This window comes from Azolla caroliniana, unplaced genomic scaffold (genome assembly GCF_043228905.1).
Source record: "Azolla caroliniana isolate FFs.n. ecotype wild unplaced genomic scaffold, voAzoCaro1.0.p SCAF_2, whole genome shotgun sequence".
NCBI classification, from domain to species: domain Eukaryota; kingdom Viridiplantae; phylum Streptophyta; class Polypodiopsida; order Salviniales; family Salviniaceae; genus Azolla; species Azolla caroliniana.
The window spans coordinates 3,423,607-3,567,785 of record NW_028230437.1 but is presented as its reverse complement, the minus strand read 5'-3'; the positions used below and the strand labels follow the sequence as shown (position 1 = coordinate 3,567,785).

General features: G+C 40.4%; 5 protein-coding genes across 9 annotated transcripts; 2 read left to right on the top strand and 3 right to left on the bottom strand.

Annotated features, from left to right (window-relative positions):
- Nucleotides 1-62,919: 62,919 nt before the first annotated feature.
- Nucleotides 62,920-140,519, top strand: LOC147867110 (uncharacterized). The gene is made up of 11 exons (XM_087339663.1): nucleotides 62,920-64,363; nucleotides 64,822-64,894; nucleotides 64,988-65,150; nucleotides 134,679-135,565; nucleotides 135,866-135,973; nucleotides 136,879-136,949; nucleotides 137,006-137,050; nucleotides 137,207-137,309; nucleotides 137,466-137,513; nucleotides 137,654-137,824; nucleotides 139,883-140,519. Exons 1-11 carry the CDS (start codon nucleotides 63,066-63,068, stop codon nucleotides 139,931-139,933), a joined length of 3,018 nt encoding a protein of 1,005 aa, XP_087195789.1. The 5' UTR covers nucleotides 62,920-63,065; the 3' UTR covers nucleotides 139,934-140,519.
- On the bottom strand, nucleotides 72,471-82,446 carry LOC147867114 (FAD synthetase 2, chloroplastic-like). Of its 4 annotated transcripts, none has more exons than XM_087314873.1 (5): nucleotides 82,185-82,446; nucleotides 81,903-82,108; nucleotides 77,949-78,084; nucleotides 73,615-73,790; nucleotides 72,471-73,104 (listed from the first exon to the last, which is right to left on the bottom strand). In XM_087314873.1, exons 1-5 carry the CDS (start codon nucleotides 82,295-82,297, stop codon nucleotides 72,548-72,550), a joined length of 1,188 nt encoding a protein of 395 aa, XP_087170999.1. In that variant the 5' UTR covers nucleotides 82,298-82,446; the 3' UTR covers nucleotides 72,471-72,547. The 4 variants fall into 4 exon arrangements, with proteins under 4 accessions (XP_087170999.1, XP_087171000.1, XP_087171002.1 ...); XM_087314874.1 differs by having other exon boundaries at nucleotides 81,903-82,075; XM_087314876.1 differs by having other exon boundaries at nucleotides 81,899-82,075; nucleotides 82,185-82,305.
- LOC147867113 (histidine kinase CRE1-like) lies at nucleotides 93,909-99,279 on the bottom strand. 2 transcript variants are annotated; one of them, XM_087314872.1, is made up of 12 exons: nucleotides 98,749-99,279; nucleotides 97,925-98,161; nucleotides 97,554-97,723; nucleotides 97,233-97,448; nucleotides 96,878-97,064; nucleotides 96,733-96,784; nucleotides 96,500-96,631; nucleotides 96,402-96,427; nucleotides 96,169-96,267; nucleotides 95,405-96,087; nucleotides 94,738-95,268; nucleotides 93,909-94,505 (listed from the first exon to the last, which is right to left on the bottom strand). In XM_087314872.1, exons 1-12 carry the CDS (start codon nucleotides 99,223-99,225, stop codon nucleotides 94,232-94,234), a joined length of 3,084 nt encoding a protein of 1,027 aa, XP_087170998.1. In that variant the 5' UTR covers nucleotides 99,226-99,279; the 3' UTR covers nucleotides 93,909-94,231. The 2 variants fall into 2 exon arrangements, with proteins under 2 accessions (XP_087170998.1, XP_087170997.1); XM_087314871.1 differs by having other exon boundaries at nucleotides 96,402-96,631.
- On the top strand, nucleotides 119,423-122,660 carry LOC147867112 (RING-H2 finger protein ATL38-like). The gene is made up of 3 exons (XM_087314870.1): nucleotides 119,423-120,633; nucleotides 120,753-120,853; nucleotides 121,360-122,660. The coding sequence occupies exons 1-3, from the start codon at nucleotides 120,322-120,324 to the stop codon at nucleotides 121,727-121,729; spliced, it is 783 nt and encodes a 260-aa protein (XP_087170996.1). The 5' UTR covers nucleotides 119,423-120,321; the 3' UTR covers nucleotides 121,730-122,660.
- LOC147867111 (glycerophosphocholine acyltransferase 1-like) lies at nucleotides 125,637-129,777 on the bottom strand. Its single transcript, XM_087314869.1, has 8 exons — nucleotides 129,620-129,777; nucleotides 129,169-129,255; nucleotides 128,283-128,340; nucleotides 128,087-128,187; nucleotides 127,662-127,757; nucleotides 127,475-127,568; nucleotides 126,693-126,930; nucleotides 125,637-126,099 (listed from the first exon to the last, which is right to left on the bottom strand). The coding sequence occupies exons 1-8, from the start codon at nucleotides 129,710-129,712 to the stop codon at nucleotides 125,691-125,693; spliced, it is 1,176 nt and encodes a 391-aa protein (XP_087170995.1). The 5' UTR covers nucleotides 129,713-129,777; the 3' UTR covers nucleotides 125,637-125,690.
- Nucleotides 140,520-144,179: the final 3,660 nt, after the last annotated feature.

Below are 144,179 nucleotides of genomic sequence, written 5' to 3'. Positions count from 1 at the left end.
CCGCACTAGGCCGAGAGGAGTCTGCATTGTCGTAATGTCTCTACTCTCCATGGCTAGTTGGAATTGTTCATACCCCGAGTACAGATCACCGACCGAATAGATCGACCTTCCGGCGAAGGCTTCCGCGAACTCTTCGATGGTTGGTCCGATACCTGCGTTCCGAATGGTCACCCTGTTGACCGGCTGCAAGTCCTGAATGAAGCGCAGCGTGCCGTTCTTCTTCGGCACGGTAAACCACCGACCCAAATATGGGGCATTCGACGGCTCAAGGATGCCCATCTCCACCTTTTGCTCTAGTAGCTCCATCAACTTCGAGATGTGAGCTCTGGGTACCGAAATCAGTTTGAGATTCCACGACACATGCAGTACCATGAAGATAACCATACGTTCTCCAATCGTCGGGTCCACGCACCTAATCTCCTCTGGTGAGAATGCAAAGGCCTTCTCGTGCCTCCCAAGCATCCTCCGAAACCGATCCTCCTCCGCCGGCAGTAGAAAACCACCCCCACCAACCTTGAGCTCCCGTAGCGTTTTGTCGGTGAACCGGTGCCCTATACCGGCCGGATTTCGTAAGCTTGGGTCCGACACGACCCCTTTCATCCGTACTTCACTACCCTCCGGTAACGGTGCCAAGACTGGCCTCACCTTCCAGTCCACAGTCTTGTACTTCATACCCACGCAGGCCGTCTGATCCAACTCGACCTCTTTCCCGAAGTCGGTAATGACTTCGTACATTCCTACTGAGCTATCTAGAATCACCCAGTCTTCACGGAGGCCTTCTTCTACCACCTTCCCTATCTCTCTCAGGGTGTCGTCGTCAGGTTTTGGGGATCCGGAACTAGATGGACAGCGACGGACCCGGAACCGAACCGGCAGACGACGACAGAATTGACACCGGCACCTGCACCTAAACCGGACTAGATCGGATCACCATACCGGATAGACCGTATCACCAGGTTGGATGCAGACCGGATAGATGGATCGATCGGATAAGTTGATCGCGACGATTTCGGTGTGAAATGAATAAACATGTAGACTAAAAAACCTAGTAAAAATTTGTATACAAAGGGATGCAAGCAAGGCTTGAACCTTGCACCTCCAAGATAGGAGGCAGTAAACCTCCTACTAAGAGCAAAGTCATTTCTCTAGAAATGTTTTTTCTATCATTGTACTTATACATGTAAATTCTCATATTAGAGCTTGATTGAGTGACATGGTTATCATGCATCACATGCATTCCATGCATTGTATGCATTGTATGCATGTCTTGTACCTTCACATGCATCATAAGAAGATCAAAAGGGAGTTATGTATTAATCAAGAATTTAATAAGAAGAAAAATCGTTATCAAATTGATGATATATCTTGTTCCTCAAATCTAAAATCAAGGGTTCAATCGTAATCTCTCTCTCCGCCTTTGACACGGTCCCTAGAGAGCGGTTGTTTGATAGGCTTAAGAGCTTGAGGATACCAGATGACATGGTTTGGGCCATCTACGCACTATATGAACAAGTGTCCGGGTATGTTCGATGCCCAGGTGGCATATCCGATAGTTTCACTAGCACTATTGGTGTAAAACAAGGTTGCCCCTTATCTCCGACTCTTTTTGGGAACTACATTGATAAGTTCACAGATTTTATTGCTCGTAAGGGAGGCAATGGAGTAGTCCTTGGGGATACGCAGGTGCGTATCTTGCTCTATGTAGATGACATAGTTTTGCTCTCTGAATCCGAACACAACCTACAAAGGCACCTTAATGCCTTAGATGACTTTTGCACACAACGAGGAAAACTAAAGTCCTTATCTTCCACACGTCAGCCCAAGTTAGAGCTAAGTGTCACCTAACTATCTCCCATAGCCCAGTTGAGGTGGTTGGATCATATGTCTATCTCGGAGTCACTTTCAGTGCCCGCTCAGGTAAATTTTCGATGACACAAGAAGCAAAGGATAGACTTACAAGAGGACATGCATCCCTCTCACTCCTTGAGAGACAATGCCACCAAGCATACTTCCAAGAGCCACGAACTAAAGGGTGGCTCTTTGACTCATTAGTGACTCCCTCTCTCATGTATGCATCAGCGGTTTGGGCTCCAGGACTACCATCTTTCATGTGGACGCAACTAGAGAGACCATTGGTGATGATGTTATCACACCAACTCCGAAGCAAATCGTCGGTCCCACATGACATTATTAGGGCTGAGTTCACTCTACCCCCTATGTTAGTAGAAGCACTTTTTCAACTTGTAGTCTTTATCCACAGGATACATAACCAACCACTTGATAGAATATCCCATCAAGCCTTTAAGGCTTCTCGAGCACTATATGAGTCCAGCTATACTAGCTCATGGTATGGCATGATGGTGAGTTGGCTTCTTGCCAATGGTCTAGACATTACTAACCTCCCCCCCCTTAAGTACGACCACACGACTTATAACACTTTAATCTCTCATGAGGATCGTAATAAAGTAATACGCCAAGAAATATGGCAAATTTATACTCGGTATAAATGGATCACCCCACTAGAGCCACTCCCATCTAAAATGTTGTACTATAAGGAACACTTTATGCACTTCTCTAAGTTCGGTTTTATCACGCGACCAAGATATATAGATGTATTCTTACCACATGCACTAAGGGTTGCCATTGGTCAACTTAGAATATCATCTCACCAACTTGAGATTGAGAATGGACGTACTAATGGAGTCCCTAGGGAGGAAAGGATATGTAGGTTATGCCACATAGAGATAGAGGATGAGTACCATTTTACATGCAAATGCCCCACCTATGCCGAGATAAGGGCAAAATACCAAGACATACTTGGTTCCTCTCCCACCCTCCCTAAACTATTAGATACACTAGATATAAAGAAATTAGGTAGATACATCTTAGAATTGAAACAACACAGAGAGAATAAGTTACAAAACGTTGATAATAATGTTGCTAATGTTTACCAACATGTAACAAATGAAGTTTTTCAGGAACAGGGGGAGACAATGAATGTCGACACACCTGCACCACTCAGGCTTTTCCTTGATGAAGCAGAAAATCAAAGAAGAACCAAACGCCCTTGGATGTCGGGTTTCAAAGCAACTCGATGAGATGTAGAAGCAATAAAGAAAATAAGGGAACGTGAACTACACCGCCTAGAAGCCATGGCTAGGGCACTCTATGCATTGGGACCATGGGTCACACCCATACCAAAAACTTTTGACCTCCCACTTCTTTTTGAGAGACTTGGGTTGAAATGAGATTAGGCTTAGTGCAAAGTTTTGTACACTACTAGAACTTTCTTAGCTTAAGCTATTTTCTTTTATTTTAGTTTTGATGATTGGATAAACACTCATTTTTGTTGTAACCCAATTGTCTCATGGGCCAAATTTGGCCTTAGAAGACGTTAATATATCTTTCTTTCTTTCTCTCTCAATTTAAAGTCAATTGTTCTATCTTATCTGAATCTCTCTCTCTTTCAATCTATCTTAAATACTTTCTCGCTAAAACTAGTGCAAACTTCGAATCCTTCCAATCCAGGACCCCGACTGTTCCGTCTCACGATCCGCACGTAGTGACAGATCTTCAGGACTATGTTCCAGTGCTCTCTTCCAGGATTGCTCATGAACCGTCTCACCACTCCGACTGCATATCCGATATCCAACCGGGTACATACCATTGCGTACATCAAGCTCCCGACGGCAAAGGCATATGGTATCTTCATCATATCCGTCTTCTCCTCCTTTCTCCTCGAGCTTTGTTTTTCGAATAGCTTGTAGTTTTCCGGAAGTGTCGATCTGACCGGTTTTGCCTCTGACATATTGAACCATTGGAGCACCTTTGTCACGTACTTCTCCTATGATAACCACAACAGCTTCTTCGACCAGTCCCGGATGATGTGCATTCCCAATATCTATCTTGCCGAACCCAAGTCTTTCATTGACAAGGTCCAGTTCAGAGCCTTCTTCAGCATCCGACGATCAGCATATCATCCACATATAGGAGGAGTATCAGGAAATCACCTACATCAAATTACTTCACAAACATGCAATGATCGGCATGCGTCTTGTGGTACCCTTGGTCGGTCATGAAGGAGTCGAACTTCCGGTACCATTGTCGGGGAGCTTGCTTCAATCCATATAAGCTCTTCTTCAGTCGGCACACCAGGTGCTCCTTCCCTTTCTTCTCAAATCCTTCCGATTGATGCATGTAGATCTCTTCTTCGAGGTCGCCATGTAGGAATTCCGTCTTGACGTTTAGTTGCTCTACCTCAAGGTCCATGCTTGCTGCTATCCCCAATACTGTCCGGATGGATGTCATCTTTACTATTAGGGCAAAGATCTCATCGAAATCCACTCCTTTCTTCTGCTGGAACCACCCCTTCACCATGATCCAGGCTTTGTATCTCGGTGGGTTTCCGGCATCTCCTGGTTTTAGCTTGTACACCCACTTATTCCGGAGTGCCCTCTTTCCTTTCGGCAAATCCGTCAGTTCATACATGTGGTTCTCATGCAGGGAATCCATCTCATCTTGCATGGCACTCAACCCCTTGTGGATGTGGGTGTCTCTCTTTGCTTCTTCGAAGCTTTCCAGGTCCCCCTCATTGGTTAGCAACACATGCTCTGCATCCGAAAATCTCCGGGGGGCTTTTCTCTCTCGGAGAGGATATCTCCGTCCTTGGTTTCTGACTACCGGTTCCTTCGTTTGTTCTTGTTCGTATCCGGCCGGTTCGTCGAGTGTCATCCGGTTTTCAACCGAGTAAGTCCTTGTGTCCTCAAGCCAGTTTTCATTGGATGATCTGGAGTTCATCACCTTCTTCTCCGACTCCCAATCGGCTATGGTCCTGTCTTCCATGAAGACTATGTCCCGATTCCGGAACACCTTCTTGTCGACCAGATCCCACACCCGGTAACCGAACTCATCATCGTTGTATCCAAGGAATATGCATGGTCGGGACTTCGGATCCAGTTTTTCTCTCTTGTCCATTGCAACATGCACATATGCGAGACACCCGAACACCTTCAGATGCCGGTAAGATACATCTTTACCAGTCCATATTTTCTGAGGTGAGTCTCCTTCAAAGGGTGCTGAGGGTGATTTGTTTATCACATAGGTCACCGTCGTCAGCGCCTCATCCCAAAACGTCTTGGGTAACCTAGCATGTGCAAGCATGCTTCGGACTCTCTCCATTATGGTCTGGTTCATCCGTTCAGCTAGCATGTTCAATTCCAGCGTCTTCAGCATAGTGAATTCGAGCCGAATTCCCTTCGACCAACAGTACTCCTCAAACTGCCCCCGGTATTCTCCTCCGTTGTCTGCTCGAACCTCCTTTAGCTTCCGGCCGGTTTCTCTTTTCACTCTCACGTGGAGCTCCTTGAAGACGGATAGCACCAGATCCTTCGTCTGCAACGGTGAGACCCACAGCTTCCGGATGTGTCGTCTATGAACGTCATGAACTACTGCAAACTGACATGTGACTTCATGTCCACTTGACACACATCCGTATGCACCAGCTCTAGTGGTGTATTCTGTCTCATCAGTGGTCTTGACCAGAAGGAGGTTCGGTTTTGCTTGCCGACCAAGCAATCGGTGCAATTCTCAAGTTGCACGTCCTTCACTGGAATGAGGTTGTCTTCGGCAAGTCTTCTCATCCCCTTCTCACACATGTGATACAATCTTTTGTGGCACAGCTCATCGACAGTGTTGGATGCTACGTTCACTTCTTCCCGGCATATCCGGGCATTCACCAAGTACAATGTGTTCACCTTCTAGGCTTGAGCCACTATTAGGCTCCCTTTGCTGAACTTCATAACTCCGTTCCGGATGCTACCTGTGTAGCCTTCATCATCTAGCCGACCGGCTGATATCAAGTTCAGTCGAACCTCCGAAACGTGTGGGACATCCTTCAACAGCAACTTGTATCTGGTTGATGTCGTCAACAAGACATCTCCTATACTGACAATTCGGCACGTACCTTCATTCCCCATCCGGACACAACCAGTATCTCCGGTTGTGTAGGATGAGAAGCATCTCCGGTCCGGTGTCAGGTGGAACGACGCTCCGAAATCAACAACTCACGTTGTGTCGTCGCTGACAAGGTTTAACTCATTCTCCTGGGTAATGAGCATCAATTCTCTTCACTTGTCACGATCGTCGACGTTCCTTTCCGATCTGGGCCTATCTAGTCCGAACCATTTCGGTCCGAACTCTTCTTCGAATCGGTAGTGTCGGTTTCTTTCTCTTTCCGAAAATGCTGATAGTTCTTCTGGAAGTGCCCCGGCTTCCCACAATAGAAGCAAATAGGCCTCCCCATTGACTTCGACCTTGTCCCTGATTTGTCCCGGTTTTGGGGACTCCGATACCGGCCTCTTCCGTGACTAAGGCCTTCGGATCAGTTCCGGATTCCCAGTCCTTCCGGCGAGCTTCTTCCTCTAGCAGGCTTGACTTGACTCTTGCTAGGGACAACTATTTTCCTTCTGGCTTGTCATTGCCCAACGTGACAACTAGCGTCTCCCAACTATCCGGGAGAGAACTGAGCAAGAGTAATGTGAGTACCTCATCGGCGAGAGGTACTTCAAATGAGTTTGCTTGATGTATTAGCCCCTGGAAGGCATTCATGTGCTCCGAGAGGTACTGGAGTCGTCCTGGTACCGGAGCCTCACTAGCTTCCGGAATACCGAAACCTGATTAACAACATTCTTGTTCTGGAACATGATGCCAATCTTCTCCTAGAGTTCATGAGCCTTGCTCTCTTCATTGACGTTGTTGTATAGGCTCATGTCGATGAAGCACCGGATGTGTGCCGTCGTCTTCATGTGCATCATCTCCCACATTGCGGCGTCAATCTTATCTGGTCTCTTGTCCCCGAACTGAACCGGCAACCAAAGATCTCTAACCACCAACATATCCCTCATCTTCGACTTCCACACTAAGTAGTTGGAGCCGGTGAGCTTGAACATGCCGCCGAACGATTCTTCCATTTCCTGTGTTGTTCGCTCTGATACTAGATTGAAGAGAATAGCGCGGAATATAGCTCGACCACGACCGAGTAATGAATCAATGAGAATGAAACACAGAAATGGGAAATAGAGAGTGAACGCACGTACACACACACATAATAGAGAGTACTCAGGATGTTTACATGGAAAACCCTAAAGGGAAAAAACCACAAGAGCCCATAGACCCCAAGCTATCACTATATATAGGAAAGATACAATCAAAGACTCAGAGGCAACAACCTCGAGCTCTATATCCTCACCAACCGGCGGTTACAACAGAGTATGACTCTATATCTCCTCTCTCTCTATACAACAGTTATGTCAACAACAATATGACAGGCACACTCTAAGTGATTGCCCTAAGTCATATTTATACTTATATGACCTTAGTATTATTTACAAATATAGCCACAATAGGCTTACTCAAAAAACATATTTACAAATATGTCTTCTTCTGGTTCTCACTAGGTCCATCCGATCCGGTTTCCGAATCTCTTCCGGTTCTCACCGGGTCCACTTCATTCATAACCGGATCCCATTCGGAGGGACCGATTTCCCAATAGCAAGTTGTAAGGCGTCTGAAGGAATGCAGAGCCTTGGACTCTGACAATTAGGTTAGTGACATCGTGGAGGTGGTATCATTTGACGACACCCTCGGGGAGATCGAGAAGATAGTCAAAGAGGATCTTAACGAAGACCGGGTCGTTCCGGTAAATTCTGTCGAGATGTACGAAGTCATCGCAGACTTCGGGAAGATGATCGGGTCAGATCGGACCGCCCGAGTAGACACCAAGTACAAGGTTGTGGACCGGAAGGTGAGGCCATACACAACTCCCTTGACGGAGGACAGCTGGGAACGGATGAGAGGGGTCGCGACAAACTAGAGTTTAGCAAATCTGGCCGGCATAGGACACTTATTCACCGACGAGATGTTGTCACGGTATTCCATGGGGATGCGTCGAAACGGGGCAGGACCACAGGGGTCTCGCACCAAGGAGCCGGAGTGAGAAAGGAAGGTTTCCCAGATATTTTGTTGGATCGGTTACCGGTCAAGTACTCGGTCCAGATCAGTCCCCGAACAACGGACGACGAGTGCGCAGGATCATAGATGAGTCTGCCCCTCAGACCGGTCGCTGGATAACGAGCAAGAAGCACGTGGCTCGGGACTCGGGTAAACACTAGTAACAAACGGAGACAGAATGGGGACATTCACACACAACACGGAGAGCTCAACCGGATACAACAAAACGAATTAGATTAAAACCAGGGAAGATTACAACCAAACTCGGTCACTATCAGAGATGGGCGCTCTCCAAAACACGCACACACACACAGAAAAATGGAATGATGAACCTCTCGTCGGGAGCTCACGGGCCTCCTACGCAAGCAGAGGCTTCACCTTCTTCTTCAGATCGGTATAGGGCACAAGACCAAAACAGAGAGAGAGAGAGAGAGAGAGAGAGAGAGAGAGAAGGGGAGCTCGGCACACAAACTGACAGCACTTCGTCCTCCCAAAACATGGATCCCAAAAGCAGGCTCAAGCCTCCCCTTTTATAGCACAAGGGGAGACCCTTACACATCGCAATCAGCGACAGAGATTCTCCCCGATTTCCTCACATCAAATCCCCTTTTCCCCTCTATTTGTGTGGGACTTAAAGTACCCATCGATTCCCTCTTACCTAGTATTCCTCAACACTTAACTAATACTAACTTATTTACACATGATTGTACAAAAGACACATTTTGGGTACATCAATGCACCTCCTCGTTCATGCGCTGGTCAAGCAGAAAGTGGAGATGGGCATCCTCGAGCCATCGAGTGCTTCTTATTCAAACCGGTGGTTTACGGTGCCGAAGAAGAACGGCACATTGCACTTTATTCAGGACCTAGAGCCGGTCAACAAGGTGACCATTCAAAATGTTGGAGTCGGTTCAACAATCGATGAGTTCATGGAGGCCTTCGCCAGAAGGTCTATCTACACGGTCGGCGACTTATACTCTGGGTACGACCAGTTCCAGCTAGCCATGGAGAGTAGGGATGTCACAACGATGAGAATCCCTCTCGGCCTAGTTCAGATGTGTACCCTACCGCAAGGACTGACCAATTCGGTGGCGCACATGGTGAACGCAATGAAGAAAGTGTTGAGGGATTGCATCACGGACATCACCATGCCGCTTTTCGATGACATCCTGATCAAGGGATGTCCGGAGGATGCTAAGAACTAATCGATTAGAGCGGACGGGTGTTGGAAGTTCGTCGCGGACCACATCTCCAACTGCGAGAAGATACTGCAGAGGCTTGAGGGCGCTCAGCTTACCTTTTCCGGGGAGAAGTTAGCTTTCATTCAATTGGAGATCTTGGTGGTCGGACACCTATGCGGACCATACGGCCAGAAACTGTCTCCAACAAAGGTAGAGGCCATCTCGGCAATGAAGGAAGAGTGGAGGCCGGTCACGAAAGTTCGATAATTCTTGGGAGCATGCACCTTCTACCACATTTGGATCCCACACTACGCACACTAAGCTGAGCCGCTCTACGGGTTGCTAAAGAAGGGTCAGAAATTTGAATGGAACAACAAGCACACGGAGGCGGTCCAGAGACTAAAGGAAAAGCTAATAGCGGCACCGGCTCTCCTGAAAGCAGTGTACAAGAAGGACACTCCGGTGTCATGAAAATCTGTCACTATGTGCAGATCGTGAGGTGGAACCGTCAGGGTTATGGACGGGAAGGAAATAGGGCTCACATGCACAACTCAAGGAAGGCGAATGAACCCCTAGTCACAAGGCGGGCCAAAGACTAAAGGAAAATCTAATAGCGGCACCGGCTCTCCGAAAAGCGATGTACAAGAAGGACACTCTGGTGTCGTCAAAATCCGTCACTATGTGTGGATCGTGAGGCAGAACCGTCGTGGTTATGGACAGGAATGAAATAGGGCTCACACGCACAACACAAGGAAGGCTTACACAAACAAGGCACGAGTATTCGAACGTGTTTGTGAAAAGGAGAGGTGCATGGGCAAGCCCGAATCAACCCATAGTCACAAGGCAAACGAATGCACACGAGGAAGGCTTACACACACAAGGCACGAGTATTTGAATGTGTTTGTGAAAAGGAGAGGTGCATGGGCAAGTCCGAACCAACCCCTAGTCACAAGGCGAATGAATGCACATGAGGAAGTCTTACACACGAACACACAAGGAAAAGGCTTACTTACACACACGAGAGACAAAGTTTCGAATGCCTTTGTGAAAAGAGAGGTGAATGGGCAAGCCTGAACGCTCCCTTGTTACAAGACACGCGAACACACAAGCAAGGTTTACACATGGGAGATACAATTTCGAATGCCTTTATGAAAGGAGAGGTGCATGGGCAAGCCCGAATGTTCCCTTGCCACAAGTCACACGAACACACGAGCAAGATTTACACTAACACGCAAGACACGAAAGTTTGAATGCCTTTGTGAAAGGAGAGGTGCATGGGCAAGCCCGAAACACTCCATTGTCACAAGACACAAACATATAAGCACAAATGACAATAACATATAAGACACGTAAGTTTGAATGCCTTTGTGAAAGGAGATGTGCATGGGCAAGCCCGAAACGCTCCCTTGTCATAAGGCACACAAACAAATAAGCACAAATGACAATAACATATAAGATACGTAAGTTTGAATGCCTTTGTGAAAGGAGAGGTGCATGAGCAAGCCCGAAACGCTCCCTTGTCACAAGACACACAAACAAATAAGCACAAATGACAATAACATATAAGATACGTAAGTTTGAATGCCTTTGTGAAAGGAGAGGTGCATGAGCAAGCCCGAAACGCTCCCTTGTCACAAGACACACAAACAAATAAGCAAATATGACGATAACATATAAGATACGTAGGTGAAACCAGACATTATTTCATTGCAATATAATAGATTCTTTTATAAAATAAGAATCAATTTTACAACGGGTTTGATATGAATATGAGAGATAATTTATAAAGGAAGGGGGAAGAGAGGCGGAGGAAAGAAGAGAGTGAAATATAAAAGAAGGTGATTCTTTGTTGATGATGCCTCTCGATGTTGTTGATCCTTCTTCTTTTTCCTTCCAATTGAGTAGAGCTTCCACATTCCGTCTCCCTTTCCCCCATTCTTCACTAGAATAGGGTCTTATTTATAGGTTTAGGATTGCTTGCCTTTTTCCCCTAAAAAAAAACTTGTCTATATAGTCTACTTTTCATTTCCTCACTATTTTTGTTTTCTGGCCCCAAATTTCACATGCAAGATATTCATGGAAAGCTCTTTGGGTTAGCTTTCTTATGAATATTTTCTTTTCTAATTTGGACATCTGGCGAGGAAATTATGAGGTTTTTTCTCTATTGTGCTCCTCATATCCACGCGTGCTTTTTTTTTCTCCCCATCTTTTTCTCTACTTTTGAAAACCGCCTCTAACTTAATATTCATCATTATTTATAATAAGGTTCAATCCTTTGACCGTTTATTTATAAGGAATTATCTTTGGCAAATGAAAAAGTATTTTTGCTACCAATAAAGTTGACTTCACAATACTAATTTATTTGAACTATATTTTACTTCTTTTCGAGGGTGGTTTCACATTATGTATTAGAAACATCACGACATCCACCCCCACCAAACCTGCACATCCTCCGGTATGTGCCAATGATTGTTAGCTATTATGCTTATTCATTTTAAACCTCCAAGTCTAGAGGTTCGATTTCAGGATTTTTGGTCTCTCTTCTCTTAAAGATCTTTATTCTCTTCCCTACAATCGGCAAAGCAAGTCGAGTTCCATCTAACTTGTTTTCAATTTCCTTAACCACGTATGGGCCAAACCATCGTTTCACGAACTTTTGAGTAGTGCCATGCTGATTATCAAGGTTGCTATCATAGACAAGTACCCAACCTCCTCCTTCAATTTTTCTTAAATGAAGACGATGCTTTTTATCAAAATTATCCTTACTCCTCAATCGAGCCTCACATAACCATTCTATTATTAACTCGACATCTTTGGGTCTCCGTTCTAATTGTTGGATCCTTGTAGCTAGCAAGTCTTCTCGACTCATCTCCTCTTGCCATGGCAAAGCCGTCCATGAGGTAACACTTTGCTCGATAGGCATTATTGGTTTTTGCCCTAATATGAGCTCGACCAGCATATATCCTGTAGTCGTGCTATGTGTAGTTCTATCATCCCACAATGCATATGGTAATAATTGTGGCCAGTCCCCCATCTTCCCATCGCAAGCCTTTGCTAGAGCTTTTACAATCGGGCTATATCCCCGCTAGAGCTTTCCAAAAGTTGCCCATATACCTCGATGACCTTCCCACACACTATCATGAAATTCAACGATTAGTGTTTGTTGATCTTGTTTCTTGCACACCACTCAAAGTGGAGTTCCATTCTTCCTCTTTGGAAACTTCCATAGATGTCCTTCTTTGAGGAAGAACTTGTAGGCCTTCTTCCTAATTCGTAGAAGTCTTCCTTTGACCATGATTCATCCTTTGTAAGAGAGCTTAATTACTTGCCAATTTTGATGAACTCACCCTCATAATCTTCTACTTTAAACACCATCGGCTCTATCATCTTCGAGTCGGCACATCCGATTTCTTGTGGAGAGAAGGCGAAGGCTTTCCCATGTCTCTCAAGCATCAGCCGAAACCTTTCTTCTTCTTCGGGGAGAAGGAAGTCATCCTTCCCGACTTGGAGTTTCCCTCTTGATACGTCGGTGAAGGTATGGTCTATCCCTTTTGGGTCTCTGAGACTTGGATCCTTGGGAACTTTCTTCATTCTTTGCCAACTATCCTCCAGTAAAGGAATAACTATCGGCTTGACCTTCTTATCTACTGTTTTATATTTTGTATTTACTTTTACCAACTCCTCCATAACCCCTCGTCTGCATTCGTCGATGGCGGTATACATGTTGATGGAGTTTATATGAATAGTATGTTGCTCATGAGGGCTCAAGTCCACGATACTCTCTATTTCACCGATTGTATTGTTAAATGAGGCTCCCTCCATGACCCATGATATGTTGTCTTCTTCTTCTAATATTCCTTGTTCTTCTAACCAATGTTCAAAGCTTTGAACTTGTCGCTTCTCTCTCTCATTGAGTGTACTCATCCCACACACACCATTAGGTGCTAAATATAGTTTTCCTTCTTGCTTCTTTCTTCTTTTCAGGGACTTACTTTTTCTCAGACTATCTTTGCCCCATTCTTCAATAGTCTGTGTTAAAAATCCAAGGTCTCATCTCCAAAGCCATCTCGGTTCCTCTCACGATTAGCTCACACTGTCAAGAATTGAACCGACTTTTGACCATCAAGACTCTTCACCCAAGCGAATGTTGTTCCACTATCGAACACCTTAGTCTCCATCCGTGATGATGTTATGTAGGGTTGCCCAAGAATCACCGAATGGGAAGCCGAATCTTGCACAAAAAAGTGTTGGTCGATCTCTACATCCTCGATTGTGACTTGAATGTTGGGACATGCTCCATAAAGATCTTCCATTGCCTTCGTCGCCGCATGAATCTTCCATCGATAGTTCATGTTGATAGGTGGTCATCTTCCCTTCTTGTAGAAATCCGTCGACATGAGGTTAATCTCCGATCCGTGGTCTATAAGAGCCACAACCGTCTCTTTCTTCTCTCCAATCTTTACCGGAGTTTCCGTTGTCGCTCTCACCCAATGGGGTCATGTATAATGATTGTCCACTAGATCTTCTTCTTTCTCTTCCGTTCTTGCCATAGTTATGGCATTGGTTGTCACCTTTGTCGAAATTCCCTCTTCCTCATCTATTTGTTGTCTTTTACGTTTGATAAGATCAACGATGGTCTCATGGAGCTCCTTCTTTGCAATTCCAAGTAGTTCTCTCAATGTAAGGTCAATACGGCTATCGAGCACTCTTTCTTCAAGAACCTTTCTTAAGTTAGTTGTTTGTTCAATATCCGACCGTAATTTGTATGTTGGCGTCGATCTATCCTTCCCCTTCTTGGCATTCTCTTCAATGGGTTCAGTCGGTTCCTCGGCTCTCTTGTTTGAGCTACCATCTTCTTGACATGTGGTCTTGATCATCTGTTCCTTCTTCTTAAAGCTTCTTGTGTCATGTTTCTTAGAAGGGCCTTCGTCTAGATTCGTCCTCTTCCGCTTCTCATTCACAAACACTTCTTGGGTTTTGCATATGACCTCTGTGGATATCGTGTTGTTATCAACCGGATCCGCCCACCCGGTAAGGTCTCGTACATGAAGGTTGGCTAGCTTTGCATCATCTGAAATAATCTTCCCTTTTTGTTCGTATTCGAGGATGGTCAGCCAAAACCCCGTTCCCGGTTTAATCATTCCAAGCTTCTCCTTCCCGATTCTTATACCGGCCGATGCGGCATACTGTATAGCTTCAACGTGGCTCACATCGGCCTCATCCATGATTTTCTTTAGACCCCCCTACCAAAATTCACTTGCAAGGGCTTTCGAGTCTCACTTGAGTGTATAATGTTGCCTTCCATGTAGACGAGGTTTTGTCGAATTGCCTCTTGAAGGCTAGCACAATCTTTCCTTGCATGATCAACACTATCACACCATACACATCTATATGGGTCTTTCCCCTTCGGCCCTCTACAACTCATATTAGCTAACGAAACCTCTTGGAATTTTCATGCCAACTCTTCAATGACTGAGTTCTCCATCGCTCTTTTGGTTAGCTCGTTTTGCTTTGTCATCTCAGTTGCTATTGGAGCCTTCCTTCTTTGGACTATCGGGCCCGCCATGTCGGAATCATCTAACCATCGATAACGTTTGTCAAATTGATCACATTCTCTTCTTACCACAACCCAATACGTTATGAGACCATTGGGTTGTGCTCCGTCCTCTAATAGACTACCTAGTTCTCGTCTATCTTTTGCATCCACCGCCTTTAAGAAGTACAAAACTTTATCTCCTTCAAGAAGTGTTTGGTCAATTCTTGGGAGACGGTTGTACATTTGGTCAAATTCGGTGTACACTCCCAATGTGTTCATGTTCTTCCCCTTCTTCTCAATCCACTTCATCAACGTCTGACGAGTCATCCTCGATGCATCTTCAAGCATATATTCAGCCAAAACGCCCTTTCAAATCCCACCCATGTTGTTTGGGCAGCTTGAATCTCCCTTATACGTCCTTGTAACCCAATTGCTACAACACACTTGAAGCTTGATATTTGCTTCTCTTCGATGACATCACGTTGTTGCATCTCCATATTGTATGTAGCAAGAAAATCCGTAATGTTTCTTCCACCAAATTGGCCCGCTATCTCAACGGTTCGGTCAATGGCCTTGTCTAAGCTTGCATCATTATCTCGAGGTCTCATCATATGCTCAACAATAGCCACCAACTTTGCCACTTCGTAAGCTTGGGTGTTTGTCGAAGAAGCCATCTTCTAACCTTCCATTTCAAGCACTTGATCCTTCCTACCACCTCTTCACGTCGGGTTCACCACTTTATTATGTTGTGAAAATGCGTCACTATGTGCGGAGCGAACGAATGCACGTGAGGAAGGCTTACACACGAACATACAAGGAAAAGGCTTACTTACACACACGAGAGACAATGTTTCGAATGCCTTTGTAAAAAGAGAGGTGCATGGGCAAAGCCCGAACGCTCCCTTGCCACAAGTCACACGAACACACAAGCAAGATTTACACTAACACGCAAGACACGAAAGTTTGAATGCCTTTGTGAAAGGAGAGGTGCATGGGCAAGCCCGAAATGCTCCCTTGTCACAAGACACACAAACAAATAAGCAAAAATGACGATAACATATAAGATACGTAGGTGAAACCAAACATTATTTTATTGCAATATAATATATTCTTTTATAAAATAAGAATCAATTTTACAACGGATTTGATATGAATATGAGAGATAATTTATAAAGGAAGGGAGAAGAGAGGCGGAGGAAAGAAGAGAGTGGAATATAAAAGAAGGTGATTCTTTGTTGATGATGCCTCTCGATGTTGTTGATCCTTCTTCTTTTTCCTTCCAATTGAGTAGAGCTTCCGCATTCTGTCTCCCTCCCCCCCCCCTTCTTCACTAGAATAGGGTCTTATTTATAGGTTTAGGATTGCTTGCCTTTTTCCCCTAAAAAAAAGCTTGTCTATATAGTCTACTTTTCATTTCCTCACTATTTCTGTTTTCTAGGCCTAAATTTCAGATGGAAGATATTCTTGGAAAGCTCTTTGGGTTAGCTGTCTCATGCATATTTTCATTTCTAATTTGGAAATCTAAAAAGGAAATTATGAGCTTCTTTCTCTACTATGCTCCTCATATCCATGCGTGCTCTTTTTTTTCTCCCCATCTTTTTCTCTACTTTTGAAAACCGCCTCTAACTTAATATTCATCATTATTTATAATAAGGTTCAATCCTTTGACCTTTTATTTATAAGGAATTATCTTTGGCAAATGAAAAAGTATTTTTGCTACCAATAAAGTTGACTTCACAATACTAATTTATTTGAACTACTATTTTACTTCTTTTCTAGGGTGGTTTCACATTATGTGTTAGAAACATCACAACACTGGTTTACATGACGGTGGATAAGAGTCCAATCGAAATTGGATGGTTGGTTAATCAGGAAGACGAGGACTACATACAGTTCCCCATTTGGTTCGGTGCGAAGGTACTGAACGAGCGGCGGCGAGGATATGCCCAAGTTAAAAGCAAACTATGGGGTATCGTTTCGGCGGTTAAGGCCGATAAGGAGTACTTGATCGGGGCGGAAGTAATCATTGACACAGACTGCTTGTTGATTCTCGGCATGGTTTCCGGATGCGCAACTTCGGACCTGGCGATGCTCAAGTGGATCGTGTACGTAAAGTCCCTCAATCCGGAGATACACACATCTCCGGAAAGGAAAACGCCATGGCCGATATGCTTTCGAAAGCGTGGTTCGACAATGAGGACGGCATGATGTCTGAAGATGAAGAAGTCGGCAAGGACTTCTTCGAGTCGACCCGACTAAGGGTGAATAGATTGGGCACTCCGGTCTTGGCGAAACCGACTACGATGGGGAGTGGCTTCCAATCGGGTGGTTCCTAAGAACGTTGACGCAAGACGCAACAAGGACGAAGGAAGAAACGAGCTAGATCTGGAGGAAGGCTTACTGGTTCTTCCTACATAACGGTAAGATATGGAAGCAACTGAAGAGACCGACCGGCACACCGCTCCAGGTGGTGGCAAAGAAGGAAGAACAACCGGTGCTCGTGTCGGATTTCCACGAGAGCCCCTGGTCCGGACACCGGGGCACATGGGCCACATTCAAGAAATTAAAGGAGAAGTATTGGTGATCAGGGATGTATCACGACGTCCACGATTTTGTAACGACATGCGAGAGTTGCCAAGTGCATTCCGGAGTCCGGCACCGAGACAAGTTACACGACTTACCCGACGGCCATTCATTTCAAGTGGATGGTCGACATGTTGACGATGCCGATAGGGGTGGGGTAGATGAGGTACCTGGTCCTCACTAGAGAAAACTTGACAAACCAGGTGGAAGGCCGAGCATTGACGAACAAGATGACCGCAGTTGTATGTTGGTTCCTGATCGAGGATGTGATTTTCCGGTACGGGTGTGTGGGTAAGATCATGGCCAATCGAGGAGAGCTGGACTCGCAAGAAGCTGAGGAGATGTTTGATCGGCTAGGGATAAAGCTCTCTCTCACTACAGCTTACAATCCGGAAGCCAATGGGAAAATCGAGCGCGGGCATGAGCCGATCGTGAAAGCATTGGTGCAAGCATGCGACGGACAGGTCTAGAACTAGCCGAGACTACTTCCTTATGCGTTATGGGCACACCGAACTACGCACAATTCAGTAACCGGGTACATGTTGTTGGCCGGTTAGGCCAAAGTATTAAAGGGGAGCCAGTTTTAGGATAAAGGGAGTTGTAATAAGAATTAATTATTATAATTATAAGATCGAACGGACGGACCCGAAATCGGTGTGCCGATCCAGATCCGGACCAGTTCGTAGCCGGTTGTCGGTTGGCACCGGTTTGTAACATAGGTGGATACCTATAAAAGGATCCGGATATGATGTAACCGGGGATGAATAATTAATAGAGAAGTGCTACTATTTTCATATCATGTCTATCCTATTATTTCCATTCTGTGCTTAATGATGTTGATTCTACGCGTGTAACTAATCAATCGGATAACAATCGGAGAGGGACGGTTTTGTGTCACGGTCTTCCCATTCCTTACCATACCACCCCTTTGGGGAAGTGTTCCGAAAGGACACCCTGTGTTAGTGGCTTGTCCAGCCCAGGATTAACGCAGTTTTGGCGACCACGATTCCTGTAGAAAGCAGTGAACAACGGGGGAATGGATGACTAGGCCAACGAACGACCCAGTCGCCGAACGAGCAAAAAGACTAGCCGAGAGACTACGGAAGCGAGAGGCTTACTAGCAAGTGGCGGAGGAGATCTAGTCGGATCGATCTTTTTCCAGAGTGATTCGGCAGGTCCCGGAGGAGTCACTCCGATTGCAACAAAACAAAGGCACTCCGGTACAATACCACGGCATCAACAACCAAGTTCCTATATGAGTACATCTGGTGCCGGTACGGATGTCCGATCGAACTAATCAGTGATCAAGGCGGACACTTCCTCGGACAAGTAGTGGAGAGTTTAACGTCATTTTATGCGGTGGTGCACAAGCAAAGCACACCATATTATCCGTAGACCAACAGATTGGTCGAATCCACCAACAAGACCTTGCAGAACATCCTTCGGAAAATAGTCAATGAAAACCGGACTGACTGGGACACGAAGCTGTAGAGTGCACTATGGGCTTACCAGACTGCTTACAAGACGAGTATCCGGACAACACCGTTCTGGTTAGCTTTCGGATTGGAAGCAGTAATGCCGATGGAGTTTCAAATTCCAAGTTTGTGGATTCAAGTTTGGGAAAGGTTAAGTGAGAAGAAATCGGAAAAAATCCAGCTAGCAACATTGTGCGAACTAGAAGAGCACCGGATAGCTAGCATTCTGCAGTTAGAGCTCCAGCAACGACGACAGAAAGCGTTCGTCGACCAGCACCGGAAGGGAAATGAGAAAATGTTTGGAATCGACAAGCCGGTTCTGGTATTTCAGACCCGGATGGGCAAGATGCCGGGAAAGTTACGGTTCCGGTGGACCAAACCCTACTGGATAACGCGTGAGTTCAAAGGGTTGTATCAGCTAGGAACGTTGGCCGGCGAAATCTTGGAGAAGTGGGTAAATGGTTTCTGACTAAAACTGTATTACGGACCAATGTCGCGGAACCTGTTCAAACAACCAGAGGACGGAGCAGGAACCAGAAGCGGTATTCGGATAGCCGACAACCAAGAGGAACCTACCACGGATCCGGTGTTGCCAGATACGATGGAAAAGGAATAACATGTGTCCTAAGAGAGAGAGAGAGAGAGAGAGAGAGTAGTAGTAAATGAACGGACACCAGGAAAAAGCGTGACGTCAGGCATTTAAAGGGCACCACACGGCGTACAACTTCTATAATAGTACACGACGTGCATTCGGGGGAATCGAGAAAAGACGGCAAAGATGGAACACAAAACATCCGCATTACAGAGTCTCTCTCATTTCGCGAACACAGAGCACTTAGCACACAAAATTGGATACAGGTGATCAGGCAAACGCAAGAAGCTACGCAGGCACCCCAAAAGTTACCACCACCACCGAAGCAGACGCCACACTAGAGCCCATGGCACTCTCCGAGACTACCAAGAAATGGTTTACACAAAATGGATTGGAGGGTTTTCTCTGGATAGCAGAAGCATATCCCCACGACGAACCGGAAAAGGGTGCAAAGAAGATCAACCTGGAGGAAATAACAGAGGGGGCTATCCATGCCTTAATCGGATTACCGGAGGGAGGGATCTACCCTATTGAGAATCCTTCCCCAGAGACACTGACGAAGTTCTTCGGCAAGTATTCCCTCGCCAGCCAAATGTCCCGGACACAGGGCGGTGACGACGCCTTGTTCCAAGAAGTGGCTCATGTGCTCCATGAGTATGGGTTCGTGCATCCCCGACCCCCGACAATGCCTAAGAAAAAAGCTGGGTTCATCATCACAATTGTTGAGAGACAAGCTCAACATCGGCCGGATCGGCTGAAGAAGCCGAGGACCGGATCGGTTGGGACCGATCGGTTGGGACCGATCGGTTAGGCCGAGTGTGTAAACCGGGAGGTCGTTAGGAAAGATATTTCGTGAGGAATATATTTGGGAGTTAGTGTAGGAGCTCTTAAAGAGCATTGAAGTACGGTCAATACTTCGGTCAGTCCTTCGAGGACTTGTATAAAAGTGTTCATGGAACACACATATGTATAGAGTGAGGTGAATAGAGATTGTGTACTTCTGTTATATATTTTTGTGACTTCTCTCTCACTCCCTCTGTCTCTCCCGCGTATATTGCGTAAGCTCAAGCTCTCCATTAAACCTGAGTTTCCTTCCTTTTGTTCTGACTTCATACTTGCTTCCGCACGCTACTTTTTACATGGTATCAGAGCGCGAGGGTTGAGAACCTCTTTGCAGCCGACACAGCTTGACGAAGAAGAACGATGGATAGAGGCATGGCGAGCTCGCTTCCAACAGAGAAGCGAGACAGAACCAACTATGCGTCTTGGTCCTACAAGATGCACCAGTACCTGCTCGGGCACGGCTACTGGAGTTATGTCGAAGGAGCTAATGACGCGGCACCCGAATCGACACACACAGACTTCCCGTCGTGGGAGCAATCGGCGAGCAGGGTATTATACTGCTTCACGTCGTGTGTGGGCGAACAGCTATTGAGCTATGTCAGGGATGCAAAGACATCGAAGGGTGTGTGGGAAAATCTGAAGAAGATTTTCGCCGCGAGCACCACAGCCAGGAAGCTTCAGCTCCGATAGGAGTTGAGCAACCTACGACAACGCGACTTGTCGGTGGCGGACTATACCTCGAAGATCAAGGATATCTACGACTCCCTCGCTCCATAGAGGTAAACATCGAGGAGAGCGAGATGGTCCAGATCTGTCTCGGAGGTTTGGCGTCGAAGTTCGGAGCGTTCCGAACGGCTGTGTGTACCCGGGAGAATACGTCGTCCTTTTTCGACTTACAGTCAATGCTCCTGGTAGAGGAGAACCACGCCGGTGCGTCTACAAGCACGCACATCGACAGCAGAATGTTGTACACGGAGGGAGAAAGGCCTCGTGGACATGGAGGACGAGGCGAGTCGGCGCGCAATGGAGGCGGCCGACGAGATCAAGGAAGAAGGCACCGAAGTGATGCCGACAGCAACTCCGGACCCTCCGGAAACAGGGGGAGTCGAAGCGATGAGAACCGGCAAGGGAAGGCCATCGCGGAGTGCTGGTACTATGGCAAGAAAGGCCACAGGGAAAGCGAGTGTTGGAAGAAGCGCGCCGATTTGGAGAGAACCGGTTCCGGAAACGGCTCTGGACATACCGACAAGGGAAATCGGCAACGATCGCACTACGCCAAAGACTCCGGGAGAGTCGGAGAAGGGTCTGTCTTCGTGACGAGACACGAAGCAAACTCAATGAAACAGAGCACCCCGAGATCGGACGAGGTGTGGTACGTAGACTCCGGCGCATCAAACCACATGACGAGCCATAAGGAGTGGTTCTCGTACCTTGAAAAACCGATACAACCTGGAGTAGTCGCAACTGGAGACGACACTCTGCATCCGATCGCGAATGTCGGAGAAGTTCCCCTTAGCCATGTCGGGCAGAAAGGGAAACTCATGAACGTGTTGCACGTTCCGACAATCACGAAGAACTTGGTCTCGGTCGGACAGATCGTCGACCAAGGGATGGAGGTTCGGTTTACACACCTCGGGTGCTTCATTGAGGAAGAAGGTTGTGTGATTGCGCAAGGGCGCAAAGACGGGAGGATGTTCATACTCGACTCCACTGACGGCGGCACCACAATGTTCGCGAAGGGACAAAAAACCGAGTCAGACATCGACTTGTGGCACAAGCGGATAGGCCACGTCAACCACCAACAGCTTCAAGATCTGCAATCGAAACAGGTAGTGTTCGGATTGCCCAAATTTAGTGGCTGAAAGGCATAAATTTGTGAAGCCTGCCAGCTCGGGAAGCAACACCGACTTCCCTTCCCCAACGAGCGAAACCGGAGCCGGAACAAGCTCGACCTTATACACTCTGATGTATGGGGGCCGGCACAAAACGTTAGTCTTGGCGGGAGCCGATATTTCGTCTCCTTCATCGACAACCACACGCGGCACACATGGATCTACCTCATTGAGAGGAAGAGCGAAGTCTTCGACTGCTTTCGGGACCTCAAAGGGTTCGTGGAAACGGAGACGGGACGAAAGATCAAGTGTCTGCGGTCGGATGGCGGGAAAGAGTACTTCTCCAGTCAATTCAACGGTTATCTACAACAAATGGGAATTCGGCGCGAATTCAGTTGCAGATACACGCCGGAGTAGAACGGCGTGGCCGAGAGGAAGAATCGGTCAGTTGTGGAAGCGGCACGGGCAATGCTGGAGGAGAAGAGCTTGCCCAAGTTCTATTGGGTTGAGGCGGTAAGGACCACGGTATACATCTAGAACCGGATCGGAGAAAAAATGTCGGCGCACGAGCTATATTTCGGAACGAAGCCGAACTTACGACACTTGAGGGTGTTCGATAGCATTGCGTATGTGCATATACCAAAGGAGAAAAGGAGGAAGTTGGACGCAAAGGCCGAGAAATGCATCTTGGTCGGTTACTCGGACGAGCAGAAGGGTTATAAGTGTTATAACCCTCGCACCAAACAAGCGCGTGTCAGCCGCGACGTTGTGTTTGACGAGTCCGCGTCTTGGTACCTGCCCCCGACTACGAACCTCGACTCCAATCCGAGTTCTGACGATGAGGTCAGCGAGGCCGAGATGCCTCCGGATGAGCCCGAAATCGAGACCCGCGAAGAGAGTCCGATTTCACTCCGGTTAAGTGGACCGATTGGACGACTGAGTCGGTATGACCAGTCCGATGAAGAGCCGGCGAGTAGTGGAGACTCGGTCGTGCATTCCCCGCGCAGGAAGCCAAGGAGACGGCTTACGCGCAAAGAGAAAGGGAAGAAGAAGGTGTCGGATTCCGGCACGGAAAGGAACGAGTCAGATCGACGCGAGTCCGACTCCGAGGGAACCGGTGACGGGTCTTTAAAGATGAAGACCGCGTCGACCGAGAAGGCCTCGACATCGGCTAATACGAGATTACGCCGATCTACCCGCCAGAAGAATCCTGTTTTGCGGTTTGGATACAACGAGTACATGGCACATCATTATGCGTACATGACCCGTGTAGCGGAAGTGCGTGAGCCGGAGAGCTACGCAGAAGCGGCTAAAGATGTGAATTGGCGTGCCGCGATGGAGGAAGAGATGCACGCATTGGCGGAGAACGAGACCTGGGACCTAGTTGACGCACCAAGAGGGGTAAAACCGATCAGGTGTAGGTGGGTGTACAAGGTCAAGTACAACACCGATGGCTCGATCAACCGGTACAAGGCTCGGTTAGTGGCAAAGGGCTACGCGCAGAAACACAGCATCGACTACGATGAGACATTTGCGCCAGTCGCGAAAATGACGACCGTCCGTGTTTTGCTCGCAGTAGCCGCGGCCAAGGGGTGGCAGCTACATCAAATGGATGTAAAGAATGCGTTCCTGCAAGGTGACCTTGAGGAACAAGTGTACATGGTACAGCCCCCCGGATTTCACTCCGGAACGAACTCCTCGGCAGTATGCCGACTGAAGAAGTCCCTTTACGGACTGACGCAAGCCCCGCGTGCGTGGAACGCGAAGATCACGCAACAACTGCGTCGGATGGGCTTCGTCACGTCAAAATCAGACTTCTCCCTGTTCATCCGGAAAGGTCGACTCGGACTGGTTAGTATTCTACTATATATCGATGACTTGGTCATCACCGGCGCCGACCTAGGCGAAATCGACCGCGTGAAGCTCCAGCTTGCGGCATCGTTCGACATGAAGGATCTGGGGGACCTTCATTACTTCCTCGGGATCGAAGTGATCCATACCCCCAAAGGCATATTGATCAGCCAACGTCATTACGTGTTGAGTATGCTCTTCAAACTCGGGATGGCAGACTGTAAGCCCGTCTCGACTCCTCTGGACAGAACCATCAAGCTTCGTCCCGATACGGGAAAGGTATGCGACCCGAAGTGGTTCCGACAAATTGTCGGAAGCCTCATATACTTGACCATCACCCGACCCGACCTCAGTTATCCGGTAGGGGTGATCAGTCAGTTCATGGCGCAACCTACCGAGGAGCACCTTCAGTGTGCGCAACGCATACTGCGGTACGTAAGTGGCACTAAGGACCGAGGACTGCTATATCGGACCGGTGCAGCCGCGCAATTAGTCGGCTACACCGATGCTGATTGGGTTGGCCACGCCGCCGATCGCCGATCGCCGATCCACGTCCGGATACACGTTCTCCCTCGGGAGTGCCGCGATCGCATGGAGCAGTAAGAAGCAGCCGACAGTTGCACTGTCGAGCACCGAAGCTGAGTACCGAGGAGCGGTTGTCGCGACATGCGAAGCCATATGGCTGAAGCGGCTACTTAAGGACCTGCAAGAGGAGGTGTCAGATCGGACGACGATCTACTGCGACAACCTCAGCAGCATCTAGTTCGTGAAGAACCCCGTTTTCCACGCACAGACCAAGCACATTGAGGTGCACTACCATTTCGTCTGTGAGCGTGTCCTTTCTGGTGAAGTCGAACTTCAGTACGTTCTGACGGATCGGCAGACTGCCGACATCTTCACCAAGCCTCTTGGTCTGGACAAGTTGCGGCAATTCTCAGGTGCGCTCGGGTTGCGCCACCTCGACGTACCGAACTTGAGGGGGAGAACAGTCCCGAACGACCAAGCAAGGCAGCAGGAAAGGAGCGGACACCACGACATCGAGTCCGAGTCGGTTGACTCAGTTGTCGAGTTCGACTTCGGATCGGCTGAAGAAGTCGAGGGCGGACCCACGGAAAAGTCCGAAAGCAGACAGAAGGGGAGCAGCCGAAGGAGAGAGCCGAAGCCAACCACGCATGGGGGAGATGACACAATCAAGGGCGAGAAGACTGAAGACGAGTTGGAGACAGCCAACTCGGACGAGAGCGAAAACTGATCGGAAGTAGCCGAGTCGGTTCGGATGTTTGATTCAGACACGTTGAATCTGTCGGGAACTCAACGCTCCTTATACCCAACACTCGGCCACAACCGAGCCTCTTTAATACACAGGAAACAGGAAAACAAAAAAAACGCGACACAAAGGAGAGAAAAAGGGTACACAGAATGTTTACGTGGAAAAAACCCAAAGAGGGAAAAAACCACGGCAGCCCACAGACTGCAAACTATCACTAAGTTGAAATGTACAAAACAATGAGTTCACAAAGGCAACGACCTCGTGCTCACGATCTTCGCCACAGGCGGTGGTTACAACAGAGGCAACGACCTCTTTCTCTCTCTCTCTCACTCTGTACACTATTACGTGCTCTCACTTCTTCTTGCACCAACAAGAAAAGTAACAACCACACAATTAGTTTTGCCCTAAGTCATATTTATACTAATATGACTTTTCGGCTATTTACAAATATAGCCACAATGGGCTCTCAGAAACATATTTACGAATATGTCTCTTCATCCGGTTCATACCGGGCCTGTATCATCCGGCTCTCCGTAGCCAAGTACTCCTCATCCGGCATCCGGCTCTCCGTAGCCGGGTACTCCTCATCCGGTTCATACCGGGCATGTATCATCTGGCTCTCCGTAGCCGGGTACTCCTCATCCGGTTCATACCGGGCCTGTATCATCCGGCTCTCCGTAGCCGGGTACTCCTCATCCGGTTCATACCGGGCCTGTATCATCCGGCTCTCCGTAATCGGGTGCTCCTCATCCGGTTCATACCGGGCCTGTATCATCCGGCTCTCCGTAGCCGGGTGCTCCTCGTACCGTTTCGGCCTCGGCCAAGTTTGTTCGTCGGCACTGTTCTTCTCCCTTCCCATCCGGAGGGACCTGTCTCCCAACAGAATCAACCGAGGCCCAAGCGGAAGAAAAGGCAGCAGGGTCGAAGCATGCTACGGTGTACCAACTTTTGGCCAAAAATTTAGTACTAAATCGAAGAAGAAAATAAACATTAAAAATTGTAAATAAGTTTCAAAAAACAAAAAACAAATTCATTACGTCACACTCGAATGCACAAAGATATTGTACGTCACACTCGAAATGTCCCTAGGCCATATTTAATACATTAATTGTTGCCCCAGTCTCCTAGGTAGAGTTGTACGAAAGCACACCTGGAGAAGGTATCCATTGTGACAGTTGGTCAGTCTCAGTATCTCTCTCTCTCTCTCTCTCTCTCTCTGGTATGGGTAGTCGAACGTGTCAATTGGTATGTCTCTCTCTCTCACTCACTCTCTCTCTCTCTCTCTCTCTCTCTCTCTCTCTCTCTCTCTCCTGTCTCGAAGTTGTCAGACAGACAGTGGCAGAAAGTTAAAAAAGACGACATATCTATTACAGGTCTATCTCTCTGTTTCTTTCTTTCACTCCACCTTCGATTCTTTCTGTTTTTTTCTTTCAAAGCTCTGTTTCTTTCTTTCTTTCTGTTTCTCTCTCTCACTCCACCTACGATGCTCTGTTTCCCCGCGTAGCTGTTCTTGTGTTCCCCTCTGTGCCAAGTTCGATCTCTGAACGCAGAGATTTTTGTTTCCCCTGCTCGTTGTATGTGTTGTTGATTTTCCTTCCTTGTGTATGCTCGTTTGTTTCCTCTGTCTATGCTCGTTTGTCTCCTCTGCAGCAGCCTCGTTTGTCGAAATCAACACGGTCTGGTACCTCTGCAAGTTGTACAACCTCCAGGTATTCTCTATGTTGCATGCCCAACTGGTATGTTTTCTTTTTCTGAATGTTTCCTGTCTGTCTGTATGCTCGTTTGTTTCCTCTGTCTATGCTCGTTTGTCTCCTCTGCAGCAGCCTCGTTTGTCGAAATCAACACGGTCTGGTACCTCTGCAAGTTGTACAACCTCCAGGTATTCTCTGTGTTTTTGTTTTCTCTGTGTTTCTTTTAAAAATGTATGAAAATATTTTGATCGAGGTGGTTGTGTGTTAGACATGTTTGTACATGCAACGTAAATGGAGTTGGCTATGATGAGTTGCTATGTTTTCGTTTTGTTCTTGTTTCTTGTCCATCTGTTTTATTTTGTGTGAGTTTGACATGGATGAGTGTTTTTCCGACTATTTTGGGTTTTTGTGTGTTTGACATGGCTTGTACATGCGATGTGATGGAGTTGGCTATGATGATTTACAATGTTTTCGTTTTCTTTGACTTTCCTATCCGTCTGTTTTTATTGTCTGTGTGTTTGACATGGATGAGTTTTTTTCCGACTATTTAGGGTTATTGTGTGTTTGACATGGTTTGTACATGCAATGAGATGATTTGCTATGTGTTGATGGTAATTGCTTGAGTTTTCTTCTAGTACATGCATATTCATTCCCTGAGAATTGTGTTGACTAGGACAATGACGAGAAGGACACCCATAAAGAAGACATTGATGAAAGAGAAAGTGAAGACACCAGTGAAGGAAGGAAGAAGGACACCCATGAAAGAAAGCAAGAAGACACCCACAAGAGAAAGGGTGATGAATTCATCAACATAGAGAAAGAAGATGTACCACTCCATCAGTCGAGACACACCTCTTGGATGGAATTATTTCCTTCGAGCACGACCTGACGTGTATCCAGAGCTGAGAGAGTGGTTGTTAAAAACCTAGGGGTCAGCACATCCCGACACAAGGCGAGGATTCCACATAAGTGGTTTGAAGAGGGAATACATGAATTTATTGAAGACGAGATACGAACATGTTTATGATACAAATCAAATCACTAACAATGAGGTGGGTACTGTTTTTGCACGTGCTTTTGCATGTGAAGTTCAAGGTGGCATTGACGTAAATTGGGAAGATTTTAATCGGCACCGGTCAGAACATTACAAAGGGTCCTCCAGTACCAACACTGGCTTGAAGTCATCTGGAACCTCTCGTGTGGATATTCTAGCTATAACACCTATCCACCAAGTTCTAGAGGCAAAGGTACGGGCCACAATGACTGAAAAGCATGAACAGATGATGGCCGGTTGCATAGCTTCTATGAGCTCAAGAATACAAACACTACTTGCTAATTTGGAAGCAGTTAAATCAGCTGAGATACAGGCAGAAAAGAAATTTTCTTCAATAAAAACTACATATGAATGGATTGCATCGACAATCCAAAATTCAGAAAGTGAGGTGTTGAAAGAGGAGTTGAAGAAAGAGCTAAACAATATGGGCACTCAATTAGGTTCACAGATGAGAGACCTTGATACCTGCAGGAATGCACATGAAGAAATAGATAATAAGTTGTCAGCCTTAAAGTTGCATTCTGAGAACCTTGCATGCTTGATGCGGGATTTAAAACAAAATGGTTTTGATACTTTGTGTCCATCTGTAATTGAGCACCCAAGTGGTATAGAAAGTACCATTATTAGTATAGCTATATCACGGTATTGGCTTTAAAAGTTATTTATTTCTACTTCTTTGGTATAAATAAGTGAGCAACTAATATATTATAACTTGTGTTTGCAATCTTCCAGGTGTATATTTTGTGGCCTCGGATTCAAGCTGGAGGCTATGGATGTTGTGATTACACCATGCTTGCACACATATCATGTGCTATGTGCTAAGTATCATTTTGAGAAAGAGAATACATGTATGGACTGTAAAACTACAATTGCGGCTGAGTGGTACTATGCTTGGGGTTTAAAAGTACACCCGTACGGTATGTGGCTCTACTATTCTATTGTTTGTATTATATGATGTCAATTAACATTTGGACTAGAACTAGTGTATGCCACAATTCATACTTCAAATTTAGTGTAATCTCTAACAACTATTATGTGGAACCCTAATTATGTGGGTTAGTATTGGCAGTACTCTTAATATATAATTGGTATGTGTAGTTGAAGGGATATTTTCCACAATTAGTAGTACTAAAAGGGAACCAGGTACAACATCGTCCAATCTATATTGCAACTTGCCTAGTATTAGTTTAGTAAACACTATACTTATAGTACACTGTTGACTGTTAAGATTGTTTGTGTAACTTGGGAATTAGTACTAGTAATGTAATTTGGGAACAAGGTGTATAGTAAATTGTTGAATAATAGTACAATTATTGTAATTTGGAAATGAGGTGTGTCAAACACATATCACGTTTAGTACTAATACTGTTCAAGATTAATACTGTTGGTGTAATTAGTACAAGTTATGTAACTAGGTGTGTAGAAGACATATCATGTTTAGTATTACTTGTGTGCAAAATACCAATCTACATTTGTTGGATTAGTACTTAGTAAGTACTACATGGTTCATGATTAGTACTAGTTCTGTACTTTGTGAACTAAGTTACTAGTACATTGCTCATGATTAATACTAGTTTTGTAATTTGGGAACTGAGTAGTACTTTGTTCCTTATTAGTACTAGTTTTGTACCTTATTAGTACTAGATCAGTAATCTAGAAAATAAGTGAGTAGTACATTTTGTAGGATTGGTACTAATTGTGTAATTTGACTAAGTCAGTGGTACATTGTTGAGTAGTACATTGTTCAGGATTAGTACTAATTGTGTAATTTGACTAAGTCAGTGGTACATTGTTCGGGATTAGTACTCCTTGTGTAATTTGCTAACTAAGTGAGTAGTATATTGTGCATGATTAGTACTACTTGTGTAAATTGGGAACTAAGTGAGCAGTACATTGTTCGGGATTAGTACTCCTTGTGTAATTTGGTAACTAAGTGAGTAGTATATTGTGCATGATTAGTATTACTTGTGTAAATTGGGAACTAAGTGAGCAGTACATTGTTCGGGATTAGTACTCCTTGTGTAATTTGCTAACTAAGTGAGTAGTATATTGTGCATGATTAGTACTACTTGTGTAAATTGGGAACTAAGTGAGCAGTACATTGTTCGGGATTAGTACTCCTTGTGTAATTTGCTAACTAAGTGAGTAGTATATTGTGCATGATTAGTACTACTTGTGTAAATTGGGAACTAAGTGAGCATTACGTTGTTCGGGATTAGTACTCCTTGTGTAATTTGCTAACTAAGTGAGTAGTATATTGTGCATGATTAGTACTACTTGTGTAAATTGGGAACTAAGTGAGCATTACGTTGTTCGGGATTAGTACTCCTTGTGTAATTTGGTAACTAAGTGAGTAGTATATTGTGCATGATTAGTACTACTTGTGTAAATTGGGAACTAAGTGAGCTACTACATTGTTCGGGATTAGTACTAGTTCAGTGATTTAGGAAATAAGTGAGTAGTACATTGTTCAAGATTAGTACTACTTATTAATTTGACTTAGTCAGTGGTACATTTTTCGGGATTAGTACTTGTGTAATTTGGTAACTAAGTGAGTAGTATATTGTGCATGATTAGTACTACTTGTGTATATTGTGCATGATTAGTACTAATCGTGTAAATTGGGAACTAAGTGAGCAGTACAGTGTTCCTTATTAGTACTAGTTCAATAATTTAGGAACTATGTGAGTAGTACATTGTTCATGACTGGTACATTGTGTAAAATGGGAAGCAGCTCTTGTGACCTACATTATATATTTTAGATGATGGTACTAACATTCAAGGTTTTTTTGTTTCTTGCAATGAATGTTGTAGTGTCAAGCAACTCCACGCCAGGGAAGGTAATGGAACAACCAGCCCCTGTGCCTAAACCCTCAATATCTGCTGCACATTCCAAGGTTCAGGGACCATCATTACCAATAACCTATGATTTGTATGATGAGGATGAATGTATGAGAAGGGCCATTGGAGCAGTGGAACATATGCTTCTACAAACAAATTCCCCAAGCTCCGGTCAACATCAAGAAATAGAGCCCACTAAGAAGAGAAATGCAGTTTCTTTACAAATAGAGCCCAGTAAGAAGAGAAATGTTGCAAGAATGTTGTATGGAAACGGCAAGAAAGGCAAAGTTGAATGCAATGGTGAGTCATATAAGTTCTCACCTGTCTGGAGCATTGTCAACCTAATCCATTGTCTAATACCATGTACTTGTGTTACTAGCTGATGATGAAATGATATTTGGTGACGGAGATACGAGTCCAAAACCTAATCATGAAGACGAATTTATCACACTCCCAGGTACACGTCAAAAGCCAGACTTTGAAAACAATGATTTAGCTCATAACAACCCTATTCTTGTTGTTATTATAGATCATAACAACACTGTTGAGCACCTAGATGTTGTGGAGAAGATGACCGAGCCCACCACTTGCAATGGGGTATCTACGGCTGTACAGTATGACGATGTAACATTAGGTAAAAATGTGGCCCTAAACCCTATGTTCATTGTTTGCAAACTTTTGAGTATGTGAGTTCATACCAATATTCTTTGGAATCCCATTAATTAGGTTTACAAGAGCAGTCTGATTCCCAACTGCAATCAAATGAATCGGGAACTTCATGGAGCACAAGTGCAGAATCAGATTCCCATCAGAGTCAGAATCAAATTAACCTTTGCAAGGAGGCGGACTCTAGAAGCACATCTTCCACACATGAGGATTGTGAGAAAAACGAAGCATTCATATGTGAAGAGCAGCTGGCATGTACAAACAACACTATGTCTAAAGAAGCCTATGAGTGTGGAAAGAATATGGCAAGTACTGAAGAGAAGATTGAAGCCCATGAAGAATGTGGAAAGAATATGGCAAGTACTGAAGAGAAGACTGATTGTACTGATAATGTGGCAAGTGCTGAAGAGAAGACTGATTGTACTGATAATGTGCTAGTACTATCTAAAGATTCCCATGAGGATCATGGAAAGAACATTGCTAGTAATGAAGAGGAGCTTGATTGTACTGAGAATGTGCTAGTAGTGTCTTGTGAAGCCCATGAGGATCGTGGAAAGAACATCGCTTTCCCTGAAGATAAGCCTGATTGTACAGAATCCCATGAGGAGTGTAGAGTGAACAACGTTACTAATGAAGGTGGGCCTGATTGTACTCAGAGCGAACAACGTTGTCTTAAGAATGAGGTGACATCCATCGTACAAGAGGAGTTGACCATGACTACTGCCACGGTCCACATACAGGAGTCTAATAAGAACGGGTGTATAGGCATCGGTGATGATGATAGGGCAATAAAGATCGCTAGGAGTACAAGCATTCAGGAGATGAGTGATAATTTGTCTATCGATAGCACCTTTGTGGATTTGTGTACAAGCATTGCAGTTGCAGAAAACATAGTTGCTCTCTCAAGCTTGCCACCAGTACAAGGTGCCCGCGCATCCACGCCTGTCTCTGATGCCTCTGATGATGAAGTGCCACTTAGTCAGCTCATACCTAAAGGCTTTAAGATAAAGAAGAATGTAAAATCAGAAAAATCTGGCACCAACAACAAGCGCATTACAAGATCGGCCAAGTTACCCTCTAGTGCCTGATTGTCTTTCGATTGTACTTGAACTTTAGTTGTTAGTGATGTCTGAAATTGAACTATTTGGATACCAAAATACTGTTTCAATTGCCAATGTAAAAAATCCAGTTCATGAATCTGAAATAGTTATACCAGTGTGAAATCAAGTTCATGTTTAAGGATTGCTTCTATATTTTGCTCATCAACATATATCAAAAACAATGGGAATATACTTTTTGATCTAAGTATTCTTATTTTACAACGTTTTGTTTCTTTTTTGAGATCATCTCCTAATCCTCGCAAAAGTCTTTCAGTCTATTGTAGATAAAATGCTTGAAAGTCTTCTTAGCTTGCTAGGAAAATTTAGGTTTTTAGGTGTTGATGATGAGAAACAGAAAATATCGGGTATCGGGTGTTATTGAAGATATCCTGAAGTATAGACTGTTTCATCAATCCCATTTGGACGGTAACCAGAATGTGTGCAAATTGTTGAAGCAATGTGGGCCATATTTTGATGATATCATCCCAAAGGATGAATCATCCACTAATAGTAGTAAGGAAACACTTACCTTTTTGAGCTATCACAAATTATTGTTTCAGAAGTTGGATTATTTTGTTAAGGAAAGGAAGGTTTGTACTTTAAAATCCATAGCCTGGATATTCAGGACTTATATACAAGAAGTAAAAACTCAGATGGCTTCACAGGACATATCATGAAACAAAAAAGGATTCTGAGAGAATAATTTTCATTGTTGTCTTCACAGAATTCATCGCCCCCTTTGAAAAATGAACTTACAGTAGAAAATCTTACAATATTAAAGTCTTTAATGAATTCAACTAACAATCTTCTCTTGGTAGCAAAAGAAGAGCAGATTTATGTGCCAACAGAGGACACACCAACTCTGCAAAACTCCTATGCTCAAATAACATCAGGAAACATGAGCAATATCGGCAATGAAGAAATCCAAGTCCTGTTGATAACAACTAATATATTATGAAAGATAAGTACAAGTGGTTGAGAGGCATAAACCCTTTGGAAGAAAGACGAAATATATCAATTCATTTGTCAATCATCAAAATTAATAGTGAACTCCAAGTGGATGTTTTTCAGTTTTCTAGTACAATGTATTGATAGGGTGACTTTCAAGCATTAAATAGAGAGACCTCCCCTAATATGTGCTCATGAACCTCTTGGGGGACCTTGTAGACAGTGTTGTATCCCTTAACCTTGTGCTTTGCTTGAGTCATATTGAATTTGATCGCAAGAATGGCATCAGCGTAGATTATTGCGATGGGTGCTTCTTTTAGTAATGCATATGTGTTCTTGCACTGCGGCAACTTTGCATAATAGTTTCCATACACGACAGACTCACCAACGTTGAAATTGTTGCCCCAACCATCCCTCACCACTTCTTTCAATAATGTCTTTCCTTGCTTGCACACCACAATGTAGTAGTCTTCTAAATCTTCATTCTGAGAATATTTGAGCACTGCAAAATGATCTCCAACTTCCAATAAAACTGCCAAGTCTTGATTTTGGTTGTAGTATACAATATCGTTTGAATGCACATCCTCTTCAATATCATCTTGTAGTTCAGGCTCAAGCTTCTGCAGCTTCCAGGGCTCCACGATTGATAGGTTGATGCATTTATCCCAAGCTTCATCTAGACACATGGAACAAAAGCATGATAAACTACGGAGTAACAATTGGGTTGTGTCCTTGCGGCTAAACCCTAACACACAATGGGTGCTGCGTGTGCCTTTCACGGTTTTACAACCATATGATTTAGTTCTATCGACCTCATCAGCGCGAACTTCAACAAACAATCTGTTCTTACCATCATTTGATATCTTCCATGTTAGCCACTGCACAACATCATGTGCATTTTGTAACTTAGCGCCATTATTATCCAACTGCTCACTTGTAAGGGCACGTTTGATCACAGCCCCCGCGCCATCATGCTCTCCTTTTCCATGTCCAGACCCGAAGTAATTCCATTGCATACGAATATTGAATAAGGAGAAATACCTACTTTGGTGAGTACAAGATGAGTACAATACTATGAGTACAACATGAGTAAATACTGATTTAGTACAATTCTCTTAAGGACGGACAATACTATGAGTACAAGATGAGTACTTTATATCCTCCTGTAAACACAACATAGTACAGATAGGACACACAACATAGTACAATGTGTCTATGGAGAACCCTTCACATGGATTAAAACATAATTAGTACAATTCTCTTAAGGACGGACAATACTATAAGTACAAGATGAGTACTTTACATCCTTTTGTAAACACAACATAGTACAAAACCAACACACAACATAGTACAATGTGTCTATGGAGAACCCTTCACATGGATTAATCGATACTTAGTACAATTCTCTTAAGGACGGACAATACTATGAGTACAAGATGAGTACTTTACATCCTTTTGTAAACACAACATAGTACAGAACCAACACACAACATAGTACAATGTGTCTATGGAGAACACTTCACATGGATTAAAAGTTACTTAGTACAACATAATACAAACAAAATTAGTATGCATGCATCCATTCACAAGTGCAAGATTCGAATAGTTAGAAACATAATTAGTATGCATCGATGTGACTAGTACTGTTTGTTAATAGTTACAAACATAATTAGTATGCATCCACTAACACAAGATTTACTTCCTTACACATTGCATGATAAGTATTAAACATATGGATTAAAAATTACCTGGCGATAAAGTAGAACGATCGTGCCGCCTTAAACTGCGAGGCAGCACCATCAGACCAAACCCAATGACGGTTAAAGGTTAACCCTAGAGAAAATAAATCTGCATGGTGAAGCTTAAAACAATGTTGAACAAATAGTGTATCATGCTTTTTATCATCTGAAATGTAAAATATTGATTTCTTATGTAACTCACCGTCTTGCCTCCAATAGCAAATATGTACAAGTATTGTACATTGATCATTGTACCAATGCATTGATTGAACCTCATTTTGAACTTTAAATGTATAGTTTTCTGCAAAATCAATAACGGATACAATGACACCCGTTGGTAAGTTATTAATACATTCCTTGAACTGTGAATTTTGCCAATAACTCCGAAAGTTATGTGGAATAAACTCCCCAAGTTGTTTCTTAAATTCTGAGACAAGGGTAGCAGCACATGTCTCCTTATATACTTCCTTGATACGCTTAGTTACAACTCCCTTGCCAATATTTTCAGTCACATACTCCAAATATTTCCATTTCACGATATGACTATTTCCCATATCAAGCTCCTGCCTACAAAATAATGGTAGCGGACAAACCTTACATGTTCTTAATAGACATGTACGACGATGTCACTCACATGATGGTTCTTTTTCACAAACACAAAACCTCCATAGCTCAGAAACGGATGCATAAGTCATGTTTCGTGCATTACACCTATTATCCTCCCCATTTGGTCTACAAATCTCACAAGTGCAGACACATAATTCCCCATGTATACCCTTAGAATCAGTACGCATTGCATTCACAGAAACCCTTAACATGTCCATCTTCACATGGTACACACAACAACATGTATTCCTCTCATTTAATTTTCTAACATAAAATGGTTTCAAACCTTTGAACTTGCGGAATCCGACAGTCAAGCTTGGATGTTGGTCTTTAAAGTTCATGTACAATTCAGCCTACATCAACCAATATATATAGCAAACATTAATATACACTTGGTCAAAACACAAAGTTATGGAATGCGAATTGATATAAAAAAATGGAATACCTCTGTCATCTCCAAGAAGTGTCTAGGGTGAATCTGGTACTTACCCTGACTTATTCATTGTCTACACACGTCCTTCTTATTTGGTGAGACACGCGTATTTTTGGCCCAAAATGAATCCACTTTCTCAATAATCTCTTGAGATAAGGCATCACATCGTCGTCTACGTCCCGACCCCAGCCACTTGAATTTGCTTGAGTGTATATTTCGGCGATGTTTCCTCAAGTTCCTTCTTTGAATACCCAGGGCTAAGGCAACTTTAGTATCACTATATTTTTTTTCTCTCGCACCATTCACAACCATGTGTAGGGCTGCCCTCTTTGCAGCAAGTTTGTCTAAGCTCTCTACACCTTTCACTAAGTCTAGGGATGACTTCATAGACTCCACAATCTCTTCTGAAACACATTGGTCCCTAAATTTTATTCTCTCCATGTCTTCATTCAAACTTTGATGGTGTAACACTCTACAAATAATATCCCTACGATCCTCTTCACTAAATCTCTTCGTTATTTCTACCAAATAACGAACAATGTGAAGAACCACTCGTCTCTTAGTCCTTTCAGATATGCATGAGTTACTTGACAACTCACTCTCGTTAGGAACCCCCATTCGGTCACTAGATTTATCCACAAAAATTAAGTGTCTTGCGAAAGTAGTTAATGTTATATAGACTCAACCAAGAAAACACAATCAAATGTTTTTAAATGTGGCCTGCAAAGTGAGAAATATTTTGTTTCAAACATTAGAATTACATATCAAATATGGCAAATGTCAATTCTAAAAATTTAGTACTGAAATATGAAGAAATGAAACATTTTAGTACTGAAAATGAAAAAAATGGATGGAAGGAACCTCCAATGGTGGAGGGAGCGTGGATATATAGACTCAACCAAGAAAACACAATCAAATGTTTTTAAATGTGGCCTGCAAAGTGAGAAATATTTTGTTTCAAACATTAGAATTACATATCAAATATGGCAAATGTCAATTCTAAAAATTTAGTACTGAAATATGAAGAAATGAAACATTTTAGTACTGAAAATAAAAAAATGGATGGAAGGAACCTCCAATGGTGGAGGGAGCGTTGGATATGCCGCCTCGATTTGGTGGAAGGAACCTCCAATGGTGGAGGGAGCGTGGATATGCAGCCTCGATTTGGTGGAAGGAACCTCCAATGGTTGAGGGAGCGTTGGATATGCCGCCTCGATTTGGTGGAAGGAACCTCCAATGCCGCCTCGATTTGGTGGAAAAAGCCCCAAATCACCACGACATCAACTGCAATCGGTGGAAGTACGAAAGTCGTTGTCAAAGAAGTGACTATTGGCTGCTACCTAAACCCTCAGAACAGTCTCTGTACCTCAACCGAAACCTAACAAAAACAGAAACCCTAAAAAAATCAGAAATCCTCAACTCAAACTCTCCAACCAGACATGGATGTCTGAGATTTAGATTGAAGGAAAATTAGAAACGTGACATGGATGTCTGTGATGAAAAGCTCATAGAGATAGAGGAAGAACAGTATGAGGGGAATCGCCAAAACGACGTGAGGGGAAGCGCCAAAATCGACGTGAGGGGAAAATAGCCCCCAAAATGGAAGAACATCTCCTCACGTGTTCCCCCCACTCCTTCTACAGTAAATGACACTTGTACTACAGTCACCCCACTCTCCAAAATCGATTTTCTTTTTCTCTAATTTTTTTTCTGAATTATTCAGTACTAACAGTATTGAAAGTACTGACAATTTTTGTGGCCAAAAACAATACTTTTTTGGTACCCCGTAGCGTGCTTCGACCCAGCAGAAGAAGTGTCGACACCGCAACAGCAGAAGAGCTGATAAGGGCCACATGAGCAGACGAGCCGACCGGAAGGGTCGAAGCGCGCAGAGTCGAACAGGTCGAGGAGCGCGAGCGAGGCGTGAAGCCAGGAGGAACCGGTACTGTGAAGATCCCGAAGAGCCTCAAGTTGATCTTGAGGGGGAGTGTTGAGAGACAAGCTCAACATCGGCCGGATCGGCTGAAGAAGCCGAGGACCGGATCGGTTGGGACCGATCGGTTAGGCCGAGTGTGTAAACCGGGAGGCCGTTAGGAAAGATATTTCGTGAGGAATATATTTGGGAGTTAGTGTAGGAGCTCTTAAAGAGCATTGAAGTACGGTCAGTACTTCGGTCAGTCCTTCAAGGACTTGTATAAAAGTGTTCATGGAACACACATATGTATAGAGTGAGGTGAATAGAGATTGTGTACTTCTATTATATATTTTTGTGACTTCTCTCTCACTCCCTCTGTCTCTCCCGCGTATACTGCGTAAGCTCAAGCTCTCCATTAAACCTGAGTTTCCTTCCTTTTGTTCTGTCTTCATACTTGCTTCTGCACGCTACTTTTTACAACAACATACGAAGGGGTGAAAGTGGATCGGTTGGTAATCATCGCCGATTTTGTGCGAGTGGCCATCCAATCCGTAGTGGATGGCAAGAAAGTATGGACAGCGGTGGCCCAATGGCTCACCCTCCTTGCACCACCAGTGCCAGCAATAACGGTGAAGAAGCGGAGCCGAGCAACGGATGCAACACCAAACAAGCCTTCAAAGCGGCAAAAACTCCACACCAAGCACACTCCCGGTTGGACAAAGGGAGGATCTGCACAAAAGGAAAAGGAACAGCCCAGCCGGAAGCGGCAGGCAAAGACCAAGGCCCCGGTAGAACCACCGGTAAAGCCTCTTAAAATTAAACTACGCCAGCAAGAGCAAGAGTCGCCCACCTTGGCTCAAAGAATTAACATCGGAACCCAAGAGGAGGAGACGGAGGAAGAACCCCCCGACAATTTCCTACATCGCCAAAAGAGAAGCGACGCGGAGTAGCAAGGGGACAAATCGGGTCCGGTAGAGGACAACACACTGACTCCCCGCTCCGAGTGACGAGAGCTAAGGCAAGAGACTAGGCATGTTCGGCCAGAAGCGGTGGCACCGATACTACCAAAACCGGTTATAGAACTACCTACCTCACCAGGCCGACAGGCACAGCAAGAAAGGGAGTTATTACTGGAGACAATTGTACAACAAGGGCTTGAGGCGAGACCCGAGCCGACACCACAACAAGGCACCGGCAATCAATGGCTACGTTGGATCGGGGAGCAAGTGGTCGGGGTGGTGCGCCATCTTGAAGCCGAAGAGAGAGCACAAAGGGACCGGTTGTTCGCCACAACCGAAGAACTCGAGAAAGCCCGGTCAAGGCTCCAGAGCATGGAGGAAGAAGTTGAGAAGGCCAAAGCGGACGCGGCCAGACAAGTCAGTTCGGGACAGCCAGGACCAGAACCGGTGGCACCGGTGATTGAACAAATAAATAACACGTCGGTATCTCCTACACTGCCAGACACAAGTAATGTGCACAAATAAGAACTCTCCGACCTAAGGGAGGAGTTAGCAGCTCAGGAGGCCTTGCGGGCCAGAGACATGGAACAGAAGAAGACAGCGGAGGAGGAGAAGCGAAAAATAGAAGAAAACCTCCAAAAGACTCATGAAGCCAACAACCGGTTAAAAGAGGAAAAGGACAAATTGTTACAAGAAAAAGACAAGTTGCACCGGATGGCAGAAGAGAGATTAAACGACTGAAAGAAGAGCTCCGACAATAGAAAGACAGAGAAGACCGAGCAAGAAATCAAATTAACCGAAGGTTAAATCAGAAGACCGAGGACTTTGAAAGACTGCATCGAGATCACAAGCACTTGGAATCAGAGCACAAGAAGTTGATGTCGGAATGTGACCGGCAACATGAGAAGATAAGTGAACTCCAAAATGAAGAAACCAAGAAAACGGAGGCGTTGTCAGAAGAACTAACGAAGGCGGTTGAGTCGACAAAGCAGCTAGAGGAAGCGGCAAGAGAAAGGACAGTGCTCACCGGACAACACTATGACGAGATGGAACGAGCAAAATTGGCTCTAAATAGGGTTCAGATAACGTATCAAACCCAATTGCTAGAATATGGGGTGCAAGCACAGGCAACCGAGGGCCTGATAAAGCAGTTAAAAGAGGAAAAACATGTTGCGGAGGACAAATCCAAGATGGGGCTCAGCCGGATCCGTGCCATTGTGCTAGCATGGAAAGAAAGGACAAAGAGTATGATTGAGGAAAGCTTAGTACAAGGGTGGTCAAAATGGGCACAAGAGGCGGTGGAATTACAGACTCTACGAGCGGATGCTGAGAACCGAAGAAAGGACGATGACAATTTCTACAAGATGGATGCGAAGAGCATTGTAACCATCTAGGAGGAGTTGTCGGACGATTTCTTGTCCCTAGCGGGAGAACATTTGGCGGATGTGAGGCAACTGGTAGAACAGTTGGATGATGACCAACTTGCCACTCAACTCCAATTTGAGCGGTACGAGCGAGAGCGTAGACGGCATGTGGCATCGCAAATGATGGCGACAATCAACATAAGTGACAGAGAGCAATCTCCGAAGCAACCACTGAATGTAGCCGAAACCGGAGGAGGCCAGCCAGACGAAGCCCGAGTGGAGCAGTCAGAAGTAGCCAAACCGAAAGAGCCAGCGGAAGCAGAATGGGAGCCACAAGAGAAGCCAAGGACAGAGAAGCCAAATCCGGAGGTGTTGATACCAATAGAGCCGGGAGCGTATGGAGCCAAGGAGGAGGGTCAGGTCGGAGAGCAACAACAGCAGAAACCACAACAACAACAACAATCGGAGCAGCGGCAGTAGAAGCCGATGGAGCAACTATCTGATGAACCGTTGGAACCCCTGGACCAGAGTATTGTTGAGAATCAACGCTTCGATTCACCTTCTTCAGTCGGCCACAACCGAGTAATTGCGGATCAATGGAGCAGAAAATAGGAACCAAAAGAGAAATACACGAGTACACAGTGATTAACGTGGAAAACCCTAGATGGGAAAAACCACGGGAGTACAAGACTCCAAACAACACTATACAAAGAGAAGTATACAATGACGAGCTCCAAGGCGACAACCTTGAGCTCGCTGTCCTCGCCACAGGCGGCGGAAATACACAGAGGCGTCGTCCTCTTCCTCTCTCGCGCTCTATCTCTCTCACTCTCTCTCTCACGGCTGCTTACTCTTCACTCCTCTTGAGTGGAAAAACAGAAAAATGAGAAGCAACAACAAAACAGTTTGCCCTAAGTCATATTTATACTCATATGACTTTGGGCTATTTACAACTGTAGCCTCAGGGGCCCATAGCGAACATATTCACGGATATGTCCCTGCATCCGGATCGCTCTCCGGGTACATTCGTCATCCGGTACCGAAACTGGGGTCTTCGTCATCCGGATCCGAAACCGACAACCGGATCCGACCATCCCATCCGAAGGGACCGTAATCCCAACAAACTCCCCCTTCACTTCGGCATGGGATGTTTCTCCAATCCGATCCTCTTCCGGCATGCTTCCAGCTTGTCGGGTGTGAGCACCTTGGTCAGCATATCCGACCCGTTCTCGTCCGTGTGGATCTTCGTCAGCACGAACTCCTTGTCTTCTATCCTTTCCCGGATCCAGTGATATCTTCGCTGGATGTGCTTCGTCCGGGAGTGATAGGCCGCGTTCTTTGCAAGGTGGATTGCACTCTGACTGTCGCAGTAGAGTCGGTACTCCTCCTGCCGGATACCGAGCTCTCTAATGAAGTCCTTCATCCATATTATTTCCTTGCCGGCTTCAACAGCCGCCATGTACTCCGCCTCCGTGGTTGACAACGCAACCGTCTTCTGCAGCCTCGACTGCCACGAAACAGCTCCCCCTGCATACGTCATCACATACCCTGATGTGGACCGGCTGGTATCTGCATCAGCCGACATATCAGAATCAGTAAAGCCTTCGAGTTCGGGCTTACCGGAGCCGAATCGGAGGCACACGTTTGCCGTGCCCTTCAGGTATCGGAGTATCCACTTGACCGCGTTCCAGTGCTCTTTGCCGGGATTGCTCATGTACCGGCTCACCACTCCGACTGCATATCCTATGTCCGGTCTCGTACACACCATGGCGTACATCAAGCTCCCGACGGCTGAGGCATACGGCACTTCCATCATATCCTCCTTTTCAGCCTTTGTCTTGGGACTTTGCTTGCTGGTCAGCTTGCAGTTTGTCGGGAGGGTCGATCCGACCGGTCTCGCTTCCGACATGTTGAACCGGTGAAGCACCTTCGTCACGTACTTCTCCTGTGACAGACCCAACTGCTTCTTCTTCCGGTCCCGGATGATGTGCATCCCTAGTATTTGCCTCGCCGGACCCAGGTCCTTCATTGAGAAGGTTCGGTGAAGAGCCTTCTTCAGCATCCGTATCTTGACCTGGTCCCGTCCGACGATCAACATGTCGTCCACGTACAGGAGGAGTATTAGAGAGTCTCCTCCTTCGAACTTCTTCACAAACACGCAGTGGTCGGACTGCGTTTTGAGGTACCCTTCGTCGGTCATGAAGGAATCGAACTTCCGGTACCATTGCCGGGGAGCCTGCTTCAGTCCGTAAAGGCTCTTCTTCAACCGGCATACCAGGTGCTCCTTCCCTTTCTTCTCGAATCCTTCCGGTTGCTGCATGTAGATCTCTTCATCGAGGTCACCGTGAAGGAATGCCGTCTTCACGTCCATCTGTTCTACCTCGAGGTCCATGCTTGCCGCTATGCTCAGCACCGTCCGGATAGAGGTCATCTTCACTACCGGGGCAAATATCTCGTCGAAGTCGACGCCCTTCTTCTGCTGAAACCCCTTCACCACGATCCTGGCTTTGTATCTCGGGGGGTTTCCGGCATCTCCCGGTTTCAGCTTGAACACCCACTTGTTTCGAAGTGCCCGCTTTCCTTTCGGCAACTCCACAAGTTCATATGTGTGGTTCTCATGCAGGGAATCCATCTCGTCCTGCATGGCACTCAACCACTTGCGGCTCTGGGTGTCATGCTTTGCTTCTTCAAAGCTCTCCGGCTCCCCCTCGTCGGTTAGTAGCACGTGCTCTGGTTCCGGAAATCTCCGGGGGGCCCTTCTCTCTCTTAGAGGATATCTCCGTTCCGGAGCTTCGGTAACCGGTTCTCCCGATTCTTCTTCTTCATCCGAATCCATTTCGGGATCGGGAACGGTTCCGGTATCATTTTCATCTTCCTCGGCCGGTTCTCTTTCTTCACCGTCTTCGGCCGGATCCTCGAGTGCTAACCGGTCCCTTGCCGGTCGGGACTGCTCCTCGTAGAGTTTATCCTCACCAGTCGACTTGGAGCTCTTCATCTTCTTCTCCGACTCCCAGTCGGTGAGTGTCTTGTCCTCCATAAAGACGATATCTCGACTCCTGAATATCTTCTTGTCGACCGGGTCCCATACTCGGTAGCCGAACTCGTCGTCGCCGTAACCGAGGAATATGCATGGCCGGGTCTTCGGATCTAGCTTTCCTCTCCGGTCCTTTGCCACATGCACGTATGCGAGACACCCGAACACCTTCAGATGCCGGTAGGATACTTCCCTACCGGTCCACACTCTCTGCGGCGTGTCTCCGTCCAAAGGTACTGAGGGTGATCTGTTTATCACATATGTCGCCGTCGACATTGCCTCAGCCCAAAATCCCTTGGGTAATTTCGCATGTGCCAGCATACTCCGGACCCTCTCCATTATGGTCCGGTTCATCCTCTCGGCCAGCCCGTTCAGTTCCGGCGTCTTCGGCACAGTAAACTCGAGTCGGATTCCCTTCGAGCGACAGTACTCCTGGAACTGCCCCCGGTATTCCCCTCCGTTATCCGCTCGTATTGCTTTCAGCTTCTTGCCGGATTCTCTTTCCACTCTCGCGTGGAGTTCTTTGAAGACGCACAACACTTGGTCCTTTGTCTTCATCGGTGCCGTCCACAGTTTTCGGCTATGATCATCGATGAATGTTACGAAGTACTGGGCTCCGCCATGTGACTTCGTTTCTACTTGACACACGTCCGTGTGCACCAACTCCAATGGTGCACTGCGTCTCGTCGGTGGCCTTGAGTGGAAGGAAGTTCGGTTCTGCTTACCGGCCAGGCAATCGGTGCACTTCTCCAGGTGCACATGCTTCACTGGGATAAGGTTGTCTTCTGCAAGCCTCTTCATCCCCTTCTCACTCATGTGGCACAGTCTTTTGTGCCACAGCTCACCGGCAGTGTCGGCTGCCACGTTCAGCTCTTCCGGACACAACCAGGCATTCATCAGGTACAGTGTGTTGACCTTCCGGGCCCGAGCCACTATCAAGCTCCCCTTGCTGAACTTCATGACACCGTTCCGGATGCTACCCGTGTAGCCTTCATCATCTAGCCTCCCGGCCGAAATCAGGTTCAGTCGGACCTCCGGAACGTGTCGGACATTCTTCAGCAGCATTTTGCATCCGGTCGGGGTTGTCAACCACACGTCTCCTATGCCGGCAATCCGGCACGTACCTTCGTTTCCCATCCGAACGCAGCCATGCTCCCCGGCTGTGTAGGATGAGAAGTATCTTCTCTCCGGGGTCAGGTGGAACGATGCTCCGGAATCGACCACCCAGGTCGTCTCATCGCCGGCAATGTTTAGCTCACCTTCTTCGGTGATGAGCATGATTTCTTCTTCACTTGCCGCGAGTGCCGTCGTTCCTTTCCGGTCCTGCCCTCGCCGATCCGAACCTCTCCGGTCCGTGGCTCCCCGGTATGCACCGTTTCTCTCCGGTGACTTCTTCGAATCGGTGTCGTCGGCTCCGTTGTCTTTTCGGTAATGCCGACAGTTCTTTCGGAAGTGCCCCGGCTTCCCACAGTGGAAGCATGTGGGCCTTCCTCTTGACTGCGACCGGGTCCCCGACTTCTCCCGTCTTTGCGGACTCCGGTTCCATTGTCTTCCCCGATCCGATTCGGTAAATAGCATCTTCGGTTCGGAGGCCGGTTCCTTGTCTCTCCGACGCGCTTCTTCATTCAAGATACTTGTCTTTACCGTTTGCAAGGACAAGTTATCTTCGGTGCAGGAGGTGCTGAGAGTCACCACCAAGTTCTCCCAGCTGTCCGGCAATGTACACATCAAGATGATGGCTTGCATTGCATCCTCCAGCGGGAACTTGATCGCCGCAAGCTGATTCACGAATCCCATGAACGTGCTTACGTGTTCCACCATACTCTCGCCGTCCCGGTACTTGAGATTCACAATCTTCCTCATCAGGGAGGTCCGGTTCAACGCATTCTTCCTCTCGTAGAGGCCCGACAGCTTCTTCCACATTTCATATGCGTTGGTGTCGTTCGCCACATGTTGTAGGACGCTTACATCGACATATTGTCGGATCGTCGCTACGGCTTTCCGGTTCAGGAGCTTCCACTCCGACTCAAGTACCCCCTTCGGTATTTCCGACCTGTCAATCGGTTCGTACAGGTCCCGAACAATCAGAAGATCCTCCATCTTGATCTTCCAGTCGGCGTAATTCTGTGCGTTCAGCACCATCATCCCCGGCTGCCCGCTGCCGCCGCCTTCCATTTTCTGCAACAGTCGCTCTGATACCAGTTTGTTGAGAATCAACGCTTCGATTCACCTTCTTCAGTCGGCCACAACCGAGTAATTGCGGATCAATGGAGCAGAAAATAGGAACCAAAAGAGAAATACACGAGTACACAGTGATTAACGTGGAAAACCCTAGATGGGAAAAACCACGGGAGTACAAGACTCCAAACAACACTATACAAAGAGAAGTATACAATGACGAGCTCCAAGGCGACAACCTTGAGCTCGCTGTCCTCGCCACAGGCGGCGGAAATACACAGAGGCGTCGTCCTCTTCCTCTCTCGCGCTCTATCTCTCTCACTCTCTCTCTCACGGCTGCTTACTCTTCACTCCTCTTGAGTGGAAAAACAGAAAAATGAGAAGCAACAACAAAACAGTTTGCCCTAAGTCATATTTATACTCATATGACTTTGGGCTATTTACAACTGTAGCCTCAGGGGCCCATAGCGAACATATTCACGGATATGTCCCTGCATCCGGATCGCTCTCCGGGTACATTCGTCATCCGGTACCGAAACTGGGGTCTTCGTCATCCGGATCCGAAACCGACAACCGGATCCGACCATCCCATCCGAAGGGACCGTAATCCCAACAAGTATTCTGGATATTCTGATAGATGAGTGAAGGGGCTAACCCGTGGGATCGACATACAAGGTACTGTCCCACGGGCATGCCACGTGTTGGCCGGTTAGGCCAACGTATGAAAGGGGAACTGGTTTTGGGATAAAGGGGGTTGTAATAAGAATTAATTATTATAATTATAAGATCGAACGGACAAACCCGGAATTGGTATGCCGATCCAGATCCGGACCGGTTCATAGCCGGTTGCCGGTTAGCACCGGTTTGTAACAGAGGCAGATACCTATAAAAGGATCCGGATATGATGTAACTAGGGATGGATAATTAATAGAGAAATGTTGCTATTTTCGTATCCTGTCTATCCTGTTATTTCCGTTCTGTGCTTAATGATGTTGATTCTACACGTGTAACTAATCGATCCGGATAACAATCGGAGAGGAACGGTTCTGTGTCACGGTCTTCCCATTCCTTATCATACCACCACTTTGGTGAAGTGTTCCGAAAGGACACCCTATGTTAGTGCCTTGTCCAGCCCAAGATTAACACATGCTGGCAGAACTAATGTTCAGACAAAAGCCAATCATGACGGTGGAAAGAACGATTTTGTCATGACTAGCAGTCAGCTGGTCGTACGAGATGAGTCGGGAACAGTTGTTGGCGGTGCGGATCCGGCAGCTTGAGCGAAGACCAAAGGACATCGAACGAGCGATGGTGAGGATAGACGAAGCGTGGAAGAAGAACAAGGGTTGGTTCGACCGGGCACACCGACTCAGGCCGGAGAAGATCGAAGAGGTTGATTGGGTGTTGGTCTACGACAGCATCCTAGATAACCAGCACTGATCGACCCAGAAGTTTGCGAGGAGGTGGTTCGGGCCGTACGTGATGACAAGTGCCAACGATAATGCGACATACCATCTTGCCGGACTTGACAGGACGAGGATCGCGGAGCCTGTTCTTAGGATTTCGGCCCTCCGGATGGGATGACGAAGGCCTAGTGAGAACCTCTCACCGGATGAAGGGACATATATGGAAATATGTTTCTGAGAGCCCATTGGGGCCATATATGTAAATAGTACTAATGTCATATTAGTATAAATATGACCTAGGGCAAACAAAGTGTGGTGTGTATCATTGTGTTGTCATTTTTCTGTTGTATAGAGTTATTGGTGTAACTGTTGTACACAGCGTAGTAGAGAGAGAGAGAGAGAGAGAGGATACATAGTGATTCTCTGTTGTAACCGCCGTCAGGCAAAGAGTGTGAGCACGAGGTCGTTGCCTCTATGCCCCCTGTTGTATTCTTTGACATAGTAATAGTTTGGAGTCTGTGGGCTCCCGTGGTTTTTCCCATTTAGGGTTTTCCACGTTAACATATTGTGTACACTCTCTTTCAGTGTTTTGTGTATACGTTCATCTATCTCCACATTCTCATTGATGTGTTTGTAATTCGCAACGAAGTGATTGAAGACTCGGTTGTGGCCGAGCATTATTCCGCATATTCTCGTCAATCTGGTATCAAAGCAAAATGACACAGAAAATGGAAGATTTGTTGGGAGGCATGTTCAAGCTCACCGGCTCCAACTACTCAGTGTGGAAGTCGAAGATGAGGGACATGCTCGTGGTTAAAGATCTTTGGTTGCCGGTTTAGTTTGGGGACAAGAGACCGGATAAGATCGACGCCACAGTGTGGGAGGTGATGCACATGAAGACAACGGCATACATCCGATGTTTGATCGACATGAGCCTGTACAACCATTCTAATGAGGAGAGTAAGGCTCATGAGCTCTAGGAGAAGATCGGCATTATGTTTCAGAACAAAAATGTTGTTAATCGGGTTTCGGTATTCCAGAAGCTAGTAAGACTCTAGTACCAAGATGGCTCCAGTATGGCGGAACACATGAAGGCCTTCCAGGGGCTGATTCAACAGGCAACATCGTTGGAAGTACCTCTCGCCGATGAGGTACTAGCATTGGTCCTACTTGGTTCCCTCCCAGATAGTTGGGAGACGTTAATTGTCACTTTGGGCAACGCCAGGCGGGAAGGAAAACAATTATCCCTAGCAAGAGTCAAGTCGAGCTTGCTAGATGAGGAGGCGCGTCGGAAAGACAAGGATACGAGCTCCGACTCCAAAGCACTCCTTACTGAATTAGAACGCGGAAGACAAAGGAACCGGAGTCCCAAGAACCGGGAAAAGTCGGGGACACGGTTAAAGTCAAGGCGGAGGCCCACTTGCTTCTATTGCGGCAAGCCGGGGCACTTCCAGAAGAACTGACAGCATTTCTAGAAAGACAAGGAAACCAACAGTACCGATTCGAAGCGGTCACCGGACCGAAACGGAAAAGACCGGAGAGGACCGGACCGGAAGGGAACGACGGCAAATGCGGCAAGTGAAGACGAGTTGATGCTCATCACCGAGGAGAGTGAGTTGAACCTTGCCGGCGACGAGACAACGTGGGTTGTCGATTCTGGAACGTCATTCCACCTGACCCCAGACCGGAAATGCTTCTCATCCAACACAACCGGTGATCATGGCTGTGTCCGGATGGGGAATGAAGGTACATGCCGAATTGTCGGCGTAGGAGACGTGTGCTTGACAACACCAACCGGATGCAAGTTGTTGCTGAAGGATGTCTGACACGTTCCGGAGGTTCGACTGAACCTGATATCAACCGATCGGCTAGATGATGAAGGCTACTCGGGTAGCATCCGGAACAATGTTATGAAATTCAGCAAAGGGAGCCTAATAGTGGCTCGGGCCCGGAAAGTCAACACATTGTACCTGATGAATGCTCGATTATGCCCGAAAGAAGTGAACGTTGCATCCGACGTTGCCGGTGAGCTATGGCACAAGAGACTGTGTCACATGAGCGAGAAGGCGATGAAGAGGTTTGCCTATGACAACCTCATTCCGGTGAAAGACGTGCATCTTGAGAAGTGCATTGACTGCTTGGCCAATAAGCAAAACCAGACCTCCTTTCGCTCAAGGCCACCGATGAGACGTAATGCACCATTGGAGCTGGTGCATACTAATGTGTATCAAGTGGACACAAAGTCACATGCTAGATCGTAGTACTTCGTGACATTCATAGACGACCACAACCGGAAGCTGTGGACCACACCGTTGAAGACGAAGGATCAGGTGTTATCCGTCTTCAAGGAGCTCCATGCAAGAGTGGAAAGAAAAACCGAACGGAAGCTGAAGGCGGTTCGAGCAGATAACGGAGGTGAATACCGGGGGCAGTTTGAGGAGTATTGCCGCTCGAAGGGAATCCGGCTCGAATTTACGATGCCGAAGACGCCGGAACTCAATGGGCTGGCTGAGAGGATGAACCGGACCATAATGGAGAGGGTCTGGAGTATGCTAGCACATGCCAAGTTACCCAAGACGTTTTGGGTTGAGGCGTTGACGACGGTGCCCTATGTGATAAACGGATCACCCTCAATACCCTTGGATGGAGACACGCCGTAGAGAGTGTGGACCGGTAAGGAGGTGTCTTACCAGCACCTAAAGGTGTTCGGGTGTCTTGCTCACGTTGTCGTGAAGAATTTCGGCCAGAGGTGGAAACCGGGAAACATTGGCTACATCGACGGGGTGCAGCGTGTGTACGCACCCATGTACATTTAGTGTGAATATCGAGGGCGCCTTTATGGCGCCGAAGAGTAGTCAAGTCGGGACAGACGATCCCATGTAAGTCGGGATTTATCCCACATTGTAACGCATCCCTCTCCTTGTTCTATAAAAGGAAGGGAACGCCCTTTGTGAAAGGGTTGCCCATTTTGCATTAGAGGGTATACCGTTAGTCTAGGGTTAGTGTTTCTTCTTCTTCTTCTTCCCCTTCGTGTTTGCTTAGGGTTTGCTTGGGTTCGGCCTCCTGTGCAAGACCCCGCTCGGCGCGACGAGCTGAGAGCTCCCCGACCGGCGGCTTGGCAGCTGACGACCATTGTAACCTACCTTGGTCCGGCTCGGAGCTGGGAATGTATTCCTTTTTTTATATATATACATTTGCGTCTGTCTGTGTATATTCGCGTCTCTGTTGGTGTCGGGTGCTTCCCCTTTTCTGCGTTTCCTGTACATAAGGGAGTGAGTCGGGTCGGCATGTGTGTGTGTGCGTGTGTGTGTGTGAGTCAGTGTTAACCGCGCGCTCCCTCTCTTCCTCTCTCTCCCTTCGGTCGCTTCCGGTGTTCTTCTGGGATTCCCCGGAAACGGTGAAGCACGACTTCTTACGCTCTGTCACTCCCTAGTCCAAGACCCCTGTGGTCCCGCCTTTCTCCACGCACGCGTGTAACAACGCGACAACGTGCATGTGGCAAAGGACCAGAGAGCAAAGTTGGATCCAAAGTCCCGGCCTTGCATATTCCTCGGATACGGCAATGATGAGTTCGGTTACCAAGTGTGGGACCCCATCGACAAGAAGGTGTTCCGGAGTCGAGATATTATCTTCATGGAGGACGAGACCCTTGCCGACTGGGAGTCGGAGAAGAAGATAATGAACTCTGAGTCGACCGGAAAGGATCGGTTCAATGAGATACGGACCTACACGGCTAAGAGTCGGTTGACACTCAAAGAACCGGTTGGTTACGGAGAGGAAACCGAACCGGCAGAAGAAGAAGAGGAAGCAGGAACCGGAACTGGCCAAGATCCCGAATCGGATTCGGATGAAGAACAAACAAAGGAGTCGGGTCCCGGAAACCAAGGACGCAGATATCCTCTCAGAGAGAGAAGGGCCCCCCAGAGATTTTCGGATGCAGAGCGCGTGTTGCTAACCGATGAGGGGAGCCGAAAAGCTTCGAAGAAGTGAAGGATGACACCCATAGCCGCAAGTGGTTGAGTGCCATGCAGGACGAGATGGATTCCCTGCATGAGAACCACATGTATGAATTGGTGGAGTTGCTGAAAGGAAAGAGGGCACTCCGAAACAAGTGGGTGTACAAGCTGAAACCGGGAGATGCCGGCAACCCCCCAAGGTACAAAGCCAGGATCGGGGTGAAGGGGTTCCAGCAAAAGAAGGGTGTGGACTTTGATGAGATATTTGCCTCGGTAGTAAAGATGACTTCCATCCGGACGGTGCTGAGCATAACGGCAAGCATGGACCTCAAGGTAGAGCAGCTAGATGTGAAGACAGCATTCCTCCATGGCGACCTCGAAGAGGAGATCTACATGCAGCAACTAGAGGGATTTGTGAAGAAAGGGAAGGAGCACATGGTTTGTCGGTTGAAGAAGAGCCTCTACGGTTTGAAACAGGCTCCCCGGCAATGGTACCGGAAGTTCGACTCCTTCATGACCGATCAAGGGTACCACAAGACGTAGGCTGATCACTGCGTATTTGTGAAGAAGTTTGAAAGTGGAGATTTCCTTATACTCCTCCTGTACGTGGACAACATGTTGATCGTCGGACGAGACCAAGTCAAGATACGGATGTTGAAAAAGGCTCTGAACCAGACCTTCTCAATGAAAGACTTGGGTCCAGCAAGACAGATATTGGGGATGCATATCATCCAGGACCGGTTAGCGAAGCAATTGTGGCTGTCACATGAGAAGTACGTGACAAAGGTGCTTCAGCAGTTCAACATGTCAGATGCGAAACCAGTCGGATCGACACTCCCGGCAAACTGCAGGTTATCTAGTAAGAAAAGCCTGAAGAGAAGGTAGAGAAGGCGGATATCATGAAGATACCATATGCCTCTGCCGTCAGGAGCTCAATGTATGCAATGGTGTGTACCCGACCGGATATCAGATACGCAGTCAGAGTGGTGAGCCGATTTATGAGCAATCCCGGCAAGGAGCACTGGAATGTGGTAAAATGGATACTTCGATACTTGAAAGGCACCTCAAGTATGTGTCTCTGATTCGGCTCCGGTAAACCCCAACTTGACGGTTTTACCGATTCAGATATGTCGGCTAATGTGGACACCATCCGGTCAACTTCCGGATATGTCATGACATATGCAGGGGGAGCCGTTTCGTGGCAGTCGAGGCTGCAGAAGATGGTTGTGTTGTCAACCACGGAAGCGGAGTACATGGCGGTTGTGGAAGCCGGCAAGGAAATACTATGGATGAAGGGCTTCATCGAAGAGCTAGGGATCCGGCAAGAGGAATAGCGGCTCTATTGCGACAGTCAAAGTGCCATCCACCTTGCGAAAAACGCGGCGTATCATTCCAGGACAAAGCACATCCAACGCAGGTACCACTGGATCCGGGAGCGAGTAGAAGATCGGGAGTTCGTGCTGACGAAAATCCACATGGAGGAGAATGGGTCAGATATGTTGACCAAGGTGCTGACACCCGACAAGCTAGACGCATGCCGAAAGCGAATTGGACTAACCAGACATCCCATGCCGGAGTGAAGGGGGAGTTTGTTAGGATCTCAGTCCCTCCGGATGGGATGACGAAGGCCCGGTGAGAACCTCTCACCGGATGAAGGGACATATATGGAAATATGTTTCTGAGAGCCCATTGGGGCCATATTTGTAAATAGTCCTAATGTCATATTAGCATAAATATGACCTAGGGCAAACAAAGTGTGGTGTGTATCATTGTGTTGTCATTTTTCTGTTGTATAGAGTTATTGGTGTAATTGTTGTACACATCGTAGTAGAGAGAGAGAGAGAGAGAGGATACCGAGTGATTCTCTGTTGTAACCGCCGCCAGGCGAAGAGTGTGAGCACGAGGTCGTTGCCTCTGTGCCCCCTGTTGTATTCTTTGACATAGTGATAGTTTGGAGTCTGTGGGCTCCCTTGCTTTTTCCCATTGAGGGTTTTCCACGTTAACATACTGTGTACACTCTCTTTCAGTGTTTTGTGTATACGTTCATCTATCTCCACATTCCCATTGTTGTGTTTGTAATTCTCAACAAAGTGATTGAAGACTCGGTTGTGGCCGAGCATTATTCTGCATATTCTCGTCACCTATTGAGGGGAAGCAAATAAAGGCCTTCAAGAAATGGTGTGAGCCTGAACTAGATCTGGAGCTAGAAGAATGCAGGAGTGAAAGCGAGGAGTCTGAAGGAGACCTGATTGGCGACAATTCGGGAGAAGATGAGTGAAGTTGAGCTAGAATCCCAACCGTTACACTACTTGGCACATCCCAAAGGATGTGTGGTTTGGTGGGGGTGGATGTCGTGAAGGATTCCGGCCATAGGAAGAAACGGAGCCGGATGCGCATGAACGTGTGTGTGCACGAATGCACACGAATATGTTATGTACAAACCAATGTAAATAGCATAGGCCCGTGAGCTCATTATTGTTGCCTGGCATTCTGACCGGAACAATACACTTCTTCAAGCCCGTGCGCTAACCACTCGGGATCCGGGAATCATTCCGGATCGGACACGCGTCCGGAAACCGTACCAACGAAGCCATCCGGACATCATTATGGGTCGTACACACGCACGCGTATTTCCGCGACAACGTATTAATGGAGGAAAGTGACTTGAGAGTTAAAGGTTTATATTGTTGCTTTGTCGACTTCAAGAAAGCTTTTGATATGGTATCGCGTGAGAATCATTGGAGCTCAATGGAAGAACTGGAGGTGCCAAGTGAATATGCGCTTGCAATTTTCCACATCTATGCAATTTCCCAAATCTATATAATAATACAAATAGTAAATTATTATTATTATTATTATTATAATAAATAAATATAATAGATCAAGAAAATAAATAAGTAATGAATTAGTAAATAAAAAACAATTATAATAGTTAAATAATAATAAATAAATACTAAAATGATAATAATAGTAATTACTAATAATAATAATAAAATTAATAAAAGAAAACATAATTAACAATTAAATATTAAATTATTATGATTATAATAATAAAATAGAAATAAATAATAAATAAATAAATACAATAGATCAGAACAATAAATAAGCAAATTAACAAATTAATAAATAGATAAACCTAATAATGGTTAAATATTAGTGATAAGTAAATACTAAAATGATAATAGTACTAATTAAAAGTAATAAAAGAAAACATAATTAAATATTAAATATTAAATTATTATGATTATAATAATAAAATAGAAATAATAAATAAATAAATACAATAGATCATAAAAATAAATAAGCAAATTAACTAATCAATCAATCAATCAACATAATAATGTTAAATATTAATAATAAGTAAATACTAAAATTATAATAATAATAATAATAGACAACATAATTAATAATTAAATAGTGAATAATATAATAATAATAATACTAAAATAATTATAATTAATTAAATTAAGAAATTAAATATAGATATAACATTATCAATAATTAAAAGCCTAGCCCTATCAGTTATCATCAATAGATACCTACGCGTAATCGACCTTAACTTTAAAACAAATACTTACCTTAAACTAATCATAACATCGGCATCCTTGAATATCACATTTGGGAAACTCAACTCAATCCATCCTCTCTTGTCCAAATTCTTGGTGGTCCCGCTTAGATTTCACACGTACGCGTGTAACTTCGTGATACCGGTGGGCAAGCCTTGCCTCACTTGAACATTCTCCACGAGCGTTCTCCTCCTAGAGTATTCACAGCCTCCTCGAGCGTTTGCCTAGCTCCAATCCCCTTTTTCCCGAACCACGAGCCCAAGGAAACACATGCTCAAATTACCAAACACTATAAGGAAACGGGGATTACACAATGAAACCTACGGAGAGGTGAGAAGACTCTCCTCACAATGCATCATTTCCTCCCTAGTTCAGATCCCTCACCATTCGTTGTTGTGATTCCCTCACTTTCCTTTATTTAATATTTGATAGCAAATAGAAACAGGTTATGACATTGTGTTTGTTTATTTCTAAATAATCCCATTATATGCTTGACCAAAGGGAAAAACTCTCATGGAAAGCCATCTAATAAAGATAGGGAACCAAAGGAAACTTTTGTGGTTAATTCATATCCAAAATATTCAAACTCTCTTAGGTTGCTCATTGATGATCAAGAAACTCTTATTTCTGAGATTGTCTTCTACATTTGATTAGATATTGTGTTAGTATTTTTGTTGATTATCCTTGTTCTCATTAGTTTTGTCCATATATTTTTTCTCTATGGATTGTTGACTCCAAGTCTCATGGGTTAGCCTCTACTTTGAAATATACTCCAATGATTGGCACACCTATGTTTAAATAGATTCCCCTCCATGTATCAAATTCCTTACCTCTTGTTTCTATAGAACGTAATCCATGTGCAATTATATATGAATTCTTTGCAACTATGGTTGATGTGCTTTAAAGTGTAAACGTTTGTTCAAGTACGACTAGGTTGTCCCCTAACCCAAAGATTTGAAAATTCTTTGCAAGTGGATCTTGGAGATAAAATCAATCCAGCTTATACTATTATGTTGTTATTGAGAAATCTTATGTCGGTGAATCTATATATATATTTAATCTTGTATGCTCTTAAACTAGCATGTGTAAAAACAACATTGACCCTAAAATGTTTCAATGAGCTTTATCCTCTTCACTAAAGTTGCCTTCAAGATGTATGTCGATACTTTTGATAGAATTAGAAGGCATTGGCATTTTCTAATGCCAATACATTGACAATAGAACCATACGACCAACCCGAGCCCATACAAATTTTGTTAATTTGTGAGTTAGTAACACAATTGATTTTGTGTAGATAGGTCCTAAGTCAATTTTATCCCTCATTTCACACAAATGCAAAAACTAACCCTAAAATTGGCTAACAACTGAATATCTATGAAGATATGCTTCCATGTGACACTTTACCACATTTCTATTAAGATAACATGCTTGTGATGTTTGTTTAGAAGGGTATAAATTTCTCTTCATAAAGATTGACTTTACTTTCACCTCTATAATTACTTGGATCTTTATCTTGTGAAGAAAAAATCATCATATTGAAAGTAAACAAATAAGATTTATTCACTTAAACCACATGAATTTTATAAAGTGCTTTCACGATTTATGTAATTTAAAGATTTCTATAGATGTGATTGTAGATTCTCGTTAACGTTGCTTTGAGGCTAAATATTGATGTTGGTAAATTGATCAATTGAGTCGTATAATTAGCATCTATTACTAGGTATCCTTTTACCATGCTCTCCTTTTTTAATAACTCTTTATCACCACTACGCAACTAATCATTGTTTCTAGATTTCATTTACATGGTAATGCATCAATTAAATTATAACATTTTCCCAATGAATACTTTCATATATGTATTCGTTCCCTGTGTAATTTTGGACACCAAGCTAAACAACGATATTATGCCGAAAATCTATCTAGGTTTGTGTTTGTGTGTGTGTGTGTGTGTGTGTGTGTGTGTGTGTGTGTGTGTGGGTGTGTGTGTGTGTGTGTGTGTAGAGAGAGAGAGTTTGTTGTTGTTCTTAGAAGGTCAACCATGAATAGGGGTCAACGTGGAATATTTTCATGTCATATGAGTGAACTAGAAGTAATGAATGTTAACGTTCAAGGATTTTACTTATGAGCATTACAACTGAATATGTATAAGGATTGGGTTGTATTAACAATGTGGTGATAGTTAAACTTATGAACTTGTTTAGGGAAAAATATGCAACGACCACAAAGTCGCCTTGTTTGTGTCCTAGTGTCCCTTGTTTTCAAAAACCTTAATGTCCATCCTCTTTAATCTATGGAGAGAATTGACCATGATTTTTTTATGTGTACATAATGTATCCCGCACATTTATGTAATTGTTCATCCAATTTTTACTCCAATAGTGGGGCATGCGATGTTATAATGTGTGCTTGATAGCCTTCGCAACCACCTTGCCCTTAGAGGATTTGCCTTTAACTAGTCATACAATATCTTACAAGGTTTACCTTGCCATAAGAGCTTTACTATTTGTACCAACAACACAAGATTTTTCATATATACATCACTTTGAGGGGGGGGGGGGGACAGAGGAAATCGTAGCATTGATTGGTGGGCATAGGATGACAATCTCATCTTCCATTTCTTGATTGATTGTTTCTTTGGCACGCAAAGTCAGATGGGTTGCTTTTAGTGGCTGATTTCAAATGCTAATACATTTCTAATAGGACATGTTCTTGCAAAGGATGTCAAATACAATTTCTTTAAATGCCCAGTTGTAGAATCCATTGGGATTGCTATGTTACAAAGTTGGCCATTGTAAAGTAGCATAAATTTGCCGCCCTTGCAGTAAGTTTCAAGGGTCAAGTTCACCCTCCCCATTGTAAAAGGTATTGATTGACCACCTTAGATATTAGGGTGTATGGTACAATCAAGTATGACGAGTAAGTTCTTGCCACAACGCTTGGAAGGATAAATGACTTGGAAAGTTTTGTAAGTGAGCTCCATGGGCACCTTGTCCTACAACATCGTAGAGGGTTAAGGTTGACCTTGTCATAAATTCCTCACTACTATAGGGAAAGGAGTGGTCTTTCTTTATAATATCAAGTTGTTTTAATATATACACCCTCCTTTTTCATATGTGTGTACACGTTTATCCATAACCAGTAAATTTAAAACTTAGTGAGAAAAAGATATGGCTTTGGTATGGAAGTCTTAGTTTTAGAAATTATTATTTGCCATAATATATAATATCAACTTTTGAAGAAACTTCAAATTTTCCATAAAGAAGTTTTACACATGATATTCCACGTCAAATCAAGCTTTAGTTGGTTAAGCATTCTAATTAATAATTAGTTCACGATCGGGTTGAACCAATGTGGGCACCCAAATGAATTATACTCTTATGATGTGCCTTCTTTTTCTATAAACTAGTCATGCATGCATGCAAGTAGTAATGGTGGAGTGGGTTTCGGATCGAATAAGTGGGGCATATATGAGAATAAGAAAGTGTCTTCTTTTGCATGAACTACCATGTCCATGTAAAAGAAGGCTAGTAATGTATGTGATAATTATTAGAAAAACCCATCTACAATCCCCTATGATGAGGCACATAAGCTGCTACAACAATAGATTCACACTTTGCTTGTGCTCCCGTACCTAGGAAAGTATCATGCCAACGACAATGCACGAAAGGAGTTGAGAGTGTAAAACACGCATGGTACTAATTGCACTCGAAGTAAGATGGTGGGAGGTAGGAGACCTCAATCCCTCTATAGACTTGGAGGGTCCCAGGGAATGGTGATAATGGGTGGTTAGAAAACATGAAAGCGAAGGAAGTGAACAAAGCACGTAGAATTTGTTTTAAAATTTGTTATTCTTTTTATGGGAGGTAAAGATGTCCTATAGTATGATGCCATATGAAAACTTCAAAAGGGGGAGAGTTTTTAACGTGAAAAATAAGGAAATCTCTACTACAAAGTGTAATGCATGATGCTTGTTTATTATGAGGACATCTTTTTAATACAACGGGATGTATATAACTCTTAAAGTGGCTAAGTTTATGATACTGAAATGACGGTGGACATGTTTTGAATACAACGGGAGAGAGATATAACTCTTAAAGTGGCTTGATTCCACAAGACTGCGAGGACAATGAAATGGCGAACATGGTGATATGAGCTCAACATGGAATGGATAGGCCAATGAAGGATCGTAGATCATACATATTAAACAAACTACCACACAAAGGTGATTGATTCCTCTGCATTATTATTATGTGGGAAAGTACGGTGGAGCTCGATCCCCTAGGACAATATTTAAATAGTTTGCCATAATGGTAGCGACTAAGTGCGGATATCGAAGTTATAGCATCGTGAGTGTCGTCGAGGTGAAATAGGGAATAAACGATGTGCTCTATAGATTCAGCCAAAAAAGTGGAATGCACTTGATGGGTTTGGCAGGTAAACAATAACTAGAGGGTCTAGAATAATAATGCAAAAATGTGGATGTAAAGCAAGCGAAGACAGAGAGAGAGAGAGAGGGGGGGGGGGGGGGGGGGAAGGGTCTTCGTGGAGATGATTGTTGCCACTAGGAGACAGTTTGTACTTTGGAAAGGTGGGAGAATACTTGAGGGGGGAATATTTGGTGTTACGGGAGACACAATGCCAGTTACGAGAAAAGGAATTTAGGACAGCATGAGGACATTATATATACCCTAGTGAAAATCAGTAAAGCTAGGGAGGGGGGTCTAGGTGAGACATGCCATGATCTAACTACACATTCGCACAAGAAAGCACACAACAAAACGAGGAGGAACGGAAAAGCATCAACGGTTTTGTTTATTTATTAATAATTATCAAGGAAAAAACAACGCAATACTTTACACTTGTTGTTGTAGACGGCACTCGTACAAGGTGGTGTCCCTCCAAATCTCTACTTTCCTTGATCACATTTACACACACACACACATATATTATATATATATATACATATATGTTTGGTTAGTTTCATGGTCTCTAAAGTTGTGTATGATTGCAACCCCACTCTCTCACACAGTTTAAAGTAATAACAAACAACATTGGGGTGTGTGTGAATGTATTAACTAAGTGCAAGAGCATGCTTGTAATTTGTGATAATTTACATTTTTGTCCCATGGAATCTGTGCTTAATAAGGGCTCCTTTTTTGGTGGGGGCGTAGGAACCCCCCCCCCCTTATATCCTAGGCGTGGCTCGCACTACGTATCCATTTCCTCCTCACCAATTTTGTTTTATTAAAGGAATGCTTAAAATAATAATCATAATAATAATAATAATAATAATAATTATTATTATTATTATTATTATTAATAAGCCAATTCTTATTTATCTAGATACTTTATTCATCCTCAAGAATATATTTATTCGCTTTTCTCGTCTTTTTGGTTTTTTTTTTTAGATCCCAAAAAATACTTTCGATTTTGCTTCCATGTCTCTCGGACTCTCTCCTTTATTTTGAAAGAGGAAAAAAAAAGAGCCTTCAAAATTATGTCTTTTATTATTATTATTGTAGAAAAAGCAACAAATAAAAAAAACATAAACATAAAAAACATACTGGACTAACTGAACTGAGTGCGACTGAATGACTTAAAACTCTCCTTTCGATTGAAACTGGGAACTAAAGTAATTTGCCTTCCTAAAACAGTTTAGTTTCGTGGAGCTCTTGTTTCCAAATTAATCATGTATTCCTAAACAGTCCAATTCCGTGGCCCAATTGAAGAAAGTGATATAAAAACCCTACTATAGAACCTTACTCAATAAGAAGAGTCCCTCCTTCCTTTCCTTCCTTCCTTAGAATTTCACAAGGCAAAAAGAAAAATACAAGGCCTTGCGTATCGTATAGATGACTAGCTAACCAACCACCCCACACTTAACAATCACATGAAAAGAATGAGCCATATGAAGGTGGCCAAACAATCCCTCCTTTTAGATGTGGATGTATGTTATATGCTTGAATGTGTGTGTGTAGAGTGTGAGCACCACATAGTGGGCCTAAATATATGTGTAATAAATGAGAAGGAAGAGTGTGTGTGGAAGAGGAAGTTCGGAACCAAATTCCTCCTCAATCGAGGACAATAAGAGAAGTCTATTACAAATGTGCATGACGATCTATGTCGGATATGTAAAACACTCTATTCATTTTTAAGTGTACGTAGTGTGTCCCCCCCAACTTGCATTTTAAAGTTTGGTATCTTAATCTAACAAGTGGCATGACATAGCTAATGTGGGTACTGTGCAATTGTCAGAGCTTGCAAAGGCTAGAAAGATCGCGGGAAATTGGGAGCAAGTGCGTGTGGTTCCATACGTAGATCACTAAAGTTTATGGTATGCGCCCAATTGTGTATCGATTATGATAAGAACCATGGAATAGAGTGAGTTGAGTTCACAATGGAGCACATATGCACCAACCAAGACCCACCCCACCCAACCCATAAAAGTGAATGAAGCACCTTCAAATGGCTAGAGGAATATACCTATTTCTCCTCTAATGAAGCAATGGAGACATTAAACAAAGACACGAAGTGGAAGAAGTATTCAATTCAAATTGAGTTGGAGACCTTGTTGTTTCACGTCTCTCTCTCTCTCTCTCTCTCTCTCCTGTCTTTGTGTCCCATGCAAATAACGGAAGACAAGAGAAAAAAAAACAAAACACTATCCATTACTGAAAACAGTTTTTTAAAGAGGGGAAAAAAAAGCAAGCTGCTGCTTCCTTTTAGCTTTTCTTTCTTTTCTGTCTTTCCTGGTTTTTTTTTCTGTTGCCAAGGGCTAAAATAAAATAAGAGAGGAAAGCGAAGCAAGGTTTTAATCTCATGGGTTTGATTATGTATGGACATAATGAGTATCGCCATGGCATGATATCTATCTATACATATGTATGTATGTAGATATATCTGTCTATACATATATGTAGATACATATAGATAGATAGTCATGTATGTATGTGGCATGGGTAGAAATCAGCTTATTTGTTTCACATACATACATGCATGCATGCATGCATGCACGCATACATATGGGTTTTTAGAGCCTCAATTTTGGCTTCTTCTTCTTGTGTGTGTGTGTTTAGGCGTCCAAAAAGATTTGTTTCGCGCGCACGCGCGTGCCTTGATTCGCGCCATATTCGCCTGCGAAATGAGAAATAAGGATAATAATAATAATAATAATAATAATAATAATAGGGATAAAATGGGAATTAAAAAGGAAATTAAAAAGGAAAGTGGCGGCGACGATCGCATCATCATTCATTTCATTCATGGGACGGACGGACGGACGGGCGGACGGACATATGTATGTATGTATGTATGTATGTGGGTGGCAGTGGAGCCGATGGAGCCGAAGCCGAAGCCGAAGCCGAAGGGAGGGGGGGGTCAGTGGAGCCGATGGAGCCGATGGAGCCGAAGCCGAAGGCCGTCACATCCAACGCTTCCCGACGTCTCTGGACAAAAAACCAACTGACAAGCGTGCGTCCAAAAGACCCAACACATCCACACAATACGTACAAAAAACAAATACATTTATTATACATAACATTTTATGCATTTTATATACACATTTGCTACAGAAATACATTATACATACATTTGTACATACATTATACATTATACATACATTTTGTACATACATACTACATATATGCACCATATATAATACCATATACTACATATAACACTTTCCTTAAGTTTCTTCTTCTGCGCTTCCTGTTTTCCTTTTCCTTTTTTTTGTCTTCTGTAATTTCTTTCCTTTCCACCCCTTCTTCAATCCTCCTTCCATTCGTTCTTTCTCCCTCTCCCTCTCTCTCTTTCTCTGTGTCTTGTGTCTGTCTCTGTGTGTGTAATGTGTAATGTGTAATTAATGCCTCCTGTCTTTTCCATCATCATCAGATAATACATACATACATTATTACATATATATATATATAATCTCTGTGTGTGTGTGTATACCTTAACCAGAAAATCTCTCCCCATATTTCTTAACGAAAAATGATTCAGCCCCTCATTAATGGCGATTGAATCGCTCTAATTTCAATACAAACACAGACAGACAGAAAAACAGACAGATATCTAGATATCTGTATGTATGTATGTGTATGTGTATATGACGGTATGTGGATGTGTATGTATGATTGAGAGATAGGCAGAGGGACAGAGAGATCGATAGGGAACGGAAAGCTCACCATCCTCATTCGGAATTCCCTTTTGTGCAATTTAAATTAATTTGATTGCATTCGATTTTGAATCTTTGAAGACCTTTTATGTATGTATGTATGTAAATGATTATAAGTGTGGCGGCTCGATCATGATTATTGCTGTGCTTACAGCAATTCGCTCCGATTCGATCGATCGACGGCGCTTTCGATCCGAGTAGAAGTGGCATGTCATGACCCCTTCTGCTGTCTCCGATCCAGATTAAGCAGAGAGCCATTCGATCCCGATGAGAAGCTCCATCATGATCATTCCATGTGGTGGCCATCAGAAGAATGCCGACGAAGAAGCCATAGTTGAAGCAGAGATGATGATCCACAGCACTCTCAGCCCCCATAACAGTAGCAGCGATGCCAGAATCTCTGCACAGGAAAATGGCCACCGGAACTGTGGCGATGGCACAGGCAGGAGTCATCTGTACTGCCATAACCCTAGATCTGTGGTGAGCGACCCTGGCAGAGAAGAAGAAGAAGAAGAAGAAGAATGCGTCGATGATAATGTCACTGATCTTGACCTAAAACCTCCTTCCGCCATGCTCAATACCGATCAGAGCAATACCTCTGGTTTATTCATGGTCCGATCAAGCGAACAATCAGCGATACGACGCGACAGGATTCATCGCATCAGAGATGACTGGCTGGACCTCCGCCTCGGCATTGGGTCGCACGACGATCCGTCCGACAGATTCGCTAGAACGATCGATAATACCTGTCGTCTGCATGACTTTGATGCCTCGCGCAATGGTTCAGCAGAGACTGCAGGATTGTGCACGCTTCAGCTTCTGCCCCAGACTGGTCCGGGTCCATCAGAATCGCCATTACTGGCCGGGAAACTACGTGGTGACCTAATAATCGGCGCGAACATGAAGTCGTATCGCGAGATTAATCGTAAAGATGAAGACCAGGACCTCGATTCTTTAACAGGGAGCCATTGTCAGAACACAGATTACGCGTATTTGAATCAGCTTAACAGTATCAGAGACCAATTGTGTGGCGTTTCGCCGACTGTGAACGGTTCAATGCTGCTCCAAGGAGGCCATTCCATAGCTTCCCCAACAGTTCCTACTCAACCTATCCATTTTAACAGAAGAACTGCAGAGCTTCAACAATGGCCTGCATCAGATCATATCAAAGCATTGTGCGATGATGAGGGGAGCATGGTGATCAAAAGCACTATCAAAAACCCTAGTAATGCTTATGATAGTAGCCTGTTACAGCCCGATTTAAATATTCGGAGTGGCAAGCCTAGATTAATTTCACAACAAGATTATACCTCCAATGCATCTTCTAATCACAGGCACCATCAATCCATGAATCTATCCACGCCATTATGGACGCAGAGCGCCTTTCAATCCAGAGATCCAACGGTTGGTCTGTTTTCAGCATTTAACAGTCGTGTTAGCTCTCCTGATATTATTAACACGAGGTCAAGAACTCGCGCTGTATCAGGTTTCTGGTTTGCTCTTCAGCCTGATGATCCAAATCATTTGTCACAAGAGGAGGTCCCAAAACCATACTTGAGAATAAGGTATTCGCTAGATAAATGTAGTCATTCTGATCTATCAATGTATGTGAATTAAACCTTTTTGCATATGCAATTCAAATCGCATTGTATTTTCTCAGTGATGCACCCAATCGGATTTATTTAAGTATGTGAGTTAATCTTGTTTCTACATCTGCAGTAAAAATCGCATCCATTTTCTCAATGATACACCCAAACCTGATTTATTTATGTATGTAAACTAATCTTGTGCATATGCAGTAAATATCGCAATCAATTTTGTTAGTGATACACCCGATCTAATTCATATATGTATGTGAATGAATCTTGAGCATATGCAGTAAAAAGAATCGCAATCAATTTTCTGTCAAATACTATTGCATGTCCAATAGTTCTGATCAGCCAGTCTACATGTCTTGATTGATCCTTAATGGCTTCTTCGTCTTATCTCTTTCTGATTGATTTTTCTTTTTAACATTTCGTAGAGATGGAGAGATGCCTATCCATGCCGTGAAGAAATATCTGGTAACCAAATTAGGTCTTTCAAGTGAAGCGCAGGTATGCCTAACATTCATGGAGGCAGAATTCTATTACATGTACAGGATTGAGAAATGCATGAATAATTTAGAGTTCTGCGTTATTGTTGAGAAGTTTCAGGTGGAGTTGAAATGCAGAGGGAGATGCCTAGCCGAGAATGCTTCATTGAAGAGTGTTCGAGATGAGATATGGCTACCTTCTGATTCCAGCCTAAAGCAAACCCTAATCTTTAATAGTAACACAGATTACAGTTCTATTAGTAAAATTAATCCCAACCTTAACCCTAACCCTAACCCTAACAATTCGCATTTGTTGAAGGAATGTGTGCCCATACTCTCCTATCACATATCGAAATCTAGTGCTATTAATACATTGGCTCTGAAGACCTAAACTGAGCAATTGGATTAAAACCTCAGATTATTCATTAGAAAGAAACTGAAAGAGCAAAAAGCATCTAATTAGTTGAAAGACTAAATGATGGATGCAAAAAGAAACGAGAACCCTAATTAGTCGAAGGATTAATGAAGGAGGTTTACTCCTCTGTTTCATAAGATTCCACTTCCAATTATTATTATTTTTGTTGAAGGAGAATTATTTATCTCAATTTTTTGGAGGACCATTACTAATACTAACTATACTATATTTGGAAATCCTTGGGCCTTGAATCATCAATGTACAGAGTGGATTGGATCTCTTCTAATTATGTATTGATCCTCATATATTCTTTTCCAAAATTGTCGTTCCATGTTTCATGATGCATTCCATTCGTCAATTCCATTCATCCATTCCATTCCATTGATAATGCATTCCATTCATCAATGGAATGGAATTGATGATGCATTCCATTCCATTCATCCCATTCCATTCAATTAACCATTCATTCCTCCATTCATGGCTTGTCCATGAAGATTTATGTCCATTATCTGTTATACCCTGTGATCCTTGATGAATGTATCTCGAGAGTTGGTTAATTTCTCGAGTTATGAAGTCTTGTATGGAGTGCCTATGACGATGACACACATAATGTTGTCCAATGTTGGTCGTGACACTTCAATTAACAACTCAATTCCCCCTACTGAAGATCTCTCATAGTGATTTGCAAGTCTCGAGCTGTACCAATACATCATTAGATGTTTTCGTGAGAGGTGGGCTTGTGTCATTATATTGGTCGAGAGACTTAAAATAATTACTCAATTTCCCCACCGAATCCTTAGTAGTGTGCCTTTTGAGGAGTAAGTTGTACCAACACATCATTATATGTTAGTTGGGCTTGTAACATGTGTACATATCGTGTACTCTAAGGTAGTTTATCCCTTCGAGACGAGACATCTCTGCGAGGTGCTAATCGAATATATGTTTTATGACATGTGGGACAAAAGTGGGGGCAGGGATTTTGGTCTTTATTTGTGAGAGGTTTTGGAATTTTATGCCTTATCCACCTTGTTTGCTTGTAATTCGGGGAACGAGCCTTAACGAATGTAAAGATATAATGACAAATGAGTGAATGTTTTCATCCTAATAACCAAATCTCCATGGAACTTCGAAGTGTGAACATCGAATGCTTCTTCATGATGACTCCAATGTTATATGTGCATAGGGGTGTTTAGTTCTTTTCATAGGAGATTTCACTTCAAACCTTGGGTCATAATGTATACATAGCCCCTAATACCAATGTGCACATTGGTATTTGTTTATCGATATCAAAACATATGATATATCCACAAGTGTGTATGTCACACTCTATGTCCCTTTCATGTAGGTACACAAGTTGATATGATGTGTTGCTTTCTCCAATGTACTAGTTTAATGTTGGAGTTGTTATGAAGAGGTGTGTTTTTGTCCAATGGTAGCATAGAGGAATAAATGACTGTCTAATAGACTGTAGGACCATCATCTATCTCCTAGATGGTTTGTATAAATACTCAAGTTGTAGGACCATTATGCATGTATGGTGCCATAAGAAACACCTTTGAGTAAATTTCAAGCCCATTTCAAGCGGGCTAATGGGTGCTACAATCTGAAAAACACTCAGCTCAACCCAAAATGTTAAAGATGTATATCCAAAAAGCCCAACACTTGGTTTCTCCTCCTTCGATACGTTGTCGAATTCATAATGAAACTTCTTCATAGTATCAAGTTGCAGTTTCATTCCATTTATGATGGAGGGGGGGGGACCTGATGCCAATATTTGAACCTTTCTATCTTCATAAGTTATCTCATTTTTGTAATGCATTATTAAATTTTTGAAATCCATAGGAATATTAAGTGAGACTTTTGTTAATGTGAATTTAATCATTAATTGATCCTTACACATTTACATTAATGATTCATTGCGCATTTTTACGTTTTTTCAAGAAGTGCATTTTTTAGTTGGTTATGTCAACTTCAAATGTAATTACTTTGTGCGTGTTCTACAATATTGTACATTATTGTTAGATGGAGATTAGTCAAACACTAACGATTCAAATTTCCACCAAATCTATGGGGAAAAAACAATTGTATAAATCAATAAATATTGTAACAATTTGGGTTTTTCACTAGTACAATGACTATTTTAAGGAAGCTTGAACTTTGCACAATTGAGACCTTTTTTTAAAAGGTAACGTTTATACATGATTGGTATTAGAGATGGAGTATAAGGAGACTAAGCATTTGTATTTGTGCATTTGAAGAGGCAATTGTGTCTTATGAGACTTGGACATTATACTTGGCCTATAAGTTTATAGTAATCAGTTGTATTAGCTTGTAACTTCTTAATTAGTAGAAACATGGATTGCATAAGTGTTAAGTTGGTTTTTAGGTTCTTCATTTTGTCATTAACAAAAAGAGAATTGTGAGATGATTAAGAGTGATTTATTGGACGTTTAATGTAATTGTGATAAGCTTGGGAATTGATGATTTGTTCTTCCCATGTCACTAGCAATAGGGTGGATGATGATTGGGCATGCCATATGATCTTGTTAAGGATACATAACTCCAATCGAAATTAAGACATGCATGTGGTGTATCAACCTTGAGTTGACACATCTAATGTGGCATGCTTGTAAGGGACATTGATTCTCACTTGAAGTCTTAGGTAAGCTTTTTGTTAGCCCCCATAGCGACAATTAAGTTACTTTTTGAGAAGGACCTTTAAACGAAAGAGAAGGATGCATATGACATACCAAGAAACTAATTTAAGTATAAGGAAGTGGTGAGTGTCATTATGTTTTCGACATGTAGTGTGAAACCACCATGGATAGGGAATAAAATAATAATATGAGCATGTACGTTAAACGTGCCACAAAGATATATTCATGGAAGGCAAGATTCAAACTTTGCACCTTCAAAGTATGAAGCATTGTATTTACCAATAGGGTAGCTACTATTGAGTGTTTGATTTCTCATTTGAGATAGAGACTTTGATAATGTGGCAAAGCTCTACTGTCATACATGTGTGCCTTCTTTAGACCCAAGGTACGATCCATGTTCGTACACAATGGTATGGGACATCGGCGGGGGACTCAAATCCGTCTCTCACATTCTCTAGGGGGTGCTTGGGAGGATTGGCACCCTTTCTTCCTTATTTCCGCCTTAATTTTTCTTAACATTAATTAAGATTCTAACAGTTCAAAACCACATGCACTAACCCATGGTTTCAATGTTGGAAGCCCATGACCCATCCTCTCTAGTTCAAGTCCTCGGTGGTCTTGCTACCGTTTCATAAGACGTGAGTAGCTTTGTGACAAGTGAGAGGTTTAAGCATCCTTAATTAGTAGAGTAAGTGCTTTAATTTAAATGATCAAACCTTAACCGTCTCTTTTTTTTTAGAATAATTTTCACGTACCTTCAAATTTTTTTAGAATAATGCCAAGTGCAAGGAGTTTAAGTAAGTATAATTATACCTTCAAATTAGTTGGTAGACACAAATGCCACAACATTGAATATACATTAACAGAGGACCACTACTCAAAAATTTTAAATAAGAAAAGACTCAATATTATAAATCTTGGAATACGCCTCAAACTTTCTTGAAGCCTCACATATGCATTATAGAAACACAAAGGAACCTTGAGTTATGATAGTACTAGAAGTATTGAATGAGATATGGAGTATGCTCTAACCCTTAGGTGTTGTCTTTTGTGCGATAGTGGTTTGCAATATAGGTCATAGAGACAAGGATAATCTTCACTTGATATACATGCTTGTCAGCTACAACAATGATGAGAATGTAGTTATCAACACTTGGCAACCATGGCAGATTTGCTTAGTCAATAGTAGTGGAAGCTATTGTTTGTCTAGCAATGATAATGTAATGACATCCACCAACCAATGAATTACACATGCACTTTGCTGCCAACAAGGCCACACTAACACCCAACGAATTCCCACACGATCCATGAGCCTTGACATGCATTTGTATGGTTGTTTGATATCTCGCCCTTACATGCTTTCCTTTTGGAAAAAAATATCCTTCAAGAGTTCATTTAGCCATCCATATAGGATGTATAGATAAAGTCACACAACGAAACAATGAGGCCAATGTGGAATCACCCCTAGATGACACCATGGTGCTTCTTGAATTGATGATCTCAACCGGAAGTTAAGGGAACATTGTTAAGTTTCCATAGGACACCCCACCTCTTATGCTATGGTTCGATGATAACCTATGTTATGGTTCGAAACTTCGAGGATAATCGCAGACCCCTTGGAGATATAATAGAGTGACAGAGGTAAACATTATAAAAGCCTAGGCATAGATAGAGGTAAATTCAGGTAATATATGTAAATTCTTATACTCTTCCAAGTGCGAAAGGGACATAATTATAATAAGCGTAAGAAAAGAAGAATCACTAAGGTAAAACTAAAAACCTTTTGTAAGGGTTTTTCGTCATTCTAATCCTAGAGCTAAACCTTAAACCTTTCTTTCTCTCCCTTATCTAATCTTGTAGCCTAATCTTTTTATCTAACTAAGATGGTAATTACATAACTGGATTAATGGAAGCTACATTGTGTTGGAGATTTCTTGTTTCTTAATTCTCTAAGGAGTGTCTCAAACGTGATGAAGTCTCTCATGTGTTTAGTTTTATTATTAATAGTGTGAATATCATTAAGATTAGATTATGGTTAGAGTTTTCTTTAATAGTTATCCTATAGTACATTAGAAGCTCGAGAATTGTTGATACCCACTCTCACCCATCTTGCCAACCAAAGGGTGATTGGTGATTTGGCACATCAAGCATCAGGTGGTTCTCAAGTACAACACAAAGTAAGAACCAATTTTAGCAAACACACTAAAAGAGGCTACAAACACGAACAACCTAGTGCCCAACTTCTCGATCTTCCACACTTCCCAATCACACACTACTACAAGATATCTTTACTACACATTTTGTGAAGAGGCTAGTGTTGAGGAGAATGTGGCAACATTCATTTCTATGTTGAATGTGAATCACTTCGCTCAACATCTCAAGTTTGAACTTTTATCCTTTCAAAGCCCACAAACTAGGATCTCTTAGATGTCCAAGTAAAGAATTGGTAAAAATCAAACTTTGTATGACCTTTTGATGAATGTTTAATAAGACGCTCTCTATTACGGGGTTATTCAAGAACTTTCACATAGCTTGTCAACATATAAGTAGGGTTAGGTAGTCCCTTGTTCTTAAGAGTAGCGTCGCCCATAAGGGACATGGTGGTCCCAAGATGACACCTACTATTCCAACAACTCTTCAAGGAGTGATGACTTGTCACCTAAATAGAGTCTTGACGAGTCTTGTTGGATCAACAATTTCTACATCGATAAAGAGACGAGTGTGGTGATCATAAGAACCATGTTATAAACACCAATAGCAACACAATAACAAGGGTGAGCAGGATCATTACCCCCTTCAAATAACAACCCCTTCACCTCAAAACATCCAGAGTCAATAACCTGTCAAGACCATTAAACTTCGACTGTAAGAATGGCCATGGTTGCCCCACATTTATGAATTTGGCTTTTTTTATGCTAGCAGTTGGGGCACTACAACCAAACCCAAGCACCTTTTCCCTCTAGTTTCCTTCCAGGCCTTACTTACATCATGTTTTGATGCACAACTTAATCACTTGATAGGGGTCACATCTATAACATTGCCGACCCTCCCAATGAATATTCTTGTGGATGTCACATTTGCAAATCCAATGATAAGTCCTCTAGTGTTGAAGAAGGATTTTCCAATCCTAAACCTTCTAGAGGTTGTGATAAACCATAAGTTAGCCATCAATATGATTGGGGTGGACACATGCCAATGGCTTGCCCCCCATTTATGAATTTGGTTTTTTTTATGCTAGCAGTTGGGGCACTACAACCAAACCCAAGCACCTTTTCCCTCTAGTTTCCTTCTAGGCCTTACTTACATCATGTTTTGATGCACAACTTAATCACTTGATAGGGGTCACATCTATAACATTGCCGACCCTCCCAATGAATATTCTTGTGGATGTCACATTTGCAAATCCAATGATAAGTCCTCTAGTGTTGAAGAAGGGTTTTCCAATCCTAAACCTTCTAGAGGTCATGATCAACCATAAGTTAGCCATCAATATGGTTGGGGTGGACACATGCCAATGGTTGGGAATCAAGATCAACAATGTGGGTTGCATGCCTATTTCTCCTCGAGATGGCAGACAAGCTATTGGCATAGTCATAATTAAGAACTAGATACCCCTTCAATATTTCAATGGTAGTACATAAGTTGGCTAATCTAAGCACCTAACCCTTGCTTAACACCTAATTATGCTTAAAGGGTAAAAGGAGGAGATTGATAGGATTCTCCACGAAGGCTTCATTCAACCACGTTAAAAATACAAGTTGGTTCAATGTCGGAATTAGTTCCAAAGAAGAATAAGAGGAGCTCCTAGCATACAAGGGATTATTAAAAGCATACGCGACCAAGATCACTTACCCAATTCAATTCTAGATACAATGGTAGGGCATGAGAGTTTCTCGGAAACATTTAGTTGCTAAAATCATATAGTGGCCTTGTAGGGTCAATAGAAGATGAAGTTCATCATGGCTTTTTGAGACAACCTACTAGTTTTATCATAGCCACATAGTATTCCAAGAAGTGGTTTTGTATAATCCACACCCCATTTCCTTTACAAGCAAATATTTTTGACACCTTAAATTTTTGTTTATCAAGCATGAAGCTTGAATTCTCAAAAGATGAACATTTGTACTTGGTCCTTTCCAAAGATGAGTTCAACATGTATATCTCACCTATTCAAGCCATTACACAAGCATCATGTAATATGACAAGACAACGTCAATGTCCCACCATGAAGAAATGGTCTTCATACATATTCATAGCATGAAGTAGGGCCGATCTTGTTAACACTATCTTATGTGTTTGTTACTCTTGGAATAACTCAATGTTTGTTAAAAGAATGTTGATTGGTTGCATCCAATCTCAACTCAGACCACACATGGCATTTGTACTCTTTATAAGAAAATGGTTTTGGACACTACAAGCACATTCTGCCTTGAGTGCACTTTTACCTTGAAACACTGAAGCTTAATGCTTCATTCACATTCATTTCTTGACGAACCACGAAGAAAACTTATTAACAAATGAAAATGAAAACTTCAATGGCTACCTTTATCCTTTATAAATGGCAAGAATGCTCCAAACCTTGGAAGAATGTATGTCTTTTTGCTCATGCTGGTTTTAATAATGATGAAGATTTACACTGCACATCTAAACATAAGAATGTTTGCCCACTCCAATCACTTTTGTTGAAGGTTTCCTCGTTTATGGTGACCGCCACATGTTCATTACCAATGACAACATTTACATCCATCCAACCTACAACTTTAGTTTCAAGGATCCCATCCAAACTTAGGAATATCCTTGAAGTGTATATCCCATCCCCAGGCACTTGATTTAAAGCCTTGGAAATTGGAACACGAATTGTATCGTTTCCAAAAATGCAATCATCGATCATGAAAACGAGTCGATGATCCCGACCAAGTAGCTCTGTTACACGCCTCATCTTACCTGCACTCAATGCTTTTCGGACACGCGTTGATGATACCTGCCCTTTCTCTCTATTATTCTTAGCTGCCTCTAGTTCCTTGGGAATATCATTTTGCATTTCCATTTCTATGTCCATGACAGGATCCACTATAAAAATATCTAATCCAAATTTGCCACAAAGTTGAGTGAGATCTGAAGCATCACCTGCAGCTTTATAGCCAAATCTATAATTTGCACCTACAATAAAAAAAGCAGATCAACATTGTTGTGATGATTATTACTAGAGATACAACATGATAACCAAATCTATAATGAACACATTTAATACAAATAGCAGACCATTTCTTTTTACTTATGTCATCTTCTAAGGAAAACCACCCCATTGCCTCACCATTAATATAAATGAGCTGATTACTATGAAATAATGCTTTATCACCAGATGTATTATTCACATATACAAATGGAAGAACAAATTATTGAATGCATGTATGCACTTTATCATATGTAATCTTACCATTTTATTGAATAACCATTAACATATATGACCTAAGTATTTGCAAAATACAAAAAAATTATTAACAAATCTATAATTTGTGCTTACATACATACATACACCATCAAAGAAAAGTTTAACCCATGTTTTATTTTTGCACTACCAGTCACATATGGGCTAATTACAACTAACTAGGAATAAAACGTAAAACAAAGGATTGTGATAAATTTGTAGCAAAATTCAGGTTATAATACCTGCAACCACCCCTTTTACATGTAACTCTTTCGCTAGCTTTTCGACAAAATCATGTGGGCTCAGAGACCGCACTTTTGAGAACTCCAGCTGATACTCTTCAGGAACCTTCCCACCACAAAATGTGGACCAGAGAGACATCACGCGCTTCCTATCACATGGAGCAACTATAGGAAGCCTGAAACATAAGTTACCGATCAGTGATTAAACCATAACTAACAATTCAAAAACACTTGCCTATAAAGGAAGGTATAAACATTTTCAGAAAATCTTGAAGATAAATAGAGAGTATAAACTTCAGGAAACTACATTCACAAAAGCGCCTTCTTTAGAAATATCACAAAAAGTTTCTTAAAACTTACTCAAAGAGTTTCCAAAGAGAGCGTTCTCATGTAAACTTGCCTCACTATAGTAATTCAATCCCATAATATTACTTGTACCTGTAGCATATCACTGAAATTTTGGCACATCTACTATGGTGATATCCACAAAAATGAAACTTCTCATAACAAATGCGCAACTTCATTGCAAATTTTCTTTATTTCCTTCACTTGGCCAAAATTCATATTAACTTTTACAGCAATATGAAGTTCTTTCAACAATATGCCCTCCTTGCTTATATTCACAACATTCTGGAGAGTATATACCGCATTCATTTGAAGTGAGGTATATTCTTACTCTCTGTCTCATTGTTTCTAGTCAAGACAACATATTTTGACAGGTTTTGATTTCTTTAACATCTTCTATTCCAGGAATTCCTCTCCAATGCATATTGAGGCTACTTTTCTTCAACAACTGCTCTTCTAAATTTGAGCTCCCCTTAATATATTAACTCCATAATTGAGCTTCCCAATTGTATGTGTATGACCCCACAAGTAAAGCACCACCACCTACCAAACCTTACAATATTGATAGCAGAACAAGCAAGCTGCTTGGTAATAGCATTGTACCACATATGACTAATGCTGCTATATATTCGTGTAATGCATGAAGTTTTTATGTGACTCATCATCCTACCTTTCCTTTCATTATGCAACATTGGAGCCATATTGATATAAACACTGCAAAGCGTGTGATATCATAAGACCCTCCTGAAGATACTCCTTTGAGTGATACCTTCTTAGAATGGAAGGAGTCAATATTCCCTATATCCATGAACTTGACAATAAATATTTTTAATATGATACCATGTACTCGAAACAGCATCGACAATCCCTGCATGGGCTACATACTGCCTTTCCCACTACTTTTGCATGTGAGGTGTGAGCTAACCATTTAGATTATTTTCCATGAATCATCATAGCAGTATGTCTCAGCAATTCTGGAAAATAAAGGCCATGAATGCATGAGCTCACCTTTTAGATTATCCTCCAACATAGCAGCCTGCATCAGGAACTAAATGTTAAGGCTTGTGAGCACATTTAACCCTATAAGCCTTCATTAAGTGTTTTGCAAGGGCATGCAACACATAATAGAGTATAAACTCCATATGGATTACATCCTCTAGCTTGGTCTTTAGTTACCTTGGTTGCAAACTGACCCAAGAATGTGTCTCGATCTCAAATGCTTCACATCACCTGTCCCATTCTGTATAATCATCAGCATTTGTTTGCATCTGCTTCCGGGAAAATTTCACTTATTCACAAATCTTAATATGCATAATGCTTTCCGCGGCCTCATCTATTTTCACCTTCATTCGGAATTCTCATGTAACACGTTAGTGACTTGCATAATAAAATTTCACATAATGAGGTAAATGTTTGTCATGAATGGAATGTATGTTAGAAGTGTATTTTAGATCATTTTGAGCACATACAAAAAATGTTGGCTATCATATTCTTTCTCTAGGTTTGAGTCATGTTTTGTGGACGTTTTGAACATGAGGAGAGGGTAATAAACGAAAGTGCTGAATGAACAAAATGTTATGTCCAAGGAACAGCTTAATCTCATTACATACGTCTACTCATTCAAATTAAGTACCTCTTCATTTAGAGTGTGAGATAATATGGAAAAGCATGTTTTGAATGTCTGCTTAGAAATGTCTTCATTGTGATCTGAAATCGACTCTCATATCGCATGATCTTCATAGAGATTCTCAACATCTTTGTTTTGATACGCAGGTGAAGGAATGAACATTACAAAATTGCAAAGCTTTCCATACAAAGAGAATAATATGTCGAATTGTTCCAACTAGGTCTTCATTTCATGTATGACTGTGGGAAAGGAAGTTTGATTACTCGTTAGGAATGCCTTCATTACGAGCACAAATTGACTTTGTGTCGCACAGTATTTGTCTAGCATCTTGAGATCTTCATTTTGATATACCAGTAAAGGAATGAACCTTACAAAATGGCACAATTTTCCATACAAAAAGAACATGTTTTACTAATCTTAACATGTGCATTTTGTTTGTGATTATTTCCTGAATTTTATAGGTGCATTTATCAACATTGATGAATAGAACATGGTACATTTCCCAAGGCTCAATGAGTCTGGAAGGTCACGAAATTGAAGATTAGTTTGCCTGCACACTAACAATTCCTTTCAACTGAGTGATCAGAAGTCAGAAACACAAGAATGAAAGAAAATTCTATATCAATATAAAAGAACTCCAAGACAAAGTGATTGAGAACCAGAAATACAAGATAACAAGTGTGTCGGTGAGATTTTGAGAAAAATATTAATTGACAGAATCAGATAATGCTCTGTGCAGATGAGTGGTTTGAACTTCTAATAAATGAAGTATATCGTATCTTTGTAAGTTCCTATTTGCATATACCCAGTATATGTCTTCACATGACATCTCTTCTTTAATTCTCTAAATCAGCAAGGATGATGGCAATAATTGTTGGTGTGATATGGTGTTGTACTTTCTTAATTCGAACATTCTTCTTATTTCATTGTAGTCTCTTGGATATGCAAGATAAAACTTGTTTGGACTCCATACATGGTGAATAAAACTACTTCTAGGATTCTATGACGAACATCTTACATTCTAATGAAAATCTTTATGGTTTCGATTTTCAAAGTCAAGTATATGCTCACCATGGTGAAGATTTGCAGTTGGCTTGACAGGGCATGCCCACCGCCATGAGAAATCTTGCCTTGTAGAAGACTCATTGAATCCATCACTTCTATTTTTAATCAACATGATCAATAGCAGGTTCTGGCACAACTTAATTTTATATCTTCTAAGTATGTAAGGATGTGGAGGCTCAGGTGATAGTCAAGCTACCTACAAGCACTATTCCAGTCAAACTCTAGTTACTATGAGTCATGCAATTGCATCATTCGAGGATATATTGCCTACTTTGTATCACATTGATGCATTGTTTGTAATATGATTTTCTTCATTGACAAGAAATGAAGAAGCTCACAACAAGAACAAGACTACATAATGATCTTGGTCAGATCTCAAGTGTATTTATTGTAAAAAGAAATATCAGTATGCAAGTAAGCAAAACACTTCAAAATTGATCTGCAAAAAAAAATCTCTCAAGAAATTTTGATTGAATGCCTTCCTCTAGTTTTCAGTTTTTGTTGCATTTTGGTAGGTTCTTTGTACTTTGCTTAGTTATTTTGTCATTCCTCCAAATTCAATACTTTCTTTGAGGTTTGTCTCCTATAAAAAGCTGTATGTCTCCACCATTCCCGTTGTTTACAATTGTATTCTCCATGCCAACAATACTGGTTTACTTCTTATTCTTAGAGTTTGATTTAGCTCACTTCGCACCTTTAGTTATAACTTCTTTATCACTGTTTAGGCTTGATATATGTGTTTGTTTCTTCACGATCAGCTATCCTACTCAGCTGCCCATTTATGTTTTAGCTGAGAGACCATTCTCCCACTTCCTCATCTTGTAATCAACAATTACAAAGGACCTTTTTGGAAGCTCTTAACCTCCTCATGCTCCTTTTCTAGGTTTGATATTGATTGGATGCATTCTCAATTTTAATTCAGTCTCCATTCCTTTATATCATTACTCATTCTATGGTGTAGTTTTGACATCTACTTATGGATCTACTCCCCAGCTTATTGGAGGATATATAAGATGAACAGATGTAGAGGAATCCAGCCAACTTGCTTTAGTATATTTTCTCATGACAAGTTCTGTTTGATGGAATGATGTTTCTTACACTATATTGATTTCTAGTGCTTTTTTAATCAATAAATAAGTAGCTAATATCTAGTGTGACATCTCAGTTGGCCATCGGTGGATCATGATCTTTTGCTTTATTTGGCTTACACATACAGATATGACAACCACCTTATAAGTAATGTTACATGAACAAAAGACAAGCTATACTAGAGCTATAAAATGATGAAGCAACACACCTTTTTTCCCACTGCAGTACTTCCGCCATTCTTGCAAAGGACAAAAGCACAGGAGCACCCATCTTGGAAGCTTGGACAGCAAGAGCTCGATGTCCAATATGCAAAGCATCAAATTTTCCAAGTGCTACAACACTCCCTGTAATATAGCTAGCCAGATATACTTCAATTTTCATTAGGACTTAACTGTGCCTTTTATCAGAAATCATACCTTCAGACAAAGAATTATCACATCTCCTTCATTAAGAACATCTCTGGAGCCTAATCTCTAGCATTCTTATTACATTTCTTTAACATTCTTACCTGACATTTTATAGCCATCATAAAATCACAATAGCAAAGGTTTCTTGTAAGTTCTTAAACTAATATTACTCCTCAAGACATGATACCACTTCAGCAAAAGGAATGGAAGAATCTCAATGACCTAACCACAAAAATCCAAAGAGATTACCATAGCGCTAGTGGGTTCAACAGCCAGAAGCTGCAAACCTTATAACTTGTGCATAATTGAAGATTTCCGATCTTTACATAATACGTATTTCCAACCCAAAGAGCTAAGTACTGCAATTCGACAGTATGTAACATCTGAGGAGGATTGAGTACTATGGACTGCCAAGGCCACATCAGCAGAGATTCAGACCCTTCATGAACACCACATTGAGGAGAGAGACATCTGCATGTCATCATTTACCCCATCCTGACTTATGAATCAACAAAGCCATATAATTACACATATCATGGTTGTACATCATATTGCAGATAGGATGACATCCCATACCATCATCATCGACTACATGTATCATCCCATTTACATGTCTATATTATTTGTCCTTTATCAGATGCCTAGAGAACAGTAGTTGTGTGCTTCTGAATTGTCTAATTGGTCAACTTTTGCCTCCAATAAAAGTTAATCACAAATCAACAAGAGGACTGCTCTACAACAAGGGATTGTTTGACTCAATAACACTGATACAAGCCCTCATATATCCCACCATACGTTGTGGATGGAGACAGTCATTGGATTACATATATCAAATTTGTACATTATATAGAACATACATTCATGCATTGGATCATCAAATCTTTTATTACAAGTATGTGATCTTCATCATTGACAACATGCATCATCACATTTATTTTTGTGCCCTATTCATCCTTTATTGAATGCCCTTTCCAAAATGCCTCTAATAGGTATCACTCAATTTCCCTCTGCCTCTCTCTTTTGGAAAGAATATACATTGCTATGGACACAAATTCATAAGATTGCCTTCAAACATCAGAGATGTTGCATCAGTTACAAATGTAACACTAAGACACAGACACCCCATAGCCATAAATCACAAACAGACACTAATTAAGTTTCCCTTGAAAGCTGATGAACCCAACATCTGATCTTTTTTTTGCAAAAAGGTGTTGTATCATACAATATGAAGGATATACAAATAGTTACAAGGTGACATGATCTTTGCAGTATTCTCCATAGACCATCGAACACACAAGTAAAAAGAATTTTCACATAGGCAAGGAGATGTACCTGATGTTAAATCACAAGAATACACAACACCCCATCTCAAATGTACTATATCTCGATGCAGGGAAACAGCCAAAGTTAGGTGTATATTTGAGACTACTGCAGCCAAAATAATTCTGAATTGGGAAATTTACAGGGTGGCTAATCCATACTGAAATTCATATTCAGACATCAATGCCAATGCAAGCGAAATGTGCCACCACACTGATGGAGACACCCCCACACACATTAAAATAGAAGCTAGGAGTTGACTGAATATTGAACAGAAAAAAAATGTGTCACTTATGTAGCATCAACATGTAATAAATAGAGCATATTAATTTGGAGCGCCTCATGCATGATTTTCATGAGTTCCTAAAATATTGTGCTAGTTTGCAAGAACTCCTAACGAGCGTGGAACCATTCCTAACGACACTATGAATGCTCTACTCAACCACAGAACCAAACTCATTGAATATCCAGACAGTGAAATTAACAAATAATCTTGATTTTTCATTTTGGCTTTTGCTTTTTTCCTTTTGGTAAATCATTTTAAAATCCCCCACCTACATGGACAGAAAAAGTGCTTTGTAACCATTGTTGTGCACTATGACTTGGTTCAGACTGGCCCCCATGTAGACTTTAATATATCATTATCTTTCTCTAAACACATTTTTCACTGTCACAATGTGCATTATCAATTACAATGTTCCTTAGTAAAAGAAACAAATTGAACCTTGATTGTCATTAATCAGCTCACATGCGCTATTAGCAATCAGCAACAGTTCAGTTTGGACATTTCAAACCGATCTAGTAAATCATCAAACTGAAACGTTTAAGAAATCCTCAAACCTAAACCTAACTCTTTATGAGATCCTCAAACCTAAATTGTTTAAACCAAACCATTTAGCAAAATTGCATAAAGAATTTGAAATTTAATTTACAACATAAATTGCTGACTTGTAATAAATTAGTCCATGATTTATACATTAATTCAATAGTATTGCAGACTCATTATAATTGATATGTTTATTCAACATTATCAAAATGTTCCATAAACCATTTCCGTGAGAATGTTACATTGAATCCGTGCATGTATGGGAGGAACCTCCAGGGTTCTGGACTAGGACATGGATGAGATGGACAAAATTCAGGGAGAAAAGTTTGGTTAAACAAAAGCGATATGGAAGATTAGGAGAAGGAGTGTAGCAAGGACTAGAGAGAGATTTGAACTCAATGCCTTCATGCAAAAAAGCGAGAAAGGATAACCACAAAAAACAATGCGCATTAGATGGAGATAAAAATCAAGAATTGGATTATAGGAGAAACTGTAAATGGGTTCTTTCTTTTTATCCCTTTCCTTCACCTCATAGAGGTGCTCTTATATAGGGTTTCCTAATTGGTCAGGGATAAGCATACACCGTCACTTGATGCATATGTTTTAACCTTCTTATGTACTAAGGTCTAAGCATGCCGCTTACCACTTGTCTTTGTCTAATTTCCTATGAGAAAACTATTGAACATATAGTTACTATTCTATTGTTATTTACATTGCTTCATAGATTGGAGGTTCAAGATTCGAAAGGAATTGAATGAGAAGAATGAAAAACGCTAGCTCAAGTGTTATAATAAGAAGTTTGACAATGAGAAATGCTTACTAAAGGATGTTTTTGAGGTATAGTTGCTATGGCTATGGAGCACATACAGTTGAGAAATTAGACATAAATTTTGACAAAATGCAAAATCGCAAGAGTCCTGAAAATAAGCCATTCTGAGATATTTGAACATGGAATGCCTCCCATGGATCATGTTTGGATCCCATGGACATTAATATAACATTATTGTCATCATCATCCTCTCTCTCTCTCTCTCAATGTCCATATTGGAAATGTAAACCCCCAACGGTGCCCTCAATACAAGGTAAAAATGCCAGAATGTATCCAACCTACATCTTACTAACCCCATGAGCCTTGGCTCTCAGAAAGCCTTAAACACTTCTCCAAACTCTCTCACACAGGTTAGGTGTTGCAGTAGGATCATGGTATACAATAAAAACATGGTAGAGGATGAACATCACTTACTTCTTGCATGCCCAACACATAAGATAATTCACAAGAAGTATGATGAGTTATTACACGGACATGATAATTTAAGTGGCATACTCAAATCCCCACCAAGAAGGGTGAGCACATATGTATGTGCATTATTTTCAAATAGAGAGTTTTTTACTACAGAGTATTAATCCCCTTTCTTAGGAAGGAGTCACATACAAGATGATATGTTAATTTGGTCCCATGGTTCAAAATTGGCCTCCTCTAGACAATAAATATTCTATTCTATCCTATCCTATCCGTCTCTCCTTCTCTCTCCTCTCCCAAACAGTCAGTGAATCAGTGACTTAGAGCAATGAAACAAATTACTCAAAGTGGAAGGGAAGACTGACCTACCATTGATAGACCTTCCCTCGGGTCCATTATCATGAACCACCAGGACCTCTTTTCCACCATTAACAGCTTCAGATTCATTGTCATGATTTCCCTTCCCTGCACCCATATTGCTCATCAATCTCACCATCTTCTTCAGCTTCGATTCTTTCGTGCTAACACGTATTGATGATAATCTTGAAAAGAAAAAGAAGGAATTATCCTTATTCCTATGATCATAAGAAAGGTTATGTTACAGAGAATCGGAAAAAGAAAGGAAGGAAGGAAGGAAGGAAGGAGATTTACCTTCCGTTTCGATGGTGTGTTGCAAGAGTGGAGACCTGGAAACGGTTGAAGATATGTGTTGAGTGGACGATGAAAATGATGGATGCAGGGGAGCAACAGGGGAGGCTTTGCATCGTTACTTCTGGTTCAATTTCTATTACTATTCCTACTTCTACTTCTACTTCTAGACTCTGAGTGAACCTACAGAGTGAGGATCCATGGCCCAAACCCACCACTACAAAATCCCTTCTTCTGTCAATGGGTGGATACCATGGTTCACACAGAAAACACCAGACAGGCAAACAGAGACAGACAGAGACCCAAATCCTAGCTAGACCCAAGTCCTAGATGGATCAATTCTTTTGTTTTCTGACACTTTGAGCCCATTATCATGGGGTTCAGAATGTGTCAATCGGAGAGAGACTCTTTGAGGCTTGTGACCTCAATTTTGCATCACATTGAGGAAGAAGTCAGGACTAGATGATAGATTCAATGCATGTTGGCGAAGAAGTCCCCAATCGATGATAGATTCAATACATGTTGGCAATGAAGTCATGAATCGATAGATTGGAGATTGCAAGTCAGGAATCGATGATAGATTCAATACATGTTGGCAAAGACGTCATGAATCAGTAGATTCAATAGATTCGATACATGTTGGCGATGAAGCCATGAATCGGTACATTTGATAGATTGGAGATTGATTGCACGGTGTCTTAATTGTACAAATATGTGTGCAAAGTCTAGATTTGAACCGAAGACCCTTACGATGTTAACCCCAATAGCTTCTTATCACCCCTAGGGCAAGTGACCTCGTGATATTAAGATTGATGATAATCGTCACTGGACTAAGTCAAATATACAAAGAAAATGGTTCCTCTTCAAATATGCCTATGTTTTCATTCTCTCCCCACTTTTGGCTCTTTACTAGTTGACACCAAAATTAACCCTTGAGGTTGCTAGAAAGTACTATTTTTGTGAAGAAAAACTCAAGAAAAACTTAGGTTTTCCTTTATTTCTTACCATATTCTCACCATATTATATATATAGTGAGTCAAACGAGCAATATGGTCGTCATATATTGCGCGTAGCACATCTAGGCTATGTGGCGATAAATTGATATCACATGCATTCTTATTCGAACACCTATTTAACGAGAAGGAATGGACATATATACACATAAGGGGAAATGCATTTATAATGACGAGGAGATTAAGCTAGCTCATTAGGAAGGTTTCTCATCTCTCAAGGTAGAAGTCATGGGTTTGATTCAGAGTTTGGTAGAGATAAGGTGCCATTCCAACTACATAAATCTTGAAATGCCTCATAAGACCTACTGTCATGTATTTGAAGACATATTTTGCCTTTGGACATTACTAGTGCAAGGAATGCAATAGATATTGCCATGAAGATTGCGCATGAAAATCTATCTTTTCATGTTGTTGTAAATTACAAACAAAGTATTGTTGGATACTTGCCGTTATTACATGTACATCCATAAATTGAAAGGAACATCATTGTGATTCATATTCTCGTCATATTGTCTGGTCAATGACTACAAAAATGCAAACAGAAAATGGAACCAAGGTGGGTTAATATAGAAGGGCTAACCATTTTTAGTCTTCATAGAGGAGAATGGACAAATACAACAAAGAGAAATGTAACCGACAATGAAATCCTAACATAATATATTATACCAAAGATCGAAAAGAATCCTAGCTTGACAAAAAATAATGAGCATCTCTATAAAAATTAGAATTGCTCGCCTAAAGGCAATGTTGTGGCTCTAACTAGGAATCGGTAATGGCTCGGCTCAAGCCTGAAATTGAACCATTAGACCATTTTAACAGTTCAATTTGGTTTGGTTTAAGCATGAGCTTCCTTAATCGGTTCGAACTCGGTTTCGTGATGGCTCAAGCTAAACCGAACTATTTTGGGCCAAATCGGTTTCCAAACCGGTTAAGGCTTTAATCGGCTTGGTTAAACCAAATTCTAAACTGGTTTAAGATTGCTCGCCTAAAGGCAATGTTGTGGCTCTAACTAGGAATCGGTAATGGCTCGGTTCAAGCCTGAAATTGAACCATTAGACCATTTTAACAGTTCAATTTGGTTTGGTTTAAGCATGAGCTTCCTTAATCGGTTCGAACTCGATTTGGTGATGGCTCAAGCTGAACTGAACTGTTTTGGGCCAAATCGGTTTCCAAACCGGTTAAGGCTTTAATCGGCTTGGTTAAACCAAATTCTAAACTGGTTTAGGCATAACCGGTTAGCCTTAATTGGTTTAGGAACTGGTAAGCCTAGACCGGTTTAGGGGCTAATTCTGTAAATTTCGAAGAAGAAGAAGAAGAAGAAGAAGAAGAAGAAGAAGGAGAAGAAGAAAGAGGTCTTCCCCTGTTAGGGTTTGTGAGTAGCGATGGCGAGGGTTCTCTTCCGTTCCATCTCTGCAGGAATGAGATCTTCAACGTCTTCTTCTTCTTCTTCTTTCTCGTCTTGTTTCAATAACAGTGGCGCCAGAGGCTTCTCGAAGAAGGCTTTCGTTCCAGACGTGGTACCTAAGTATGGATTGAACGAATCCAACAGAGGAGCTATCGCAATGGCCATGGCGATGGATTTTCATCCTTTGCACTCTGCTATGTCTCAGTCTCTCTTCGTTTCTCGGCTCTGCTTCGGCGCCCACGAGTCTTCTCTATGTTGCCAAGAGCTCTGCGGTTCAAAGCGCAGGTGAAAGAGCGGAAAGAGTAGGATAAAATGAAAGAGAAGGAAACAATGAAACAGAAAAGGGAAAGAGAATCTGTTTCTTTGTCATTGTGCCTTAGAAACACATGGAATGATAGAGATATCCACACACGCAGAGAGAGAGAGAGAGAGACGTACACTGCTATTTCTTGCTATCTTAATTTTGTTTCTATTTTTCTTAGCATTTTAGAGTAATTATATGACTGCCAAAATGATTTAAATTTTGCAGCTAAATCTAATTTCCATATCTCACCAACCTTAAGCTCAAGTTTGATTGTGGGTAGATGTTTTAATTTTTTGTTTGGAATTCATATCTCCTACTATTCCTGTTGATTGTTTTCATGTCCAACCAATCGTTCAGAAAATACACTTTGTAGCTTTTTATTGGGCATGAATCATACTATGATCTGTCGAAAGCTCAAAACGGATCACTCTTTATTTCATCAACGATCTTTAACTGTAAAGGCCTTGATCTTTCTCTGATATCTAGACTTTCAATGCTCGCTTGACTGAATGTGCAGACGAGATTTGTCCTATCTGTATCATTCTGAATCTATGCAGTTAGTTTAACATTGAAATGATCGTGACTGGTAATCTGATTCTAACCCTTTGACCCTGTGATTAAAGGTTAAATCCTAGCTAGCTCTTTTCTTGCCTTCCATACCGTTTTAACAAAGGAAGAGATGATCAGAAGTACCCATATTTTGGTCCAAAGAGCCTACAGATGAACTTTTGTTTCTTCTTTCAATGTCTCCGAAAAATCTCTAGATGTCTTTGAAATCTCAAGTATCATCTCTATCTGCAGCGAGAGGTGCATATAATAATGGAAATGTAGATTTGTCGCCATGAAATTGCCATGTGAACCATGAGAATATGCAAAATGCAGCCAGCACATATGACTGCATATAAATCAAGAGTGTTTTGGTCAAGCTAGGATTGATCAGTTGATATGTTGGGAACCAAGTTAGATTTCTCGCCATGAAATCAAGAGTGTTTGGTCAAGCTAGGATTGATCAGTTGATATGTTGGGAACCAAGTTAGATTTCTCGCCATGAAATCAAGAGTGTTTGGTCAAGCTAGGATGATCAGTTGATATGTTGGGAACCAAGTTAGATTTCTCGCCATGAAATCAAGAGTGTTTGGTCAAGCTAGGATGATCAGTTGATATGTTGGGAACCAAGTTAGATTTCTCGCCATGAAATCATGAGTGTTTGGTCAAGTTAGGAAGATCAGTTGATATGTTGGGGAACCAAGTTAGATTTCTCGCCATGAAATTGCCGTGTGAACCATGAAAATATGCAAAATGCAGCAAGCACATATGACTGCATATAAATCAAGAGTGTTTGGTCAGGCTAGGATGATCAGTTGATATGTTGGGGAACCAAGTTAGATTTCTCGCCATGAAATTGCCGTGTGAACCATGAAAATATGCAAAATGCAGCCAGCACATATGACTGCATATAAATCAAGAGTGTTTGGTCAGGCTAGGATGATCAGTTGATATGTTGTGGAACCAAGTTAGATTTCTCACCATGAGATTGCCATGAACCATGAGAATATGCAAAATGTAGCCAACACATATGCCTGCACATAAATCAAGAGTGTTTGGTCAAGCTAGGATGATCAGTTGATATGTTGGGAACCAAGTTAGATTTCTCGCTCAGTTACTGTGAACCACGAAAATATTCAAAATGCAGCCAGCATCACATGTGCATGCATCTAAATCTAGGGTGTTCGGTCAGTCAAGTTAGGAAGATGGGTTGAATGTTGAGGAACCAAGTTGGGAAGGGGTGAATTGTAATTGAGGAGAAGCAATCAGAGGATTTAGTCTTTAGTTTTGGTAAGGAAAACCTGGAAGAAGAGAAGTGCAGATAACACTAGAGTTTTATAGGGTTAAATGTTTTTCGAGGTTTTGAATTGAATTGGTTGTTACATATGAGTTGAAGGGTCAACATGATGAAAGCTGATTCCATGCACACAAGATTTGGTGTGCTTGGTTTCACAAGTATACCTTGGCAGAGGGGAGCCTATGATGATCCTAATCGGTCTAATATATTTGTAGATGGTTTGGGCCCTGATAAAGTAAAAAACTCATTTGTCAATGATTACTAACATACCAAGAAATGACCAACGCTATGAATTATCGCAACTTTTCATCTTGCTTATTGATAGTATCATGTAAAGAAAGCAAGGTACTTATAATTATGGTTTCTATGACATTGTTGCATCAAGATAAAGCATCTTTGGCGAGTTAAATAGGTTGTGCATGAGCTGCATCTACCAGCAATTTACTAGCCTAAAATGAATTTCATGTTGTCCCGTGAGTTTGCCTTTCAAGCATATGGTTACAGGACAACAATTGATTTAGCTCTTATGCACAAAAAATGTCAGATTTACTTGAGCATCCAATGACAAAACAATTCTTCAAAATTAGATAATGCCATTCTATATTGTAATGGTAATAAGAGAAAAAACAAAATCCTCTAGATAATGTGTCTCTATTTCCAAATAGGAGAAACCAATTATCCAACCAACCTCCAAAGGTGTACAAAGTAGGCATTCATTGTTTCTAATGTTGCATTGTGTGGATACACACTTCAATCCAATATAGAACCAAATGTACATCTTAAATGAGGAAGTCAATAACAAAGAAGGGTGAAACCTCGATGGGATTTTAGAGAATGTAAAGTAGGAGGTAGTGTCAAGGCATTGAACATTGATCATGAGTGAGAATAGTTCTTGTAGGAGGTGTGCAAGTGGGTGATTGAAAAGTGAGGTAGGAGGTGTTGGTGATGTGGGTGAGGTGACTAGTGGTAGTGTGAATTGAGTGCGTGGGTAGATGAAATAAAGGATAGATTGGTGAGTGTGTGTTGGTGAGTGTGAGGAGGTTTGCGTACATGAGGGTTCTTGTTGCTCATTGTTACATTGTCTTCAAAATCAGGTGCATATCCTCATTTATTGTGACATCTTGGTGGAGCATTCTTTAGTTGAGAAAATACCTTGAATAAGTGAAGTAAACATGTGTGTCATATGAAGAAAACACCTTGTGTCGTGGTAAGGTTGAGCAAATTGTGCCTCGCTTGATCTAACATAACTTGTTGGGTTCTAGGTGCCACTAGGAGATCCTCCACCATGGAGGTGATTCAAGTGATATTCCAATTGCCTTATCATCTTGCATTTCATTTTGGCCTTTTGGTTTCTCAAAATTGTAAGGATGCAGTGGCCTACCCTTGTTGTTTGTACTAGAGCTACTCCTTGTCGATTGATCATACTATTAATCATCTTCTCCAATACTTTCACATTTTGTATAGAAACTAGTAGAGATACTGATGTTTTAGCATGGTGAGCTTGTTTGTTGGCAAGGGATTCTTGAAGCCACAATACAACCATGTCATGGGTGACCCAATTCACTCTGTAATTATGCAAGCTACCTTTTTTTGCTAGGGTTTGGACAATGCGTTTGAGACTTGCTTTCTCTTCCTCGATTATTGTTTGGATTTCCACCACTTGTGTTTGAAGTTTTGCACATTGCCAAGGGGAAGTGGCAAGCTTGACGACGACTCGTTGGTACGTAGAGTTTGTTGCAGACACCTTTGCTTGTAAGTCTATCTTTTCTTGTGTTAACTCGTCGATAATATGGTGTGCATGTGGGTGTTGATGAGCTTGATCGATTGGATGTAAGAGTTGAGCTATGTTTCTCGTTGCTTGTGATGCCTTTGTGAGGTTCATGTGTAGTTTAAGTGGTATGATGTGTGACCCTATGTTTTTCTTTGTGTGTAACATGGTCATGAGTTCTATTGTCATAGGTGCTTTGATACTATCGTTTTTTAATTGATGGTTGATCACTCAAAGGGGTTTTTATTGGTTAGTTTGGTTCATTGAGGGATTTCGATAATGTCATCCTCACAACTAGAAACATTTTCCTCCTGGAGGTGTTGCAAAGATGAGAGAGTGTAACCTAAGATATGTGTGCAACAACTTGTGGTAACTTATCACATGTGGATAGTGTTGTCGTGCTACGGTTTGGTCCAGTATTAGTTCGTCGTCCTCATGTGGGGTGTGATTTAATTTAGAAGAAATAGGGATCTTTTCTTGTAATAATATTTCACCAAATGGCTCAATGATGTTGTTACTTGTTGCTTCATTGGATTGCTTACTATAGGATTACTAGTGGGCATATTTGAGTGATTGTTAAAGTACAACACCCCTTAAAACCGATGACACTAATTGCACACTACTTGTAAAGGTAAACAACATTACCACTCAATTGATACTCAAGACCAAGTCAATGCTATAAGCTAAATTGTTTTGTGTCTTGTTCCAACACTTCTACATATTTCCCATCAATCCAATAAATATTCCTATCAATCACTTGCATCAATTTCACAACTTATTTTAGGCTAGATACAAGGTTAAGTCAAGAAAATGCGTAATGTATATGCACATCATACTTACCTTTCGGTTTGGTATTTTAGCATAGAATCAAACTAACTACGAGATGTAGCATTTTTCAATGTTCTTTCCAAAAACTACTTCTAACTCGAGTGATCTTTTTGAGAACCACCTCAAAGTTGATGTGCGGTGTAAGGATTTCAAGAATTAAACGGTAATTCTACATGTAACATATAAATATGTGTTATGCTTGAGAGAGGTAAGATAAGAAATAGAGAATCAGAAAAGGGAGTAGGAATAAATGAAGAAACAAATTTAAGAACAAGATTTACAAGGGTACGTCAAATACTAATGTTGAATAAGAATATTTTTAACAAGAAAATACCTTCTCTCTATATATAATGCACCATGTGTCATGGATGATTGCCAATTAGAAATTGGGCATACACACCATTTGGAAATCATGTATCTTAAGAGTGTTGTGTAACGATAAGAAGATGTTATAATACATGACATAGAATACTATACGTATGAGATGTTATCAAAACATTATCTTGTAACGAAAGTAGAATCATCTAATGGTATAAGTTACAACCAAGGCAAATTCTTATCGATAGTTCTTACATTTCATTCTGTTAGTAGAAAAAATAAACTAGATACACCATAATTTTTTCTTTTGAACAACGGAAAGACAAAAAATCACCAACATGATTAACCTTACGTTAGTCCACACGATTAAGTACAAAGTTTGAGCTAAGTGTAATTATTTGTCCTAGGCTTTAGATAAGAAAGTAATTAGTGAAAGATAGAGAAAGTCTTATGATCTACCTCTAGGGATTACGATGTAAAACCCACCTCTACAAATGGTTTTTTTGTTTCAACTTCATAAATTTTATTTACTTACATGATTTATATGTATTTTTGCGCTTGGAGGGCATAAAGGTTTATAGATATTACCTTTATGCCCTATTACAATGTTTACCTCATTCTCTCTCTCTCTCTCTCTTTCTTTCTTTAATATATCTTAGGGTTTTGGCCTTAGAAGACGTTAATATATCTTTCTTTCTTTCTCTCGTTTCCTCCATCTCTAAAGAATTTCTTTTGTATGCCCAAACAATAACGTGAGGGATGAGTTATTGGATGGATACTTAACATCAAGCTCTAACCTTGTATATTGTTCAAGGACTATTGCCTTTACCGTAATATCTTCTGAGGTAGTTGCTTTGGGTGTTGATTTATAGTTTAGGGCTCTCTAACTATATACTTCCAAATTTATTGCATGTGCCACATGCATTGCAAACTTTGACAATTGTAATTTGAATGGCTCATGCCAATACTTCGTTCATCTAAGTCAATCATCATGCATTTAAGATTTCAGAGAATATTAGTGTCCCATTGGATGCAAAACTTATTTATGTTCCCTATTGTTAGTGGAGGACAAACAACTCTTGCTAAGCTTGTTGCTCAAAATCAATGAGTTACGGTTGAAATAATTCATACCTCAAAGAAAGATCATGTAAGAATAGATTGAAAGCAAGAACCAATGAGATGAAGCTCACAATGCATAACTAACAACAATCACAATTATTATTTAACATGGGAGCACAACTATGTACCATATTAATGAAAAATATAAATGGTGGCTTGAGGTAATTAACAAAATGGGAGGTCAAAAACTTAAAATGCATTTTGAATAGGTGTATTCTAAGCCATATTTAAACAATTGTCCACTTATTATGAATACTCTCACTTTGAAATCATCTATACAAAACACATGGCATCTCTTTTTCTTCAATTTCCTAGGCAAAGGTTTGGCGGCAACAACTTTTAGTGCTTTAGCCTTTGGCCAAACTTCACATAGCCTACAACCAATGGCTATTTCCTCCAATGGACAAGCTTTTGGAGAATATACCATCTAGACCTTTAGGAGTATAAAGCAATTTAAGTATCTCTTTAATAATTTAGCTACATATGAGATTGAATCAATCTCCTTGAATAGAAAGAAATGGAAAATCTTCACTAATTTATGTATGATTAAAAGATTGTATCATATCCTCGAGCGACGAGTAGGTTCGTGGTTAAAAAAAGGGGTAAATTCCTATTCATATTTTATATATTTAGAGGTTGTTAAGGTCCTAAAAGAGCATGCTCATGTTATGTTTTAACTTGTTGATTGTCAATGTTGGGATTGGTAGTTAAATTCCCCAATTGGTTATATCCATATGAAGTTAATCGTTTGATAATCTCATACATAATATGATTAAGACAAGAGCTAATCATAATAGGAGGATTGAGATACAGAAATTTCCATCATTGAGTATTTATGAATTTCTTTAACAAAGTAGCATGGGGATGTCCATAACCAATTTCATGTGCAAAATACCTTGAGAGTCCAATGATCTATCTATCCATTATTATTTATAGGATACTTTTACTTTTCTATGTTTACTATGGTCAATCTCAAGTTACCAAGGGCCGATATTTGTGCGCAACACCATATGTCACCTCCATGGGGCATAGGTAAACAACAAATTTCTTCATATATTTCTGAATACTTGTAACACTCAAGATGCTTCCTCATGAGATCACAAATCTAACTCATTCCAAACCAAAAACAAGAGTAAACCTTATTGAAGGTCTTCTCTATCCCATGATGACCATATAAATGTATACTATGAGCTTCAAACAAGATTTTATCTTTCGAAACAAAAGGACATACCTACATACTCAAATCTATCTTAATGATACAAGCTTTCAAATACTATTTATCTCCAAACATTTCTCCACGATGATCATGTAAATAAGAAAATATAATTGAATACGCATTATCATTCTCTATCTTTTAAAGCGTGGAAGAAACTGAAATTAGCAATAGATGTTGCAAATTACACATGGTTTTTTATTTTCTTAACCATATCTAGGAAGTCTAAGCCAATGGAAAACCTTGAGGCAAGCATTCATTCATACACACGCACTCATCATAGGCAATCTTTGAGGACATCTAGTTTGGTCGAGAAGTGGTCATTCTTCTGAATCTGTGACACCGTGAGACATTATAACCATACGCTAGTCATCTTTATTCCATCAACTTGATCATCTTCTCATATGGAAGGGGTTGTAATCTTGATTCTTGATATAGACATACCACATCTACAATTTCATTTAATTTCCTGCCCCACACTTAATGTGACAGTCATAGACACCAAACAAATATAACTAAAGTCATTGTCTATGATGAAGTACGGGTTGAGTGAAAATGTATGCAAAACTTCCATCAACGAGGTTGAGTGAAAATGTATGTGTATGTGTATGTGCATGCGTATGGGTAAGTGTATAGTGTAACAATTGGCAATGGTTTGGTTTTGTTTGAGAGTGTCAAAACCGAACCGTTAAATTTTTTTGAAACATGAACCGAACCGAACCGAACCATGAAACCATTAAACTGAACATTAAAACAATTCTAAACTGTTTAAACCACAGTTTCGGTTTTCACCTTAGGTCAAATTCAATTTTTAAATTTTTTAAATTAAAAATATTTCATTTTTAAATTTTTTTTAAATTTTAAAGATTTTCCTAAAATATGAGAATAAGGCTTGAAAATGAAAAGATTGTTTAAAAACAATTTAAAACTTAAAGAAGAAGAAAAAGAAAACATTAAACCACGGTTTCTAACTGTTCAAACCAAAAAAAACCGAACCAAACCGTTAAAAAAAACCTGAACCTGAATCAAACCATTTAAACCAGTAAGCTGCAGTTTCACGGTTCAGTTCAGTTCAAACCAAACCGGTGCCAACTGTTATACGTATGTTATGTATTTATGTATGTATGTGTATGTATCTATGTATGTTGTGTATGTATCTGTATGTGTGTATGTATATGTATGTATCTATGTATGTTGCATGTATGTATCTGTATGTGTGTATGTATGTTATGTATGTATGTTGCATGCATGTATCTGTATGTGTGTATGTATGTTATGTATGTATGTTGCATGCATGTATCTGTATGTGTGTATGTATGTTATGTATGTATGTTGCATGTATGTATCTATATGTATGTATAGGCCATGTAGGTCCTGTTCTTTTCATCCGATCAGAGAGGAATATGTTTTACTGAGGAATTGAAATGGAAAATTCATTCATTCTTTTGATGTGAAATCTGACTATGAGTAGCCCATTCATTCATTCATTATTACTGTTTCTTTTTATTTGACTAAGGACACCATGACCTGCCCCATTTATTCTCTGTTTTTCCCCAGGCATCTTTTTCTTAAAATCTTCACAGGCAAGAGACAGACAAGACAGACCCTGAACGCTGACAAACCCTAGAGACAAACCCCATTGACTTGACCTTTAAAGAGAATGCACACAATTCAATGGGCATATAATATGACAGTGCCAATCCTAGTAATAAAATGCCCTTGAGTTTGTGCAGTATATATACATATATAGTTGTGCTATAAATATTGTATTATAAGCTCCATTACCCATTTTTTGCTCAAAATTAGATATGTATTTGCTGCAGTAAGAATGTCAAGAAATGGACAACTTTACAAATCAGATATATCATGGTTCTCAGCTACTACTGCTACTCATGAGGACCACAGTGTCTCTCTGACACACAACTTCAGGTACTTTGGTATTGAATGAATGCTCAGATATGAGAAAGCTTTTTTCCTTAATAGGGAAATATCGATGGTATCATTCTCGGACGTGGCCATAAGGTTAAAATAATGGCAGAATAGCGTCCATTAATGATACCAGCAAGAAACACTTTGTAATATATCATGTGCACTCGATCAGAGTAGACAAATTCATAGGAGATCGTGGAGTGCATATAATAATGTCTACATACATTTGTACATTTCTCAAAGGGAACTGCACTTTCAAGACCTTCCACGAACTTTTATACCGAACAAAACTTCCTTTTTGTTGTCTTATTCACTGAAGCTCAGAATTACCCCTCGGCTTCAAGACTTGCCTCACAGCATTATAGAGTTGTTCTTCTTCGAAAGGCTTCGACACAAAGCCATCCATTTTACATCTTACACACTCATCGTAAGTAGCTTGAATAACATCGGCCGTCATTGCAAGTATGGGCACATGCCATTTCTTCTTATTCTTTGTATTGCCCATCATGGAACAGCCTTCATGTTCAGGTGCACTACTATTGGCCATTGCTTCCATCTCTCGGATCTTTTGGGTTGCTTCGAACCTAAAAACCAAATTTAGTAAACCTAAGTGTTTAATTAATCAGTAGATTCATTTACAGGCTTTAATTCATATCAACAAGACTAGTTAAACTTGTCCATACATAAGACAAATAGGGAATTGTCCTACATGACAAAGGATTTGTGTCCCCCCCCCCCCCCCCTCTTGGGTAGTTGCAAGTGGGGCAAACTTTGTATGTATTGATTTAGTTACTGTTCAGAAAACATTTAACTAACCCATCCATTTCCGGCATTTGAATGTCCATGAAGCAAGCATCAAATGCATGCGGTGGATGAAGCTTTGTAATGGCATCTTTTCCGCTCTCGGCACACTCAACATCAGCACCATATTTTTTCAATGCTCCAGCAGCTACAAGACGGTTTATTCGATTATCATCGACAACCAGGATTAATCTCCCCGACAAAAGCTGACACAAGTTTGTTGCTTTTTCAACGAGACCTCCACCTGTCTTGACATTACTACCCAAGAGTAGGATTTGCTCGAGACATGCCCCCATCATACTCGCTCGCAATGGCTTCATTATAACAGTGTCTACATAACCAACTATCTTCGCCCTCTCAATCTCGGCATTCGACATGTGGGTCGCAATAAGAATCATCTTTGGATATCTCCTTCCTCTTCTCGGAAACACCATTCGGAGCTTCTTCTGCTCGGATTCTTCTTGCACAACAAGAGGGAAATTCAACCCTGTGGAAACTCCCCAAGCATCTTTGTCTACAAGAACCATGTGAAAGTCTCCAATTGAGCTACATCAAATCAAGTAAACGCATACCGTCAGATTTAGCAACTACATAAAAAATCCTATGCAGAAAACTAACACAAACAAACTGTAGAATCTATGAAACAATTCTATGCAAATTACTATACACAACAAATGCAGACCTCAGATTGCTTCTGTTGCATAGCATATTGACAGCAAGTTTGGAATCCGTTATCGTTCTCACTCGGATTCCTAGTCTTTGCAAGTGTTGTTTGGTTACTTCAGATCTTAGGGGCCTTCCATCAACTACCAGAGCTTTCATGCCTTTGAACTTCATAGGTAGAGTTTCATTTGAGCAAACTTTACTCTTTTCATCTATTGAGGTTAATGCAAGGTGACCACTTCGTAGGACAATTGTGAATGTGAAGGTTGAACCAACATTCTCAATGCTGTCGAATCCCATTTGTCCACCCATTAAGTTCACAAGGCAGTTACTTATGCTCAACCCAATCCCTGTACCTCCATGCATCCGAGATGTCGAGCTATCCACCTGCATAAAAGGCTTAAATATCCTTTTTTGTGCTTGTGAAGGAATGCCTATCCCCGTATCTTCAACACTAATGAAAAGCTTAACTTCAGAGGATTGCAGTTCACCGTGAATTAAGGCTTTCGAGCTTTCATGAGCAAGTAAGATTTCAAAGAGATCCCAACTACTCCTCCTATTTGCAGCAGAGTAGCCACTTAACGTAGAGGTAGAAGCACAATCCGACACTGTTTCCTTTGATGAATCTTCACTTTCTATCTGGACAGACTCAATATCCTCAGACAAGTGAACACAAACAAATATGTGGCCTCGCTCGGTAAACTGGAAATAGAGCAACATTTTGTCAGAAAAAACCCCTTATCAAAGGTTTCTATATAACATTCAATAATAGCAGCTTATTACCTTCACAGAATTACCGACAAGATTTGCAAGAATTTGGCGTATCCGGCCCGGATCTCCAATGAGAGTACAAGGCACCCTTTCGGAGACAAATGCAGCGAGCTTCACATGGACAAGAATGTGGTTTAAATGCATGTTGTAGTTGAGAAAAGGACAGCCATTTAAGATAGATAATTAAATTTAGAGGTTGGATGGATTTGACAGGGTTAATATTATGATGTATAATCAAAACCTACCTCAATGCCTTCACGCCTAGTTTTGCCTGAGAAAAGAGAAAGCACATCATCAAGAATTGCTCTTATATCGAACGGCACGGCCTCAAGTTCAATTCTACCCGATTCAATCTTAGCTTGGTCGAGAACTTCATTGATAAGAGTAACAAGAGCTTTCCCACTAGCTTGTGCAGTTCGAGCAAAATCTTGTTGAGCTGCATTTAGCTCTGTATCTAAAAGCATTTGCAGCATTCCTAATCACAAACAATCAATTGCAACCAGCTTTCTAAGGATCAATTTCTTTCTAACGAACAACTTGTAAGCAATTTGGATCTAATAAGATGTTTCTTCCTACCTAGCACACCATTCATTGGTGTCCTTATTTCATGAGAAACGGTCGCAAGAAACTGTTAAGAACAAGTATAACATTTTACCATAACCAGATCAGAAAGACATATAAATTCAATAGTTACATTCATTTTAAGTCTGTCGAAGTAAACCTGAGATTTCGCAATATCAGCTGCCTCTGCTTGCACTTTCAACTCCTCCATTTTCCGATATCCTTCTTCAACCTTTTTGACATGCATGTGTGCATTGTATATCATTGCACAGATCAATGCAACAAACGCCACAACGCCACTTGCAAACCCAATCGCAAGTGTTGGATATGGAACTTCTCTTGCCAGCCTGTAGAAGGAAAAAAACACCAATATTAACTCTTCCATGAGCTCCTTGTTTTCATACTTTTACCAAAAGCAAGTACATGTACCATTAGGGAAGTTAGGTCTGGTCATTGATACCTATTGTCATAAATGTGTATCAAATTAGGGGTTAATGGAGGATATAAATACTTGCCTACATTGCATTTCATGCCTTCTGAATGGATCACCAAAGTCCAGCAAACTTGTATGCACCATTGTTGAACCTTGAGGTTCCTCCGGCCCATACATAACAAGTGGCTCTGAATAATTTGTGGTATCGAACACATTAACGATAATGTCTTCGCTTTTTGCAAGACGGTTTAGAAGATTATCCACAAGGGATTCTACATCAAATGCTCCACCCAAGTATCTGTAAATACATTTCGCATTTGCTATAAATCTTCAGCCATCACATATACTTTCAAATTCGGAATTCTGGAATTCCAAGTCAGGAGAAATCAAGAATCATATGTACCCGGCAGCAGCTTCTATTCGTTCTTGAATCGATGCATCAGGTGAGACATCTTTCTTGTATACTGCATACGTTAGAACAACGCCAAGATGATTGGAATTCAAAAGCCGAAAGGGCTTGGTCAGAGCACCTTTCCCAGAGGCTCGAGCTCGGAGAATGTTGTCATGATCCTCCTGCATAAATAATCACATACAAGGGTTTAGCGATTTTTGAAAGGTTTACAAGAAGTTTAAATCATTTCCCATAGGATTGAGGTTTAGAATAAGACCTAACATTGTGAGATGTTAACGTTGGTCATCATAAGGAAACACGAAGGAATGTCAAGAAATCTTCCAAAACTTGTTAATAACATGCTGATTGATCAAGAAACAAACCTCTCCAGACATCATGTCAAGTGACACCAGATATCCAATGGTTTCTTGAGAAAATATAGTAGGGGCATACTCCTCATGGACTGGACTTGTCTCTTTGGAGTGCATTGTCTTGATAGTCCAGCCTTGCTTCCTTTCAAATTCCTCTCTGTCAGCATGCAGCACTTTGTGAGCATAGGCTACACCAGTCATTAGAGGCCTTTCGAATGCTGTTCTTGCTGTATACTCAGCGAATGCTTCCTGCAGTTTAAAGATGCATGCATATATATGTATATATACACACACACACATGAGCAAATGTTTACTGAAGTTGAAGAGATATGCATTGATTCTTAACAGTGATAATAATAATAAAAGCTTAGGCCCGTGTATACTCAGGGATTCAAGAAGGATTTAAATTAAGGTTTACTGTTAGGGTTCCTGAATCCAGCAATAGGCTTTGCTAAAAGCCCCAGTAGAAATCCAACGCAAAAACCTAAATTCAGACGTTCATTAAACCCTATTTGCAAACCTAGTTAGATGATTCTCGAGAGAACCAAGTAGAAGGCTTGGTAGCTAGTATCCTTAATCAGGACATATAGCTATAAACTTGCGCATGATTCAGATGCAGAAACCCTATCAAACTGTAACTCCAAACTCCACAGGGAACCTAGTTAGGTCATACCCTAACAACAAACCATAATTGAGAATTCAACTAGAAACCTGGTGCATTAATAGAATGCAGTAACCCTGGAGAGAAACAAGAAACCTAAGCAATATCCCTGATTAGAAACCCTAACTATAGACCTAGCTAGCTTTAATGAGAGAAAGGCAGAGGAATTGTTTACCTGATCAATGACAGGTGGATGATTATTTCCAAGGTAGAAAGTAGAGACCAAGAGGGCTAGGGCATGGACATGGTTAATACTGACAGCAAACTGATGCTGAAGCATCCTGGCCCGTTCGTCGCACATCGTGCCCAGCACATCTTCAAACTGCTTATAATGCTGCCTACTGAAGAAATGGTAAACCATTGCAGCGACTATCAATCCTGCAATGGCAAGAAGCCATACCAATGACAACATATTGAAATCTCCCCACTTAGGTTTAGGTTTAGGTTTAGGTTTAGGAGGAGACAGAGGCTTCTTGATTATTAGTTCGTTAGAACTTGGATTGTTGAAACGCTTGCATTCCCACCACTTTACACTATTTGATAACAGAGGAGCAATGGTTTCTTCCGCTTCTTCTTCTTCTTCTTCATCTTCTTCTAGTACTTCTTCTGTTTCCTGCTCAGTTAGTCTAGCTCTTGTTATGTTGAGCTTCATCTTGCTTCCATGGATTGGCGGTCCAGATTAAGCTAACTAGCGACTTGGCCTTGGTACATCTAACTAATTTTATTCTGCTCTTTGATTAAAAGGGGGAGAGAGGATTATTCATGATTTGTACATACATACATAATCATGATTCATGATGATTAAAGTTGGAGTGAAGAAGAGATAGTTCAATTATGGCTAGTAATAGTGGGTATAATAGTAGTAGTAGTAGTAGTAGCAGCAGGAATTATGCATTGAAAATCAGGTTTGAATACGGAGGTAAAACAAGGCAATTAAGCAAGTTAACCCCTAATTGTGTGAGAATCGAAAGAAAATCTCTGCAATTGGGATGTCAGAGGGAATGGTGGAAGAGAGTTAAATGCGCACACACATACATACATACATACATACATACCTTCCATCCATCCATCATCCCCTGTAAACCATCCGAGAGAGAGAGAGAGAGAGAGATTAAAGAGAGACTAGAGAGAGAGTGAATGAGAAGAGAATGAATGAATGGTCACTCTGTCATGGATGGATGGATGGATGGATGGGAGCAGGAATTAGAAGGAGGGATGGGAAATTAATAACTAAAAACTAATTACTTTTCTTTTTTTTAATTTAAATTTTTAGGCGTGAAGAAGGCAAGGCAAGACAAGGCACGCATGGAGAGAGAGATATGGAGATAGCACTGAAATCGCCCAACTTGAGAGAGAGAGAGAGAGAGAGAATATGTAGAGAGAGAGAGAGAGAGAGAGAGAGAGAGAGAGATGGTGTCTGTGTCTGTGTGTGCATTGGACTTCGAGAAACAAATGGTGTGGATTTTGATGGATACGGTGGAGGTGGTGCATGTGGAGAAAAGATTAGAGAGAGAGAGAGAGAGAGAGAGACTGAGTAGAGAGGGAATGAAGATGGAGGGATATTGAGAGAGACTGTGACTGACTAGGAGCTTGAGCTAGAAAGAGGGGAAAGAGAAAGACCAGGAAGAGAGAACAGGGGAGGAGAGGAGAGAGAGAGAGAGAGAGAGAGAGAGAGAGAGAGATTTGATTGAGAGAGAAAGACCCCCTGGGAAGAGAGAGAGAACATGAAAACAGGGGAAGAGAGAGATTGTGGTGCTGCCTAGACATGGATGGATGTGTGGGTGCTACTCATTATGGATGTTTTCACAGAGAAAGAGAGGAACAGGGGAAGAGAGAGAGAGAGAAGCAGGGGAAGAGTGAGAGTGAGAAGAGGGAGCAGGGGTGGAGAGAGAGAGAGAGAGAAGCAGGGGAAGAGTGAGAGTGAGTAGAGGGAGCAGGGGTAGAGAGAGAGAGATGGAGGAGGAACAGGGGAAGAGAGAGAAAGTGATGGATTTTGTGAGAAGATATTAGAGAGAGAGGAACAGGGGAAGAGAGAGACAGTGTGTGTGTGTGTGTGTGTGGATAGAGGAGGAACAGGGGAAGAGAGAGAAGGTGATGGATTTTATGAGAAAGATATTAGAGAGAGAGAGAGAGAGAGAGAAGAGGAAGAAGAAGAAAAAGATTTGGGTTGGGAAAGCCAGAAAAGCAAATGAAGGAAACTGGAAATAGCAGATATTGTGGAGGATCCTTTGGGAGAGAGCTCTCTTTATATATAAATGTGTTTTAATATGCTATGTGACACTACCTACATACATAGCATACACATGTACATATGTAGTATGTGTATGTGTATGTGTATGTGTATGTGTATGTGTATGTGTATGTGTATGTGTATGTGTATGTGTATGTGTATGTGTATGTGTATGTGTATGTGTATGTGTATGTGTATGTGTATGTGTATGTGTATGTGTATGTGTATGTGTATGTGTATGTGTATGTGTATGTGTATGTGTATGTGTATGTGTATGTGTATGTGTATGTGTATGTGTATGTGTTATGTGTTATGTGTTATGTGTTATGTGTTATGTGTTATGTGTTATGTGTGTCCTTTCTCATACATAGTTTGTACCCACTTGCTTGGACCAATCCACTCCATTCCATCCACTTTCAAATGTCTTGGGAATAAGAAGCCTTCCTTTTTTGGTAGGGTTATTTGACCTCATTTAGATAGCCTCCTTTCCATTCCCTCTCTCTCTCTCTCTCTCTCTCTCTCTCTCTCTCTCTCTATTATTCCAAAGTGAAGGATTTCTTAAGGGGCCTTCTTTTCCCAAAAAGATATCGTTTCATTAGTTCAAAACAATTTACAAGGTTTTGATTCCTATGTGATCCGCCGCAGAGGAAACAACCATTTTGGTGGTTGGAAGTGCTTGAAAGGAGTACCATTCTCCGCATTAGTACTACTCCGCATCTCCCATAATGGTTAGATCTTCTTCCTTATCCCTAAAAACTACATAGACACTAATGGAAGTGCACAAACACTTCCAATTTTGGTGTAAAAACCATGGTCCAGAGATTTGGTGTTGTAATGGAAAGTAGAGCGGACAAGCGATGTCCAAACCACCATGCCCTATGTGAATACATATGGGGGAAAGTAGTTAACAAATATTTTAAGGAGGCGTTGCTACATCAGTTGAGACTCCTTAGAATATTTGTTGAGACTAAATGCAATCCCATAGACAATGTTTCTGAGTTTCAACTTGTAAATGACTGCAAACATAGCTAGAGGATATGCCCATCTTACACAATCGCGTGCCAACAGGCAAGGCTCAATGTTAAAGGGCCTCGTCGTTTGTGTGTGTGTGTTGTTTATGATAAGTGGCTTTGTTTGTGTTTTTCTATGGTAAGTGGCTTTGTTTGTTTAAAATATGGATACTGTGTACGAGAAGATCACAATGTTGATTGATCTCTAGTGACATGGTATACTAATTTAATATTTAAGCTAAACATTAGAGTGTTGGATCATCACACAAATAATACACACCTATAAATAACAAAGTTAACACTCATACAATACAATACAAAGTCATATTTCGTTGCACCCATTCGTAGTATGTGTCATAGATGCATCAATCTCATTGTTTGTCTTTATTAGGCTACACATTTATTCCATTTCCTTGTACACGACCTGGCTCAAGCCACATCCTTCCAAACACTATGGTGGAGCACCTTCTTGCAGCCAATGCCATGACACTATATTAGCTACAAATTTTACGTTCACCCATATTGACATGCTCATGACCTACCCTTTTTGTTTTACTAGTACCTTAGATTGGACACTTTGATGTTTCCTTTTCTTATGCGTATCACGACATGCACATTGGCATGCGTAAAAAACAATAGTAAGAACTATATCATTTAGCATTTCCTATTTAAGTAGTTCTTCAATTGATTTACTTGAAATATTGCATGGGTCTCTCAAACCGCCCAAGAGCCAATTGTTGCAAAGATATGGCACACATATCATGTTCCCCATACAATTAATACCAAGTTTTGGGTGAAAATAGGGAAATAACAACACCTAGGTGAATTACCACATTCCATGGCTATTAATACATAGGTCACTACCGATTGGAGCGTGGAAACTTGAGATCCTTAGCTATCCGAATTGTGTAGTGTGCCCAAATGCAACAGACTCAATCCAACAAGCTCAGTGGAACTGCCCAATGACCCATCAAATATAGCGGGGGGTTGGCCGCCTATTGCAATTATGCCAGGCTCAAGGGACAATCAAGTGGGGGAATGTATGTTGGTTATCTTGGCAAGTATGAACATCAAGAGCGTGGAGCATGGCAACTTGAGATCCTTAGTTATCCTAATTGTGTAGTGTGCCCAAATGCAATAGAGTCAATCCGACATGCTATGTGGGACTGCCCAAAGACCCATCGAATATGACGGGGGGTTGGCCACCTATTGCAATTATGTTAGGTGTAAGGGACAATTTAGTGGGGAATGTATGTTGTTTATCATGGCAGGCCCTAGTTGGCAAGTACGAACATTAAGAAGAGGGGATGACATTGGTGATCAAAGCACAAGAGATATTGTTTTCCACCATTGACAATATCCACTAAACTCCTATTAATGTCAAAGCTCAAGTTGTGTTGGAATTGATTAACCCAATAACTCTTTGGATTCTCTGGAAACAACGATGTAGATGGGTCTTCTCCAATCAAACCATTCATCAAGCAATATTATTGCAGGAGATATTGAGTGAAGTTGTCGCCACTCTAAAGAGCTAATATGATGGCCTCACGTGCGGGTCCAATGGAATTGAAAGAAAGCGATTAGCCTTCATCCAACAATGGTCGTCCTCTCCCTTTCTTGAGTTAATGGGCCTCCACATAAGATGGAACTACCACTTCCCTACTGGGATTTGTATATAACATTCTCATCAATAAAATATTATAACTAATGGAAAAAGTTTTACTGGAAAAAAAAAGAAAAAAAAATATTGCATGGGACACTATTATGTAGAGCTAGTTGTAGTTGTGGTTTGTGGGTGACTTCTTTGACCTTTCTTTAGGATTGAAAAGAACCACATATATCTTAAGAATAATGTTGATGTCAACCCTACTTTTTAGATTTTCTCTAAGTTATATGGTATTTGTAGAGAGACCATGTTACTTTCCTCATAGTTGACAATGTATAGACTAGAAATTTGGACATCCTTCACTTTTTGGAGTTCTCCATTACCAAATCCCACTTGAGTTGGTGACCTACATATGTATTGATCCATATATAAGCATGGCAAAAACATATCCAACGTTTGTTTGTAAATTGTAAGCAACTCTAATATGAGACAATAGTGAGGTACTAGGTAGGTCCAATTATCATGAGTAATAGTAGTAGTGCAAATATTGCGTAAAATATATTATATTTCTAATAATGCACTCTCCAGAATGACTAAACTTTATTATTGCGATCACAAACAATGGAATGTTAAGCTATCGATCCAGTAACATTAGTCATACAAACTTTGATGCTCATGAGTCATGAATATCAAAAGGCAAAGAGTTGAAAAATCCTAATATTGTAAAATACCTTATCACAAATTGACTTGCTGAAAACCAGTTATCAGAATTCATAGATTCAAGCAAATGAAAATTTGGAGGAAAGATTTTTTATTTTTTATTTTTCGAGAGAAAACTGCTTCCCATTAGTTAGGTGAGTCATAGATAAAAATCAGTCTATGTACACTCTAAGTATCTATAGATACTCGACTAATTATAGGTGGCCTTCATATATATACAAGTGGGGCAATCGTTGTCCACATAACAACAAATTTGTTTGACAAAACCTGTTATTTTTTCAACAAGCCTCAAGACATAGCTATCAAGCTTTTGAACGCAGTTAGACATTGATATCATCTAAAGCAATCAATATGGGTGATTTTTTGGCCAGGGGCGGTAGAGGAAACGAGGGGCCTGGAAGCACCATTTCAGATGTCCTAGCGTGAAGTTCACCAATGGTGTGGTTTTTTGGAGGAAATATTTTAAGTGGTCAGAGTTTGTCCAACCATGGATCCTCCTAATTGATACCGTTAAAGGTGACTTTTTTTTATGCATTTAGACATGAGTGAAATTTTGAAATCAAATTAAAAAGCGATCTCGTCACATTAATAACTCATCATGCCAAGCACAAAAGTTTTTCCCATTTTTAATAAAGGATTCTTGTGATTATGTTCTCATGATCCCCACATACATATTTCACCTTTCAAGATATTTGAACCCATGTTGTTATTGTATATGAGACTTATTGCTATTAAAAAGAAATTGATGAATTTAAGGTCTAAACTAAGTTTACTACCTGAGGAAGATATTGTTATCATGGATGCAAGTGCATCAAAAGGTATTCTCTATGTCTATATTAGAATTTAGAAATATTATTTATTTTTTATGAAGAAGAATATTGTTGGTGTAATGGATTTGCCATGAACTTAATGATATGGTGGGTTAAAATAGTGTAGACGATGTACATATACAAAGGCCTAAGCTCTTTTTGAAATTGATTTTGGGGCATATTAACAAGGGGTATAGTTTTATCCCACCTTATTGTCTTTCAGTATCAAAAGGAGATACATCACATTGATAACTCATCGTGCCAACCACAAATTATTTATTTTTTGAAATGATTCTTGTGATTATGTTTTTGTGATCCCCACAAACATAGTTGATTAAGCCCCTCAAGCTATTTGAACTCTTGTTTTTATTGTACACGAGACATCTTGTCTTTCAATATCTACTTGGTTTACATTGTTCGTAGATACCATTGGTAGAATTTCAAGATATATTGAGATAGACCATAGGAGTCTTGATTTGGGTTGAGGTGAATTGTAGGCTTCATTCTTACAGCCTTCTACACACAACACCTATTGAGTAGTGATGATAGTGATAGTGCCCTCAAATGGCAAAACATACCATTAATATATTTTATGCATATCATGGAATACTACTCTACAAAGATCATCATGATTGAATTTGCAAACTAAGAAGATGAGGTCAGTTATTCCAATTGTGGGATATTTGTAGGTTGTTGGTTCAAATGTGGTAATTTGGACCTCGTCATGGTAGAATGCCAACAAACGATTTGGAGTGGAAGCCCCTAGTATTCTAAATGATAATGATGCCATTTTGGAGGCATAGTAAGATATGACAACAAGCAAAACGATAGTGTCTTGGAGAAAAGGGGAATGAACTTAAGAAAGAGGATCAACTTTAGAGGCAAACCAATGCCTATGCTAGATATTCAATGTAGCTAGTGAAGAAAGTTAGCAACCACATTAGCAAAGTTCTTATGGGACTCTTAATTAGATTGCCAAATGTAGCACCTTATGATCCATTTCAAGGAAAATCATGCACTATGCATAGAATAGCTAGAGGCTCAAATTATATATGAATGGTAAGGTTACTTCCATAACAATGGAAAAACAACCTTAGCTAGTTAGTCACTCATGATGAATCTCCAAGGCATAAGTAGCAAACTAGTGACCTCCAATATAAAATGTGCATGTGGTCCCTTGCAAGTAGTTATTTTCATGATATTCCAAACATTAGCATAGTGGGAATGTGCTTAAGGAAACAACGGGTAGAACTCATGAGTTATGAGTATCGCTACATGGAATCTAAGGGCAAAGTGTTCTCTCCCTAAGATGTACAATGTGTACCTCTGCACAACAGCTTGCATTACATGTGGCAGAACATCATACCATGTTAATTTAGAGTCTTCCTTTCAATTTAAGGGGTACACTATGAGTTATGTTTCGCTAAATGGATGTAATCATGTTGCATTGGTTGTGGGACTTCATACATATAATGTGATTTTGGATATACACTTCATGTGGTTCCTAACTTTATAAGACCTTGGTCCTTAGCCCATTTAATAAGCATGGAGCAATCCAAGATCAAAGCCAAAAGCATTATTGAGCTAAGAAGGAAAGGAAAAAGAAGAAGAAAAGGAAACAATTTATATATATATAAAAGAAGAAAAAGGGAAAGGGTAGAGGTTTTAGCTTAAGATTGGCATTGAACCACAATGTTTTTTGACAATATCGAGGTCTTCCTTATAATACCCCCTAATGCTATGAACACACTCCACCTAGCCATGATGCATGCTTGGCACTTGGCAATTGTACATGTTTGTCACTTGGCAATCATGTGTTATGATCATTATAACGTGGAATGCCATAATAATGTGAACATGCACAATACTATTTGTGAAATGTTTACAATAATTATAATATGTACAATATGACCATATGTGGCTAAGGTTCAAGGTGCACATCAAGGAGAACAATGAGTGTCCATGAGTAACGATGCATGAACTAGACCTCTTGTTTATATGAATGATGTGATGAAAATCTATAGCAAGTTTTGTTGCATTGGCAATATTTTATTAGAACCTTCCATGCTTGATCGTGAATGTATAATCCAACCAATTCATGAAGTATTATAGTTTGTTATGCATTATCTTGATGTCCTAAACGACTTCAATCCAATATTCTAATCCATTGACAAGTTGAATAGGAGGTGGGGGTGGAACAACCCAATCTAAAATGGAAGTAGAAGCACAAGGCTATAGTAAAGAGACATGAAACATTCGATGGAGCTACACATGTAAAGGGATGGAGCTACACATGTAAAGGGAGATATAAGAAAATGAAACATTATTGACTTGGCTAGATATCACAAATGGACTAAGACCTTGATAATCTAATTCACCACATGGCTTGATGGGTCTTCATATTACATCACACCAACCGCACCCACCTCAAAACTTTGGTATCTTTGGTGAGAGATAGAGGTAATAATGACTTGTAACTAACTTTGTGTGCATCTTGTACATCTTTCAAGTGGCGAGAAAGCTCTACCTTAACCTATTGGACTTGAGTTTGCATGATCTTCAACAACAAGAATCCTAGAGACTTCTTAGTGCTCAAGCATGGACCAATGAGGGTGATGACGTGTGTTTGTGAATAATCAGTTTGGTAGAAGAATTCATCTAATTATTATAAAAAACGTTGCAAAATGCAAGAACTCAACCCAACCTTCGTGTTGGTAGGTGATAAAATAATGAATATATCGTTATAATGTCATAATGGTTGACAATCTATGGATGATAACTTGAGGAGAGTTTATAGGAAATTCTCATTAGTGCAAGCAAATTCTTCCTAATTTGTTTGTTGATTTGTGGCTTATGATTGCTATTAGTGTCAAATAGAAAACCATGATGCTTGAATAATTAGATCTAATATATTTCCTTTTCGCTAATAGTCTTATCACAATGGAAGTATATGTATGATATATGCAAATTGATTCACCACATGAGAATGGCAACAATTTTCTTTAAGGCATGAGATCTAATGAAATATAAAGAAATTTATTTCTATGGACCACTTAGAATTGGCAATGGCCGCAACAATCCATGGGTAAGATGTCAAGCCATCTTAGGTTGGGAACATATATCGTCCCTGAGAAAATTACAAAGTTGAACAACTTCAAATTTTGTAATGCAGAAGTTTAGTTCCGCCAATGTGAAGTATCTAGTTGAGCACCTTGGTGATGTACACACATCAAAATGGATGAATTTGTTGATCTTTTCTCTCTTGAGCAATTTATATACCCAATACGTGTTTTCCCCCCAACAAGTCTTTTATATGAAGTTAACAAACATCACATACTTGTCACTTGTATGAACCTATCATGTGGATGCCATAATTGGACTAGCCTTCTTTATTTATGGTCAAGTGACAAGTTCCTCCATGTAATTCGAATCATGATTTGTAAAGATTGTGTTGAAATCTGCTAGTCTATACAACTTCATTGGGATCTTTGTTGATCCAATGATGTTCTTTTCTACCACTAACAATTCATGAGATCAACTAGTTCCCTCTTTAACATTGTTATGGCCACATACTTGTCACCTGTATGAACCTATCATGTGGATGCCATAATTGGACTAGCCTTCTTTATTTATGGTCAACTGACAAGTTCCTCCATGTAATTCGAATCATGATTTGCAATGACTGTATTGAAATATCCTAGTCTACACAACTTCATTGGGATCTTTTGTGATCCAATGATGTTATTTTCTACCACTAACAATTAATGAGATCAACTAGTTCCCTCTTTAACATTGTTATGGCCTTTTATGATTTGTTATGATTCTTTAACTTTTCATGCCTTGCCAACATGTGTTATGGGCATAACCTTACGACCAGTTCTAACTGCTAATTTAAATGCTTTTAAGTGTAGGATAAGTGGAAAACCAACTATCCTAGGACTTGTGACACATGGGAACACATGCTATTTTTGGAGCCTAAGGAGTTGGGTCATATAAAAGGAATTTGCCACCTCTTCCATTACGACATCTTGAAACAATTTTAAGACCCTATTGGTCTATTGGTGAGGTAAAACATCCCTTCATCTCTACTTCCAAATACAACATAAAGTTCACTCAGAGGTTTCTAGTGTGTTTAAACATACTTAAACCATTATTTTCTTAATCTTAATATGTGTTGCTTATCACTAGTATTTGATAACCCTGGACCAATTCTAAAGACTAGTTTTAATGGTTTATACGTAGGATAAGTGGGAAAACAAGTCATCCTAGGACCCCTGATAAGCCCATAAGACTTGCTAGTTTGGGAGCTTATACATCTACCCCCTTCATTAGAGCATCTTGATATGTTGTTTAGACTCTATTGGTGACTCAAAACTCTCTTTTTTTAGATATGCTCATTGCAATTTTCAGGGTATAACATAAGGTAACATTTGGTGGTATAGACGCTTATAATATTTTATATTCGTCTCTTTTCCTTCACTTGGGGGTGGTTAGTGATTTAAAACCTTTAAATCATTCTTTTCTTAACCTTAATATTTATTTATTATTAGTATTATATTTATAACAACATGCTTGGATCAACTTAGTCTAGTTCCTTTTTGTGGCCTAACTCCTCGTCACACCTCAATACCCCAATTGTTAAGTTTTAATGCATTGTGTTTCATTTATGGAAAATCTCATTCTATTTGGTGAGATTGCTAATCACTGTGTTGATTGCTCACGGTTCAATTGAACAATTAAATTTGCAAAGCATTTGTTCATATAGGAATTGAATAGTTGAGGTTATCATGTAGTATCTCTCTCACCAAGATTGGGTATCTATGCCAGGTGTAATGATTGTACGTATAGGTGGTATCCACGTTACTACAAGGCTTTGGCTTCAACCCACTTATTGTAGTTGTTGGTAGCCATAAAGATGAATTAGCAAAATAACTATAGGTAGAATATATTGGCAAATCAAAGGGTGGAATAAATCTTAATGAAGTATGATCAAACATAGCGGGTGAGCACTATTTTGGCTCCATCTCCCACTTCTATTAAAATAAAGGTAGTGATTGAGATAGTAGAGAGAGCATAATTTTAATAGCAGATCATACACATTCCTGATATCATAAACACGACCACACACCATCAAAGTAATAATATCATTAGCAATGGGCACGGTTCAGTTTCAAGGCAAAGAAACCAAACCAAACTGTTTATGAACTCTCAATATTTAAACCAAATCATTTCAGAAAAAGTTAAAACCAAACCGTTTAGGGAAAAGTCGAAACCAAACCGAACCATTTAATAAAAAATTTAAACCTAACCACTTAAGTCAAACTAGTTAAACATCTAAAGAAACAAAAATACATTAAATTAAATAAGCATTTAAGTTAATTTTATTAAATCAATAAAAAACCATTACATCAATAAACTATTAAGGTAAAAAAACAAAAGTTAACCAAAAACCTTTAAACCTATAAACCCGAGTTTTAGAACCGAAACCGAACCGTTTATCGAGAATCCAAACCAAACCAAACCATTAATTTTTTTGGGAACCAATAAACCGTTAAAGCATGGCTTAACGATTCGGTTCGGTTTGAGCCGAAACCATGCCCATTGCTAAATATCATCTGAATCCATAATAGCCACTTTTTATTTTCCTTCTTCCTTTCTCCTAAAGAGTTTTCTCATCTCACTCTTCCAAACTTCAATTCCTCTTTTTTCTTGTCTAAATCTCTAATAATCACCTCCTATTTATAGATTTTGGGTTACATTCACTTACTATTTATAGATTTTGGATTACATTCTTGATAGGTTGTCCTTGCTTTCTAATAGATATAGATATACTTGAGACCATGTAAGATGTTACAAGATTTTTTAAAATATATCTTAAATATAGACTCAATTATCATCTTTTGACACCGACCTACTATTTTTATCACAATTTCTTCTTTCTCACTTCAAATTTTGTTGGATAACAAGTCCCTCCGGCTGGGAAGTGAAGCTTGAATTGAGGAAAAAGGGAGAATTGATTCCTATGGAGTCGAAATCGGAAATCAAAATCAATTTTATAACTGATTTGGGAGACTATATTTGTAAATAGTCTAAATGTGCCCCTTGTGGGCTATGTATGTAAATAGCCAGAAAGTTGTATAAGTATAACTACAACTAGGGCAAACTCTATTAGGGGTGATGTATCATTATTAGTTGTTGCATAGTTAGAGAAGGTTGTTCCCTCTGTAATTGTGTAAGAGAGAGCGAGTAACTCTACAACTGTCTGTCTGACGATGGAGAGCTTAAGGTTGTTGCCTTAGAGCTTCTCGTTGTACTCCTCCCCTTATAGTGATCTAGTACGGAGTTCGAGAACTCCCGTGGTTTTTCCCTTTCGGGTTTTCCACATAAAACATTCAATGTCTCTGTATCTCTTTCGTTTCTGCTATTTGTGCATGGTTGGTTTTTGTTATCTTTGTACCCGCATACATAGGCGTAGAAACTGGTTGTGGCAGATCGATTCTCAACAAATTTATCATACACGATATTATTGGTTGTCTTCAGCTTTTGAATGAATCATCGGATCCACGACTTATGTTCTTCCTACTTTTTGACATTTTTTGAAAATCGCCTTTATATTTATCCATTCCAATTTCTTCCTCCTTTGATTGTTGTGATGCATGAACCGTCCATATTGATCTTTATTCTTGAGTGTCCTAGTGTCCAAGGTATTTGGAACAATCATTTCTTTGAAACAAATATTGGTTTCACACCCATCAACGCCCAAATATCGATTGAGGTTACTATACTGCCAATGTGATCATGGTGGATGTGTTCACAACCTAAGCAAGCAAGATTATTACAACCTTCCTCCCTTTTTGTTTAGGGGTGCTCTTTTCCTTGACACAAAAATCTATTTATCTAAAGGCCAAGCAACGCCCCTCCTATGACACTTCCCAATATCCCCTATCTGGGTGACCATATGACCAACATCCACCATAAGAGCAAATCCAACTAACAAACCCCCTATGCCCCCACAAGATACCAATGAGCATCTCAAGAAAGGCATTACAACAATTACTTTCCAAGAGCCCATCCCCATCATGAGGTAGACCTTGACTTTGTCAATTGATACCAATGTCATTGCATTCATTTTGTCTCACTTCAAGAAATTGGGGTCTTCACTCCCAAGTTGAAGAACATCATTGTATCCCTTGAACTACCCTGACCAACCATAAGTTCACAAAAATCATGATGGATGGAACCATCAGGAAACACATAAAGTTCATACCCACCATTTTGCCATCAACATGAAATAAGTGATGTTAGAATGATATGTGTATGAACAAAATCCTTTGAGCTTTGTTTAGAGCTAAGATGAGGAGCTTGAACAGTTATAGGGACAACCAATTACCATTGTACTTGCAACCTCTAATCTCAACAAACAATGGCACTCTCCATTCCACCATCACACATTGGTATCCAAGTAGGCCAACCTTGCAACCAGGGATCTCGAGCTCTAAGGAACTACAACTCATCTCAATACAATAGAGGCCAAGTTGATGAAAAAATCAACCTTTACTGCATGAGAAGGAGGGTTACAACTAAGTGGCATCTTTTGGAGCCATACTTGCCTAATAACATAGAGGCTTTGTCCATGCGACACATCTTCGTGGAATAGGAAGCCTACAACAACATTGGATTGTACGAAGTAAAGCCAAAGTCTAGGTGGAAAACTTGAGTTCCAACTTGTATAACCGACATTTCTGCAAAATGTTATAACTACAAGAGACCAAGACCATGGTAAACCCAGATATCGTTGCCACGATTCGAAGAAAACTCCACGGTGGAGCTCCGGATTTTGGTGTTCAAGTTAATAACTATCACAATAATGACCACGACAAAACAAGACCTAGAGATGGTCTACGTTGAGTTGAAGACACTCAAAGCTTATACCACACATCTCACAAAAAGCAAACAAGGCTTGCACCAAGTAAACATGGTGTCCTCATCTTCTACTTTGAATGATATTTTGCGTTTACTTTGAGGAATTTGGCTTGAGATAATTGATTCAACAATACAATTAGACTTGCTTCCTTCACCCTCTATTGAAAGACATGAATTTCCTCTAATGCTGGAAGCTAATCCTTCCCAAAACATTGATGTACAAAAGATTTATTGTGAGTATTATTTTCATTATATTATTTTGTATGGTAGATAAATAGAGGACATTTGACGTCACTTTGAGTGCCATCGCGGAGAAAAAATGGGATGGTGTAAATTTTGTTGTTGATTATCACAATGTCCTTACACCTTAACGTCAACCCATACACTTCTTTATGACAAGCAAAGGGCGTGAGCTATAACGATTTTCATATTCATAAATTTTAAATTATTGAGCAAATTCCTAATGCCCTAGCATATAAACGTACTTTACCCTACCCCCCCCCCCCCCCCCCCCCCAAAAGATCTAGCATATAAACGTACTTATGTCTATAGTGGTGGAAGAATCTAAATCAATGAAGAACTATGCTTCATCAATGTACTGCCTACTACTTGGACATCATCTCTCCCAAAGATGGAACTTGTACTGCCATATCCAAAATTGATTTTATTTCGTAATCAAATGTTTCTCTTGTAGATTTGTCACCTACATACAATTTTATAGATGTAGAACCAGAAAAACGAAAAAAATATAGATCATGGTGATTGGCCCTGCATCGATTAATATAGGACCGAAAGTCGCTTGTTACGAAATTACTTCTTTTTTTCAATTGGTTCTACTATTTCTAGATTTGTGACTACATATATAGTTTTATATGTGTGGAAACAAAAAGTAATGCAATTTCGAAACATGGAGATTTTGGGCCCCTCAATATAGGGCTCAAAGTCACCCTATTCCAAATTGCCTTCTTCGAGAATATTCCAAGTGATGAAAGATTTGTTAATAAGTACCATTTTCATTATAGTTTTCGATATAGTAGATAAGTAGAGCACCGTTGACATTGTTTTGATTATTGTCACATAGAATCGATGGAGTGGTATAAGCTTGTTTTAGATTATTACAATGTCTTTGGGGGGATCCTTCAAGAAAATGAGAAAAGGTAGAATCTCACCTAGCAACCCTTATGCCTTCTTTATGATGAAGGGCTTAAACTCCAATTATTTTTGTATTGATAATTAATGATACCTTTCATCGATGAAAATATGAAGCTTACCAACTAACTCATGTGAGTTGTAGCAGAAGAATGTAGATCAATGATGAATTGTGCTACGTTAATATATACCCTGGTGCCAATACATCATTTGGCAAAGATGAAAATTGTAGAACCCCGCATCGCCTTGTTCTAGTATTGTTTTCATCCAGCAATCAAGATTAGAACTTGTAAGTTTTTCAACAAGAAGCAATGTCATCACTATAGGAGCAAAAGAAGAAGAAGAAGTTGAAAGACCGTGACTTTAGGCCCTATGTCAATCAATATAGAGTTCAAAATCACATTGTTTCAAATTTACTTTTATTTCTTTTTATTGTGGCTATGATTTTTCTACATTTGGCAACTCATACAATTTTTTTGTGTAGGAATGAAAAAACTGCAAGTGTGAACCAATGTCACCCCATTCTAGAATCATGCTCTTTTTGGTCAATTAGCTCTAAATCTTGTAAATTTGTCAATCAAATAAAGTTTTGAAAATGTACTAGAGAAAAAAACTAGAATGGTGCGACTTTGGACCCTACACCATCTAAAACTTCATGAATTGTTGTCGACATACATTTTGAGGTGGTTTCAACCCCCCAAAAAATCTAGAATGGAAAACATAATTGGAATATAGAAAAAATGACTAAAATTTTGTTGAATTATTATTATTCTTATATTACGTTATTTCTTCATTACGAAAATGGCAAAAATGTGGCCAATATCCCGAATTCCTTAGCAAAACTTGGCATGAGAAAATATATTGAACTTTCAAGCTAGATTCAACTAGGATAGCCCCAATTACAAGTCATGTATTTTCTAGAATCTTGGAAGCCAATCCTTCCCAAGATCACCCCTACTCTAATCCCTTTTCCTTTATTAATTTTTTTAGCTTCAACTTGTTTTACTCTCGCACCTGGATGCTCCATAATAGCTTTATGATTTTATTAAGTCTCAAGGCCTCCAAACTATCATAATAACTAGTTATCACTCAAGCAATCTTTTGTTTTTTACCTAGTTACCACCACAATTATTGTGTATGCCTTCAATTATTGGAGTATTGACCCTAAGCACTCTCCTTCACTTTGTATAGCATGAAATAATATGAACATTGTATATTGGTTGTTGACTTCTTTGTTGTTCTTATGATTGCCCTTGGCTTTTGTTTGGCTTGTATTGGGTCCTTCAATTGTGGGGATTATGACCCATCTAATTTTGCATTTCTCTATTTTGGTTGCAATTCAAGTGCATTGGTCTTGAGTCGTGGGAGCCCACAATATACCAATGAGATGTACCAACAATTTCCATGGCTATACTAATCCTCATTGTTTTAAACTATGGTTTGTCTACCCAACTCTAGTTTCATAAATCCGCAAACATCCAAAAGCCAGTGTTGACCAAGTCCATTCCTATGTTTTTCAATTATCATGTTCATAAAAACTTTAGTGAATCAAGTGAACCCATTTAAGTAGGACCCCTCTCACAATACAATTAATGTTTATATTCCTAGTTTTGTAATTGAAGTTTGGAGGGAAAGCAGTTAACCTTGTGAACATATGGGCGTGCGAGTTGCCAAACATTTAATAGTAGATATGTGCCCTTTGCACATGCATATATTGCTCAAACCTCACTTTACTAGGTTCGACTGCAGCATCAACTTCACAAATGATCAAATTGACTACAACTTTCAAATTTGAATGCAGAATTGAATTCTACCTACAAGAACATAAGAACTTGTCCATCCTAAACAAAATGTTTTCTAACAATAAACATTTAATTTTGGAACAATGGCATTGATAATGTTTTGTAGTCTTGCTAGAAATTTTACCGAATGGACCATGAAAAGGGGAGCTTGAAAGGTTATGAAGTCTTATGCTTTTTTGTGAAGTGACATTTTATGGAGTTGATATGACTCATGAAAAGAATGTCTAGAATATGACATAGCCTATTAAACAAAGATTGAAATTTCATCGCTATTGTGATGCCTTTCTTACAAATAAAAAAGCATACCATGTTGTAGGTGTAGCCACTCTAAAGAGCCAATACAATGGCATCGGCGGATGCAATGGAGCCGAAAAACAACTATTAGCCATCATTCAACAATGGTTGTCCTCTCCCTTTCTTGAGTTAGTGGGCCTCCACATAAGATAGAACTATCGAGTCCCTTTTGCGATTGGTATATAACATTCACCATATTTTATAACTAATGGAAGGAGTTCTGTTTTTTGGGAAAAAAAATCACACCGTGGATAAGAACTTAGTCTTACATGCCAAAGTGCAATTGCTACTTCAATGTCAAGTATATCTTTAAATGAGAGCCATCACATTATGCATTTATAATTTTAGGAACCTATTATTAAAATGAAGAAGTCTAGTAACAAAATGTGGGCAGGAATTATTGAGGTTTAACATGTGTTTCTTTTAGTGAGCAAGTGGTAGACAACCTTCTCAATTCCAAAGTTAAGTATTTCTCCATGTCACGCTTATGATCTAGATTAGCAAGCTTTTAGAAACGTAGTTTGTTGTCCCCATGATCATTTATGACCATTCTTAGTAACAACTAAAGTTCATAATTTGTTTGACATTTGGATATACAATACCTTACCAACTCTTAAACAACAAATCCAAACTACATAACATACTCTTTATGTTAAGAATTTGACATTTGAAATGTAATATCAAAACGTAGGAAAGTTTCCCAACCATTCTTCATATCATTAGATCTCATCCAAACACTAACAACTTCCATGTCATTATTCATTACTCACTTGGCATCTTACAAACTATTAGCACTAATCCTGATATGAATGATCATAAATACAAGGCTAACCACTCTAATTACAAAACCAATCATTGTAATGTACAATAATAATCAATATGGGAGATACTGAGTAGTACCATTGTATATCACATTTGGAAGACTTGGTGCTCTCTCGTTTTCCATCAACTTAAAACACCACCAGTTGAAGTAGTTTCAAATATTTGGTTAGACATAGTTCATACTTTGAAGGGTCAATGGGATGGTATAGCTGGAGACTCTAAGGCTAAAATTGCTCAATGGCATGAGTTTCTTACTATCTGGACAACTACTCCATTCATGACTTCCAATTACAACACTCCTTATTGGCATTTTCCGCTTCCGAAATGGTTGTTTCCCCCGCCAATCACATAGAGGTTTAAAATCTTGTAAACCATTTTACTAATGATAGGATATCTTCTTTAAAAAAAACAATAATCACATTCTAACTCACCATTGCACATTATGTCTTATGTAAAAATGTTATTTTGTATCCAATGATAGCATACCTAATTAACTATGAAGTAGCCACAATTACATAAACTAGTTGATCATTTACATCTCTCTTAACTTTCATTGATTTTCGAAAAAGTTTTTAAATGGTTTGAGTATCTAATTCAATTTGGGTAAACCTCGCAATACCTTAAATGCTCCTATATTTTGATATTTCCTCAAATACCCTTGGTCAACCTCCGAAAGAGATAAACGGATGAATAACACATGCAATTGCTAAATTTGCGCACATATAGGGATGAATTATTAAGATGATAAGCATCACAAAACAAGATTCAAATGAGTATACCAACATAGCTGTGACTAGTCATTACCTTGTCGGATTCTCCCTCCTCCCACTCTCACTTTTTATAGGCAAGCCACAAAGAAGAGCATCGTTGTTAAATTAGAATTGTGGTGCAGGTTATGGTCTCTTTATGACAACCACCTTCAACTTACAAGAACTTTGTATAAACACATGAATCATGATTCATGATTGTGCTCATAGAATATGATAGTTGAATATGTTGTGCGTCGAATCCTTTGTGGTTGTCAACTAATTCTAGTATGCCACCTTGTGTGCACATATTTAGTGTAGCTTGTTCCTAATGATGAAAGGATACAATATTGTACATATACACTTAAAGAAAATATGTATGATCATTTGATCCATTACTAGAAATTCACATAGAAATTTTAAGACGTTATTACACGACACCATATATTTATTTGGGTGCTTTGAAGTAGTCACTAAACTCAAAATAATTGTATCAAGTTTCAACCTCATGTATGTTATCTTCTAACTCCCAACATGTAGAACTCACATATATGTTTTTAAAGTTATAACGTGAATTACTTGTTTGTAGCAGTTAAGTGACATGAAAGCCCACAAAAAAAATGTCAGAAACTCCACAAAATAGCACACATACGTTTCTGAGCTTTATGTAGGTGAATTGACTAGTTGTTATGGTGGAAGTCAACTCATTTGTTTATACGTATCCATCACGAGAAAGGAAGGGGACATGACATGTTTGCCATGCCCAAGTTGATGAATGAATCGAGAATTAAACACAAGCAAGTCGAAGTCGTACTCGACATAACTTGAAAACAGGGAATGGACTTGGGTGGAGTGGTACGAAGCTCACTGATTGCAAAGTGTGTCTTATGAGGACATGGATGCAACTATTAGTTCGTTGATATTTAAGGTTGGGACACAACATCTGGGTGAGGGAAGGTTCTCATTGCTATGCTAAAAAACTTGCACATACTTCTAGAATACATAAGTAGGGAAGGGCAGGCACATACACCTTGGTTACGACATTGACGAATGCATGCATCCTAGGTATGATGCCGATGGACACACTCATACGTGCAAGCGTGCATGCGCACACATACATACATGTAGACAATACATACTCTACTATACTACACTATATTGCAGTACACTATACTATACTACAATAGACTACACTATACTACAGTCTACGGTATAGTACATTACACATACTTACATACATGACATACATACATACATACATCAACATGACATACATACATCCATACATCAACATGCCATACATACATACATACATACATACATACATACATACATACATACATACATACATACATACATACATACATACATACATACATGACATACGTACATACATACATACATACATACATACATACATACATACATACATCAACATACATACATACATGCATGCATGCATGCATACATACATACATACATACATGCATGCATGCATACATACATACATACATACATACATACATACATACATACATACATACATACATACATCAACATGACATACATACATACATACACACATCAACATGACATACATATGATACATCCATATATCAACATGACATACATATGATACATCCATATATCAACATGACATACATACATACATACATACATACAATGTCTTTGTCTTTCTGTCTGCAAACATACATAAAAGCATAGCAATGTAAAAAAGGAACAAAAAAAACCATGGTAATAAGCAGAAGATATTGTGAAGCAATGGGCTCCATGTATGTGTCAGTGTTTGTGTTTGTGGTCTTCATGTCTTCCCTTACATGATACACAGATTCCTGCATACAGATATGGGATGGATGGACCCATGACTCTCATCTCTGTTTCGTTTTGCTCTGTTTTTCCTTGTCTTTCTCCCTTAATGTTTCCTGTATTATGCGCTCTTTAGTCCGATGGAGTGATGACATTCCTTGAATCAAGATTCAGTGGGTGGTTCAGCCATCACAGGCATGGAAAAGATGTGGCATTTTATGACGATGAGATGTGGCCAATGATGTCGGTAAGGTACATGGACAGTTTTAATTTTTGAATAAAGAATTTATAATCTTAAATCAAGGTGGAGAAGAAGAGGAAGAATCTGATTTCCTGCACATGAAATGGATGAATTCCAACATGAGAGTAGGGGGGAAGGCATACGAGCAGTCCTAATAATAGGTTAAAGAATTTGGACTCTTAATTTAAGAAGAAGAAGAGGAAGAAGAGAAAGAATCTGATGTTGTGCACATGAAACTCTTAATCTTTTAATGTTTGATTAAAGAATTTATTAAATCAAGATTCTGATTTTGTGCACATGAAATGGATACATTCCAACATGTGAGATGTGTTCAGTAAGGGGGGGAAAAGGCATATGAACAATTCGAATCTTTGGTTGAAGAATTTGGACTATCAAATCAAGAAGAAGACTTTGATTTTATGCACATGACATGGATGGATTCCAACATGAGATGTGGTCAGTATGGGGGGTTGCAGAAGGCATATGAACAATTCTAATCTTTGGTTGAAGAATTTGGACTGTTAAATCGAGAAGAAGAAGAAGAAGAAGAAGACTCTGATTTTGTGCACATGACATGGATGGGTTCCACTTCCAACATGATGAACAGAAGTGTTCTCTGGCGACCTCAGGTCGTGATGGCATCGGCATCAGCATCAGTGTCGGTCTTTGGCACAGATCCTTCGTCTTCTTCCACTTCTGCAGGCAGCAGCAGAAGGAGTGGCATGAGCACCAGATTAAGCCTTGTCATGACTACTTTTGGCTTTGTTGTTAGTGCCATCTTCATCATGTTTGTTCTGATTCGCCTTCTGTGTGCGAGATTCCAATCGTGGCGATTTGCATCGGAATGGACTCGTGGTGTCGACAGGGCCACCATGAATCTGGTGTGAATCATGCGTTCATTTTTTAGTGTTTTTTTTTTCATTTGTGGGAAAAACAGGGAATTTATTGTGTATTTGTTGTATGTCTAATGCCCCCCCCCTCTCTCTTGGGCAAAATTCAGGGTGGAGAAAGGCATTCTAATGGGTTAAACCCTGTCGTAATTACCATGTTCCCAACCATCAAGTTTACCAAAGAGATGTTCGCATCTCAAGAAGATTCCATGTGAGTTTCTGTTTCTTCTTCTTCTTTTTGTTTCCTAAAAACTTGTGTAAAATATAATTTATTGCTTATATGTTATCTCATTAGATAGGTATTTCTGGTAGATGGCTTAGAACAGATTAACCAGTCAAGTCAAGTAAGAGTTGTATCTGGATCACACAACCCTAATGTTATCCTATCTTTCTTACTGCGAAAGGAAAAAGATTCAGATGTGAACATCTAAAGGTGAACAAACCTAAACTGGGAGCCAATGAGCCTTTTGATGTGGAAACTAAATGTAAAGGCACCCTTGTATACATTTATCATCAGGGACCACATCTGTGTTGTAAATGCTTATTTCTTAGTTTGTACTCAGGGGAGACAAAGGGCAAAGAACCACAATTATTCTGATTATAGCTTGAGAGAATGTAGAAAACACTAGAGTTACATACACACTATTCATAACAAGGATCATGCTACGTGGGGTATGAATCCCATCTAAACATTTCTAGGTGATCTAAACATTACAGGTGTATTATTTGCCTTGAAGAATATGAAGACCATGATGTTCTTCGTATTTTGCCGGCATGTGGCCATACTTTCCACGTAAGTTGCATCGACTCATGGCTCCTGCGACATACAACTTGCCCGGTGTGCAGGATCCATCTTCATAGTAGTTCCAGTAGAAGGAGCATGCCTTCCCCACTGCTAAGCGAGGCTGCAAGAATGCGCTTTTGTCCAGGTGCAATTCCTGAGAGCCTATTTGCGCACCCCCTTGGTGGCCGGATCTCAGAGACACCCATTCAACAGTGTGTCACCATGGTGGGCCATGTTCATGTAGTTGAAATCCTCGATGTGAAGGAGGTCATAGCTCATACATCAATCTCAAGTGTTCAGTGATGTGAGCCCATTAAGGGGTAATACCGAGATTTGACATTGTATGCCAGGATATGATGATCTGTGAAAGGGATGCTCGTTCACATCTAGATCCAATCTGATTATCACAAGAATTGATGCCACATGAAAATCACTTTGGACATTTTCACTATTCAAAATGTTCGATTGTACATGCGAAGAAGTAATTGTATATCTGCATATGTGGTCAGAATGGCTCTTATTTTGGTAGCAAAGAACCTTCTTTTCATGACATGGGAGTCAATATTGTAGGGTGGATTCATGGTGATGGCATTTGGATTCATGCCTCTATATGATGCCTCAATAAGCTAGCAAATGATTGTAGCTGTATTAGCATACGGGAGAAGACTGAGAAATGACAATATATTTGAGGCTAACTTGTCTAAATGAAGAGCCAAATGATTGGATATGGTCATTAGTATTATATAGCACAGAGTGACTAGTCATTCATTGGCTGTTATCAAGACTATTGTGTATTCAAAATTTCATAACACAATCATTTGGACACATCATTAGTAGCAACTAATGTTTGGACAACCTTTGGCCAAAAAGTTATTAGATTAACAGTGCATCAGTTATTGTTTCTTTGGGCATATCAAGACAACACTTTGGTCACATTCTGTAGCAACAATCGGCCAGAATGATTAACAAAAATGTATGTATTACCTTGGGCATATCAAGACAGCACTTTGGATATATTCTGTGCCATTGCGATTGTGGAACACTTTCCTGATGTGTGTCTGTGCAGTTCTGTCTGGTGTTTTGGACAGGTTTTTTTGTCAGTGTTCCATGTTGAGGTTGCAGGCACATGATTCGGGCATCGGATCCCATCATTGTATAGTGTTTTTCAACATCATCAAGAGCTAGTGTATCCATGTACTTACTATGATTTTAGCAGAGAATGTTTTCCTTTTCACATTTAATGTCATTGAGTTGTGTATTTTAAGCTTCTACTTTGTCCTTGATATGTTGTGTTTCGAGGTTTCTTATAATTGTAAAAATGTATACCCCTTCATTAGTAGTGTCAACGTGCGACGCAATTTGTGCCTATTTCTCCATATTTTTGTCAAAAACTCTCATATCATATTTTAGAGTCTATATACTTCACATAATGAATTAGGTTTCATTGTGTCCAACATCTATCTAAGATAAGGGCTATCTTTTGCTGTCGAATGTTCATCCCAGAGAAAGACTAGGATTCCAAAGAAATATTAGCTAGCAAGCACTTGTTTCTAGAATAAATAAATGTCTCAAACCCGAGTATGTCACAACATCCAACTAAAGAGGTGCTTGCTTGATAGATGATGCCAAAGTCAGTAGTGTCCCGGTGCTTGCTTGATATATGATGCTAAAGTCAATAGTGTCCCATACAATCAATCATATGAATCTTTGATGCCATTCAAAACAAGATGCCTTGTACGTCGTCTTCATCAAAGACAATTGTACCATCATATGTTTTCTTGCTTATTCAAGAAAATTAAAATGGAACTGATGGGAAAACAAAGTAACGAAAGCGTGTTTTTGGAATCAATATCTCGAGCATGGTGTAATATTTATGGGTGGTGCCGAATTCAAGAGTATATACCGTTTCAGTAATTGAAGACTTGTTAGATAACTTGTTAAGAACACTGGTTGCAAAACAAACGTCTATCTTCTAGTTGCGCAAGCAAATGAGACTAATGACTAAGGCTATTTACTTCCTTGTGTGTGGAGTAGCTAGTGCTAGTGTGAGTGATATATCTATCCCTCATATAACTAACTCGGTGATATATCCATTAGGTCTAACTTTGAATTGGTCCCAAGACTACTATACATCTAGCTGAAATGTGTCATCTTGAATTCAATGCTTGATGCCTCCTGAGTTTTTGTGGTGTTTCATCATGATCGCGTGTGAGGTCATTGTTGTTTAAAAGTAACCATTGCAAACCTTTCCACTACCTCTCATAGAAGATAGCATAGAAGAAATACCTTTCCTTTTTTGTTAGAACTTGATGTATTGCTTGAGGCATTACATCATGCATTACACATGAAGAAATATCTCATAGAGTTTAGTTGTTAAAGCATGATGAAATGTATATATGATGCGTATGCCGTACACATTTTGTTTATAGAAAATGCTAAGCCACACACATTGATGATTTTGACACTACATCCAAATACGTAGCCCAAACCAAGTCTTGTCAATGGCAATAAATAGCCAATTATTGCAATAGTAGGACACTATGTTATAAAAAATCAAGTCCTAATCGTATTAAACATGTAGTTTTATAAAATTACCACCATGTATTTGAGAATGCAGAACCATTTGAGGGTTAGTTTCCTTCATTGTATCCCCTCCCTACATTTGTTGATTCAATACTTCGAAGATATATTGGCTGTTCTCACCCACCCTAAACACAATTGTTGATGTGAAAAGTATTGAACTCTACAATTATTGGAAACATAGCATTTGAATGGTTGAGACTTTTAGAACTCCTAATTTAATGCAAACCTAGAGTCTCATCAAAGACTAAAGCTAAGATCTATCATTGTGCTCGAAATTTTTTAGAAATATTCTTTTGATATGCTTGAAAGTATTTCTACAATATGAAATAATTTATCATTCCTTTCCGGTTCAGACTTCTTGATAATGGCACAAAAGCATATATTGTAATACGTATTCTATAAGAAATGTTTTTCTTGTAATATTTTTGAGATTAATAAACATGGATGCATTAAAGAGGGTTCCCATAAAGATGATCCAAAGCACAATTGGCCCCACTAATCCTATCTATTATTTATGTACTTCTATTTGGATCCACGACACGCAAGCATTTTTGTCATGTAGGGGCCAAGTTAACAGTAACAAGTGGGGTTCACAACTTCGACACGACTTTTTATAATGTAGATGCATACACAATCAAAAAGTTAGATATTTACCTACTAGCATTCATAATTCAAATCTATATAATTGCTCTTACATTGTGCTGAAAAAGGATGTTCACTTGATGTACATATTGATAAGGGAATTGGCCCCAAATATGCGTTGTGAAAAAGGTTTTATACATTTTCTAGCGCTAAGACCATGTGCTTCAAAGGCCAAACATTGTTTTTAGAATCAATCAAGATAAAAAATAGTCCTTGATAAAGTTTTATCAACTTGGTGAAGAACGTTGTCCCACATGAAAAACAACTACATCACCGACAACATGCTAAATTTCTCATGGATATAGATGCCTAGATTGCCAAAGAATTCAACATTATTTCCTCTGATACATAAACCACATATTATTCCATATGGGTGCACACCCCCAAAATTTTTGTACACCTTATATCTGTTGTACCACACATCTAGATATTTGCATACCAAGGGATAAAGCAAGCAACATGAAGGAGAAAAGTTAGTAATACCAAGAATCATAGAAGTTTTTGCTCGTCAATTATCTTCTTAACTCGGGAGCAAGAGGTTAAAAATAGAGTTGGAAAGTGATAATTAATTAGGAAAAATGCAAGTGTCGCATAAACATGCTTGTTTTCCTACCACTTCCTTGCCTCCAAAAGAAAATAGAGTTGGGAAATGACAATTCAAAGTGAAACATCCAACCCTGAGGTTTCTTATCACATTCAAGCTTTCATAGAATTCATAAAAAAACCTTATTGTATTCTTAGTATCAAGTGTAGAAACCACTTTGGCATTAAATACAAGATTTATTGTGATTTTTGAAGAGCATTGAACCATTAGGCAAAGATAATATAATCCATTCATTCAACGAAAAAAGTAATAATATACAAGTTCCTATCCAATCATTTATTGGATTCTACTCATAAAATAAATAAATTTAACCCTTCCAGCAATTACCTAGATATCGAGATGATGATCCAACTGAGATTGTAAACAATTGAAGATTGGGAGTATAAATATGTACACAAGCCCCATTCAAAGGTAAATAATATACAATGGATCGATTCAATCAATGTGTACAGCAGATTTCATATTATCAAGCAAGACCATGGACTCGGCCAAATCCTCCACACTCGCCCTTCTACATAAAGCATAGTTTTTGTCACCATTGGGTTGTTGAGCATTAGATTGTGAGCTACTTGTCTCCTCTTTTTTCTTACTCCTCGCTACTGCCTGGCGTGGCATAACTTCAAATATGTAATTTCCCCCATTCCAAACTGTTGCCGAAAGCTTGAAAACTTCGAACCATGTGTGCATCTGATAGGATTTGAATAGAGGAACCGTCAGTGCTAATGTTGCCACAGTGAAGATGGCTTGGATCAGCACATACATGTATACCCGCCGCTCTGCACCCAATAGACCACTCAATTTCCACCATATGTTGTTGGCCCGTTCAGCTTTACGCTTCAACTCTCTGAGCAAATTATGTAGTGTGAATGAGAATCAATTCTGAATGGAATAATAATAGATTTTAATAAGGGAAAAAAGTAGTAGCTAATGTAGATGACTGTAATCCTTCCATGGCTTTGGAAATCTTTCAGCTTGTTTTCATGGCTGAAAAACTTGACCAAATATATTGAATATTAAGGAATTACTACAGCCTAGTGCTCCCCAAAATGCTGCTCGCCAAGGCTTTGAGAACTTTTGGGTATTTTTCACAATCTTTTCGAAATATTCCCGTGAGTTTATAAAAAATAAAGAAATTACTGGAAGTAATGTTAGCTGGTTGAAAGCCAAATTTCGATATGTGCCATCTCCCGATGCAAATAAATTTCAGTTTCATGGCAGTTGAAACTTGAGGATAAGGTATAGGAAACCAATTGCTAGGGCAAATTCATATATTATTTAGTACTTTCTCTACTCTTTTTTACTTTCTGCAAAACTTTCAAAAACCTCAATCATAAAAAATAGCCAATGTCTCTGAAACCTTTAAAAAACAGCCATTTGGCAAACAGTGGTTCCTGCTTTAGTTTTCTTAAAACCTGGAACTGTCATATGCATATATACCTGTAAGATGTCATAACTTCAGGATCATTGAGCAACCTTTGTCGCCTCAAGCCTTCTACAATTAGGAAATAAAGCGCTTGCCAAACACAATATGCTAGCAGTGGTACGAAGAACAACCAAGTCCAATGTGCAGTAGAATTTTCCACAACAGGCCATGGAGGCCATGGCCCTACTTCCCCCTCAGAATGGTGTGAAAATGTGTTTGGCTCCCACCATCGAATAATGAAGAATACTGTACCTAAGGAAACAGAAACATGTAGAAAATGTGGTGACAAACGTCTTTGAAAATAGCTCAGCAGGCCCCATTACTCCTAGGGCAAAAACTCCGAATCACCCTGAAGTTTTTTTCCTGTTACTCAAAGGCAAAAACTCTGAAAAATACCCTGAATTTTTATTTTATTTTATTTCCTAGATGCTGATGAGCTTCCATTATTTCCTAGATGCTGATGAGCTTCCATTATTTCCTAGATGCTGATAAGCTTCCATTATTTCCTCAAATTCCCTTGGTCAGTCCCCTTTCTAGCAATTATATATGCTATGGTAAATCCATCACCTTTTTGTCTCTTTCTCGAGTTGTTGAAGGGATATATTGGGCAAATGACGAATATGAATGAGCATTTTGATGAAATAGAGAAAAACTCGGTTGTTTTGTGGTTTTTCCCTTAATGCTCTATATAAGGATGGTGATCACGACAGTAAACCATTTCATAAGGAGTTTATGCAGATGATTTTGGTACTAGAATATAGTAATGATAAGCATTTGGAGTGTATTATGATCACACCTGGTAACAAATGAATCAAAACGCTGATAACTTTGTCAATCGAATTAAACACGAGACTACACCTCCACACTATCAAAGCCCATGCTAGGGGACCCTATATTGAAAAAAAGAATCCAATGTGATAAACATGATTTCTACTTCAGAAATCCACTTTTATATTTATCTCAAAGTCAATTCGTTGAATTACCTCTGAGAAGGAGAAACAGACCATGAACAACTTGTCATTGGTCGGGAAAAAGAGCAACATTATAATGAAAATCGCATTTGCATAGTAGCAAAAGTCCTGAAAATGGCACAATCTCTCTCTCTCTCTCTCTCTCTCTAATTCCTCCCACACACACTCTCTCTAGCTGTTGGCCTGGTGGTTTACACCATAGCATCAAGTCATAAAATTGAGAATGCAAATTCGATCCTCTCCATTTGCTCGGCCCCATTCTCAGTCTCCAATTAAATGTTAATAAACTATTTAATGAGAAAACTCTAGGCACCATTCATATAAAGATAGACCTTAGTAAAGATTATCATTTTTCTTTCTATGAAATCAAAAAGTGGTAAAAACGAAATTTTATGTACATAGAATGTTGCACTTTTGGAGCTCCTCATTTAATTTACCAATAAGTAATAGTGCCATTTCTTGGATCGATAATAAATCCACCTTAGAGGAGCCACAATTATCAAGAAGAGGCAATATAATTGCGGAATGTCTTGAGGTCCTATAAAGACGACATAAATTCTCAATAAGAATATGAGAGGGACACTAACACCATCTCTCACAGTAGTAGTGCCATGAGAGCACCGAGGAACTTACTTGAACCAAGAAGGAAGCAAAAGGTTCCAAAGCTCAGCACACCAAGTGAATATATAATCTACATGAAAATCAAAAGAACACCACTTATTAATCCATTTTTGGATGGTGTCATATCAAAGAAATCCTGAACATCTATGAGATTATTTGAAAATTCCCCAGCAATAACAAAGGGGAAATGACCGACATATCCCTAACTTATTGGATTTTTACCAGAATACCCAAATGTTTCCAAAACTTTACTAGAATGCTTCTTCAGAGTACAAGATTTATTATCTACATGGGGCCACCAAATTGATGAAGTACTATAACAGTTATGATCAGCACAAATGAATACATAATAGAATGAAATAAAAAGAACACCAACAGTAAACCATTTCATAAGATCTTATGATCCACAATGAATAAATATTTTGCATAAAAATTATCTTACATGGGGCCACCAAATTGACGAGGTACTATAGAAGTTATGTTCAGCACAAATGAATACATAATAGAGTGAAAGAAAAAGAATACCAACAGTAAATCATTTCAGAAGAACTTATGATCCACAATGAATACAAACTTTGCATAACATATAAAAAAACCAAGGAGTCTAAATCTTTTCATGAGGCCCAAATAATAAAAGCACAGTGAACACCATATGATTGTAAGTTCTAACATTGATGCATGTGTTACACCAAAAAGAAAAACATCAAGTGAATAAGACAATATGAGAGTTATAAAAACAAAAGAAAAGTGACAGTGTGATGAGCATAAGCACATAAAATGAAAAGGTAATGAGATCAATATAGATAATATATAGAAATGGGCATGATGGTAAACATGTTACAAGACCCAAAAAGTAAAAGGTAAAAGGAGACAAGAATTCGGTTTGAAAAGCACAGACCTTGTTGATGAGGGTTTCATGCTGAGTTGCTCGACGAGCCATTTCGGCTGCATGCTTCTCTAGCGCCTTTTTTGTCTCCAAAACAACCTGTGGCAATTTAAAACATAAAGAATTCAGAAAATGGACCTGTTGCTCAGATAAAACAGAAGAAGAAGAAGAAGAAGAAGAAGAAGAAGCAAAGAGCAGAAAATAGACCTCCGATGGAAACCCCAAGGAGAAAAGGGCAAAAAGCAAAAAGCAAAAAGCAAATTTCACAGGGCTCTCCCGCACTGTGGAGGAGCTAAGGGGTGGACCTTTTTTTTTACGGAAAACACCAAGAAAGCAAAAAAGCAAAACAGAAAACAGAAACTACCAAAAAAAGCAAAAAGCAAAAGGCAAAAGAAGAAGAAGAAGAAAAGGAAAAGCAAATCAACTGCTTTCAACAGGTATGGGAGTTTCGTTGGAAACCTACTCTGGGAGGAGAGAGAGCGCGCTTGCTGGGGGCATGCTCCTCCTGTTGAAGGGAATTATTGTGATGGAATTCTTGCGCAGGGGGGGCGGCCATGGAGATGATGAGGGTATGTCTTCGATTTCAAAGGCAGAATCGATGCAGAAGAAGAAGAAGAAGAATCGACGCAGAAGAAGATGATGAAGAAGAATCGATGCAGAAGAAGAAGATGAAGAAGAATCGATGGGTACTGCAGGAGAAGGGGGCATGAAAAATCAAATTACAGGGCAAAATGAAAGAAGATGATGATTCACGACGAAGATGATCGATCCATCCATCGATCGATGGATCGCGTTTTGAATTGAATGGATTAATGGAATGATAATGGAACAAAAATTCGAACTTAATACCGTAATTACGATTTTTTTGGTTTTGTTTTGTTTGCGTTTTCTCTGCCCCTGTTTCTGCTTTTTTCAGAAAAAGCAAAATAAATAATAAAACAGAGTACCCTATTTCATGTCATTTATTCATGTATGTATGTATATACATATATATACTTATGTATTGTATGTATTGTATGTATGTATATGTATTGTATGTATGTATGTAGGTATATGTATTGTATGTATGTATGTATGTATGTAGGTATATGTATCTATGTATTTAAGCAACACGCGGAGCCTCTCGGGCCGGGGGGAAATGCAATGGAAGCTTGCTTCTTGGATGGGTCGTAGCAACTTGGCCGTGTATATGTACTGTATCGTACCATACCGTACGTTATGTACATACGTACTCCAATCACACTCCCATTGGACGGCTCCGCCCTTGGTACTTGATCGAGTTTTGATTGTACCCCTGGTACTTGCCCCCCCGATCACTTGAATTACTCCCCAATAGAGCAAGGCAGAGACGATTCCCTCCCTCGAAGAAAACACAACCTGTGCCGCTCGCTCCCCTAAACCTGGGCTGCTTCGAAATGTATGGTTTGTCAAGAGAATCAGCCTACCGCTAGCTAGTTGGCGAGTGAATGAACAAAAGAAATCATTGAGCTCTTTTATTTGTATAAAAGCACCCTGCTTCTTCTTCTTCTTGTTTTCGAGTAGTCCACGGTATCGAGCAAGTATCTAGTCGAGGATATTCACATGTATACCTCCCATACACTTGCAAATTTTAAAAAGAGACGAAAAAAACAAAAAGAATCAAATCCACGAATATTGATCATGCTCCCTTTGAAGGACTTAAAATATTTTGGGGGCTTCATTAAAAACCGATGCGTGAAAGTTGCACATTATGTACTCAAAAGCACATATTAGATCTCGAAACTTACCGAAAATTTATTCGATGTCATTTTACATGTCTGACATTGGTAGATGTCCACACTTCTTTTGGGTTGCCAATGACTACTTACACAAAGTTCGCAATATGGTATGTTTGTGATCATGTTATACTAATTTATCCAATTGTAAGTTTTATAGTGTTTTCTAATTCTTTGTTAGGTTTTTTGCCTTGGTCTTCCCACAATATACAACTAATATAAATACATATGGAGTTGTCTTTTTAGGTGAGGGCCGATTGTAACACTGTCATTACGATTAAAAAATTTGTCTTGATTCGTATCAAGATTGCTAATTATGCATGTGATCTTTTGATCACATCTATGTTGAATATTTATCTTTTCTTAAGTCATGCAAAAGTGGCCATCTTCAATATGTTCGCATAATTTCATAGAATGATTTCTTTTTACTCGTGGAGGGTCTAGGGGTAGGTGGGGGAGGGCCTCCCATGTGTTAACAAAATTGGAAACTAATTAACAATATAATCACTTTGGTTTTGAGAGATTCAAGAAGTATATTCGGCACCACAAAAACGATGGCTTGCAACCAATAGTGAGAGTAATTAGTCAAGCTTTGTAATATTGGAAGTCACATTATTTAGGGTGTGTTGACATTTTCGTCCATATTAACCTCTCCCCTTGGTTTTGGGATCCTTAGTTAGCCATAGAGTCAATGGCACCAAGCACACACATAATAATCAAGCCATTTACAATCATTTTCATGCATCAAGAATGGAGATCGATATATTAGACAAGGGCAATCGAGATGCTATTGGAAACTATCAATAAAGAATGACCCATTCTCAACCTTGTATTAATTATGGTTGATTTTCTTCCTATTGAAAATTTAAACCTTGACATTGGAGCAAAGGAATCAAACAATAACCTAGTCAATTTGGTCCATGTCTTTTGTCATTACATCACTATAGTGCTTCTATAATAGTGTGCGAGTGTGCATTACGTTAGCAAAGTGGATTCAAAACATAACATACACATTCTAAAGTACACTAGGATGTTATCACATTTATGCATCACATAAGAGACTTCATGTGTCTCGATATAAAGTATTGCTTATAGGTTCAACGAGGTTACCTTACTAAAAATCTAAAATTCAAGCTATAAACCACATTGTGATGGGATGCGATTGTAAATGTTCTGTTTGAAATGCTTGGTCAGACTTTGCGTTCACTATATGAACTCTTCAAATAACACTTTTAGTTATGCACATTCGTTAGGGGAATTTGGATCCCAAAAATGGCCCTTTAGATTAATACGTATTGATTAAGCGTGAAGTGGCATGGATAGGGTGGCGGTAGAATGAATTGGGGCCCACTAAAATGCCATAACATTTTCATATTAAAATCCATACCGACTTTTGATTGAAGATCTAGAATCGTTGCATCAATCTCTTTCAAATTAATATCATGTTCTTTCCTCATAATCCAAAGGTACAATTTTTATTTTTATTTTTTAAAGAAAATATCCTTTCATTAGTGTAAACATTTTATAAGATTTTAAACTCTATGTGATCGGTGGAGGAAACAACCATTTTGGAGGTTGAAAGCACCAACAAGGAGTGCCATTCTTGGAGTACCTATCCACACAATGAGAAACGCATGATGTTGAGCTGTTTTAGCATTAGAATCTCCAACTATACCATCTCATTCAACCCTTCAAAGTATGAACTGTCCAACCAAATATTTGTAACCAATTTAGTTGGTGATGCTTTAACTTAATAGAAAACAAGAGAACACCAAGCCTTCCAGATTTTATATATTGGCATACTACTCAATACCTTCCATACTGATTGGATTTCCTTCCTTATTCCTGAAAACTGTAGTGATAGCAATAGTGGTGCATAGACACTTCCAAATTTAGTGTAAAATGCATGGTCCATAGATTCAACGTCATAATGGAAAGCTTAACGGACAAGCGATGTCCAAACCACTGTGCCCCATGTGAAAACCAATGGGGGAAAATAGTTAGCAAAGATTCTAAGGAGACGTTGCCATATCGGTTGAGACTCAATGCATTCCCATAAACAATGTTTTTGAGTTTTAGTTTGTAAATGGCATCGAGCACAACTAGAAGATGCACCCATCCTATGCAACCATGTGCCAACATGCAAGACTCGATGTACAACTCCCATTTGTTGCCAACTTTGATTGCATATGCATGCATATCAATGAAATCATTATTAATCACCTATAATAATACTTCATTAACAGAAAGATTATTGAGATATACCCTAGAACAATTAAGTAGAGGACATTGAGCCCTTTTAGATGTTGCACGCATTATACTTGGTGAATTTGGAAGTTTGAATCATCCACGACAATATTTCCTTGAAGTACAATGCATTATGCGACACACCACTTCTAGATTTGCTTTACATAATGAAGAAAAAGAGAGGGAAAATCTCAAACATGTTGTATGATAATAACAAAAACAATAATTTAAGTGATCACAATTGCTCATTCTCATGAGATTTGTGCACAAACTTAACATAACATACAATTGAGCTTTGAACCTATCATTTTGACATATGTTTTAATGACAAGCCCAAAGTCACCACTAGCAATGGGCACGATTTCGGCTCAAACCGAACCGAATTGTTAAGCCATGGTTGAACGGTTTATTGGTTTCCAAAAAAATTAATTGTTTGGTTTGGTTTGGATTTCAATAAACGGTTTGGTTCGGTTCTAAAACTCGGGTTTATAGGTTAATTTTTTTAACCTTAATAGTTTATTAATTTAATGGTTTAGTTAATGGTTTTTTATTGATTTAATTAAATTAACTTAAATGCTTATTTAATTGAATTGTTGAAGTAAAGTTTCTTTTATTGATTTAATAAAGTTAACTTAAATGCTTATTTAATTTAATGCATTTTTGTTTATTTAGATATTTAATTAGTTTGATTTAAACGGTTATGTTTAAATTTTTTATTAAATGGCTAGGTTTGGTTTCAACTTTTCCTTAAACGGCTTGATTTAAAATTTTTATTAAATGGTTCGGTTTGGTTTTAACTTTTCCCTAAACGGTTTGGTTTGGTTTTTGTTTTATATAAACGGTTTGGTTTGGTTTGTTTGCCTTGAAACCTAACCGAACCAAAACCGATCCGTGCCCATCGCTAGTCACCACCTCAATGTCATATATATATACATATATATATAGAATGAAACCTTTGACTACCCTAAGGAACCTTCAATTATTGAAAATATAGAACAAGCTGATTCTTGTCATTAAATGCATAAAAACTTGCAATCAACGATATTATTAATTTGCAAGCCCCTAGGAAAACTAATACAATTAATATTGTTGCTCAGGGTTGAGTTTCGTAAACCGGTTTGAGCTCAGTTTGGCAAGGCTCAAGCCGAACCGAAACCGGTTCTTAAACCGGACCGGTTGGGTTCAGAGTTTTGAAAACTTCCAAACCGGTTAAGGCTTAACCGGTTTGGTTTGGAGTAGGACAAACCGGTTGCATATATTTAGAGGCAATTTGTTCATGGGAAAATTCAGGGCAGTTAGAGGCAGAGAGAAACAGAGTAGAGTGTATGTATGTATGTATGTAAACCTTGCCAATAACCCATGCCAACCCTAACCCTAATTTTCGTGGCGACATGGGCTTGACAGATCTGCATCATCAGGATCAAATCCTCAACAAAAAAGTTGTTAACCCTAACCCTAACCCTAGCCCTAGCCCAAACCCAAACCCTAACCCTAGTCGTAGCTCTAGCCTTAGTCCTAATCCTAACCCTAACCCTAACCCTAACCCTAACCCTAACCCTAACCCTAGCCCTTATTTGATTCCGAATCATCGATCTTTGTTCAGGAACCATGATAACCCTTTAAACTCTTATGCGCCTTCTTCTCCTTCTTCAAATTCCAGTTATTGCAGTACCTCGTCGGAGATGAAGGCCGCTGCATCCATGGCGATGAGGAGGAGGAGCAGCACTACTACTCCAGAACGGCGCTATGACTCGATCAATACCAAAATCACTCGCCTCAACCACATCCTCCGGAATCTGGATGAATCCAAAGGAGCTATAATACCCTCTGCCGCTGCTAATCACAGCCTGCAATTAGCCCCCCTTAATCATCCCCACCCCACTAATCTCCTCCCAAATGGCTCCACAAATCTTAGATCCGATACTCGCCCTGTGCAATTAGGGCCTGCTGATTATGATCGCCAGATTAGTCCTTCCATCCCTAATCTCGCCGCGATCCGCACTAATCATCATAGCGATCGATCGGGGTCTTATGCGAATTACGATGGCCACGCCGATTCTTCGCATCCAATGGATCGTGCGGCTACTCCCCCTGCATTTGAATTTGTGGCGGATAATCGCGGCAGGCAGATGTGGCCCTGTAACTATGATCTCCATCCCAATCCAGTGGAGGCAGCAGTAACCAATCGATTCCCGTCGGCATTGGACCATTACCATCGGACCAGATATCCAACCCTGATTAGCGGTAATCAGGGACCGGGGTTAGCATCCACGAGGCTAACGGAGAGGCTAATCGTGCCCAATTACGGCCCCACATACGAGCCGAATTACCGGGATTGCACGAGATTAGCATCGCCGATGAACCCCGAGAGCGTGCGCTCTATGAATTATGGAGTGGCGAGCGATCCGGTGAGCCGGAACCGGAACGTGGCCGCCATGATGGGTTCTTCATGTATTGGGACCTTGGATTCGGGCCGGAGCGTGGCGATGGTGGGTTCGTGTGGGATGCTCGATTCGGATTCGGCCGCCGCTCGTGGGACGCCAAGGAGGCGTGCCAAGGGGCCGACTGATCGAAAGTATGGAAGGATCAATAAGGATGATAATCATAATAATGAAGAAGAAGATCATGATGAAGAAGTAGTAGTAGAAGAAGAAGAAGATAATGATGGTGATGGTGATGGTTACAATGGAGATGATAGCTTTGTGAAGGTGGCCAAGATGGCCAATGAGATCTTGACACGTGTCAAGCGCCTCGAGGCTCAACAAACCAATCACCACAAGAAGAAGCCCTCCATCACCACCACTACCACTAACAAGGTAACTAAAAGAAGAAGAAGTCTAAGAAATTCAATCCCACATTTGTTTATCACATGCTTGTAGTTTTGGTTTTCTCCGTTTTTCTTGTCGTCGAGAGTTTACGTCACCAGAGTTGCCCTAGCCTTGTCGAAATTGCATTGGTACCTCTAGCCATCCTAGATTTATTCAGTGGATCTTTGTTTGCACTTCGGAGAGTTGTCCCAAGTAAAAACACGCGTGTCTTTCAACTTGTGATGCCCACCCAATTCGTGTGCACATCTGAAGTTTGCCCCAAGTAAAACACATTGTGTCTCTAGTGATGTCCACCAAGACATGCTCTACCCCTAGTTCAAACCATGTTGCTTTGTTGCCTCTTTAAGTTTTGACCTGAGTTGGTTCCAATCTAGATTCCTCTAGACCTTCTCCAATATTGAGGACTATGGATAGTCTAGAAATCACCAACTAGATTGCTTTGTTTCTTCGAGAGAAAGAATGTCAACAACCTTTGAAGCTGATGACGATATTGTGATTGCTTAATCCCTTCGTATTATAAGACATGATATTTAACATTTGTGGTTCTTTACATGTTCAATTTTCGGTGATCCTTTTCGAGTTTTACATTCTAGGGGTGATAATGAACCTTTTCTATTTGTTTATAGAGTCACTTTTGGGGCACTGTCGCATTCCGCTTGTTTACCTTTGGTAGGATTGTTAATCTTCATTGTGTGTTGATATGTTTCGAATCTGACATATTTATGCTAGAAAGGATGGCCTCAACATCTGTTGTTAGGGCATTTTCTCCCTATTTACTAACCTCACTCTTCCTCATAGTTTGCTTCCATGATAAGGTTGAGGGATCCATCCTCGTCAACCAAATCTTAGGTTGTGTTTTGTCTTGGTCATTAATATACGTTTTGAAATATTAGGTTCAAAACTCAAAAACATTATCTAGTTATCATGATTTCGAAATGCATTATAGTAAAAATAAGTTGCAAGTGTCAACTTGACACTTTTGCATGCTTTTTACGTGAATAGGAAAATTTGGATCTAAAGGCAACAAAACAAAAGGAGATCGAGGAAAGAAGTCTTCTTGAAACGGTCAGACGAAGGTGTAGAGAGGTCATAAAAATTATGGATACTATTGTAAAATAATTTGTAGTACTCTTTTTTCTCAAGCATTTCCTAGATGCATGCATGCAATGTGCTTAATATGAGCTCCATGTGTTCTAAATTTTGCTTGAACTATGATTGTAGGACAAGACATCAAAGTGCTTGTAATTCACAAGATGAAGAGGAGTCATCTCCTAGTCGAGGAACCCCCCAAAGCAATGTGCAAGGAAATGAGAACCAAGGCTCGGTAATAATCTTAATAAGGATAAAGAGGATAAATATAATTTGAATGATTCTAGATTCAAAGCTAACACCTCATTAAAAGTCTCAAAATTTAATTGTTACATGGGGATTGGCTTAGAAAACATGATCATTTAATTGTTACTTGTTTGTGTTTTTGTAGATAGATGACATGAATAAGCGCATCCAAAGATTAGAGACAGATGTTCAAGTGAGTTTCTTGAATCCAATCATTGCAATTTTCTTCAATCATGATTAGATCCTCCTAAACTTTTATTTATATGCATACCATGACCATGTTTACACATACACATCGAATACTAATAAGTTATATGTTCATATCATATCTAGCTTTGTTGGTCGGCGATCAACCAACTTTGTATAGAGAATGCATTCTTTCGTGATCAACAACGAAAACCAAGTAAAAAGTCATCGTCAATATGCTCGTGGAATGACACTAATTCAATTATTCTGCAAGCAAAGCACAATAAGAACACAATCAATACCAACAAGAAAAATAAGGTTAGCATTCCGCGAGCTTCTAATATTTTCAATAGGCTAAATTTGGAGAAAATATGAACCTTGTAAGAACCCATGGAATGACAAGTTTCTACCAATAACTTCACCTTGAGCAAACTTCATGCTCCAATCATGATGCCTTTCAAAATTCAGATACCTAGGAACTCAAATTCCAATGGTTTTGCCTTGGAAATGTAGTTGAATATCTATTCGCCACATTGAAAACAAATGTCAAACATCAAATAATAGAGCATGTTTAGAATTACAAAGGATGTATGAAGAGGGAACAACATTGTGATTCTGAGAGGAATGTATGTAGGAAGTGAACTGGATTGACATTACCAAATTCATCAGCCAATCTTTTCGGAAAACCGTGACAAGTTTGTGGTTTTGTCCATGTCAAGAGCTCACTTTCCATTAAAATAAAGGTGCATCTATCACTTTATAGACATCTTAGTTGCCCCTTTATTGACATCTTGATTAGACACACATGAGTTATAATGTTCGTCCATACTCAATGTCATAGGCACTATCCCATTGCCTATGTAAACATTGTCCCATCTCTTCATTGGCACAAATTATATTTTACTTTTTTCTCTTGAGTTGTTTGATGCTAACTTTGTTGGACCTTAAACATTTGTGTTTTCTTCCTTTCTTGCATGTGATAATGTTACATCTTCATCATTCTCATCATGATTTTCGATATTGATACAATCTTAGGACGTTTTCATTTTTGAACATTTCTGAGCTTGAACATTTTGAGATGAGCCCTCCTTTATTCATCAAACCAAGCATTAGATGGGAAACTAAGCATTTGATGTCCACCTACACATGGACTAAAATATTGACACCCTGCTTGAGAATATCCTTCAATTGCTCCCAATTTGTTTTCACATTTTTGCTAAGGGAGAGGTTCATGACATGATTCTCAACCTCATTTGCATATAAATTAGCTTTTTAATAGTAATCATGTGGGATAATGTACCTCTTTTCCTTTTGTACTCCAGTGCATTAGGCAATGTGTGTGAGTTGTTGGTTGCAATGTGCAAGTAGAAGAACCTGTGTTCTGAGTTTGGTGACAATTGGCCAATTTGAATGCATTCATCTTGGATGCATCACATCCTTTTATCAATACATTGTTAACTACACATCCTTCTCAGAAATCTAGCAAATATGTCTTAACATTTTTATTGGAAAATTATGGGTACTTTGACATGTGACACAAAATATTGTAGTATATCAGGTTATGGTATACATCTTGTACCATTACATTATCATCAACTTTCACATTTTCTTAAGTTGAAACATTAAAATCTTCCACAATCACCACTTTTCCAATGTAGTCATATGTAAGAATGTTATCACACACTGGAAAAATGATCATCGTGACGTAACACATACAAATTATAGTACTTGGACTCTCTATGAGGAATGTAACAACATGCCAAATAAAGTTTATCTTTGCATAGTTATACTTTAACCCACATATATCTTTTGTATTCATCATACTTACATATTCATATGTAGTTTTCCCAAGTCCTCGCGATAAATACATGCCACTATTGATCGCTCAAGATTTCTTTTAGTGCAAAGCCATATAGATTTGATGATATGGCCATGAATATTACATATGCACTTGGATTCATGTTCTTAAGTTTCAACAAGAAATATGTAATATTGATCCCTTGAGCTATGCCAATCAATCATGAGTCCCTATTCTATGGATATCCTCCACAATTCCAAAACATGATTTTCAAACTTGTAGCAGTCCCATATGTCATCTTAAACTACATTTTGAGAGAGAGAGGGAGAGAGAGAGGGAGGGCGAGGGAGAGACAATATAGAATATATATTTTATCGTCCATGAGGAGGCCAATTTTAGAGAGGGAGAGGCAATATAGAATATTTTACCTTCCATGAGGAGGCCTATTTCGACTTATGGGACCAAATCAACATATCAACTTGTATGGGACCAATTTTGAGATTAGTGAGAGTGAGAGTGAGAGTGAGAGAGATAAATATGTAATCTCAAACCAATACACCCATAAACATTTTACACAGGATGATAAACAAAGACAAAAGGGAGGAACAACACCTGAATTTGATCAATAACAGGAGGATTACAAAGTTTCGAGCACTTCAAATAATTATATTCAAGTGTGAGTTTGTATGAGGTTCTTGCTATACATGGGAAAACATGGCATCATATGATACAATGCCCCTATCAACAATAGCTTGGTTTTTTGGTTTTTTATGTCGAACCAATGGTCACGGGACATTTATCTATCTTCTTGATGTAGATTGAGCCTTGGCTTTGCAACATGAAGTGGGCTTGCCAACATTGGCACCCCAAAAAGCGCTCCACATCAAAAGGCAAATGCTTTAGTGAGTAAGGTTGCGGATTCTCCTAGCAAGTAGTATCGTGAGCAAAATTCGTGTATATGATTGTTTTAAATGGAAATATATGGTGAAATTTTGAATCATGATTATAAAGTTCTACGAAGATTGTATGTATAGTAGGTACATAATCACATAAAGAGAAGTATAAGATTGACCTCAATGAGCGTTTCTTAAATTGAAATTTTTTAACTATCATCGTCAAACACATACACCAAGAGAAGTATTAAATTTACGAAGATGTGGTTGTATAACTTGATTTTCTTTACCTATAAAATGAAAGAATGTATATTGATACACATTTATTTTGTTCAATAGACATATAATTTCATAATTTTGAAGTATATATGAGACAATTGATTTAGTGTAAAACTTCATCTTTAAACTTGGAAGTACAATTATTTGTGCAAACTATTCAAGTAGAACATTGTTACATATATGTACATATTAGTGTTCTCAACATTGCTCTAATATAAGTAGTTGATCATTTCCTTTTTTATGTTTGAAATACTAGGAAATTATGGAATAATTTATTTTTTTCCAAAACAAAAAACTCCTTGCATTAGTTTTAAAAGTTTACATTTGTGAATGCTATATACATACCACACAAGGGGCTCGATAGTTCCATCTTATGTGGAGGCCCATTGATTCAAAAAAAGGAGAGGACGACCATTGTTGGATGAAGAGCAAGAGTTGTCTTTCGGCACCTTTGGATCCGCTTGTGATGCCATTGTATTGGCTCTTTAGCATGGCTACAACTTCACTCCATATCTCTTGCAATAGTGTTGCATAGTGGATGGTTACGTGAGCACTCAAACTGCCATGTTTACTAATGTTGGTTCATCATTGACTTGCAGCTTGTGACCTTGTATCCTATATAATGGTTCCCTACCTCTTGGAATCAAAGATCCCTCCTCATTACCTATCCACTTCTCCATTGTTGTCCTTGAACTAGCAGCTTCCCCAAGTAATAGAGTGTTCACAATTTTAGATCTCATATAGTCCATCCATCCCTGATTCCATGTGGTATGTTGGCTTGATCTTGTAATGACAATGACATGAACCATCTCCAACATTTGATACTCTTTGGTAGACCTTTTACAATGCTTCCCCATGAGATCCCCTTACTTTATCCAATTAGTTTACTCGATTCATCTTTAATGCATGCCATGCAAGTTCGGAGCTAGTTTAACTGCACTTTGAGCCCTCATCTTTGGTCACGCCATGCCGTCCACATGGATACGTTGAATCTATCCTCCATTTGACGCAAGAACCTTGGTTTCATATCCATGTTTAGAATCCACCCCGTCTGAGGGGCCCAATTAGCACATAGGCTTTGGCTCAAAGTACTAAGCAAAGTGTTGTCTCAATATCCTTTCCAACAATCATCCCTTGGTTGGAGTCCTCAAACCACAAATTTGGCGAGTAGTGCTTTAGACCGTGAGAGGGGATTGATCAAACCCATGATTCCCTCCTCTCGATTTGGGTGAAGTGAGGACATGCAGTGCCACCTTGGCCCAGGATGCATGATTCTCCTTACCTAACCAAATGTTATTGTGTACCAAACTTTGGATTTGATGTATACTTCCTTTAGAGATAGTCCAACACAATAGGTTGTACCATGCTATTGCAAGTAATACCTAATTCATCACTGTGATGCATCCTACATGTGAAAGTTTTTTCAAGCTTCGACGTATCAATTTTTGTTGTATTGAGTGCATAATTGGTGCAATCATCGTCTCAAGAGGAGTGTTGAAGCCTATTTGGAAACCCAAATACCTGGTGCTCACACCTTGGTTGATCCACGTGAAGCTAGGATGTGGGCCCCAAATTAGGTGGTTCATCATAGAGCCATATTGGATAGGATTTATGCTAATTGATCATGGTGTTTGATCTCTTGCAAAACAATGATAGCCCACATTCTAGCGTTTTTAGATTTTGCATGTCGACTGCTGTATCATCCGCATATTTACATCAAGGAGGCACTAGAGAGAGTACATCCACAAAGACCCTGTAAATTTAGATGCCTCGAGTGGAGTAAACTAGAGAATGCTTCTACATGTAATAGAAATAGGGATGGAACAAGCAGGCTTCTCTGTCACATAGAGCATGATATTTGGAAGAAGGGGCCCCCTTCACCTAGTACTAATACACAATCATTGGCATTTTTGTAGAGGGTTGCAATACCTTTAATCCACAAATCTTGGAAGCCAAGTTTCCCCATCACACTTTCTAGAAAATCCCAACATACCATGTCATGTGCTTTCTCAAAATCTAGAAGCACCACAACCACCTTGTTTATGTGCATGGTAAAGGCTATTTCTTCCCAAAACAAGAAGAGATTGTCCAGGATGCTCTGATTTTTAACGAAGCTTGTTTGGAAGGTGTGATTGAGTTGAGGGAGAAGGGGTGTTAGGTGTCATGCCACGATTTTTGCTAGTAGAGTTATGGGCCACCACTTATTGATGTCATTGGCATTCCCACCACCTTTGGGAATGAGATGTATCATCCCCTACCCAAATTCTTTTGGCATATTATCAGATGTGATGATCTCCTCATACGCCTAAAGAAGGTCCTCTTTAATAATATCCCAAAGGCTAGTGAAGAAGTGAGGAGTTAGACCATCGAGTCTAGCGTAGGTAGTTGCGTCCAGCTCTAAGAGTGCATCCCATATTTTGATTATCGATAGTTGTAACTTTCTGAGGTAGGTTGTGGTGGACAATATCATCTCTCTAGTTTACTCATGTGGCCATCCTATCTTCGGTAAGTAGGTGTTTATAGTAAGTTGTGACAATGCTTCTCATTTTTTCTCCATCCTCAATGGTCGAGTCATCCTCTCGATTGCGATTGCATATCACTATTCTAGCATGCCTTGGCCCCTTAAAGCGGAAGCATTCCTTCATGGTTTTGTCCCCTAGTTGAATCGATTGAGCCATGCTTCCATGACCACATGTCATAGATTTCCTTCTTTGTCACGAGGAGTTCTTGTTTGGCCATAGCAACCTATCCCACGATCCAAATACATGATGGGTATCTCTGTTGGAGCCGTCATAGTGCTATTATTCCCCGCCTAACCCACTACCTATTTTCTTGAGTGTCCCTGCTTCTTGTCTTAATGATCTCGTGCAGTAGATTTGAAGCTCTTGTTAGTTTAGAAAATAGTGTCTCGAATGATGATGATGATGATGAGTCATTGTTGGATTATTACCACTGGGTGGTGAGTTGTTCCTTCACCTCTACATTCATGTATATAGTGTGAGAGATTTGAGGCTGAAACAAACCCCACTTTTAGGACATCTGAAAATGGTTGATTACCAAGGAGTGGTTGAAGAATGTTGTTCCTGGAGCTATGCGACACCAGGCTCTCTTCACTTCCATAGCCTACCCCACATAGGTGCGGTTGATACAAGAAAGGGAGGGCCCAATATTCCTCCCATCTAATTGGGAGAATAAAAGAGAATTACCTTTATGTTGGAAGTTGGTTGAATGCCGAATATCAGGTAGGTTAAGGTGAACTCATAACTTCTCTCACTACTTGTGTTCCCCTCCTTGTAGAAGTGTGGGGTTGTTGTTGGAGCTATTGTGAAGGGATTTGATCATATTGAAATTCCTTCCTATTCACCATTCCTCATCACCCACTACTTGAAGGTGGATCTGCCCCTAGAAAGTTGCCATGTCTGTTCTATTATTTGGAGTGTATACGTTGTTAACTCTTAGGGCCGGACAATGGCCTAACGCAGGGTGTCTATGGAAGACACTTCACCAAAGGGGTGTTACGGCAGGAGGATTAGAATCAACAATTAATTCGACTTAATTAGGTTACTTAGCATGATCGTCCTTAATATTCACACGCGTAAGGTATAACAATGAATGTAGAACAACAATTAACACAGAGATAAAAACACTAAGCTTTATTAATTAACCGCTGCTCATTACATTGTATCCGGGCCTTTAAATAGCT

Bases quoted from the DNA above. Each gene is read 5' to 3' on its own strand.
- LOC147867110 (XM_087339663.1), top strand. From the start codon at position 63,066: ATGAGAAGCTCCATCATGATCATTCCATGTGGTGGCCATCAGAAGAAT. The intron at 137,310-137,465 runs GTAATAATCTTA...GTGTTTTTGTAG, and splicing joins GAAATGAGAACCAAGGCTCG to ATAGATGACATGAATAAGCG. The intron at 137,514-137,653 runs GTGAGTTTCTTG...TATCATATCTAG, and splicing joins GATTAGAGACAGATGTTCAA to CTTTGTTGGTCGGCGATCAA.
- LOC147867114 (XM_087314873.1), bottom strand. From the start codon at position 82,297: ATGCAAAGCCTCCCCTGTTGCTCCCCTGCATCCATCATTTTCATCGTC. The intron at 78,085-81,902 runs GTAGGTCAGTCT...GCTATATTACAG, and splicing joins CGAGGGAAGGTCTATCAATG to GGAGTGTTGTAGCACTTGGA. The intron at 73,791-77,948 runs GTGTGTTGCTTC...CTTATGTTTCAG, and splicing joins GTACTGCAGTGGGAAAAAAG to GCTTCCTATAGTTGCTCCAT.
- LOC147867113 (XM_087314871.1), bottom strand. From the start codon at position 99,225: ATGAAGCTCAACATAACAAGAGCTAGACTAACTGAGCAGGAAACAGAA. The intron at 96,785-96,877 runs GTTTACTTCGAC...TGTTCTTAACAG, and splicing joins CTGATATTGCGAAATCTCAG to TTTCTTGCGACCGTTTCTCA. The intron at 96,632-96,732 runs GTAGGAAGAAAC...GTTTGTGATTAG, and splicing joins ACCAATGAATGGTGTGCTAG to GAATGCTGCAAATGCTTTTA.
- LOC147867112 (XM_087314870.1), top strand. From the start codon at position 120,322: ATGACATGGATGGGTTCCACTTCCAACATGATGAACAGAAGTGTTCTC. The intron at 120,634-120,752 runs GTGTGAATCATG...GGCAAAATTCAG, and splicing joins ACAGGGCCACCATGAATCTG to GGTGGAGAAAGGCATTCTAA. The intron at 120,854-121,359 runs GTGAGTTTCTGT...TAAACATTACAG, and splicing joins GCATCTCAAGAAGATTCCAT to GTGTATTATTTGCCTTGAAG.
- LOC147867111 (XM_087314869.1), bottom strand. From the start codon at position 129,712: ATGGCCGCCCCCCCTGCGCAAGAATTCCATCACAATAATTCCCTTCAA. The intron at 129,256-129,619 runs GTAGGTTTCCAA...AAATTGCCACAG, and splicing joins GCGCTCTCTCTCCTCCCAGA to GTTGTTTTGGAGACAAAAAA. The intron at 128,188-128,282 runs GTAAGTTCCTCG...TCGTCTTTATAG, and splicing joins TTGCTTCCTTCTTGGTTCAA to GACCTCAAGACATTCCGCAA.